At 49.7% G+C, this 119,671-nt stretch overlaps 1 protein-coding gene, 1 long non-coding RNA gene and 1 pseudogene across 3 annotated transcripts; 2 read left to right on the forward strand and 1 right to left on the reverse strand.

Annotated features, from left to right (window-relative positions):
- The first annotated feature begins 53,202 nt into the window (after nt 1-53,202).
- On the forward strand, nt 53,203-53,850 carry LOC115936039 (large ribosomal subunit protein eL19-like; annotated as a pseudogene).
- Nucleotides 53,851-59,080: 5,230 nt separating this feature from the next.
- On the forward strand, nt 59,081-110,328 carry PPP2R2D (protein phosphatase 2 regulatory subunit Bdelta). Of its 2 annotated transcripts, XM_031015053.3 has the most exons (9): nt 59,081-59,263; nt 59,346-59,438; nt 90,030-90,127; nt 95,179-95,344; nt 95,730-95,842; nt 99,124-99,301; nt 100,454-100,618; nt 102,691-102,952; nt 109,462-110,328. In XM_031015053.3, the coding sequence occupies exons 1-9, from the start codon at nt 59,257-59,259 to the stop codon at nt 109,739-109,741; spliced, it is 1,362 nt and encodes a 453-aa protein (XP_030870913.2). In that variant the 5' UTR covers nt 59,081-59,256; the 3' UTR covers nt 109,742-110,328. The 2 variants fall into 2 exon arrangements, with proteins under 2 accessions (XP_030870913.2, XP_055209812.1); XM_055353837.2 differs by lacking the exon at nt 90,030-90,127 and having other exon boundaries at nt 59,176-59,263.
- Nucleotides 75,543-75,827, reverse strand: LOC129525137 (uncharacterized). The gene is made up of 3 exons (XR_008669230.2): nt 75,756-75,827; nt 75,652-75,719; nt 75,543-75,587 (listed from the first exon to the last, which is right to left on the reverse strand). It is a non-coding gene; the product is annotated as an uncharacterized lncRNA (long non-coding RNA).
- Nucleotides 110,329-119,671: the final 9,343 nt, after the last annotated feature.

Consider the following 119,671-nt stretch of genomic DNA (forward strand, 5'->3'; position numbering starts at 1 on the left):
CACCTTTCCACATACACACACCTTTCCACCCGCACACACCTTTCCACCCACACACACCTTTCCACATACACACACCTTTCCACCCGCACACACCTTTCCACCCACACACACCTTTCCACCCACACACACCTTTCCACCCACACACACCTTTCCACCCACACACACCTTTCCACATACACACACCTTTCCACATACACACACCTTTCCACCCACACACACCTTTCCACCCACACACACCTTTCCACATACACACACCTTTCCACATACACACACCTTTCCACCCGCACACACCTTTCCACCCACACACACCTTTCCACCCACACACACCTTTCCACCCACACACACCTTTCCACATACACACACCTTTCCACATACACACACCTTTCCACCCACACACACCTTTCCACCCACACACACCTTTCCACCCACACACACCTTTCCACATACACACACCTTTCCACATACACACACCTTTCCACCCACACACACCTTTCCACATACACACACCTTTCCACCCACACACACCTTTCCACCCACACACACCTTTCCACCCACACACACCTTTCCACCCGCACACACCTTTCCACCCGCACACACCTTTCCACCCACACACACCTTTCCACATACACACACCTTTCCACATACACACACCTTTCCACCCACACACACCTTTCCACATACACACACCTTTCCACCCACACACACCTTTCCACCCGTAAACACCTTTCCACCCGCACACACCTTTCCACCCGTACACACCTTTCCACATACACACACCTTTCCACCCACACACACCTTTCCACATACACACACCTTTCCACATACACACACCTTTCCACCAACACACACCTTTCCACATACACACACCTTTCCACCCACAAACACCTTTCCACCCGCACACACCTTTCCACCCGTACACACCTTTCCACATACACACACCTTTCCACACATACACACACCTTTCCACCCACACACACCTTTCCACATACACACACCTTTCCACATACACACACCTTTCCACCCACACACACCTTTCCACCCACACACACCTTTCCACCCGCACACACCTTTCCACCCACACACACCTTTCCACCCACACACACCTTTCCACATACACACACCTTTCCACCCACACACACCTTTCCACCTACACACACCTTTCCACATACACACACCTTTCCACATACACACACCTTTCCACCCACACACACCTTTCCACCCACACACACCTTTCCACCCCCACACACGTTTCCACCCGCACACACCTTTCCACCCGCACACACCTTTCCACACACACACACCTTTCCACACACACACACCTTTCCACCCACACACACCTTTCCACCCGCACACACCTTTCCACCCGCACACACCTTTCCACACACACACACCTTTCCACATACACACACCTTTCCACCCGCACACACCTTTCCACCCGCACACACCTTTCCACCCGCACACACCTTTCCACACACACACACCTTTCCACCCACACACACCTTTCCACCCGCACACACCTTTCCACCCGCACACACCTTTCCACACACACACACCTTTCCACCCACACACAGCTTTCCACCCACACACACCTTTCCACCCACACACACCTTTCCACCCGCACACACCTTTCCACCCACACACACCTTTCCACCCGCACACACCTTTCCACACACACACACCTTTCCACCCACACACACCTTTCCACCCGCACACACCTTTCCACCCGCACACACCTTTCCACCAACACACACCTTTCCACCCGCACACACCTTTCCACATACACACACCTTTCCACATACACACACGTTTCCACCCGCACACACCTTTCCACCCGCACACACCTTTCCACCCGTACACACCTTTCCACATACACACACCTTTCCACCAACACACACCTTTCCACCCGCACACACCTTTCCACCCGCACACACCTTTCCACCCACACACACCTTTCCACATACACACACCTTTCCACATACACACACCTTTCCACCCACACACACCTTTCCACCCACACACACCTTTCCACATACACACACCTTTCCACATACACACACCTTTCCACATACACACACCTTTCCACCCACACACACCTTTCCACCCGCACACACCTTTCCACCCGCACACACCTTTCCACCAACACACACCTTTCCACCCACACACACCTTTCCACCCACACACACCTTTCCACATACACACACCTTTCCACCCGCACACACCTTTCCACCCACACACACCTTTCCACATACACACACCTTTCCACCCGCACACACCTTTCCACCCACACACACCTTTCCACCCACACACACCTTTCCACCCACACACACCTTTCCACCCACACACACCTTTCCACCCACACACACCTTTCCACACACACACACCTTTCCACCCACACACAGCTTTCCACCCACACACACCTTTCCACCCACACACACCTTTCCACCCGCACACACCTTTCCACCCACACACACCTTTCCACCCGCACACACCTTTCCACACACACACACCTTTCCACCCACACACACCTTTCCACCCGCACACACCTTTCCACCCACACACACCTTTCCACCAACACACACCTTTCCACCCGCACACACCTTTCCACATACACACACCTTTCCACCCGCACACACCTTTCCACCCGCACACACCTTTCCACCCGTACACACCTTTCCACATACACACACCTTTCCACCAACACACACCTTTCCACCCGCACACACCTTTCCACCCGCACACACCTTTCCACCCGCACACACCTTTCCACATACACACACCTTTCCACATACACACACCTTTCCACCCACACACACCTTTCCACCCACACACACCTTTCCACATACACACACCTTTCCACATACACACACCTTTCCACATACACACACCTTTCCACCCACACACACCTTTCCACCCGCACACACCTTTCCACCAACACACACCTTTCCACCCACACACACCTTTCCACCCACACACACCTTTCCACATACACACACCTTTCCACCCGCACACACCTTTCCACCCACACACACCTTTCCACATACACACACCTTTCCACCCGCACACACCTTTCCACCCGCACACACCTTTCCACCCACACACACCTTTCCACCCACACACACCTTTCCACATACACACACCTTTCCACATACACACACCTTTCCACCCACACACACCTTTCCACCCGCACACACCTTTCCACATACACACACCTTTCCACATACACACACCTTTCCACCCGCACACACCTTTCCACCCACACACACCTTTCCACCCACACACACCTTTCCACCCACACACACCTTTCCACATACACACACCTTTCCACATACACACACCTTTCCACCCACACACACCTTTCCACCCACACACACCTTTCCACCCACACACACCTTTCCACATACACACACCTTTCCACATACACACACCTTTCCACCCACACACACCTTTCCACCCACACACACCTTTCCACCCACACACACCTTTCCACCCACACACACCTTTCCACCCGCACACACCTTTCCACCCGCACACACCTTTCCACATACACACACCTTTCCACATACACACACCTTTCCACCCACACACACCTTTCCACATACACACACCTTTCCACCCACACACACCTTTCCACCCGTAAACACCTTTCCACCCGCACAGACCTTTCCACCCGTACACACCTTTCCACATACACACACCTTTCCACCCACACACACCTTTCCACATACACACACCTTTCCACATACACACACCTTTCCACCCACACACACCTTTCCACCTACACACACCTTTCCACATACACACACCTTTCCACATACACACACCTTTCCACCCACACACACCTTTCCACCCACACACACCTTTCCACCCACACACACCTTTCCACCCACACACACCTTTCCACCCGCACACACCTTTCCACACACACACACCTTTCCACCCGCACACACCTTTCCACCCGCACACACCTTTCCACACACACACACCTTTCCACACACACACACCTTTCCACCCGCACACACCTTTCCACCCGCACACACCTTTCCACCCGCACACACCTTTCCACACACACACACCTTTCCACCCACACACACCTTTCCACCCGCACACACCTTTCCACCCGCACACACCTTTCCACACACACACAGCTTTCCACCCACACACACCTTTCCACCCACACACACCTTTCCACCCGCACACACCTTTCCACCCGCACACACCTTTCCACACACACACACCTTTCCACCCACACACACCTTTCCACCCGCACACACCTTTCCACCCACACACACCTTTCCACCCGCACACACCTTTCCACACACACACACCTTTCCACCCACACACACCTTTCCACCCGTAAACACCTTTCCACCCGCACACAGCTTTCCACCCGTACACACCTTTCCACATACACACACCTTTCCACCCACACACACCTTTCCACATACACACACCTTTCCACCCACACACACCTTTCCACCCGCACACACCTTTCCACCAACACACACCTTTCCACCCACACACACCTTTCCACCCACACACACCTTTCCACATACACACACCTTTCCACCCGCACACACCTTTCCACCCACACACACCTTTCCACATACACACACCTTTCCACCCGCACACACCTTTCCACCCGCACACACCTTTCCACCCACACACACCTTTCCACCCACACACACCTTTCCACCCACACACACCTTTCCACCCACACACACCTTTCCACACACACACACCTTTCCACCCACACACAGCTTTCCACCCACACACACCTTTCCACCCACACACACCTTTCCACCCGCACACACCTTTCCACCCACACACACCTTTCCACCCGCACACACCTTTCCACACACACACACCTTTCCACCCACACACACCTTTCCACCCGCACACACCTTTCCACCCACACACACCTTTCCACCCACACACACCTTTCCACCCGCACACACCTTTCCACATACACACACCTTTCCACATACACACACCTTTCCACCCGCACACACCTTTCCACCCGCACACACCTTTCCACCCGTACACACCTTTCCACATACACACACCTTTCCACCAACACACACCTTTCCACCCGCACACACCTTTCCACCCGCACACACCTTTCCACCCACACACACCTTTCCACATACACACACCTTTCCACATACACACACCTTTCCACCCACACACACCTTTCCACCCACACACACCTTTCCACATACACACACCTTTCCACATACACACACCTTTCCACATACACACACCTTTCCACCCACACACACCTTTCCACCCGCACACACCTTTCCACCAACACACACCTTTCCACCCACACACACCTTTCCACCCACACACACCTTTCCACATACACACACCTTTCCACCCGCACACACCTTTCCACCCACACACACCTTTCCACATACACACACCTTTCCACCCGCACACACCTTTCCACCCACACACACCTTTCCACCCACACACACCTTTCCACCCACACACACCTTTCCACCCACACACACCTTTCCACATACACACACCTTTCCACATACACACACCTTTCCACCCACACACACCTTTCCACCCGCACACACCTTTCCACATACACACACCTTTCCACATACACACACCTTTCCACCCGCACACACCTTTCCACCCACACACACCTTTCCACCCACACACACCTTTCCACCCACACACACCTTTCCACATACACACACCTTTCCACATACACACACCTTTCCACCCACACACACCTTTCCACCCACACACACCTTTCCACCCACACACACCTTTCCACATACACACACCTTTCCACATACACACACCTTTCCACCCACACACACCTTTCCACATACACACACCTTTCCACCCACACACACCTTTCCACCCACACACACCTTTCCACCCACACACACCTTTCCACCCACACACACCTTTCCACCCGCACACACCTTTCCACCCACACACACCTTTCCACCCACACACACCTTTCCACATACACACACCTTTCCACATACACACACCTTTCCACCCACACACACCTTTCCACATACACACACCTTTCCACCCACACACACCTTTCCACCCGTAAACACCTTTCCACCCGCACACACCTTTCCACCCGTACACACCTTTCCACATACACACACCTTTCCACCCACACACACCTTTCCACATACACACACCTTTCCACATACACACACCTTTCCACCCACACACACCTTTCCACCTACACACACCTTTCCACATACACACACCTTTCCACATACACACACCTTTCCACCCACACACACCTTTCCACCCACACACACCTTTCCACCCACACACACCTTTCCACCCACACACACCTTTCCACCCGCACACACCTTTCCACACACACACACCTTTCCACCCACACACACCTTTCCACCCGCACACACCTTTCCACCCGCACACACCTTTCCACACACACACACCTTTCCACATACACACACCTTTCCACCCGCACACACCTTTCCACCCACACACACCTTTCCACCCGCACACACCTTTCCACACACACACACCTTTCCACCCACACACACCTTTCCACCCGCACACACCTTTCCACCCGCACACACCTTTCCACACACACACACCTTTCCACCCGCACACAGCTTTCCACCCACACACACCTTTCCACCCACACACACCTTTCCACCCGCACACACCTTTCCACACACACACACCTTTCCACCAACACACACCTTTCCACCCGCACACACCTTTCCACCCACACACACCTTTCCACCCGCACACACCTTTCCACACACACACACCTTTCCACCCACACACACCTTTCCACCCGTAAACACCTTTCCACCCGCACACAGCTTTCCACCCGTACACACCTTTCCACATACACACACCTTTCCACCCACACACACCTTTCCACATACACACACCTTTCCACATACACACACCTTTCCACCCACAAACACCTTTCCACCAACACACACCTTTCCACATACACACACCTTTCCACCCACAAACACCTTTCCACCCGCACACACCTTTCCACCCGTACACACCTTTCCACATACACACACCTTTCCACACATACACACACCTTTCCACCCACACACACCTTTCCACATACACACACCTTTCCACATACACACACCTTTCCACCCACAAACACCTTTCCACCCGCACACACCTTTCCACATACACACACCTTTCCACACATACACACACCTTTCCACCCACACACACCTTTCCACATACACACACCTTTCCACATACACACACCTTTCCACCCACACACACCTTTCCACCCGCACACACCTTTCCACCCACACACACCTTTCCACACACACACACCTTTCCACATACACACACCTTTCCACCCGCACACACCTTTCCACCCACACACACCTTTCCACCCACACACACCTTTCCACCCGCACACACCTTTCCACCAACACACACCTTTCCACCCACACACACCTTTCCACCCACACACACCTTTCCACCCACACACACCTTTCCACCCGCACACACCTTTCCACCCACACACACCTTTCCACATACACACACCTTTCCACCCACACACACCTTTCCACCTACACACACCTTTCCACATACACACACCTTTCCACATACACACACCTTTCCACCCACACACACCTTTCCACCCACACACACCTTTCCACCCACACACACCTTTCCACCCACACACACCTTTCCACCCACACACACCTTTCCACCCGCACACACCTTTCCACCCGCACACACCTTTCCACACACACACACCTTTCCACCCACACACACCTTTCCACCCGCACACACCTTTCCACCCGCACACACCTTTCCACACACACACACCTTTCCACACACACACACCTTTCCACCCGCACACACCTTTCCACCCACACACACCTTTCCACCCGCACACACCTTTCCACACACACACACCTTTCCACCCACACACACCTTTCCACCCGCACACACCTTTCCACACACACACACCTTTCCACACACACACACCTTTCCACCCACACACAGCTTTCCACCCGCACACACCTTTCCACCCGCACACACCTTTCCACCCGCACACACCTTTCCACACACACACACCTTTCCACCCGCACACACCTTTCCACCCGCACACACCTTTCCACCCGCACACACCTTTCCACCCGCACACACCTTTCCACACACACACACCTTTCCACCCACACACACCTTTCCACCCACACACACCTTTCCACCCGCACACACCTTTCCACCCGCACACACCTTTCCACCCGCACACACCTTTCCACACACACTCACCTTTCCACCTGCACACCCCTTTCCACATACACACACCTTTCCACCCACACACACCTTTCCACATACACACACCTTTCCACCCGCACACACCTTTCCACCCACACACACCTTTCCACCCACACACACCTTTCCACATACACACACCTTTCCACCCACACACACCTTTCCACCTACCACAAATCTTTTCACAGGAAGCTACTGGAAAATATGCTCCATCAAAACGAAAAAGTAAAGCCAAAAAAAAAGAAAGAAAGAAAGACATGGGATCCGGGAAATGGGGCCCAACACAGGACATGGGAAAATGCGAGATGGCATGGGAAAATCCCAAGACAATAGCATATCTGTGAGCAAGAGCCAGGTTGGCGCTGTCGGCCAGAGACCTCAGGAAGGGATGCCTCGGTTAAATGAAAACTGAGCAAAGACCCAGATGATGCTGCTGAAAGAACCCGAAGGGTTTCTCTCTGGGAAAAGGGGCCAGGCCTGAGGATGGGAGTGTGGATGCTATTTGTTGCCTTAGAGTACTTTGTAACTTTTCCAACTAAACACTTGCCATGCTTCAGTCAAAACAAAAATTAAGTTTAAAAAGTAGAATGAATGTTCACAAATACGTATGTATAAGAATGGCCACTACAGTGTTGTCCATTGATTTTTTTAAAGCAGCCTAAATGTCCAAGCACAAAAGTAACCCCACTGATTTCATAGCAGCTGGGGACAGGGAGAGGGTCTGCACCGGAATAATCACGATCCTAAATGCACTTGTCATTCATAAGAGGATTCCAGAAACATTCATGTCCAGAGGAGTTTAGGATGCTTCACAACCCATTCAACAAGCCTTCCTTTCTCTATCTCTCCCCATCAGACGCTCGGCCTCCCAAGGGCAGCTCTTTCTCAGGATTGACTGTCTCTACTCAGCACCAGGCATATCGTTGCTTTGTCCCTGTTTAATGTCTGGGGCCATTGATGGTACAGAAGATGAGGAGACCCCATTCCCACCGAGCACCCGCACAGCCTGTGTCTCTCGTGGCCAGCGTCTTTGAAGCCAGCAACAGAGCCCACTGCAGATACATGGTGAGAGACGCATCCAAACCCCAACAAATGTCCTTCAAATGCAGCCCGCTCCGTCCCACACGCCACTCCCAGAAATGTATCCTCGGGAAGTGCTCCGAGAGGTGCACAAACAGGCACTCGAACAACGGCGATGAGCTCACTCTCCACGACGGATCGCCAGGGACGATCTAAATATCCACTCACGGTCCCGCACGCACGAGGTTCCCCAGTGCTCTGGGTCTCAGGCCACCGGAGAGGAGTATTTAATGCGACACCAGCACCGCTCGTGCGTGCTGTGAAGAGCAGCCGTTAAAAGCGGTTATGCAAATCGATGTTTGCTGATTTGTTTAATGTGCACAACATACTGCTACGTGGGCAAAGCCTTATCCAAGAGTATTACCCTGTGATCCTTTGTGTCAGTTTTTCTGAATCTGGAAGGATGTGCGTCACAAGAGCAGGGGTGCTTATCTCCAGGGTGAACTCCTGGGTGAACTTTACTGCCCCCTTGACAGTCTTCTGATTTTTTTTTTTGAGAAGTATAATATATGACTTTTGCACCCAAAAGCTATGTCCAAGACAGTGTTCAATTTACATCTTTCAGACAGTGTCCCACCATGAGGTGCCACCACCCCTTAGGACCCCAACGCCAGGCTGGTAATCACCCCTGTGCCCTCCAGGGAGACCTTGCAGCTGCCCAGCCTGGTCCTCAGGAAAGCAGAGAAAAGTTGCTCTGACACTTCTGCCCCTTCCTGTCACTCACAAGTGCCACCCCAGCCTTCCCAAAGGTGGCCTGCAGCACACCACTCCCAAAGTGCGGGAGGACGCCAGGACCATCACCACCCCCTCCCGAAGACTGTTCTGGAACAGAAGCCCACCCTGCTCTGCCTCTGCCCGGAGAGTCACGGGAGCCTTTCCAGGAGGGCGTCTTAGGACCTGGGGCGCTTCCCGGGGCACCTGGCATTGATCCTGAGCTGAGCAGGTGACAAATTGAAGCCACTGCCAGCCCTGCTGGAACTCCCGACATGGGGGAGGCACGGGGCCTGCCTGCCATCTGCATTGGGACAGTGCCCTCTGTCGCCCATGGAGCGAAAGGCACCTCTGTTTCCACAGCCAGCCAAGGAACCGCCCAGCCTGTGGGCCCAAAGGCCCGGGGAGCCCCCCTCCCTCATCTGCACCTCAGACCCCCAGGGTCCCCCACCCACCCCAGACCCCAAGAGGCTGAGGCAGGTGGAGACCCAGGCGGTGGCTGCAGAGGCCGTGGCCCTGGCTCCCATGGCCTACCCACAGCAGCAGCCCTCCAGTGAGCTCACTCACCACGATCATGTCCTGTCCCTCCCACCCCTGTCCAAGAACAGAAACTGTCAGCAGGATGGGAGGGTCTCCCCAGGTCCCCGGTGACCCCTCTCCCGTGAGCAGGGTGACGGGGTCTCCCCAGGTCCCCGGTGACCCCTCTCCCGTGAGCAGGGTGACAGGGTCTCCCTAGGTCCCCGGTGACCCCTCTCCCTCCATTTCTCCTGAGTCCCTGGTCCCACCTTCCTCCCCAGGGGGCCTGGCACTAAGGTAAATGTGAGTTTTCCATTCAAGCAAGATTTCAGAAACAGGTAACAGGACCCACTGGCCCAGTCCGTGCACTCCTGGGAATGAAAGGTAAAGAGCTGACGCTAAATACCCACAGCACTTTATGCATAAACAGAGTCCCCTACGTGGGTGCGCAATGATCTACGGACAACCGGGGACTCGAGTGCCCGCCCGTCGGTGGTGAGGAGTAAGCTGTTGTTAAAAATGGTGACACGTAAGTATTTTTTAAATACAGGTGTAGCAGGACAAGTCGCAGACAAAACTCCTCAGACACCGGATTAAAGAAGAAAGAGATTTTTATTTGGCTGGTAATGTCGGCAGACTCACGTCTTAAGAGCCGAGCTCCCCGAAAGAGAAATTCCTAGCCCTCTTAAGGGCTTGCAACTCTAAGGGGTCCACGTGAAAAGGTCGTGATAGATCAAGTCAGCGTGAGGAACGTGACTGGGGGCTACATACATCAGCTAACAGAACAAAAAGTTTTACCGTGCTTTCTCATACAATGTCTGGAATTTACAGATAACACCAGTAGTTTTGGTCAGGGGTTAATATTATTATTATTATTATTATTATTATTATTATTATTTTAACCACCACGGCCAGGCGGTGGAGCCAAGGTCGTCTGGCTATTTATCTTACTTCTATTTCTTTTCACCTTTCTGCTTTCTCCTTTTTCTCCTGTCTTGTAAACTAGGGAAAAGGGGAGGTGGGGGAGAAGCTGGGAAGGACAACAGGAGAAGTGGTGGTCTCATTCCACAGGAAGAAGTCGGATACAGAGTTGTATCTATACTTTCATCACAAATCTATTCAAATGGCATATGAAAACCAACTGGTTGTTTTAGGAAGGCGGGAAGGTAGAGTTTTATCTGCTTTCACCCAGTCTCCAAGACACCACAGTAATCTAATCACAGAAACATCGCATTCAAAACTCATGGCCCCCCAAGAAGGCCACAGCTAGGCCCAAGCATTGGGTTATGGAGCAAGGGTTCCAACAGGGCCCCTCCAGGGACTACCTGGGACCCCGAGCACCCGTCCAGGCCTTCAGGTGAGATGCAGCAGAAACCTCTGCGTGAAGCTGGGTCCAGTTTCAGGACACCCTGGAGAGGAGCTGAGGACACTCGTGGCTCCTCATGACAGGCTGAGTGAGACGCCAGCAGAGACCAAGAGGACCTCACGCCACACCAGCGGGAGCCTGCAGCATCTCCCCAACTCCGGAGCCTCTCTCTGTCCACACCACGAGGGTCCTGCACACCCCCAGCCTCTCTCTGTCCACACCACGAGGGTCCGGCACATCTCCCCCACACCCCCACCCTCTCTCTGACATCACTTGCTGGGGGTCCAGCACATCTCCCCCGCACCCCCAGCCTCTCTCTGTCCTTCCCTCCGACACACCTACCAGGTGAGGCTTCCTTCTGGGAAAACAAAGAATGTCCAAGAGGTCATTTGGCTGCTGCCAGGGAGAACAGTGACGAGGGGTTCCAGCCGGCAGGAGGCGACAGTCACACGCCTGGGGGCAGGTGGGGCTGGGAGCTGGAAGCCTCTGAGCTGTGCCCACTCCAGGGAGGTGGCCGAGGGACAGTCTTCAGTGTCCCCAAGGAGCTGAGCTGCCTGTAAGTCACTGTAGGAGGCTACTACCCTGTGTGTGCCCCACACACACAAGACGGCCACCAAAATCCTTCATGTTCTGAGGCTGAAAAGGACAAGCAGGCCATGTGGCAGGCATGTGGACCCCAGCACCCAGGGGTGCATTTGCCATCCACCACTGGGAAACACGCCATCTCCAACTTCAAAGCTAGAATAGTATTTATCCCTTCACTTGTTCTGAGGGTGGGAAGTGTCCAAGCACCCTGCTCCCAGTGCCGAGGGCTGAGGTCAAGGTGTGGGCCGGGCAGAGTTCTCCTGTGCTGGCCTCAGGGTGCTGGCAGAGTCCACTGCCGTGTGGCTGCAAGACTGGGGTCACTGCTTGCTTGCTGGCTGTCAGCCAGGCCCACACCCAGGTCAGCGTGTCTCCTCTATCTTCAGAGTCACCCAGCCCAGCCCCAGAGGAATCCTCCTGGGCCAGATCCCTCCCACTTTGAACCCCAGCTGCCCAGAATTTCAAGGCCCCATTAAGGACTCACCTGACCAGCTCAGGGCCCAGCACATGCCCCCAGTGAAGCTCCACTGAGCAAGGGCCCTCATTACACCTGCAGAATCCCTCCCCAACAGCCTCTGGACTGTGGTGATTGGATGACAGGGGGAAGGTGTGTGCCCTGCAAGGACGGGCACCTGGGGGCCAGTTTAAAAGTCTGCCTTCCCAGGGCCATGGGGAAGATGAGCGGAGGCCCATTCAGGGCTGACACAGCATTTCTGGGACAGGCAGCACCTCCGGATGCCGGCCTTGGCAGAGCCCATGCCCTGGACCAGGCCCATCCACGGCCCACCTGTCCCCAGGGAGTGGCTCCTCCCTCCAGGACCCCGAGGCCTGTCCTGTCAGTGCCCATCCCTGCACAGAGGCCAAAGCACCCTTCATTCTGAAAGCCCGATTCCCACAGCCACACCTCCCGGAAGCACAGAAGCTGCAGCGGCAGAAGCCAGCCATGCCCCTGGTGCTCTGGGGCAGAAGCCAACAGCGAACAGCACAGGTGGGTGGAATCAGTGGTGAGGTAGAGCCCAGGAGGGTGAGGCTGGACCCCCTGGAAATGCAGGTGCGGGCATCTCCACCGGGGAAATCAAGAGCTGTGACCAGCTGTGTCCACCCTGGCAGAGCGTGTGACTGGCAGTGTCTTTGGGCACATCTTTGGGCGTCTGTAACCCCAGAAGGACACTCTGAATGTCACCGACCCCCAACATTCCTGCCCTGGAAAGTCAGGAGCGGGCGAGGTGTCGCCCTCACAGGCTGGAGCAGGAGGGCCCATGGTCACAGCTGTGCCCAGGTCGGGGAGGGGGTGCCTCCTGAGGAGGGAAAGGAGCAAAGGCTTCTCGGGAGTGTGAGGAACAGCCTCCGGAACCCCAGGGACTTTCCAGGCAGGGAGCAGGTGCGAAGGCCCTGGGGCCCCACAACGTGCAGGCTACAGAAGGCTGGGCAGCCAGCCTGGGGGAGGAGGGAGCGGAGAGGGGAGGGAAATCAATCAGAGGAGCGGGGTGGGTGGGGGAGGCTGGGCAGGGCCCTGTGGGCCTTCAAAGCTTTGGCTTTAGGCCGAGTCTGAGACGGGAGCCTCAGGAGGGTGCTGAGCCCCGGAGTGACCTGAACTCTGCCCCGCGGGCAGCTGCGTGGAGATGGCCTGGGTGGGGGCCCATGCTGCGTATTGTTCAGTTAATGACCCTTAAACCATGCTCACAGCCCCAGTACTGGGGAGGTAGGCAGAGCACAGCTATGGTGGCCCCAGAGTAAGCTCCATGGCAGAAGAATCCAGAAGGAAAAGCTCAGATTCCCGGAGGCAAGCAGGCAGAAGACACCCCAGAGACGCCTCAGAACTTAGAGAGGCCAGAGGAGCTTGGCCAGTAGAGGTCTGTGAGCCAGAAGCCCGTCAGGGCCGGCGTGAGCTCAGGTCAATGCCTCGGGCAGCCACAGGGAGGGAGAAGCCAGCAGAACACGTGGAGATGGGCAGCAGGAGTGCAGCAGCCCCAGGTGCGGCCAGGCCCAGCCAGGGAGACAGTGGATCTCACCCGGCCTCGGGCGCCGCGCACAGCCCTGGTGTTTTGTTTGGTGGTGCCGACGCGCGTTTCCTGTGGCACTGGAACTAACCGCCACGTGCTTCGGTGGCTCACAGCAGCACAGGCGTCTTTCTTCACACCCCAGGGGTCCGTACGGAGTGAGACAGGGCTCTGTGGGCTAAAGTCCAGGTGCTGGCAGGGCTGGTTCCTTCTTGAGGTTCCAGGGGAGAATCCCCTCTCTCGCCCCTTCCAGCTTCTAGAAGGAAGCTGCCCCCATCCTCAGAGCCAGCAGCATCCAGCCCAGTCCTCACACTGCCCTCCCTGGCTCTGAGCCCCTCGGCTTCTCCACGCTCCTCCCCGTGGGGTAAGGTCAGCTGATGGGCAAATTGACCCCTCACGGCACCCCCCACGGCTCCCCATAGCCTAGCATATCTATAGGTCCTGGAGTGGGACAGCAGCATCCTTGGGGACATGATTCTGCCAACTCCAGTGGTACTCTCCAGTCTGGTGTGGAGGAAGGGATGGAGGAGAAGCCTGGGTGCACGCCTGGGGCAGGATGTGGACCCAGCATGGCCAGAAGAAGCAAATCAAACTGAGGCCGTGGACCTGCAGGGCACATGAGTCGGGGGTGCTGAGAGGTGACGCCATGGCCTTTTCTGAGAAGTCCGTGCAGATGCATAAACTGGAGACTCATCCGGGGCGGCCCTGGGCACCCCCATCCCGACCAGGTCTCTTAGTATAGTTCATTGTCAGCGTGCAGTGGTTCCTCTGACTGAGGCGGCTGCCCAGGGCCACAGGGCAAGGGGCGGGGGGGCGGGGACAGGACCCTGAGTCCTCACGAGGCCATGCTGAGTTGGTTGGCAGCACCCAGGGGAGTGACTGTGGAGGTCCCATCCCCATCTGGTCCTCAGGCAGGGGCAGCACAGCCTTCAGCCACAGCCCACTCCAAAGCCAGCACCACGATCTCTAAAGCCTGGGACAGGAGGCCAGCCTCAGCCACCACCATGCCACCCGAGAACAGGAGCGAGGACCAACGTTCCCGGCTCTCATTCACACCCAGACAAAGGATGCTGGTGTTGGCGGATGGAGCCACGGAGGGGGAGGAAGCTGTCTCAACAGATTTGGCCCTGCAGCAAACCCATCAGGAGGCTCTAAGCCAGTTTCAGGATGAGACAGTACTGCGCCCCATTTCCTCCCCAAGGGCCTGGAGTGACTTCAGAGAATCAAATGCATGGTGAGTGGGTGGGGTAGGGGAACAGGGACCTTCCTGATAGCTGTTCAAGTCCAAGGAATGCTGAGCAGGAGAGATGTGGGGCAGATTTTTAGAGAGAATGTTTCTGAGGCGTGTGGCCATGATGCCGCAACCCCTGAGTGACGGCGGGAGGCATGATGGGTCTTAGATCCATACAGGTTCGACGGCCCCTCGGCGGTGCGGCCCCTCGGCAGTGGGGCCAAAGCGCCATTGCCAGCAGCCGGTCGGGAGGAGGGTGAAAGAGAAATCCTGGCTGCACACAGAAGGCACCGACTGTTTGCTCATCGCAGAGCAGGGCAGTGGTGCCCAGGAGGGCGGGGCATCGAATACTGAAACACGAGCAGGTTTCCGGCATCGAGACTGGGGCTGGAGACTTCAGGAAACCTCATTTTCTTCCCCAAACATCCACCCTTTTCTTTAAAGTAGGCCAAAGGCCTCCGTTTCACGCTGTGTGAGCCAGGCGTGTCAAGCCACAGCGGTCGAGGCGGGTGTTTCTCAGGGCAGGCTTTAAAGGTGCTCGGGCCCTTCGGCCGGTGCCCTCTGCAGGCAGGGCAAGGGGTGGGGCCATGAGGTCCCTGCAAAGATCAGGCTAAGGCGACTCCACCGCACTGGAAGGGAAACTGAAGCCCTCCCAGGGTCGCCTGCTGGACGGCAGCAGAGAACGTGGGAGACCCACATGGCCAGGAGGAGGGTGGCAACACCAAAAACGTAGTTTTGAGGGAGGACATGAAGCAGCAGTCAGCTGTGCAGAGTTTCTTCCTCGGAGTCTTGGGGATGAATCAGGACCGGCCAGTGGGGACAGCTGAGTATGTCTCAGGTCATCCACACGGATGCTGTCCAGGCTGGTCCAGAATTGGCTCAGCCTCTCATCTCGCTAAAAATCCTCCAGTGGGGAGGGCACCAGGGGCTTGGGATGGAATCTTCCCATCAGAACGGCTTTCAGCCTAGGTGGTTGAAGGAGTCTGGGGAGAGGTATGCAGGTAGCGATGCCCACTCAGCCTCACAAGTCACAGCAACAAGGCACTGCAATGAGTCACTGCAACGAGTCACTGCAAACTCCATCCCTTTTTTAGGACTTCAGCTCCTCATGAAATGGCTCAAGAACCAGAATTTTAGAGACATTTTTTTCCCAGTGTGACTGTCTTGGAAAGCAGTTTCATGAACAAGCCTTTTTCTGGGCCCAGGACCCTCCCAGTGACCTGGTGGACAGAACCAGTTCTCTTTGGCCACCAGGCTGTCTCCTAAAGTAACTAGAGCCTGGGGACCTTGATACAGTCGCCTCGTTCCACAGCAGTCTGATAGCCAGTCACACCTGCATGACTCCCATGGAGCTGACAAATTGCTTTGGTCTGGGGATCCCCAGCCACTGAATACTGGCCATCTTTACCTGCATAGGAACCTGGTCCCTAGACACCCAGTCACCTTTGCTGGGCTTGACTTGCAGCCTCCACACCACAGCTACGTCCTGACTGCTGGGAGCAGGAGCCTGTTTTGTTCTCTTCACCAGCCATTTGTGTCTCCTGTTCCATGGGATGCCTTTCCATATTCTCTGCTTTACTATTGGTGTCTTTTTATCATGGTGTCAGAACGCTTTAATATAAGAGATATTCACTTTTTGTTTAAAATTTTTGTTTAAATGTTGCAAAATGTACCAGAAGCAAATAATCGAAGGGGGAAATTTTGCACCTCATAAGACAAAGTCTGATTTCCTTTATGGCTTTTAGATATCCTGTCTTATGGGAGAAGCTCTCTCCCATCCCAAGGGTATAGAATGCTATCTTTAGGTATCTTTTAATATTTTCACACTTTACATCCAACTCTTCATTCTCAATGGGGTTTATTTTTATGCATGGTGCGATACAGGATTCTGGATCTTTCCTTCATCGCCCATCATGCCAGCACCTTCTGTTATACAAGCCCCCAGTTCCCGCTGAGCTGCCTGAAATTCCCCTGGAACTTGGACCCACTCCAGGCAGCTCTTCTTGCATGTTCCTGGGGCCAAAACCATGCCGTCAGGATTCCATCGGCTCTGTTGGGATCTAAGTATCTGATAAGGTGTGATTCCTGGCTCACTGTTCTTTAGAAAACATTCTCAACTATTTTCAGACACTATTCCTCGATGTGAATTTAAATACTTCTTTTTATTTCAAAAAAGAAAATGGAAAACATCTCTTTAGAAATTCTATTTAGGTGGCATCCCGTTCACACATCCATAGGGGAAGGACTGAGGTTTTCATGACACTACCTCGTTCACCTGTGACCTCCCTGCATTTCTGCAGGTGTTGCTCTGTGTACACGCACCATCTGCATATGCTTCTCCTCCACACAGACAAGCCTCCCGGTCTCATCCTCCTTTCTTGAAGCTGCACCTGCTCAACTTTCCGCTCAGGTCTCACATCAAGGATTTTGCTCTCCTGCACATTCACGGAGCCTTCCTTTGGGGGCGCCATTGCTTACGGCCCCTGGGATGGCTCACTTTATGTGTCAATTTGCCAAGGCCACAGTACCCAGACATTCGGCCAAAAATTGTTCTAGCTGTTTCTGTGAAAGTACTTTCTAGGTGAGATTAACACTTAGATCAGTAGAGTTGGAGTAAAGCAGATTACCGTTTGGGACGTGGTGGATCTCAGCCAATCAGCTGAAGGCCTTCATAGAAAAAAGGCTGAGGTGCCTTGGAGAAGAGGGAGCTCTGCCAGAGGGTGGCCCTCGGCCTCGAGCTGCAACTCCAGCCCCTCACTGGATCTCCAGCCTGCAAATCACCCTGCAGATTTCAGACCAGTAGCCTCCACAATCCTACGGCCAATCCTTAAAATAAGACTAATGATATCCTTAAAATAAATGAAGAAAGAGAAAGGAACAGTGTCAGAGGAGGAGTAAATGAAGGTTAAATAAAAGTATTTGTTTTCATTATTTTTAATTGATCTAAAAGATAGCTGTTCAAGGCCGGGTGCAGTGGCTCATGCCTGTAATCCCAGCACTTTGGGAGGCCGAGGCAGGTGGATCACCTGAGATCAGGAGTTCAAGACCAGCCTGACCAACATGGTGAAACGCTGTCTCTACTAAAAATACAAAACCTAGCCAGGTGTGGTGGCAGCCTCCTGCAATCCCAGCTAATTTGGAGGCTGAGGCAGGAGAATCGCTTTCACCAGGGAGTCAGAGGTTGCAGTGAACCAAGATAGCACCACTGCCCTCCAACCTGGGTAACAGAGCAAGACTCCATCTCAAAAAAAAAAATAATAACTGCATAAAATAATAATAGCAACAATGTATTAAGTGATTATAACACATGGACAAGTAGAAAAAATGAAAGTAAAGTATTGTCACAGAATGAGAGGGAGGAATTGAGAAGACCTTCTGATAAGTTGAAGGCGCCACATGGAAAGGGATAATGGTGTTCTTTAAAGCTGAACTTAGATGAGTTAAAAATGTGTATCCAGCATCCTTGGGGGCTTGGTTCTAGGACCCCCACAGATACCAATATCCAAAGATGCTCAAGTCCCGTATTTAAAATGGTGTAGTATTTGATGTAACTCACACACGTCCTCCCATATTATGATATCTAATACAATGTAAATGCTATGTAAATCACTGTTATAACGTATTATTTAGGGAATGATAACAGGAAAGAGAAGCCTGTACATGGTGCAGGCTTACCATCCTTTTTTCCTTTCTCTGAGTATTTTCAGTTGGTGGTTAGTTGAATCCACATACCCGGGACCCACAGATGTGGAAGGCCTGCTCCATTGTAAACCCTAAAGCAATCACTAAAAAGTGGCTTAAAAAGAAGTATGATTGACATGTGAGCAGAGGAGATAAAACAGAATCATAGAAAATGCTCAATTAAAACCAGAGAAGACAGAAAAAGTTGGAGGGAAAAGGAGCAAAGGATAATCACAATGTAAAAAAGTTGCAAACATGAATTCAACAATATCGATAATCACTTTAGATGCAAATGGTCTCAATACACCAATTATAAGACAGAAATGGTCAGAGTGCATAAAACAAGTGAGACTAGAATATGTTGAAAGTAAAAGGATGGAGAGAGTTATTCCATGGAGCAGTAATTGAAAAATCTCTAGATTCACCATCCAGGAGGCCCCTTATCCTCCGGGGATCTCTAGATTCACCATCCAGGAGCCCCCGTTGTCCTCCGGGGATCTCTAGATTCACCATCCAGGAGCCCCCCTTGTCCTCCGGGGATCTCTAGATTCACCATCCAGGAGCCCCCCTTGTCCTCCGGGAATCTCTAGATTCACCGTCCAGGATCCCCCCTTATCCTCCGGGGATCTCTAGAGTCACCATCCAGGAGCCCCCCTTGTCCTCCAGAGATCTCTAGATTCACCGTCCAGGAGACCCCCTTGTCCTCCGGGAATCTCTGGATTCACCATCCAGGAGCCCCCCTTGTCCTCCGGGGATCTCTAGATTCACCATCCAGGAGCCCCCCTTGTCCTCCGGGGATCTCTAGATTCACCATCCAGGAGCCCCCCTTGTCCTCCGGGAATCTCTAGATTCACCGTCCAGGAGCCCCCCTTGTCCTCCAGGAATCTCTAGAGTCACCATCCAGGAGCCCCCCTTGTCCTCCAGAGATCTCTAGAGTTACCGTCCAGGATCCCCCCTTGTCCTCCAGGAATCTCTAGATTCACCATCCAGGAGCCCCCCTTGTCCTCCAGAGATCTCTAGAGTTACCGTCCAGGAGCCCCCCTTGTCCTCCAGGAATCTCTAGAGTCACCATCCAGGAGCCCCCCTTGTCCTCCAGAGATCTCTAGAGTTACCGTCCAGGATCCCCCCTTGTCCTCCAGGGATCTCTAGAGTTACCGTCCAGGATCCCCCCTTGTCCTCCAGGGATCTCTAGAGTTACCGTCCAGGATCCCCCCTTGTCCTCCGGGGATCTCTAGATTCACCGTCCAGGAGCCCCCCTTGTCCTCCGGGGTTACATTCCAAGGCCCCCAGTGGATGCCTGAAACCGAGGGTAGTGCTGAACCCTGTATATACTGTTTTTTGGGGTTTTTTAGGGGGCGTGGGAGGATCTGGTAACCAAGATGGCTGCTGAGTGACTGACAGGTAGGGTAAATGACATGGGTACAATGGACATAGGGAGACTCACATCCAGGAGGATGGGGAAGGACAGCATGAGATTTTGTCACGCTACCCGGAATGGCATGCAATGTTAAACTTATGAATTGCTTATTTTGGAAATTTCCATTTAATACTTGTATACCATGGTTGATTGTGGGTAACTGAAACCACAGAAAGTGAAATTGCACATAAGGGGTGACTACTGTAATAATTTCAGATTCCTGGACTAGGAACATTATCAGGGATAAACAGGGTCATTCAGGCTGGGCACGGTGGCTCACATGTGTAATCCCAGCACTTTGGGAGGTCAAGGAGGGTAGATCACTTGAGGTTAGGAGTTCGAGACCAGCCTGGCCAACATGGTGAAATCCCATCTCAACTAAAAATACAAAAATTAGCCAGGCATGGTGGCGGGAACCTGTAATCCCAACTACTCGGGAGGCTGAGGCAGGAGAATCACTTCAATCCGAGAGGCAGAGGTTGCAAGGTTGCAGCGAGCCGAGATGGCACCACTGCACTCCAGCCTGAGCGACAGAACGAGACTCTATCTAAAAAAAAAAAAAAAAAAAAAAAAAAAAAGTGGGGCATTCCAGGGAGTCTGTTCCCCAGAAGACACAATAATCCTGACACCCAAGTGTCATCATCCATGAAGCAAACACTGGGAGAGCCGAAGGGAGAAGGAGGCAGCCACCGCTCAGGTGGAGATTTTAGCACCACTCTCTCAGTAACTGACAGATCCAGCAGACTAGAAATCAGCAAAGATCAAGTTGAACTGAACAGCCCCATCCATCAGATGGATCTAATTGATATCTATTGAACACTCGATCCAACAACAGCAGAATACACATTCTTCTCATACAGAAAGAAAAGCAAAAGCTGTTACTTTTCTATATGCCAACAATGAACAACTAGAACTTAACATTTATAAAACAATACCATTTACAATAGCTCTGAAAACAGAAATATTTAAGTATATACTTAAGTAAGAAAATGCTACATCATCTATATGCAGAAAACTAAAAATCACCAGTGAAGGAAGTCAAAGAAGGTCCAAATGAATGCAGAATATTTGTGGTTACAGATTGGATGTCTTAATACTGTTAAGATGTCAGTTCTTCCCAATCTGATCTACAGGTTCAATGCAGTTCCAATCAAAATCACTGCAAGCCATTTTATAGATATTGACAAACTGATTCTAAAGTTTATGTAGAAAAGCAAAAGACCTAGAATAACCCATTCTAAAAAAGGACAAATGTGGAGGACTCACTCTACCCAATTTCATGAGTTAGGATAAAGCTACAGTAATCAAGACAGCTGAATACCGGCAAAATAACAGACACATGGGTCAATGGAACAGAATACAGAGCCCCGTTATAGACTGACATAAATGTAGCCAACTGATATTTAACAAAATTGCAAAGGCAAGTCAAAGGGAAAAGGATAGTCCTTTCAGCAAACGGTGCTGAAACAACCGGGTGCCCATATGCAAAAAGCAGAACCTACACACGGGCCTCACACCTTTCACAAAAAAATAAATAAGTAAAGAGTTCAAAATGAATTACTTTTTTTTTCTTTTTTTTCTTTTTTTTTTTTTTTTTAATGAGACAGAGTCTCACTCTTGTCGCCCGGGCTGGAGTGCAATGGCGCAATCTTGGCTCATTACAGCCTCCACCTTCCAGGTTCAAGCGATTCTCCTGCCCCAGCCTCCCGAGTAGCTGGGACTACAAGCATGCGCCACCACGCCCAGCTGATTTCTGTATTTTTAGCAGAAATGGGGTTTCACCATGTTGGTCAGGCTGGTCTCGAACTCCTGACCTCAGGTGATTCACCCACCTCAGCCTCCCAAATTGTTGGGATTACAGGCATGAGCCACCGTACCCGGCCATGAATTACTTCTAATAGTTCCAGGGTTTCTTTAGGGGGTGATTGAAATGTTTTGAAATTAGTGATGATAGATGCACAAACTTGTGAGTATACTAAAAAAAAAACACTGAATTGTACATTTTAACAAAGTGAGTTTTATATTATATTGCAATGAGTTTTATATTATATGGCAATAAAATAAAATTAATTCAAAATAGTTAATACACATAAATGTAATGTGCACAACTATAAAACTTCTAGAGGAAAACATAAGAGAAAATCTCTATGACCTTGGGTTTACTGATGAGTTTTTAGATACAACACCAAGAGCACAATTCATGAAAGAAAAAAAAATTGATAAGTTGGACTTTATTAAAATTAATTTTTCTGTTCTATGAAAGACGTTAAGAAAATGAAAAAAACAAGTCACTGACTGGAGGGAGATATTTGCAAAACAAATATGTGATAAAGAACTTTGTGATAGTCAATTTTAACGTGTCTACTTGGCTGTGGCATGCGATGCCCACACGAACTATTATTGCTGGGTGTGCAATAATACAGACTGTGTGCAATAATTATTGCAGACTGTGCGGCTCCACAAGGCCAAGGGGGCTGGAGGGGCTGGCGGTGGCCACACCAGGGAGTGATGGGACAGGCAGGTAGCTGAAGCCTGATCACCGGCCCTCAGGCTCAGCATCCTGGGCAGGTCTCTCTGGGCCAGGCTGGCCCATGACACCCACCACAACGGTGTTGGCAAGGACCAAACACAGTGCGTGCAAGAGGGCTTTGCCAATCGCCAAGAACTAAATAAATGCCAGGACTATTATTATTATTATTTCTTAGCAAATTAACTACCCATATTACATAATTGCAAAGTGCTTCTGAGCTAAGCAGATCAGGACAGCAACACTCATTAAAAATTCCAAGCGACTCCACATGATTTGCTGACCTTTGCATTCATTCTTGCCTTTTCTCTCCTCATTAAATCCTATTCCTGGAGCTGTTATTAGCTCCCCAGCCTCTCCCCTGATTAAATAATGACCCAGGATCACTCGCTTAGGTGTTTCCCATTTTCACTGCAGCTCCGGCCCCAGGTGCCCCCACCCTGGATGCAGTTGCACTTGTGGCCGATGCTGGCTGATTAGGCGAACATCACTAAATCACCCAGACTCCTATGCACAGAGTGTGCCTCTCACACCAATTATTAAAAGCTTGCAATTTTCGGGGGGTGCGGGGACTTCACATTTACAAATAATTAGGTTGGGATTCGATCTTCCCTGCAGTGAAAGGATACTAATGACTCCCATTCTGTCCAAATTCTTATCTTGAAGGTTGGGATGGTACGAGTTCTTCCTGCTGACAGTAGAGAGGAAGCCCTTAGCACAATTTCTTCTTTTGAATGGAACCAAGGCCACCTTGTTAGCCGGCACCTGAGCATCAAAACAAGTCTTTAAGATGTCCCAAAGAAACACCGATTCCCTACAGCCCCGGCCCATGTTTTCTCAAACATTTACTGACTTAAATTAGAAATACGGGCTCTGGCCTGGTGTGTGGCTCACACCTGTAATCCCAGCACTTTCGGAGGCTGAGGCGGGAGGATCACAAGGTCAGGAGGTCAAGACCATCCTGGATAACACGGTGAAACCCCGTCTCTACTAAAAATGCAAAAACTTAGCCGGGCATGGTGGCGGGCGCCTATAGTCCCAGCTACTTGGGAGGCTGAGGCAGGAGAATGGCATGAACCTGAGAGGCGGAGCTTGCAGTGAGCCGAGATGGCGCCACTGCACTCCAGCCTGGGCAACAGAGCGAGACTCCACCCCAAAAAAAAAAGAAAGAAAGAAATCCTGGCTCTGATTTCCTGCAGGTGCACATGCTGCAGAGTGAGTTTTACAGTGGGTTTGAAGTTCAAGAAGGATCGATCAAAAAAAATCCAATTCAAATATGGGTGAAAGACTTGAATGGACATTTCATCAAAGAAGACACACAGACGGCCAATAAGCCCATGGAAAGATGCTCAACATCACTAATCATCTGGGAAATGCAAATCAAAACCACGCTGAGATACACCTCACATCTTGATGGCCACTACCAAGAAGACAGAAATTAGCAAATTAACTACCCATATTCCATAATTGCAAAGTGCTTCTGGGCAGAGCAGATCAAGACAGCCACGCTCATTAAAAATTCCAAGCGACTCCACACGATTTGCTGACCCTCGCATTCATTCTTGCCTTTTCTGTCCTCGAGTGTTGGAAGGGATGTAGAGTAATTGGAACCCTGCGCACTGCCGGTGGGGGTGCAAGATGGTGCTGCTGCTGTGGAAAATAGTGTGGCTGTTCCTCACAAAATTAAAAACAGAATTTCCATATGATCCAGCAAATCCACTCCTGGCTTAGCCAGGTGCGGTGGCATGCACCTGTAGTCCCAGCTACTCAGGAGGCTGAGACAGGAGAATCACTTTAACCTGGAAGGCGGAGGTTGCAGTGAGCCAAGATTGTGCCATTGCACTCCAGCCTGGGCAATGAGAGCAAAACTCCGTCTCAAAGAAAAAAAAAATCCACTCCTGGGTATACACCTGAAAGAACTGAAAGCAGAGGGTCTCACACAGATCTTTGCACACCCATGCTTACTGCAGCACCATTCACAACAGCCGGAAGGTGAAAGCCACCGAGTCCATTGATGGATGTGACTGGATGAACCAAATGTGGTCTCTCCAGACAATGGAATATCATTCAGCCTTAAAAAGAAGGAGATCCTGACACATGCTACAACCTGCACGAACCTGAAGACATTGTGGTGCGTGAAATAAGCCAGTCACCAAAGGACAAATACCGCATTATGCTACTCATGGAAGGAAACTGGAGTACTCGAATTCATAGCGAAAGAAAGCAGAGTGGTGGTTTCCAGTGGCTGGGGGTGGGGAGATGGGGAGCTAAGCCCAGGGAGAGCAGAGTGGTTTGTGGTCCTGTTCTAGAAAAGTCTCTATTTGGCCAGGCGCAGTGGCTTACTTCTGTAATCCCAGCACATTGAGAGGCTGAGGCAGGTGGATCACTTGAGGTCAGCAGTTCAAGACCAGCCTGGCCAACATGGCAAAAACCCATCTCTACTAAAAACACAAAAATTAGCTGGGTGTGATGGTAGGCACCTGCAATCCCAGCTGCTCAGGTGGCTGAGGCAGGAGAATCGCCTGATCCTGGGAGGCAGAAGTTGCAGTGAGCCGTGATCATGCCACTGCACTCCAGCCTGGGAGACAGAGCAAGACTCTGTCTCAAAAAAAAAAAAAAAAAAAGAAAAGAAAAAAGAAAACTCTCTATTTGACCATATTAATAGGGTTCTTTACCCATGGGAAACCTATGTGGACTCTTCAACTAAGGACTTTTTTACAAAAAATAGACTGATACAAGCAAAAGGACTTTGGAGCAGCCTTTGAGTCTTAAAACCTGGTAGGTGGGTTTTACTCCCCATGGAGGAGTTGAAAGTCTTGTCCTTGCTGAGGGAGAGTTGCCACTGCTCTGTCCAGGCCTTGGGAAGAGATTGCAGAGGTTTGTTGAAAAGCTGAGGGCAAACGGGGTCATGATTCACCAGTGGTTCATAATAAGAGTCGTCGTAAATTTCATACTAAATCTACTTAAATGGAGATGAGGGGAAACTGATTCACGTGAAGAAGAATCAAAGGCAGGGTTTGAGGAAAGGTGGTCTCGCCAACGCGGAGGTGGTGGTCGTCCCTAGCCACCTGCCTCCCGCTGCCCTTCAAGGCAGCCCAGTGCTCCCAGCATGCACAGGGGTGGCTGGATCTCCCCTCCCCAGATTCCAGGGTTCTCCCAGCATGCACCACGGTGACCTGGACCACTGCTGCAGAGAGAAGGGTAGGCCAGCTGTAGGGAGAGAGAGATGGCTGGGCATGGTGGCTCATGCCTATAATCCCAGCACTCTGAGAGGCCGAGGTGGGAGGATCACTTGAGGCCAGGAATTCAAGACCAGCCTGGCAACATAGAGAGGCCCCATCCCTACAAAGAGAGAGAGAGATGAGCTCTAAGCCATCTGCTAGAGCTGCACTTTCCCAAGCACACAGGCCTATTGCATTTAAATTTCTTTTCTTTGAGACAGAGTTTTCCTCTTGCTGCCCAGGTTGGAGTGCAATGGCACGATCTCGGCTCACTACAACCTCCACTTCCCAGGTTCAAGCAATTCTCCTGCCTTAGCCTCCCAAGTGGCTGAGATTACAGGTGCCCACCACCACATCTGGCTAATTTTTTGTGTTTTTAGTAGAGACAGGGTTTCACCATGTTGGCCAAGCTGGTCTCAAACTCCTGACCTCAGGTAATCCACCTGCCTCAGTCTCCCAAAGTGCTGGAATTACAGGCATGAGTCACTATGCCTGGCCTAAATTCAAATTAACTATAAAGAAATGAAATCTGAAAATCACTTCTTCAGCCACACCAGCCACATTGCCAGTGCTCAGCAGTTCTGTGTGTCTAGTGGCTGCTGCACTGGGCAGTAGAGACCTAGAACACTTCATCTTGGTGGGAAGTTCTAGAAGGTTCTATTCACAGAGCTCTCCTGGGGGTAAAACTCGGATTCTGACCTCAGGGCCACATTCTCCCAGCCTGGGAATGAAGGTCCCAGATCTGGAGGATTGGTTGTTTCAAATCTACTTCAAGGATTGCACAATCCCAGCAGCAAGAGGAGAAACTTGAGAGGACTCCGCCTTCCTGCCCAGATGCGGGGTGTATGCTCCCCAAATACTCCACAGTGTGGAAGTCAAAAATGAAGCCGCAGCGGTGCTGGTTTCCCAGGAAAATGGAGGGCAGCTTCAGCCGGGCTCGGAAGAATGACGTTGTTGGTGAGTAATCTCAGATGACGTAAACCCACATTTACTAATAAAATCTCCAGCATCATCCATATAAGGTAGAGTTGACTTTTCACCTCCTAAAGCCTTCATAATTGCTCTTATTTTTATGCTAGAATGTTATCTCTGTTGAAATGTTGGGTTTTTTGCATCCTATTAAAAGTGTTAATAAGCTGTGTTTAAGACCTTACTTTGCAATTATGTTGAGCCAACTAAATAAATCGATACTGACTTTCAGCCCATTTAAGGAGTAAAATTGAACTCCTGCTAATTTAACAAATATTTTAAAAATCAGAGTTGATGAACACGTTAATGTTGTCCAAAATAAGTGTATTTAATTTGTGGTGATAAACATGAGGCCATCACCCACGAATCCTTCGGCGGGGAGTTGGGGAGGACACAAGAACGGGGGGCAGGCAACAAAGTGCCTTTGGCGGGGCCAGGCTGCGGGGCCTTCCCACACGCCTGTCCATGGTTTCTCACTCATCTGAGAAGCAGCATTTTCAAAGCACTGCCTTCCCCTTGAATAAGCCCATGTCTAGCGGAGGCAAGTGCAGGTGAGCTCTGTGGGGGTCCTTGGGTCCCCAGGACCTGTCTTGCCAAATACTTTCCACAGCTCAACTCACCAACAATATCCCCCTTTCTTCCCCCGACATGGCACATGCTGTCATCTTTAAAGGGTAAAAATGAGCCCAAAGACTAAAACCCAGATCAATTCCCAGGCAAAAGCTTCAAAACCTTCGGATTGTCATGTCTTGAATAAACAACAGAAGTTCATTTAAATCAAAAGGTCTGAATGGCTGAAGCTGAAGCCACCCTCCAGCCCGGGGGCATTGAGGGGCCAGGCAGGGGCAAGCCTGCCCAGGACCAGGTCCCCTCACCCTCGCCTGCTGGGATCACACCAGGGAACACGGCCTGGAAACGGAGGCTCTCCAACCCGAGCAACTCGTCCAGGATCACCCAGGGAGTAACTACGGGGCCCATTGGCCAAGCTGGGCAGGTTGACACCTGCCGGGGCTTTCCCCAGCTTCCGGGCAAGTGAGCTTGCTGCACCGGGGATCTGGAATGTGGCCTGGACCTGCCAGCCACACAAAGAAAACGTCCTACGAAATTTATTAACTCTTTTTTAATGCCAATATTTCACTATGTATAACATACTTATTCATTTTAATATAGAAAACAATGCTTCCGTGAGTTGTCATGGAGTAAGATCGGTGCTCCGGGAAGATGCATGGTTTTTATGCAGATTATACATTGTGTCTACATTGTGTATACATTGTGTGCTTCTGTTATACAGCTGTGAGGGAAGCCATCTGGCCTGGGGCTGGATTACAGACGGGAGCTCCACCCAGCAGACGGAGTTGGCGAAAGACACACATTTTCTTTTCCTGGCATTAACTTCTTATCAGCCTAGACGGCAGGATTAGGGATGAGACAAGGATGCTTCCAACGAGAGAGCACCCTTACTCACACGCCTTCCCATGAAGCACACTGCCCGCAAGTCACAGGGTGCGGCCCAGGGCCCAGAGCATCCGTGCCTCCAACTCGTGGAATCACATGTCCTTCCTGGCAAACTAGTGACAATAAACAACACGTACCATTCTAGACCACCATTCAAGTCCTCAAATATCCTGCAAATGCACCCAAATTACTCTTTTACTGTTATTTATATTATTTATGGAGTCTCGTTTTTCCAAGTAAATTATTCTCTGCTTGACTCTGATATATTAGTTTGAAATGACAAGTATTAAAACAGTGAACACAAAATGAGCTCCCAGATAAAGACAAATGAATCTTCAGGTCTAGTGATAGAAGTTCCTGGAAGCCTATTTGAAATCTGTGTACTTAGAATATCAGGTGACTGAGAGACGCAGTGCAATGTAATGAGTCACACTCCGTGCTCCTTGGAAGCGTCCTTGTGGCAGGAACTGTGAGGTTACACGGCACCAAGGGGTCTCGAGTGTCTACAGCATGGGGCACTCACTATTCTCAGCTGCAGATTTCAGACACCCTCACAGGCTGAGTCCAACCAAGAGGAAATCGGGAGCCTGGGCCCAGGGTCCATGCAGGGCCTGCCCTTGGGTCCTGCAAAGGTTTTCTGACCAGCTGGGTGTACCAAGCTCTGGGGAGAACGCCGGGGCTCCAGGGCTCACAGCCGGGAGCAGGAGTGGGCCATGAGCCAACCCTCAGGGTAGGATGCTGGACACCCAGAGGAGAAACTTGGTGGCACAGAGGGTTCTGGAAAGTCCTCCTGGGGACTGGAGGTCGGAACTGAGTTTGTCAACCTGTAACCAGAAGAATCAGAAATCCCTGCTGTCTCAGACCAGTGGGGTCTCACCATGACAGGGAGCTAGGGGACAAGAGAGAGAGGAGAACGTGGGGTCTTTCCAGCTCTGGAATTAAGAGCAGGGTATTAACCCCTGACTTCAACGCGGGAGCCTTTAGTCGGAGCCGGGGACACAGCACACAGGCCCCATTCCCAGCAGCCAGAGCCCATGGCAAACCCGGAGCAGGCCCAGGGGTCTCTGTGGTCCCTGAAGGCGGAGACAATGGCAATCAGTGGGAGCCCTGGCCAGACCCCAACTCAACTCACCCGAGGCTTACATAGGGGATCCTCTGTGAACGAGCACCCCCAGAGAGGTGGAGGCCCACCCTGGCCCTCCAGGAGAACACAGGGCAGCATGCTGTGTCCTGGGACATAATTCTGGTCCCTTCCCTTTTGTTTCCCAGATAATGTCTCCCCAGGAAGTCCCTCTCGCCACCTCCACCCCACCCTCAAAATGCCAGGAGCCCACGTGGGTTTCTGAATCCACCACTGTCACTCTTGCTGCCACCGGGTGCCACTGCTGTAGACAAGTCCCCTCAAGGACGGGGGTCCCTGCAGGTCCTCAGCGGCGCCCATCCCTGGGCTCTGGGGTTAGTGCTTCCTTCCTTTGTGCTATGGCCACAGCCACCGCCCCAAACACTCCGTGCATCAGGGTGGCCTCACAGGCCCAGGCGTCACCATGCCTGCCGAACCCGCCTCCTACTCAGCCAGACCCCAGGCTCTCCCTTCCCTCAAGCACCCTGTGATGTCCCCGGGTCCTGCCCTGCCTGGGATCTAAGTCAGGGCCCTCCTAATCCAACAGAGGAGCTGCCCGAATGCTGAGCCTCACGAGGAAAAGATCTGTAACTGGATCCCATCCTCCAGAGGTTCCCAGGCTGTCATGCCCTCCCGGGGACCTCAGTGAGGCAGCGCTGGTCCATGATTCCACGAAACCAAAGAGCCTGCTGCTCACTCCCTGGAGCTGCACGTCCACTCTCACTAACCACACGGGGGAGAGGTCCCGGCTCGTCCTCGTGCTGCACTCTGAGCAGGCAGGAGCAGGGCAGCCCAGGCTTGCCAGCTCCCTCACAGAACAACCCCAAGTGGTTGTGGCTAGGGAGCCCAACTCCAGGTTCCACCCCTGCTAGGGAGCTGTTTCCTGAGTCAACAGTGGTACCGAGTGTGACCGGCATGGGGGGAACGCGGGTGACGCAGCAACCCTGGACGCTGGCTTTGCAAGGGGTGGACTCTGCTCCTGGGCGCTGTGGGGACGCCCTCATTCCCGGGTTGTAGCAGCACTGAGCAGAGGCCTGAGGCGCTGGAGCTAGTTCGGGACAGCACCTGGCCACTTTCCCCTGCACAGCCTGGCGTGTCCGCACCTACACCCTGCAACCACTCCCTACAGGAGCCCCTTCAAAGTCAGAGGATGCCTCAGGCTTTGAGTCTCCTCAGTAGGGGACCCCCATAAACAAGGAGGCCTGTTTCTATAATCAGAGCTTCCTGGAGCTCTGGAATTCAGAGCAGACATTAATTCTACTTTTTTTTTTTTTTTTTTTTTTGAGACAGAGTCTTGCTCTGTCACCCAGGCTGAAGTGCAGTGGCGCAATCTCAGCTCACTGCCGTCTCCGCCTCCTGGGTTCAAGCGATTCTCCTGCCTCAGCCTCCCGAGTAGCTGGGACTACAGACACATGCTGCCATGCCCAGCTAATTTTTTGTATTTTAGTAGAGACGGAGTTTCACCGTGTTACCCTAGCTGTTCACGAACTCCTGAGCTCAGGCCATCCACCGGCCTCGGCCTCCCAAAGTGCTGGGATTACAGGCGTGAGCCACCGTGCCCGGCCAACGTTAATTCTTTAATTCAACAAACGTGTATCTGGTCTACCTCAGAGCTTGGGGGGAATTCCTGGGAAGCTGGGAAGGACAGGCTGAGGCCAAGGACATGGTGCTCAGGCTAGGCCCAGTGCCGTGCAGGGAGACCTCAGAGGCTCTGACCAAATCCACCAGGAGAAAGCAGAGTGGCCCAACCACGCCCATCCCAGAAGGAAAATGCCTCAGTGTCTCTTTCTTCTGTGCTAGAAAATGGCTTTGTTTCCCTCAGGGCGCTGGAACCGGACCCCGTGCAACTTCTCCCAGGAAACTGGTCCCCGTGTCCCATCTGGGAGGCCCTCATTCCTGCATCCTGACACCTGCTCTTCCAAGGGGAAGATTCCACAGAAACAAACTCCCACCCCCCCAGCTGAGACCCCTCCACCCTTAGACTCCATTCTGGGGGCTGGAGCTTTGAGAGGCATCTCCACACTCACCCAGCCGATGCTTCCCTGGCTGGGGGTGGGAGGGCCCAGGGTTTGGAGAGCAGCCCCCGAGGAGGTGCACACTCGCCTCCTGGCTCCTTCCTGGGAGGCTCAGCAATGCTACACATGGCCAGCCGTGCTCCAGAAATGCAAAGCTGAGGGACCCATGGAAACGGTGGAGGTGTCCGTGTAACCAACAACACATCTGCAATTGCACCCGTGATTTGGCAAACCTACTTCTTTTCTCTTAATTTTACTGGCCGGATTTGGTGACATCAATAAGCAAAGCTCTAAACCTAACATCACAAAACCTTTTTGAAGACTGAATCGCGACAGAATCTCCCACTTTCTTCTTCACAACTCGAGTGGAAACCAGATTAACATTTAAAATGAAATAGTCACGGAATATTTTAATAGCATTTCTCAGAGACCAGAACTTTGTTCCCTAGTGGCCAACCCAGGAGGAAGATTTTGTGTCCAAACTCAGGAGAAATGAGCATTTTTTTTCCTACCTGTTTCTTATGAGGTGAATGAAACGGGCATTTTCTTTGTTTGATTTTTCTCTTTCTTTCAAAGACTGACAGGAAAATGCCTCAGTTTCCTCCTCTCTAAAACAATGAAAGTTGAAAGGTGATGACGGATGACAAAGGTGGAGGAGAATGAGGAGGAGCTCGAGGAGGAGGGGAGAGTAGTCTTGGGAAACAGAACATGAAAGTTGTGATAAATTTCAACAATGCTGTGTCTCATTTCAGATGTGCTCCTGTGGGTTTTGCAGACAATTTAACCGAAGTCCAACGAAAAGGGAAGTTGCCTGAAAGAGCCGGCTCCCGATCCTTTCGAATGAGGTCCGAGAGCACCACCCCGCGGCAAGTCCCTCTCATTGCTGCTGCTTACGTTTGCTTTCTGAGCCCCTCCTCCGGCCTGGTGCAGCTGCCTCCTGCTGCTGGGACCATCCCAGGAAGGAGCCAGGAGGAGAGTATGCACCTCCCCAGGGGCTGCCGGCCAAGCCCCGAGCCCTGCCTGCCCTCCCCAGCCAGGGAAGCACCAGCTGGGCGAGTGTGAAGGTGCCTCTCAAAGCTCCAGCCCTCCAGAATGGAGTCTAAGGGTGGAGGGCTCTCAGCTGGGGCGGGTGGGAGTGGCGGTTTGTTTCCATGGGAACTTTCCCTTGGAAGAGGCAGGTGTCAGGATCTCCCAGCCAGGGAGGATGTTTGCCTTGGGAATGTGTCCCGAGTCTAAATTATTTAGACCTTGTCTACACAACCTACCAAAGAGCGTTTTGGCCCCGCCTGCCCCTCCCCAGAGGATACGGCAGTGGCGCTGAGGGGCCTGGGTCCTCCTCTCCAACTGGATCTTAAGGAAAACTGAGCCACAGGCCACTGCCCCCCAACACCTTCAGCTGCTTCTGCCTCAAGGGGGATGCTGCCCTCTGTTTCTGCACGGTTTGTGTGTTTGGGGGCAGGCCCCAGCGCGTGACACATGCAGGGCTTTGTCTCCCATTGGGCGGCTGCAGGCGGCCCCATTCCAGGCCATCAGCAGGACCCCTAGAGCCCCAGCCCCAATCCTCCAGGTGTGGGAGGGTGGACATGCCCAGGCATTAGGGCACAGTCCCCAGGAGCCACGCAGGGCCTGAAGGGGCTTCCACCTGGACCCAGGCTTCTCCCTCCCCTCCCTTGCAGGGAGGCTGGCATCCTGGACACAGGCTCAGGGGTCGAGCTCAGGCTCTCCTTCTGGTGGCCGGAGGAGACCCCACAGTCCCTGCTTCCCCTCCACAGGCCCCACTGCCCACTTCTCTCTTCTTAGCTCTTCCTGTCTTTCGAGGCAGACTTCTTGTCTCTTCAGGCCCAGAGAGGGAGGGGACAGATGGCCAATTCCCTGCCAGTGGTCACTGCAGGCCCCGAACCATTCCCCACCCAGCTGGCCCGCCCTCCCTCGCCTGGGGGCCAGAATTGGAGGGGAAGATAGAGAAGCACCTTCTCCTGCTCGGACTCGGGTTTCAGGCTCCAGGCCTGGATTGCCACAAATTAGCCATGTGACTTTGGGAAGTTACTTCCTCCTGCTATGCCTCAGTTTGCTCATCTGTAAGAGGGGATAGATAATAGGAGGCCACGTCCCACCAGGTCGCTGCACCCCCGCCAGGAGTGTCACTGGGACTCTGCCTAGGTTCCACCTTCCTTTGTCTCCTGAGACCCCCCCCAGGTAGGCATGGGACTCCCTGGGAGGGGAGGGGCGGTGACCCTGAATCCTGGCCCAACACACTAGTTGCCCCTTGAAGGTGCTAATAGGGTATTGAACAAAGCCTCATCAGGTATTACGACACCCAGCATATAAAACCTCATTCTTCAAATCTGCTTTAGAAAAACAACTTTTCCTTTAAGAAATGCTGATTAAATCCAAAGGTGTCACTTCAGTGATCTGGCAATTTTCCAGACTGAAGGAAAGGCTGGAGCATGGGAGACTCTGACAGTGAAGAGACCAGCGGGCAAGGGGAGGGCAGAGGCCTAGGTGCTGCAGGAGACGCACAGGAGAGGCCCAAGTGGGTGGGAGCTGGAGGGTCTGCCCGGAGGGAGGAGGGGTCTGTCCTGGAGCAAAGAGGAAAGGGGAATCTACAGGCAGCCATGTGGAGAAAGATGCTCCCTGCCACGTTTCCACTGTTAATTCTGGAAAATAACTTTCTAAATAGGTTTTTTAAGAAGAGAACGTCTTATAGTAACTTAGTAAACTTTCTTTTTTTTTTTTTTTTTTTTTTTTTTGAGACAGAGTCTTGCTCTCTTGCCCAGGCTGGAGTGCAGTGATGGGATCTCAGCTCACTGCAACCTCTGGCTCCCGGGTTCAAGCGATTCTTGTGTCTCAGCCTCCCGAGTAGCTGAGATTACAGGCGCCTGCCACCATACCTGGACAATTTTTGTATTTTTGGTAGAGATGGGGTTTCACCATGTTGGCCAGGCTGGTTTTGAACTCCTGATGTCAGCTGATCTGCCCACCTCCACCTCCCAAAGTGCTGGGATTACAGGTGTGAGCCACCACGCTCGGCTGTAGTAACTTAATAAACTTTTTACATAATGGACCTTCCCCAAGTAGATAAGGGACATCTACAAAGAAGCTACAGTTAACATTAGATGGTGAAAAACTAGATGCTTTTCTTCTAAGATCAGAAAGAAGGCAAGGATGTCCCCTCTGGCCACTCCTATTCAACGTCGTATAGGAAGTCATAGCTAGTGCAGTAAGACAAGAATAGGAAATAACACGTGTATAGATTGGGAAAGAAGAAACAAAACTGTTCACAGATGACATGATTTTCTATGTAGGAAATCTCAAAGAATCATCCCCCAAAAAATCCTGGAATTAATAAGTGATTATAGCAAGGCTCCAGGACACAAGGTTAATGTACAAAAGTCCATTTCTTTCCTCTATAGCATTCATTGGACAATTGGAATTTGAGATTAAAAATGCAACACCATTTATGTAAGCTCCAAGAAAATGAAATACTTAGGTATAAATCCAACAAAATATGTATAAGACCCATATGAAGAAAACAACAAAACTCTAATGAAAAAAATCTAAGAGCTGAATAAATAGAGAGACACTCCGTGTTCATGGATAGGAAGACTCGATATTGTCAAGATGTCAGTTCTCCCCGACTTCCTCTATAGATTCAATGCACTCCCAGTCAAAATCCCAGTGAGTTATTTCATGGATACTGACAAACTGATTTTAAAGTTTATTCAGAAAGGCAAAGACCTAAAATAGCCTACACAATATTAAAGGAGAAAAGAGTCAGAGGACTGACACCACCCAACTCCGAGTCTTATTATAAAGTGACAGTAATCAAGACAGTGTGGTATTGGCTAAAGAACAAGCAAACAAGTCAACATAGTAAAATAGAGAGTGCAGAAATCGACCCACATAAGTATCAACTGACCTTTGACAAAGGCACACCAGCAAATACAATAGCGCAGAGATGATCTTTTCAACAAACGCTGCTGGAATAACTGCATACCCCGTGCAAAAAAAAAAAAAAAAAATCAGTCTAGACACAGATCCTCTACCCTTCACAAAATTTACTCAAAGTGGATTACAGACCAAAATGTAGAATGCAAAATGAACAGTTCCAGAATATGCCATACAGAAAATGTATGTGACCTTGGGTTTGGTTTTCAGATACAACCCCAAATTGAGGTTTGATTTCATTAAAATTTCAAACCTCCGCTCTGTAAAAGATGCTGTCAAGTAAATGAAAAAGCAAGCCACAGACTGGGAGAAAATATTTTCAAAACACACATCTGATAAAGGGCTTGTATCCAAAATACGCAGAGAAGTCCAGCAAAACCAGGTTGGAGGGTGTCTCAGTTTCCCACAGCTGCTGTAACAAGCTACCATCAATTTTACAGCTTAAGACAACAGAACTGTATTCTCTCACAGTTCTAGAGGCCAGAAGTCCAAAACCAGTTTCACAGGGCCAAAATCAAGGTGTCAGCAGGGCTGTGCCCCCTCGGGAGGCTTTCTTTCCTCCTCCCGCTGCAGGGGCTGCCAGCAGTGGTTGGCTTTTGGCCACATCACTCCACTCTCCCCACCGTCTTCACGCTGCCTCCTCCCCTGCGTGTGTTAAGTCTCCCCCTGCCTCTCTCTAATTAGGATGCATGTAGTGACATTTAGGGCCTGCCAGGATGATCCAGGATGATCTCACCATCCCAAGACTCTTAATCACATTACAAAACCCCTTTTCCAAGTAAAGTCACATTCACAGGTTCTGAGAATCACAACGGGGACTGACCTGTGGAAGCCATGATTGACCAAGCACATCAGCATTAGAAAGGGTTCTCTTGGCTGGGCGAGGTGGCTTACACCTGTAACCCCAACACTTTGAGGGGCCGGGGCGGGTGGATCACCTGAGGTCGGGGATTCAAGACCAGCCTGACCCACATGGAGAAACCCCATCTCTACTAAAAATACAGAATTAGCCGGGCGTGGTGGTGCATGCCTGTAATCCCAGCTACTTGAGAGGCTGAGGCAGGAGAATCGCTTGAACCCAGGAGGTGGAGGTTGCAGTGAGCCAAGATGGTGCCATTGCACTCCAACCTGGGCAACAAGAGTAAAACTCCATCTCAAAAAAAAAAAAAAGAAAGAGTTCTCGCCGAAGAGAAGACAGCACATCGAGACCCACAGGGAGAGGCTGGGGACTGCTGGGTTTGGATGAAGTCCGAGAAGAGAGCGCCCTGCTTGGTGGACAGACGTTTTGGGGAGTGGCAGGATCCATTGTTCATGCAGCACCATTCCTCTCAGACACTTCTCGAGAGGCTACAGCAAAGATTTTCCGTGGTTTTTTATTCCTTTTGGGTGTCAGCTCATCTCTCGCTGCATTTCTTCCAAGTGCAAGGTGGAGCTCAGAGAGATGCCTGGAGGATGAGGCGGCACAGGCAAACCTCAGGGCATCGTGGGCTTGGTTCCAGAGGCCACAGCACAGTGGTGATCACAACAAATGCAGCCAAACACACTTTTTGGTTTCCTAGTGCATGTCAAATGTATGTTTACACTACACTGCGGCCTAATAAAGTGTGATAGTGATAGCATTATGTCTAAAAAAGGTACATACCTTCATTTGGAAATATTCATTGCAAAAAAACACTAATGAAGTGAGTACGGGCTCTGGGAACAATGGTGCCTGTGGACTTGTCCTGTGTGGTGATGCCGGAAACAGCCAGCGTGTGAAAAATGCAATACAGTGAAGCGTGAGAAGAGGAGGGGAAGGAGGTGTGCCTGCATGTGGAAAACTTTCATCAGAAAAGTCACAAACAATGAGGTGGATGCAGGTAGCTCTAGCCCGAAGGCTGGTCTGCAGGGAGGGCCGGGGTGTGGGTGGGGCCCAGCCAGGACCCTCGGATAGGTCCACGTGGCCAAAGCCCTGGAGGCAGGCACGGTGGGGCCCAGGGGCTGACCCAGGTGCTGATGGGTGGGGGCTGCCTGGGTCCACTCGAGAGATCCCACACCCCTCCTTCTGGCCTCAGGCATGGGCACGGGGTGAGGGAGTGGCCTGGGCAGTCCCCAGAGCATCCCAGGCTGAGACACAGATGACCAAAGTGTAGTCCTCCCCCACACAGGCAGAGTCCTGGAAGCCAAGGTCTCCACTCCAGGCCCACGAGGTCCTCACTCCAGGCCCGCGAGGTCCTCCCCACCGCTACCACCATCACTGTCCTCTCAGGATCCTGGGGGCTCTGGCACTCTCCGGCCCCACTGGCTGAGCTGATTCCATCCCTGCCTGGGCTCAGGGCATTTCTCACTCTGACCCATCTCTCTGCTTCCCTCTGACCTCCCACCCTCAACGTTGCCTGGAGCCGGGAAACAGCTCCAGGCAACACTGGGCTTTATGTCTCAACAGCCCCATGACCCAAATCCTCCCCTACCAGGTCCCGTCAGAAATCCTGGGAAAAGGTCAGATCAGGCTGGCGTGGGTTCTGCCCAAGAGTGGCCCAGCTAGTTTGCAGGGGGCTTCTATCACTCGGGGGGGTACTAGTAACAGGGAGAGGCTGCGCAGGAGAAGAGAAGGCCATCATCTCCCTCCCCTCTGAGGCAGCAGAGAGTGAGGACCAGGAGGCCTCTGGCCAATCAGCTTTCCCTGGAAGCGCAGCCCTGCCCCATACTCGCTCCCTGAGGCTGCCCACATCCCCTGGGAGGCCACACTGGGTCCAGGCTCCTCTTCTCTCCTTTGAGCCCTGCTCTGGTGGAGCAGAGGCCGGCCCTGCCCTGGGCAACTTTGCAGCCACCTTCTAAAGCACTGGGGAGCTTCCTGGTTACAGGGTGGGGGGAAACATCCTGAGACTGAATGACCAGGGACACTCGCCCATATCAAACATCACCTCCTCCACACCATGCTTTGAGCCCTGGGCTTAGGACTGGAGACCACCATGGTAGGAAGGGGTCTCCACCCTCACACAGCTCCACATCCACCAGAGAACAGAGAAATCAATGTCCCCCCCCCCGACACTGGACATCGTGGTGTTGCAGGACGAGCCGCAGACAAAACCCCTCAGACACCGGGTTAAAGAAGGAAGTGGCTTTATTCGGCCAGGAGCATCGGCAGACTTGCATCTCAAGAACTGAGCTCCCAAAGAAAGAGTTCCTGCCCCTTTTAAGGGCTTATAACTCTAAGGGGTCCACGTGACAGGGTCGTGATAGATTGAGCAAGCATGGTGTACGTGACTAGGTGGGGGTAAGCAAGGCGAGCATTTCTCCATACCATTGTCCGTGATCTATAGATAGCACAAGTGATTTAGGGTGAGGGTTGATCTTTAACCTTCAGGCCCGGCCAGTGGTGCTGATCAGTCTGTTATTTTTCAGTTTTTACTTCCTCCTTTTCTTTGGAGACAGAAGACAGTAAGGGAAATGGCCTCTCTCCTCAATGGGAAGAATCATTGCTGTAAGATACAGCAGACTTCCTCCACACCCAGCCCAGTCCAAGGCTGGCGGGAGAGAGGCCTGTCCCTGTGGAGTGGGCGCAAGGCTACTCCCCAAGGTGGCTGCACACCAAGTACCACGCATGCCAAGTACCAGGCACACCAAGTACCAGGCACACCAGGTACCACGCTTACCAAGTACCATGCTCACCAAGTGCCATGCACACCAAGTACCATACACACCAAGTACTAAGCACACCAAGTACCACATACAGCAAATACCACACTAACCAAATACTATGCATACCAAGTACCATGTTCACCAAGTACCATGTTCACCAAGTACCATGCACACCAAGTACCATACTCACCAAGTACCAGGCACACCAAGTATCACACTCACCAAGTACCATGCACACAAAGTATCACTCTCACCAAATACCGTGCACACCAAGTATCATACTCACCAAGTACTATGCACACCAAGTACCAGGCTCACCAAGTACCACACTCACCAAGTACCATGCATGCCAAGTGCCAGGCTCACCAAGTACCATGCACACCAAGTACCAGGCTCACCAAGTACTATGCACACCAAGTACCATGCTCACCAAATACCACACTCACCAAGCACCATGCACACCAAGTACCACACGGGCTACATCTGTCTGGTCTGACGACAGGAAAAATGAGGGCTCCCTGCAGACCACTTCTTGGAGCATTCCCTGAGGCTGGAGGGCAGTGAGTTGGCCATGCCCGGCATGGTGAGTGGCCCAAAACCTGTAGCCACGCCACATGGACCCTGCTAGAAATGGCCAAGATGGCCTGCGAATTCAGTGGGGGGCTGGAGGGCCCAGCCAGGATCCTGCTCCCCATTCCCCCACCAGCCCCTGGCAGCCCCAAACACTGTGCAGAGTCGCAGGGGTGCCCACCCATATCTCCCTGACTGCCTCCTTCCAGGGCACACTCATCCCAGGGGGCAGGCACCTGTGGGGTTGGCACATTGGCACCAGCCCACGCCTTTGAGTGTTGTGGTGTATGTGAGTGTGTGTGTGCACACGTACAGTGTGTGGTGGGGAGTGTGATGTGTGCTGTGTGTGTGTAGTGTGTGTGTATAGTTTTCAGTATGTGTGGTGTGTGTATGTGGGAGGGCTGTGATGTGTGGGATGTGTATGTGCTATGTGTCATGTGTGGTGTGTATCTGTGTGTGTGGTGCATGTGTAGTGTGTATGGTGGGTTTTGTCTGTGGTTTTATGGTGTGCGTTTGTGTTTTGTTTGTGGTTTTGTGGTGTGTGTGGCTTGTGTAGTGTGTGTGTGTGGCATAGGTAATGTGTGTGTGGTGTGTGTGGAGTGTGGTGCATGTGATGTATGCTTGTGTGGTGTGTGTGTGATGTATGTGGTGGGCATGTGGTATGTGTGTGTTTGTGTTTTGTGTGTGGTTTTGTGTGTGTGTGCAATGTGGTGTGTGTAGTATGTGGTATGTGTGTGGTGTGTGGTGCATGTGGTGTGTGCTTGTGTGGTGTGTGTGTGGTGTATGCGGTGATGTGGTGTGTGTGGTGAGTGTATGTGGTTGTGTTTTTGTGTGTGAGGTTTTGTGGTGTATGTGTGGTTGTGTTTTGCGTGTGGTCTTTGTGGTGTGTGGTGTGTGTGGTTGTGTGGTGTATGTGGCATGTGTGTGTGTGTTTGTGGTGTGTGTTGTTTTGTGGTGTGTGTGGCATGTGTGTGTGTTGTGTGGGGTGTGTGTGTGGTTTTGTGGTGTGTGTGGCATGTGCATGTTGTGTGGGGTGTTTGTGTGGTTTTGTGGTGTGTGTGGCGTGTGTGTGTTGTGTGGAGTGTGTGTGTGGTTTTGTGGTGTGTGTGGCATGTGTGTGTTGTGTGGGGTGTGTGTGTGGTTTTGTGGTGTATGGTGTGTGTGGGTGTTGTGTGTGTGGTTTTGTGGTGTGTGTGGCATGTGTGTGTGTTGTGTGGGGTGTGTGTGGTTTTGTGGTGTGTGTGGCATGTGTGTGTGGTTTTGTGGTGTGTGTGTATTGTGTGGGGTGTGTGTGGTTTTGTGGTGTGTGTGGCATGTGCGTCTGTTGTGGGGGGGTGTGTGGTTTTGTGGTGTGTGTGGTGTGTGTGTGTTGTGTGGGGTGTGTGTGTTGTGTGGGGTGTGTGTGGTTTTGTGGTGTGTGTGGTGTGTGCATGTGTTGTGTGGGGTGTGTGTGTGGTTTTGTGGTGTGTGTGGCGTGTGTATGGTTTTGTGGTGTATGTGGCGTGCGTGTGTGTTGTGTGGGGTGTGTGTGTGGTTTTGTGGTGTGTGTGGCGTGTGTGGAGGGGTGAGTGTGTGGTTTTGTGGTGTGTGTGTGTATTGTGTGGGGTGTGTGTGTGGTTTTGTGGTGTGTGTGGTGTGTGCGTCTGTTGAATGGGGTGTGTGTGGTTTTGTGGTGTGTTTGGTGTGTGTGTCTGTTGTGTGGGGTGTGTGTGTGGTTTTGTGGTGTGTGTGGCATGTGTGTGTTGTGTGGGGGGTGTGTGTGTGTGGTTTTGTGGTGTGTGTGGCGTGTGTGTGTTGTGTGGGGTGTGTGTGTGGTTTTGTGGTGTGTGTGGCGTGTGTGTGTTGTGTGGGGTGTGTGTGTGGTTTTGTGGTGTGTGTGTTGTGTGGGGTGTGTGTGTTGTGTGGGGTGTGTGTGTGGTTTTGTGGTGTGTGTGGCGTGTGTGTGTGTGTTGTGTGGGGTGTCTATGTGGTTTTGTGGTGTGTGTAGTGTGACCATGCTCACCCGGCTGTGATGTACCTGCTGGGTTCCCTGTCCCTTCCCTGGTTCACCCATGTCTCTCCTACTGAACGCCCAGCTTCTTCAGAGCCTTCTCCAACGAGTGAGGAAGTGTGTGGCAAACACTGGGCTCCCGGACCAGGGGCACGCACCCCAGGAGCAGTCACCTCAGAAGCGTTGACCCAAGGAGAACTCATCCCAGGAATGCTCACCCCAGAGGCACCTACCCTAGGAGATCTCACCCCAGAAAAACTCACGCCAGGGCACTCACCTTAGGAAACAGTGGTCCTGGCAGAAAAGAGGTCCGGCAGTGCCACTGGCTTCTTAAGGAGAAGGCCAAAGGGACAGAAGAATTCCTGGTGAGCCCTGCCAGGAGAGGCACTGGCCACTTGCTCTGGGGTCACAGACACCTGCCTTGGGAGGGAGGCACAGACACCTGCTGGGGGGGCACAGACACCTGCTGGGGAGGGACAGACACCTGCTGGGGGGCACAGACACCTGCTGGGGAGGGACAGACACCTGCTGGGGGGCACAGACACCTGCTGGCGAGGGACAGACACCTGCTGGGGGGACACAGACACCTGCTGGGGGGGCACAGACACCTGCTGGGGAGGGACAGACACCTGCTGGGGGGCACAGACACCTGCTGGGGAGGGACAGACACCTGCTGGGGGGCACAGACACCTGCTGGCGAGGGACAGACACCTGCCGGGGAGGGACGGACACCTGCTGGGGGGGACACAGACACCTGCTGCAGCCCACACCAGAGCCAGGGTTTCTGGACTTGGTGTTTCCACCGCAGGCGCCTGCACCACACATCCAGGCAGCCTCCGCGCCCTGCCCCAAGTCCCTGGGTGTCCACAGGGTCAGCACGGGCAGGAGCGCGGACCTCGGCCCGGGTGCGCTTTCCATTCCCGAGGTCGTTTGTAGGAACTGGGGTGATGCCGCCTCCCGCTGGGGCTGAACCTGCCAGACTGGAAGGAAAGTCTGCGCTGAGGGGCTGCTCACACTCGGCCAGCAGGAGGCAGCAGAGAGCAGCCGCGCCCTGGCTGGGAGGCGCCCAGGGCCGGAGGGTTGCGCTCTGCAGGGTGTGTATCTGCAGGCCTGGGCTCAGCTGGCAGGATTGCGGGTCTGCAGTGTTTCTCAGGTTGTTTGTACTTCGACAGTAAGAGCTGGGCCCAGAAAATGATTTCCCAGCTCTGCCAAGATTCACAGTAAGAGCATTTCACAGGTAGGAAGCATGTCACCAGTGTTCAGAGAGCTTTCATTTATTTTCTTTTGGCCTCATAACTCTTTATGGCAGGTAGGTCAGCAGAGCAAGAACTGTGACTTATCAAGGATGAGCAAACAAACCCGGAGAGGCTGGAAATGCACGCGGGGTCCTCGGATTAAAGCTGGGCTGGGAATACCATGACTTAGATTCCCAGTGCCCCAGCCCCAGCCTGGCCAGGAGGGTGGTGGCCCTGCCCCAGCTCCACCCAGCTATCTGTCCACCCTGCTTCTGGTGGGCCGCCTGGGGCCAATGCATCTCCAGTTATACTCCCACCCACCGTGATCCCAAGGAGCCAGGGTCTTGGTCTTACACCCCCAGGCTCATGGACACTCACTGAGGCTTATTTTTAGAGCTCAGAGGACTTGAAGTGCTCCCTGAACCAGCATGCGTGGGTCAAGTTGGAAAGGGCACATTCTAGAATTTCTTGTTTTCAGTTGGTTTTATAACGCCTTTTGTTTGAATGTATTGACAGAAGACTCAGTAACGGGCCCCTGAGAATGAGTCACCCCTCTTAATGGTGTACTGCCCTGACAGTGGCACGTCTCAGGAGGTGACCCACTCGGCAGACAGCAAAGTGCTGAGCGCCATGATGGTTTCCCAGGGAGAAGGCGGATCCGAGCCGGTGGCGGGAGAAGGGAAGAGACAAAGGCCCACGCTGCGTCTTCTGGGAGCGGAGGAGCCTTTCTTTCTGGAGCAAGCAGAAAGTCATCTTATCAACTTGGCACTTCCTCCCACGAGAACGTGAGAAGATTCACATTGTTAAGGGGCCTTTGATGTACAGAGATCCTGTTTCACTGCACAGGATTTTTAAGTTACTCAGATAAATGGGGGAAGACTTGACATTTATTGTGCATAATTTAAATTCAAATAGGCTCCCAGTGAAGGGAAATTACCAGACACTTTGAACAGAGTCTGTGCCTTCCGTTCTGTGCCTTCTGCTGATATTTAGGCTCAGAACTGCCTTAGAGCTGCCTGATTTGTATAATCTAGAGAACAAAACCATGTTTTGGAATATCATGAAGCTGATATTTTTGTTTTTGAAATGAAGTTATCCCCACCTGTGAATTATTTCTAAAACAAAAAAACAAACAAAAAAAAACCTCTTAGGCTGGGCGCCATGGCTCACGCCTGTAATCCCAGTACTTTGGAAGGCCGAGGTGGGCAGATCTCTTGAGGGCAGGAGTTTAAGCCCAGCCTGGGCAACATGGTGAGACCCATCTCTACTAACAAGACAAAAATTAGCCAGGTGTGGTGGCACGCACCTGTAATCCCAGCTATTCGGGAGGCTGAGACACACGAATCGCTTGAGCCCGGGTGGCAGAGGTTGCAGTGAGCCAAGATCGTGCCACTGCTCTCCAGCCTGGGCAACAGGGCCAGACTCTGTCTCAAAAATAAATAAATAAATAAAATGGATCATAGACCTAACTGCTTCTTGGCCTTTCGGCTATAATAAGTGTAAAATAGATCATAGACCTGTACGTGAAATGCAAAACTATAAAACTCCCCCAAGATTACATAGAAGAATATTTTAGTGACTTTTGATTTGGAGACGAGTTTTTAGATACAACACCAAAGGCATAAGCCATAAAAGAAAAATATGATACGTTGGACTTCATTAAAATTAAATATTTCTGCTCCATGAAAGACATTGTTAAGAGAATGAAAAGATAAGCCACATACTGGAAAAGAACTGGCAAAACACATACCTTATAAACGATTGTATCCAAAATATACAAAGAACTCTTAAAATGTAACCTTAAGAACACAAACAACCCAATTTTGAAACAGGCAACAGATCTGAACCTCACAAATGAAGATATACACATGGCAAATAAACATATGAAAAGATACTCAGCATCATACATCATTAAGTAATTGAAAATCAAAACAACAGGCCGGGTGCTGTGGCTCACACCTGTAATCCCAGCACTTTGGGAAGCCAAGGCGGGTGGATCACTTGAGGCCAGGAATTCGAGATCAGCCTGGCCAACACGGTGTAACTCCGTCTCTACTAAAAATACAAAAATTAGCTGTGCGTGGTGGCCTCCCGCCTGTAATCCCAGCTACTTGGGAGGCTGAGGCAGGAGAATCACTTGAACCCCGGAGGTGGAGGTTGCAGTGGGCCAAGATCATGCCACTGCACTCCAACCTGGGAAACAGAGCAATACTCTGTCTCAAAAAAAAAAAAAAATTAAAACAACAATGAGATACCACTGCATACCTATTAGAATGGCTAAACTTTAAATCTGACAATATCAAATGCTAGTAAGGATGAAGAGCAACAGGAACTCTCATTAATTGCTGGTGGGGGTGTAAAATAGTGCAGCCAATTTGAAAGACAGTTTGTCAGTTTCTTACAATGCTAAACACACTCTTTCCATAGGATCCAGCACCCACACCCCTAGGAATTATTCCAAATGAGCTGGAAACCTGTCCATGCAAAAACCTGAAAAGAATGTTTATAGCAACTTCACTTACAATTGCCAAAAGTCGAAATTACAAAGGTGTCCTCCAAAAGGTGAATGGATCAAAAAACCGTGGTGCGTCATACAGTGGGATATTATTCAACAATAAAAACAATGAGCCATCAAGCCGTGAAAACACCTGGAGGAGTCTTAAACGTCTATTACTAATTAAAAGAAGCCAATCTGGAATGGCCACAGGCTATATGAAGCCAACTACATGACATTCCAGGCAAAACTATAAAGACAATACAAAGAGCAATGGTTGCCAGGGGTTGTTGGGGGCAGGGAGGGACGAATGGGTGGAGCACAGGCTATTTTTAGGACAGTAAAATGATTTTTTTTTGAGACAGGGTTTCATTCTGTCATCCAGGCTGGAGCACAGTAATGCAGTCATGGCTCACTGCAGCTTTGACCTCCCAGGCTCAAGCAATCCTCCCACCTCAGCCTCCTGGGTAGCTAAGAGGCTCAAGCAATCCTCCCACCTCAGCCTCCTGGGTAGCTAAGAGGCTCAAGAAATCCTCCCACCTCAGCCTCCTGGGTAGCTAAGACTACAGGTGCATACCACCATGCCTAGCTAAGTTTTCCTTTCTTATGCTGCCCAGGCTGGTCTCAAACTCCTGGGATCAAGCAATCCTCCTGCCTCAGCCTCCCAAAGTGCTGGGATTACAGGTGTGAACCACCATGCTCAGCCATGAAACCGTTTTATATGATACTATAATGGTGAATACATGACATGATGCATTTGTGAAAACTCATGAAACTATACAACACAAAGAGTGGCCGCTTACGTACACTATGAACTTTAGTTAATAACAAGATATCAATAATAGCAGTTCATCAATTGTAGTTAATGTCAATAATTACTAGTTACACTAGTACAAAACAGGACTAATAGCAGAATTTGTATCTGTGTGTGGAGGAAGGGGGTATATGGAAACTCTCTGTACCATCTGCTCAATTTCTGTAAACCTAAAGCTTCTCTAGAAAATAAAGTCCATTAATTTTAAAAAGCAATTAGGAGCCAGACATGGTGGCGTACACCTGTAGTCCGAGCTATTTGGGAGTCTGAGGGAGGATGATAACTTGAGGCCAGGAGTTCAAAGCTGCAGTAAGCTATGATCATCCCACTGCACTTCAGCCAGGGTGACGGAGCAAGACTCCGTCTCTAAAACAAAATAAAAATAATTATTTGAAAAATTAAAAAACAATTAGGGTATCATCTTGGTTTAAAAAATGTCAACAACCTTTACCCTAGATTTACACTAGTATATTCACAATTCTGAGATCCACATGCGGGTTCCCTTGCCTGGAGTAACTAAAATCCCAGACATGCTCTAAGATCCTGTCACTCCCTCTTGGGAAAAGCACCACCTGCTCAGAAGCCATCACTGCCTTCTCCTTTGTTTGAGGCCACACGAGTAAATCTCTGACCGTGGGATGATTGTACCTCAAGGCTCACATACGCATGGAGGTGGGTGAAACGCAGGTCTTTCCCATTCTTTCTGCAGCCGTCCATGGGGTCATTGTGCCCCTGCATCACTCCCGTGCTCACTACCGGGCCCAGGACACTTGGGGAGGCCTCAGGGAGCAGGTGCTGAAGTGGCCTCCCCACTGAACAAAGCAAGTGTGCTGGTGAGACACACACCCAGGGGGTTTGTCTTTCTCAGTCTGCAAACATCAGGCAACAAGCATGGCACCATTCTACAACTGGGTTCAGGGTTCATATTAGGCCTGAGCTCTGTCAAATCTGTGTAAACGCACTGGTTTGGGGTCCCCGTCCCTCTTTCTCTCTGTTGGTCTCTCGCAGGGGAGGGCTCTGGCTCTCCGTTAGCAGGCGTCCACACTGGCGTCTCTCAGACCCACAATCTACCCTCCCAGCCCTCGGCCAACACCTTTCTTCACCCTCAGGTGGGGGCCCCTCATGGTGACCACAAGACCTCTTCAGGGCCTACACACTCACACACATACACAGAGACACACAGAGAGACAGACACACGTAGCGACAGAGACACACAGAGACACACAGACAGAGACACAGAGATACACACACACAGACACAGACACACAGAGACAGATACATACAGAGACAGACACACACAGAGACAGACACAGAGATATACACAGAGACACACACACAGACACAGAGACAGAGACACACACACAGAGACAGACACACACAGACACACACACAGACACAGACACACAGAGACATACACACAGAGACAGACACACACAGAGACAGACACAGAGATATACACAGAGACACACACACAGACACAGAGACAGAGACACACACACAGAGACAGACACACACAGACACACACACAGACACAGACACACAGAGACAGATACACACAGAGACAGACACAGAGATATACACACAGACACACACACAGACAGAGACAGACACAGAGATATACACACAGACACACACACAGACAGAGACAGAGACACACAGAGACACACACAGAGACAGAGACACAGAGACATACACACAGACACACACAGAGACAGACACAGAGACACACACACAGAGACAGAGACGCAGAGACAGACACACAGACACACACACAGACACAGACACACAGAGACAGACACACACAGAGACACACACACAAGGATATACACAGAGATGGACACACAGAGACACACATACAGAGACAGAGACACAGAGACAGACACACAGAGACACACACACAGACACAGACACACAGAGACAGACACACACAGAGATACACACACAGAGATATACACAGAGACACAGACACAGAGACATACACACACACACACACAGAGACACAGAGACATACACACAGACAGACACACACACTGTAGACATACAGAGACACACTCATAGAGATAGACACACACAGAGACAGATACACTCACAGAGACAGGCGCACGCCCCAACAGGGACACATATGGACACAGACACACACAGGCAGGCTGAGTTCAGTCCTCACCCATACAGGGGAGCAGGAGCTCCTCCACGCCCTTCGGGGACACTCTGGGGCAACCTGGTGCCCTGCAGCTGCGTCCCCTTCCTGAGGAGGGCCCGGGGCCTCTGCTGAGGCCACTGCTCCAAGGCTCCTAAAGTGGCTGCTTGGCCCCCAGCCCCCACATTCTCCAACTTCCCTGGGGATGCATATTCATTCTCTGTGGCTGCCTTACCTAGTGACCAAAATTTAGTGGCTTAAAACAGCACAAATGTCCTCGTAAGATTCTGCAGGTCAGAAATCTCAAAGCAGCCTCACAGAGCTGAAATCAGGGCTGGTGCCCTCTGGAGGATCCAGGGGAGCCGCCAGCCCTCGCCTCTCCCACCGTGAGGCCGCCTGCCTCCTCGCGGTGGCCAGCCCGCCAGCCTCTGCTTGAGTCACCTCTCCTCCCTCTCCAGCCCTCCTGCCCACTCTGTGACTCCCCCTGGCCACCGCATCTCCCAGGATCCTCTCCGTCTCAGGATCCTTCACTCAATCACATCGGCACAGTCCCTGTGCTCCAGAGGCTGCTGTCACAGGTCCTAGGGATTGGGACGTGGACGTCCTTGGGGGGCCGTTCTCCAGCCGACCACCGGTGCCAGTGTCCCCAGCCCGGCGGCGGGGGCCGCTTGCGGCAGGCTGGCTCCTCCTCTGAGGCCCCCCCTCTAGCTGTCCTCTCAGACATCTGCTCAGACATCCAACCCAGAGACTCAGGGACAGAGAGCTGGCACACAGGGCAAGGAGCCTTCCACATTTTCCTGTCTTACACCTATACTTCAGCTCATTATCTTAAACTGAACAGTGAAGGCTTTGAGAGTGTGTCCCCTGGTTCCGTGCGGAGGGCCACGCCCAGAAGAAAAGGAGCTGCTCCACCCAATGGGAGGAGTCCAGGGAAAGAAAAGGGGACAGGGTTCGGTTCCCCACAATTCTAATCCCCTCCAGCTATCTGGGAAAGGACCTCAGGAATGCATGCCTCTGCCTCTGCCATTGCAAGGTGAGGTCCAAGGGCCACGCCGCCAGGCACTCTGGGCTTAACCTTCTGCATAGAAGTCAAGAACACCAAACTCCAGGAAGGTGGGATTCCTTCCTGGTGGCTGGGCTTGGAGGGAAGTTGGGAAACAGAGAGAGGGCCTCAGTAGAAACTGCCGGGAGGCTGCTCCAAGGGCAACTGGGAGAAATCCAAGGGGAGAGAGCAGAGCCTACAGCAGCCACACATGTGGAGAAGAAGACAGGAAATCCCTGAAAGAGAGAGCTATTGGGAGGAAGGGCTAAGGAGTTCGCATGACGTGCTCCCCTGGCCAATCTGCAAAGGTCAAGGATGGGGCGTGAAGAGCGGCCCCTCCAGCCACGGCACAGGATCCACTGCGTGTTCCCCACAGCACCGGCGAAGCAATCAGCCACAGCAGCTGCGTGGAAAATCCCACCCCACCACCATCCTCTTGTCCCCACGCACGACGATCCCGGGAGGCAGTGACCAGAGGGTTCAGTTTCCAGGTCACTGCATGAGGGTGTCCTTCTTGCCAGGCAGACACAGTGCTGAGGCTCCCCTGCAGCCTCCCCACGCCATGGACGGTGGAGTCGGAAGCATAAAAGCCCCAGGACTGCGCCGTGTTTAATAACATCCAGACTCGAGGTCACAAGCCCCAGCCTCAAGGTTAGAACTTACCTTAAACTGGGCTTCGATTCTTGGTGATTGTGAAGCCTTAAGCAAATTATTGAATCCCTCTATGCCTCAGTTTCATCATCTGAAAAAGCAGGATGACAATACTCAGCTTGTAGAGCTTTGTAAGCATTGAATGAGGAGCAGGTGAAGTGCTCAGTGCCGTTCTGGACACTTGGGCTGTGTCCAGGGTGCCGCTAAGAGCACAGTCGACCCCTCTTCATACCTGCACCTGCCAGCAGCTCACAAGGTGGCCCCTGCTGAATAAAAGCAGGGGCAATTAGTAGTGGACTGCTCATACACGGCTATGGTGTCAGCATGTCAACGTGAATCAATGACTGAACCAGACACCGAGGCTCAAGGACAGCAGGGGACAGCAAGATGAGTGAGTCTACGAAAGCCCGCGTATTTCTGCATGTACACGTACTTGCTTTCTTTCCCTGCCGTAACACATTACCGCAATCTTAACGGCTTACAACACCTATTTATTCTCTCACAGTTCCTCAGGTCAGAAGGCCGGGCAGTTTTGCCTGACTGGTCTTCTGCTTAGGGTGGTGGAAGCCTGAAATCAAGGTGACAGCAGGCCCACGCCCCTTTCTGGAGGCTCTCGGACTGAATCTCCTCCCAGACTCTTCCAGGCTGTGGTCTGAATGCAGTTCGTTTGGTCAGATTCCCATCTTCATGCCGGCTCTCAGTCAGGGGCTAGTCTTGGCTCCCCAAGGCGGCCCAGGTTCCTGCTCACGCCCTCCACGCACCCCTCCACCACCCGCCGGCCAGGTCCCTCTCGTGCTCTGACGCGCTCTGACTCTCCTTTCTGCTGAATCTCTGACTGCAGCTGGAGAAAGTTCTCTGCTTTGAAATGCTCACACGATTAGTTTGGGCCCGCAAGGATGATCCAGGATAATCTGCCGAGGTCAAATCCTGGAACTTTAAGCCCATCTGCAAAGTCCCTTTAGCCATGCAACGTGACATAGCCACAAGTTGGCTCTGGGGATTGGGGCATGGACATTTGGAGGGTCATTATTCTGCAGACCACACACATGCACACATCTCTCTTGTTCCTGGAACGCCGATGTTCTCTCCACCACATTCAATACAGCGTGTAGAGATTTTTGTTGTTGTTGTTTGAAACAAGGAAGGAGTGCAGAGGAAGAGAGGGGACAGGCAAATGCCCCCAGGCCGGAGAAGAAAGGCCCAGGAGACAGGAGCAGGTGACTGTGGGGTTTTCCTTCTCAATTCACAAAACAGGGCTAGTCACATCCTTCCGTCCATCCCTCTCTTCCTACCTCCCTTTCTCTTTTCTGTTCCTTCATTTCTTCCCATCTTTCTTCCCTTCCTTCAGCATGTGACAAAAATATGAGGATCGGATCCTTTCTGGCAGGAGGAAAGAAGAATGATGGGATGACATCTAACGCCTTGCCGGGCTCCAGCAGTACGAGGCAGCCATGTGTCAAAAGTCAGAGACACAAACCAGCACGTGCCCCTCTAATCACAGAGTCTCAGTGCAGGTCCTCCTGCCATTGCTCTTCCAGCCAGCCTACAAGCCGGGCAGACAGGTTGCCTCCGCCTCCTATTAGCAAGCTTCTAAATGTGGTTTGTTTTCCATGGAAAGATTGCACATCCTACCAATAGGCTACATCTATGATAACACTGAGATTGTTACTAAGTCTGAAATTGAAAATAATCCACATTTGGTATTTTCAAATAATATTTAGTAGTTGAAATCTAAATAAATCAAAATTATTTTAGGCTAGGTGCGGTGGCTCACGCCTGTAATCCCAGCACTTTGGGAGGCCGAGGTAGATGGATCACTTGAGATCAGGACTTTGAGACCAGCCTGGCCAACATGGTAAAACCCTGTCTCTAATGAAAATACAAAAATTACCTGGGTGTGGTGACACACACCTGTAATCCCAGCTGCTAGGGAGGCTGAGGCAGAAGAATCCCTTGAACCTGAGAGGCAGAGGTTGCAGTGAGCCAAGATCGCGCCACTGCACTCCAGCCTGGGCGACAGAGCGAGAATTTGTCTCAAAAAAATAAAAATTAAAGGCCGGGCTGGTGGCTCACGCCTGTAATCCCAGCACTTTGGGAGGCTGAGAAGGGTGGATCACGAGGTCAGGAGATCGAGACCATCCTGGCCAACATGGTGAAATCCTGTCTCTACTAAAAATACAAAAATCAGCTGAGCGTGGTGGTGCACACCTGTAGTTCCCAGCTACTCTGGAGGCTGAGGCAGGAGAATTGCTTAAAGCAGGGAGTCGGAGGTTGCAGTGAGCTGAGATCACGCCATTGCACTCCAGCCTGGCAACAGAGCGAGACTCCGTAAAATAATAATAATAATTTAAAAAAAGAAAATTAAATAAAACATATTTTAAAATAAAGGTATTTGGGGGAAGTGTGATTTGCAGACTCTTAAGATATAAAGTCCTTCATAGACTTGAAGAAAATTTATGGTAAGTTAGACTTTAAAATAATTCATTTGAGCTCTTTCCTTTTGCTGCTGTGGCCGCAGCCATGAGCACGCTCAGGCTTCAGAAGAGGCTCGCCGCTAATGTCCTCCGCTGTGGGAAGAAGGTCTGGTTGGACCCCAAGGAGACCAATGAACTCGCCAATGCCAACTCCCGTCAGCAGATCTGGAAGCTGATCAAAGATGGGCTGATCATCCCCAAGCCAGTGACTGTCCATTCCGGCTCGATGCCGGAAAAGCACCTTGGCCCGCCGGAAGGGCAGGCACATAGGCATAGGTAAGCAAAAGGGTACAGCCAATGCCTGAATGCCAGAGAAGGTCACGTGGATGAGGAGAATGAGGATTCTGCGCTGGCTGCTCAGAAGATACCGGGAATCGAAGAAGACTGATCGCCGTATGTATCACAGCCTGTACCTGAAGGTGAAGGGGAATATGTTCACGAACAAGCGGATTCTCATGGAACACAGCCACAGGCTGAAGGCAGACAAGGCCTGCAAGAAGCTCCTGGCTGACTAGGCTGAGGCTCGCAGGTCTAAGATCAAGGAAGCACGCAAGCGCCGTGAAGAGCGCCTCCAATTCAAGAAGGAGGAGATCTTCAAGACTTTGTCCAAGGAGGAAGACACCAAAAAATAAAAGCTCCCCCTTTGTCTGTACGTACTGGCCTCTGTGATTACATAGATCAGCCATTAAAATAAAACAATCCTTTAAAAAAATCTGTTTTATTGAGGTATCATTCACATACAATAAAATGGGTCCACTTTAAGTGTCTTTTTCAATGAGTCTTGACAACCATTCATGCTGCATTAACAGCTGCGGCCATCAGGATGCAGACCACTTCCATCAACCCAGGGAGTTCTTTCCCGCTCTCTCCAGTCCATCGCCCACCATCTCCAGTCAATCCCCCCACACTCGTGCCCCATGCCATTTTTTTTTTTTTTGAGATGGAGTCTTGCTCTGTCACCAGGCTGGAGTGCAGTGGCACGATCTCGGCTCACTGCAACCTCCACCTCCCGGGTTAAAGCAATTCTCCTGCCTCAGCCTCCTGAGTAGCTGGGATTACAGGCGTGCGCCACCACACCTGGCTAATTTTTGTGTTTTTAATAGAGATGGGGTTTCACCATGTTGGTCAGGCTGGTCTCAAACTCCTGACCTTGTGATCCGCCCACCTCGGCCTCCCAAAGTGCTGGGATTACAGGCGTGAGCCACCACGCCCAGCCCCTGTGCCATTTTTTAAATCACTGTAGAGCAGTCTCACCTGTTCTAGAACTTCAGGATTCTTCAGAGAAACAGTGTATGGAATGAGCTTTATTTTCAGGAACTCACTCACACAATTGTGGAGGCTGACAAGTTCAAAAACAGAGGGTGCACAGGGTGAGCAGGGCAGCCAGCAGGCTAGCTCAGGCAAGGGCTGATACAGCAGCCTGGAGGCAGAATTTGTTCTCCAAGAAACCTCAGTATTTGTTCTGAAGGCCTTTGATTGATTGGATGAGGCTCATTCATATTATCAAGGGTAATCTCCTTTTCTCAAAGTCAACTGCCTGTGGGTGTTAACCACATCCACAAAACACCCTCGTGGCAATACTTGGCTTAGTTCTGATGAAATAACTAGATACTATACCCTCGCTACGTTGATACATGAGACTAAGTATGATAAAATAAAGGGGCGCATGCAGCTTGCACGCCTCCGTGTCTGGCTCCTTTCATTTTCATAATATTTCGGGGACTCATTTGGGACCGCTGTTTGTATCAGTAGTAGCTCATGCCTTTTAGTTACTGAATAGTACTGCCTTCTATGATTACAATAGGCTAGATTCTAATACACACCAGGCATTTTCAATTCAGCTGTGAGATCTGAAAAACAATTTTAAAAAATAAAATTGCTGTCAATACTCAGAAACTTGTAAACACCAATTAGAATCCAAACAGAGAAATTCATTGAGCTATTAGGTTGGCACAAAAGTCATTGCGTTTTAGCCAAATATTTTAAGTTTTTAGCATCATAAGAAGAATAGTTAAAAATCTCTTTTTAAAAAACAGTTAAAAATCTCTTGCTGGTCAGCTGATGCACAGTGGGATGCAGGGAAGGCAGCCCCCCAGTCTCAGGAATATGTTACTTTTGTGGCTATATCTTGTTTTTAGTTTAATTTAATGGGAGCTAATGAACCAGAAAATACATTCTAAACAAAAACTAATTATCTTGTCATCACTTCAAAAGACATATTTAACACACATTAAAGCAATTACATATGAACTAAGAATAAAATCCTACATGCCCCACTGGCTGAACGAACCCCCCTGTGGCCAGGGGGGCCCCAGGAAAACCTCAACACTGAGGCTACAATGGGGGATGGGAGGTCAGACAGGCCTCCTGATACCCCCGCCCTTTTGTGGTTTGGACACAACAGACCAGCGTTAACGTTAAGCTAGAGACCATAAGACTGACAGAACGGACTCTGTGGCAGAAAGATGCCAAATTATAAACAGGGCCTAAGGCCGTGCGGGGGGAGGGTGAAGCCACGCACCGCACACTTACAGAGAAAACGTCGTTCCCACTGCTGTTGGGTTTTCCTTCCCTCCAGCAGCTAAATAAGCACTGGCCTTGAGATGAGCAACATTAAGCAACTGCAGCTCCACCAGCCACTAAGTGACCCCCAGCCCTGCTCTAGCAGCCGTAACTACAGCTTTCACTGGACAGAAGACTGTAACTTTCTCCTGATAAGAAACCACCAACCTTGGACTGGTTCTGGCTGGTTTAGAGAGGTTGCACATCTGCATGTGCTCCTGTCCTGAAAAGACCTCTTGAGGTACAGGGCCTAGTCCTAATTTACTTACTTACTTACTTATTTATTTATTTATTTATTTATTTAGAGACGGAGTCTCGCTCTGTCGCCCAGGCTGGAGTGTAATGGCACGATCTCGGCTCACTGCAACCTCTGCTTCCCAGGTTCGAGGGATTCTCCTGTCTCAGCTTCCCAAGTAGCTAGGACTACAGACATACGGGCGCCACCACGCCCAGCTAATTTTTGTATTTTTAATAGACGGGGGGTTTCGCCATGTTGGCCAGGCTGATCTTGAACTCCTGACCTCAGGTAACCTGCCAGACTTGGCCTCCCAAAGTGCTGGGATTACAGTCGTAATATATTCAAATGTTTAGTCTCCCCGACAGAGTGAGACTGGGTCCTATGTTACATAATACACGTGTCAGGACCCCCTTCCTGCATATTCATAGCTCCTCCCAAAGCCTGTTGTCTATTTTAGCCAACCTGTTCAGCATAGAGCTCCTGCCCCAACCCCTCCTCCCACGAAGAGCCATCTCCCATCTTGGCCTGGGGGATGGCCACCTTGCTGGCTGTAACCATTTATAAGAAATAAAGTTCCTCTTTTTCTAAATTTATAAATTGTCAGGTTTTTAAGTTAACAAATAAAAGAGATCTGGTCATTAACTCAGTTTTTCAAGTGTCTTCCTGGGCAGATAGGCTAAATCTACCTTTTAAAAAGAAGATTACAGCCCCATTTTTCTTCTCTTCTTCTCCTCAACAGAGAAGTAGGTATTCACTGCCTCTAGTTCCTCTCCTGCCACTGTCCCCAGAGCCCTCTGCAAACTTGTGATCTGAGTCCATTCCATAGCCACTGCTCCGTCCAAGTCAGTAATGGCCTCCCAGTCCCTACAACCAAATGGTTACTCCTGTATACTCATCACATAGCATCACAGAGCAGCCACTCCCTCCTGTCTTCAATGGATCCTGGAGGTGGGTTCTCCAGGAGCCCACCTCGCAGGCTGCTCACTCATCCTCCACGTCCTCACCCCTTCAGGGCTCTGTCCTTGGTCCTGTCCCCCATCTGTCTTCCCTCCTGAGGTGACCTCACCCAGTTTCCTGACTTGAAATGACCTCTAAATGCTCTCACCTTGATGCTCTGGCTCTGACTTCCCTGTGTGCTCCCAGCCTGTCTGTGCAACAGCGCTATGTGTTGACAGCGAACCTCTGGTCGGGCTGCACCGCCCCCACCCAGCTGTGCCTTCTGCTGCAGAAACTCCATCCTTCCAGGTGCTCAGACCACCCGAGAGCAGGCATTCCTAAGTCCCTGCTTCCTCTCACACCGCATCTTTTCCATCAGCAAATCCCAGGGGCTCTGCTGTCGAAGCACTTTTCTCTGAAATCTGACTGGTTCTCACCACTCCACCCCATGTTCACCACTCTATCCTCATCCCCATGCCTGGTCAGCCCAGCTGGCCACCCGATTGGTCTCCCTGCTTCCCCTCTTTGGGTCCCCACAAGCTATTCTCAGCAGAGCATCCAAAAGCCCAAGTCCATCACGATCGTCTTCTGTTCATGAGCCCATCTCATTCAGAGTCCAAGTCCCCTAAATGGCCTGCCCACTGTCCATCCTCCTCCACTTACCTCCCTGCCTTGACTCCAACCTCTGGCCTCCCCTCCACTCACTCTGCACCCACGCAGCTTCTGGCTGCCTCCTGCCTATGCCAGGCATGGCCCTCCTTCCTGTCCTGGCACTTGGTGGTCTCCCCTCCTGGCCAAGCTTTCCTGGATGTCTGCATGGTTTGCTCTTTATCCTTGAGTCTTCTCCAGTCATCCCGTGCAAGACTCCAACTCTCCCCATACACATTTCCTTCTTCCCTGATTTTTCTCTCCAGCTCCGACCTATTATGTATTTATTTCCTTATTGTCTGTCTCCCCCACTGAAAGGTAAGCTCCACCAGGGCTGAGATTTCTCTGCTCTGTTAACCTCTCACCCCCAGGGCTGTGGAGTGTGCCGCACGTGGCAGGAGCTGTCAATAAATAATATTAATGGAGTGGACGAATGTTCCTGATTTGCAGCGACTGTCTTTTGGTGGTGCAATACCATCAGTGCCCACCGCAGCTACCCTGAAAGAAGTTCTGATTCCGGACATCAATCCCACAGGGACAGTCTCCCTGATGATAGCTCGACTTCAGATTTTTCAACTTTACGATGGGTAGATTGGGTATTAGATGCATTTTTGACTTAGGAAGGGCTTATTGGCGGTGAGGGTAGCCCCACTGTAAGTCGAGGAGCACCCATGATCGCTCAGTATGCCAGAGAAAACCACCCGCAAATGAAACGATCGGCCCTGTTTCCCTAAGACTGCACTGGGAGCTCCAAGAACCCCTAAGGTAGCCATCTGGTGAGCAACGGTGCCCTCCGAAAGGGAGGTGGACAGGGTTGGGAGACCGAGGCCGGCAGATGGGAGCCCAGGAGTTCGAGACCAGCCTGAGCAACACAGACCCCCGTCTCTACAAAAAATTTAAAAATCAGCGAGCCTGGCGGCGCGTGCCTGTGCTCGCAGCTACTTCCGAGGCTGAAGCAGTAGGATGGATTGAGCCCAGGAGGTCGAGGCTTTTAGGGAGTCGAGATCGCGCCCCCGCACTCCAGCCCGGGGAACAGAGCGAGACTCCGCGTCGGGGGCAGTGGGCGGGAGGCAGCGCTCAGGTACAGCGCGCTCAGGTGAGGCCGGCCCACATGCCCGCCCACCGCCGCCAAGCGCGTCCTCCATTGGCGGTTCCGCGGAGAACCCACGTTTCCATTGGCCGATACGGGATGGGGGCGTGTCCGGCCAAGCGGCGCCCTGAAGGAGTGTCCGGCTGCAGCTTAGGCTCTCCGGGAGTCCCCGGAGAGTAGGGGCTGCCGGCGGCGCTAGTGTTCTGGGGAGCGCCGGGTGCACACAGGCCCACTGCGGGAGGCCTAGGGCCGAGGGCCGAGGAGCTGGCCTGCGCCCGCCGACCCCGGCTTCCCTCCGCAGTCGCCCAGGCGTCCCTTCCCCCCTACAGCCGAGCGGCGCCGGGCCCGGGGCCGGGGTCGACGGGCGCAGGCGCATTGGGCGCCCCCGGCAGCCCCCGCGGCCCGCCCCGTCCGCTGCCCGTCCGAGGAGGCGGAGGGCGATGACGTCATCGAGCGGGGCGACGGGCATTGGGCGCCATTTTGAAAAGGGAAAAAAAATCCCTCCCCGTCGGCGGCGGCGGCGGCGGCGGTAGCGGCAGCCGGGGCTGAGCGCTCGGCTGCAGCGGCGCGGAGGCCGTCTCCCTGGTCTGCCGCGGTCCCCGCCCGTCCCGCCGCCGGCTGCCATGGCAGGTGAGGGTCCTGCGCGGGCCGGCGGGGACCACGGGGGCGGGCGGGGGCCGCGGCCGGCCTGACCGCCCCGTTGTGTTTGCAGGAGCCGGAGGCGGCGGCTGCCCCGCGGGCGGCAACGACTTCCAGTGGTGCTTCTCGCAGGTCAAGGGGGCCATCGACGAGGACGTGGCCGAAGGTGAGGCCCGCGCCGCGCCCCGCCCCGGGACCCTCGCGGACAGCTCCCAGCCCGGCCGCGGCCTCCGGGCCCCAAGCGTCCGTGGAAGGCAGGCAGGAGGATGGGGGCCGGGCGGGGCAGGGGCCAGGGGCCGAGCTGGGGGCCGTGATCGGGGGGCGGCCGTCCGCTGTCCCGGCCCGCGGGGCACGGGCGGAGGCGTCGGGCCCGTGGCGGGGCTTATGTAAGTCACCAAGGTCACGGGCGGCCGGGTCCTCCGAACCCAGCGCCTGGGGCTGCCTCCTGCCCGGGGCGGAACCGAAGCCCGGGGCTGCCTCCTGCCTGGGGCGGAACTGAGGAGACCGCGGCGGAGCCGGGGACGGGAACGGAGTCCATATCCTGCGCTCGGGCAGCGCGGCACAATGGCCCAGAGGCTGAGAACGCGCCTAGGGCTGGGTCGGGGCCTCGGCCCCCACCCGGCTCTGCGTTTCATCGCCGGTGCGCTCCTGAGCGAGCTGGTTGCCTCGGTTTGTCACCCTTAACAAGAGAGCTGGACTCCCTGATTCTTAAGGTCTGCTTTCTGCGGTTCTAAAATCCTTGAATTTTACTGTGAAGTATTGCTACTTTCTCTACTGATATATTTTAAGGTCTCTATTCCAGATTTTAATGTTGAACTTCATGGTATTACTTGAAGTTCACTGGTCTTTTCCTTAAATCATACTCTCAAATTGGCCCAGGCACAAAGTTTTAGGGTGGTGGGAGGGAACTGGGGAGTGCCTCCCGCCCCAGCTTCCCATGAAGCTTACCTGTCACCTTAAAGTTAAAAAGCTATGTAGCTTTCCTTTTTCACCGTTGAATGGAGAACTTGGTCCAGTCTTAGAAGTTTGATTAATATTTCAGATTCAGAGTCATAGTGACTTTTTTGTTGTTGTTCATACATCTTACTGAACATTGTAAACCTTTAATCTTTTCTTAAAAATGATTGGTGTTTGCACCAAATACACCTTCCCTGCCTCAGGTTACTAAAAGCCCCTTGTCAGACGTCCTGTTCACTTCCCTCCATCTCGGCCCCCCCAACCCCGTGAACTTTTACTCCCTCTTCCCTACCCTGTACCTCTCCCTGGCAGTGTCTGGTTTGGCACATGATCCCTGAGGACATCTGGAGATTCTGCGCCCCCTGGGACAAACAGGGCCTAGGTTATTAAGCAGGTGAAACTGGGCTCTAAGAAATGCGTAATATGTATGGTTTGAGATTAAAACTAGGTGCATTTTATGTGATCTAAAAAGTTTATTGATTTTATTTCTTTAAAATGCATTACTCTTTTTGTTTGATTTTGCATATGCTAAGCAAGTGACAGTTCAGCCTTACTCAAGTGTGATTTCTATCGCAAGTAAAGCAAAACTTGTTTGGGAGTAGGAAGGTGAGAGGGCTTAATGCTTGCCTTAATTTCTGTTAACTCTTTATTTTCTTTTTTGGAGACAGGGTCTCACTTTGTAGCCCAGGCTGGATGGAGTGCAGTGGTGCGATCTGGGCTCACTGCAACCTCTGCCTCCTAGGCTCAAGCGATTCGCCCACCTCAGCCTCTGAAGTAGCTAGGACCACAGACACGCGTGCGCCACCACACCAGGCTAATTTTTGTATTGTTGTAGGGGATTTCGCCATGTTGCCCAGGCTGGTCTTGAACTCCTGGGCTCAAGTGGTCTGCCCACGTCAGTCTCCCAGGGTGCTGAGATTATAGGCGTGAGCCACCGCACCTGCCTGGTTTCTTTACTTAAAAAAAAAAATTATTGATAAGCTGAATGAATTAAAATTTAAGTATAACTAAGGTCGTATATTTTAAATGTGACTTTACACATATGAAAATAGCATTCTTTCTTTAAAAAAAATCTTGGGCCGGGTGTTGTGGCTCGTGCCTATAATTCCAGCACTTTGGGAGGCCAAGGTGGACAGATCACTTGAGGTCGGGAGTTTGAGACCAGCCTGGCCAACACAGTGAAACCCCGTCTCTGCTAAAAATACAAAAGTTAGCCGGGCGTGGTGGCACGTGCATGTAATCCCAGCTACCTGGGAGGCTGAGGCAGGAGAATCACTTGAACCCGGGTGGTGGAGGTTGCAGTGAGTGGAGATCGTTCCATTGCCCTCCACCCTGGACAATAGAACAAGGCTCCATCTCAAAAAAAAAAAAAAAAATCTTGACAAATACTTTGTTCTCTGAATTAAACTGATGGGAACTTTTTGCAGTTTTAAATCCCTATTTTAAGTTAAATTTTGAGTAAATCCAAAAGTTTGGTATTTCGAGTTGTCGTGGTTTTTTTTGTAACATTGCTTTGTGGTAATTATCTGCATGTGTTTTGGTTATTGTATGTATTCAGAGCTTTCTATTTTAATCCATATATGCTTTGGCCGTAGTAACCCATCCAGATTAACACATTTATAAGTCACCATCGATTTGTCCCATAGTTGTGATACCGTTGGTTTGTATTAAGACCAGAGAGTCAGTAATGATGAAGGGAAGTGTAGTCGTTAGTCACCAGGGATTGCTGAGCAGCAAGGATCAAGAAGCTGGTCATGCCCAAACGCAACCTTGAGGGAGAGATGTTGGTGAGCGATAAGAGATGGGTGGCTGGGTACGGTGACTCACACCTGTAACCCCAGCACTCTGGGAGGCTGAGGCGGGTGGATCACTTGAGGTCAGGAGTTCGAGACTAGCCTGGCCAATATGACGAAACCCCATCTCTACTAAAAATACAAAAATTAGCCAGGCGTGGCAGGGCCGGCCTGTAATTCCAGCTCCTCAGGAGGCTGAGGCAGGAGGATCGCTTAAACCTGGGAGGTGGAGGTTGCAGTGAGGCGAGATGGTGCCATTGCACTCCAGCCTGGGCGTCAGAGCGAGACTCCATCTCAAAAAAAAAAAAAAGAAAAAAGGAGAGAGATGGCCGGGCGCAGTGGCTCACGCTTGTAATCCCAGCACTTTGGGAGGCCGAGGCAGGCAGATCACAAGGTCAGGAGATCGAGACCATCCTGGCTAACACAGTGAAACCCCGTCTCTACTAAAAATACAAAAATTAGCCGGGTGTGATGGCAGGCGCCTGCAGTCCCAGCTACTTGGGAGGCTGAGGCAGGAGAATGGCATGAACCCGGGAGGCAGAGCTTGCAGTGAGCCGAGATCGTGCCACTGCACTCCAGCCTGGGCGACAGAGCAAGACTCTGTCTCAAAAAAAAAGAGAGTTGGGCAGTTCACAGGGGTTTTTATCGTGCACTGCTGCTCAGGCTGTAGAACTTAAGGTATAGCAGATTTTGTTTGTTTAGATTTGTGGCTTGTGAGGCATTTTGTTCTTGAAGGTTTTGTTCTGGGCCAAGTTCAGCTCTGTAGAGCTTTACTACAGCCCTGCACTCTGGCCGTCTTTCTGCCCTCTCTGCAATGGGTAAGGAGAAGGAGCCTTAGAGATTAAGGCCTAGGTCCTCTCCTGACTTCAGTGGGGTGATGCCCAGTGCACAGGAAGTGGTGCAGGGGTAAGAGTAGGCACTCCTGACTTTGGAGGTCATGAAGTGAGTAACGTAGGAAAGCCTTTGGTTTTTGTTTTGATTTCTGTTTTGTTTTTAAAACTAATAGTTTTGGGCTGGGGATCAGAATCAACCTATGGTGAAAGTGCTGGCCTATGTAAAATTTGATGCGCACCCCCGCCCCCCCCCTTTTTTTTTTTTTTTTAAAGAATTGGGTTTAGCTATGGGTCAGGTCATTTTGCTGAGAGTTGTGATCCCACTGGGTCATCAGACTTCCCATCCCCCTGCAGGTAGGAGTAGAGCTGAGCTCACAAGGAAGTTATTAAGTGTCCTGCTGATGAGCAGGTGTATAAGCAGCAGTCAGTGGTGACTTGCCTCTCCTCCCTTTGCTGGAAGGTGGGACTAGGTGAGTTTATATGCTGAGTTGACCAAGAGTTAAAATAGTAAAACCAGGGGGCTTCCAGCAGGAAGCAAGTAGAAAAGTTGTTGTTAGCTTCTACTTCGATGATGTTTCGGTTCTAAACGGTGGCTCCTTTCTGGAAGTTGTTAACTGTTGTGCAGATTTTTTCTGCATGTTATGGAATCACCTTCATTCAGCCCTTGCTGCCTCTCCTGGAACGTACTTCATTCAGCATGTGATGTGTTTTGCAATGTCACATGGTATTTCATCCTTTGCTTCTCTGTCTGGTAGACTGAGCTCCTCAAGCTTGAAGGCTGGCTGTCCCCCTTCCCACCCCAGCCCTTGTAGAGGACCCAGCACGAAGGTCATGATAGGTAACAGTTGCTGAGTGGTCATTCTGTGCTAGAGATTGCTCGCAGTGCTTTTCCTATGTCAGTTAATCTTCACACAACCCAAGAAGGAAGGAAATACTGTTCTTCCCAGTCTCAGATGCAGAATCCAAGGTGTGGGAGCAATTAACTTGGGTCACAAAGCGAGTATATGGCAGGGCCAGGGTTTGAAGCCATGCCGACTGGCCGCAGAGCCGTGGAGTGCCGTATTGCTTCAGCGACCATTTGCAGCCAGCACAGTACTGATGAAGCCCCACTGTGGCATGTGGCCGTCCAGCCTTGGGATGGAGCTGTTCTTCTAAAGCTCGGTAAAAATCTTAGTACCAAGAGGCTTGTGAAAATGCTTTTGAAGGCAAATGAAAATGGAATGCCTTTAAAGGAAGTGCGTGTCAAAATGATAGAAGATTAGTAACAAGGATTCAAGAATAGCATCACTTTCCAACCAATTCTCAAACTATTTGAAGAGTAGATACCACAGAGACAGTAAGTAAGTGAAACACCTGCACGTCAAGCAAGTGCTGCAGCACCTTTGCCTGTGACATCACTTTCCACATGACTGCAACCTGCTTACCTGCAGGGAAGCTTTGGGTCTTGCCCCTTTATATATTACACTAATTGCTCCTATGGAGAAACCGTGGGGAGGGGTTGGGGGAGGAGGGTCTTATATTGAACCTGGTTTTATATAGCTTTATAGCTTGGTAACAGCTGGTTCCTTTCTTCTCAGAATTTGTAGTTTTAAGTGTATTGGGGTTTTATTTGTTGATTTTGCTTTAATCAGTTTCTTAATCCATGATCTATTGCTTTGAATTAGACATTAACCTGTTTCTAAAGAGATACACTAAACAAAACTAAAGGTTTGTTTGCTTAAGTCAAGCTTGAGTCTGGGGAGTTATGTAAGTAACATGGATATCTGGTTAATTTGGTAGGATAGCCTCTCGAAGGGAGTTTACATTGGTACTTTGAAAGAAACATTTTAAGTCGCAGAAAGGTAACAAAAATTAAGGTAACTGTAGCATCAGTACCAGAAAGTTACTGTTTCATTGAATGTAAGATAATGTCTGGCTCGGTGGCTCACGCCTGTAGTCTCAGCACTTCAGGAGGCCAAGACGGGAGGATCCCTTGAGCCCAGCAATTTGAGACCAGCCTGGGCAACATAGTCAACATAGTGAGATCTTGTCTCTACCAAAAAAAAAAAAAAAAAAAAAAATTTGGGACGTTTGCCAGGTATGGTAGTACACACCTGTAGTCCCAGCTACTCAGGAGGCTGAGGTGGGGGGATCGCTTGAGCCAGGGAGGTTGAGGCTGCAATGAGCTATGATTGCACCACTGCACTCCAGCCTGGGCAATAGAGTGAGACCTTGTCTCAGAAAAAAGAAAAAATAATAATGATTATATATGTATATATATGTAATCTTTGAAATTAGGTGTATCTTTTATATATAATCTCCTATAATGTCTTTTATATGTATATATAAAATCTACATCTAATTTCAGAGATACTAAGATGTGGGGAAATGTACTTAGAATCAATGAAACACGGTGTTGGTGAATGCAGAACTTGTCAGTCATATTTATTGATTTCTGCTGTGTACAGAAAATGGGCATTTGGTATTTATTCATTTATTTATTTTTTGGTCTTAATGGGACATGGTGTCTCCTTATTTGAATTATTTCCAGTCTGATTTCTATATTCCATTGTAGAATTTTCATTTACTTAATATTTATATCTGTGCCATTGAAGAGAACCTTCAGGAAAGCATCCTCTGGGGAAGGCCATCAAACAAGCAAACAGTCTAGTAATATTTTGCAGTTTGACTTATGAGAGTTTCATAGGAAGCCTCTGCCTTTAGGAAGTCAGTTGTATGCATTAAGATTCACAGACTCGCTGGGCGCGGTGGTTCACGCCTGTAATCCCAGCACTTTGGGAGGCCAAGGCAGGCGGATCACGAGGTCAGGAGATCGAGACCATCCTGGCTAACAGGGTGAAACCCCGTCTCTACTAAAAAAAAAATACAAAAAATCAGCTGGGTGTGGTGGCGGGCGCCTGTAGTCCCAGCTACTTGGGAGGCTGAGGCAGGAGAATGGCGTGAACCCGGGAGGCGGAGATTGCAGTGAGCGGAGATCACGCCACTGCACCTCCAGCCTGGGCAGCAGAGCGAGACTCCATATCAAAAAAAAAAAAAGATTCACAGACTCATCATGCTTAGTACAGCCACATCTTAACGCTCAGGAGGCTGGCCTGGTCATCGTTACATCGTGAAGTTAAGTTTACAAGATACGTGGTGGTATTGAATCATACCTGGTGATTTTCCATGTTCTTTGATTTTAAGCAGTCTGCTGTTCTGATGGGAAGTTCCAGGTTGGGTTTGTGTCTGCTGTTTTCAAGTCTGAGGGCCCCTTTCTGAGCTTCAGCTCGCTTATCTAGAAGTTAAATCAGAAGCTTTTTGTTAAGATCAAACAATGTGCAGTGCTGTTGCAACTTGAAAAGTGCTTTTCAAGTGTTAGATACAACTGTTAATTCTCTTGTATTTTAAAGTATTGGGGCTTGGTTTTAGCTATATTTAAACACAAAAATAGCAGTTTCTTGTTTTTCCTCACCTGCTTCATCTCCATCTACCCAGATCCCTTCCACTGGGCCTGGCCTCTTAATGTTCATGTTATTGTTCAGTGATTATTCCCATCCCTTGATCTTTGCTCCTGTTTCTTTCTCCGCCTAGAGTATTTATTTTGCTTCCTGTCCACTTCCTAAGCCCTGCTGATCCTTCTAAATCCACCTCCAATCCCACTTGGCGAGTCCCTGCTCCAGCTCCCCTCAGCGTTCAGTGTCGTCTTAGACTCCAGATTTCCCTTTCACACTGTGTTCCATGTTGTTTAGCAATTGGCTGTGTCCTGCTTGTGGTTCCCTTATTTTATCACGTGTATTATTAGGCTCGTCTCTCCCACTGGATGTCAGTCAGCATATGGAATGTCATGATATTACCAGGTGATGGAGAGGCAGTGTGCACGTGGAATTTGGTACACATCCCTTTTTCCCCCTCTTGAGGCTTTGTGTTAACTTGGCAAGTTATTTACTCTTTTCTCATCTGTTACACGGGTACTATTACTTGTGACCGTTACAGGGTTGCTGTGAAGATTCCAGAAAATGTATGGAAAGCTCTGACAAACAAACACGTTAGCTGGTGACTGTTCCGAGGCTGTTGTCTTAAGACACCCTCTTGCATAGGAAAATAGCTGACTCTGTCACTTCAGGAGCCAGTTTAAGAAAAATGAAGGGTAATGCAGGGGCCAGCTTTCAGCTTGGCACATCTGAAAAGTTCACAACAGCATACCAAAGGGCTGCTAGTGCTGGCTGTTGGAAATAGAAATGCAGTTCTTGCCTTCAGGAAACGCTGTTCGGACACAGACAAGCAGGTGGGTCCTTGCACCATGGCTGGACCAGAGCACACTGAGGCAATGTGAAGAAGTACCCAGTACACAGACTTGGGTAGGGAGTGGAGGGGAGGACATCAGGGTATAAGAAGAGGGAGGAAGGGAAGGGGAGAAGAATGTTCCAGGTGGAGAGGGCTTGGTGTGGAGGTTGGACAGAGCACGGTATGTTCTGAGAGGTCAGTGCTTGGCATGGTCCTCTGGCAGAAAAGGGAGTGGCTGTGATGAGCAGGAGGCTGGCTGGGGCCACAGGATGATGAATAAAGGACTTGAATCGTGTGCTCAGGACTCTTGAGTGATTGTGAGCTTTTCAGATCCTAAGCAGAGGAGCGACATCAGCTTTGTTTTTAACAAGGTCACTCTGCCCTTTGGAGAATGGATGGTGGTGGGTAAGAATGGAGATAGGAAGTTACTGCAGTAATAAAGATTGGGAAAATGGGCTTACTCTAGTTTCGGGGTGGCCAAGCTTTTTTGTAAAGGGCCAAATGGTAAGTATCTTAGACTTTCAGGCCATCCTGTCCCTGTTGCAACGACTGAATTCAACTCTGCCTTTGGCAGGAAGACAGCCATAGACCCTGCAGAGATGGATGGGCGTGGCTCTGTGCCCTGCTTCCACAGGAGCATGCCTACAGAAAACAGGCAGCTGGCCAGATGTCGCCCAGGTTGTGGTTTGCTAAACCCTGACCTAGAGTTGGTTCGCAAAGTCTTTTGGTGCTGGAATAATTTTATACTCTCAATAGTTACATTGAGGATCCAGAGAGCCTTTGTTTGTGCTGGTTATCGCTGTTGATGTTTTCTATATTTGAAATTAAAACAGAACAACTTAAAATATTTATTTTACTTTAAAAGAATCTACTACATGTTAACATAACATTTTTAATGAGAAACAACTTTTCAAAAACAAAAAGATTAAGCAAGAAGAACAGTGCTGTTTTACACTTTTGCACATCCTTTTAAAATATGTGGCTTAAGAGGTGACGGCTGGATTCTCAGACCTGCTTCTGCATTCAGTGTGTTCCAGTTGCTTTATTGAAATGTGTAAGGAAAATGTGGCGTCACACTTCCACGTGGGCAGAGGAGGGGTCATCCCGGAGGCTCTTAGCGATGCACCGTAACTGGCCAGGCGGCAGCGTGTTTGAGTGTGCCGGCCCTTCGGAGTCAGTGGCGTTTCTGTGCTCTCTTCCGTCAGAACCCTGAGGTCTGTCTTGTGCTCAGAGTGGGTCTTTTGCTCGTGGACATGATCTGGTAACATCACACGGGGGTTGTTTGCAAATAGTGTTACATGGAGTTGTTTTTTTCTAAATGTTAACACATTCCATTATGGAAACTTGAAGAAAATCATATTTTTTAATGTCACCACTGATCTCATCAGAAGAAGAAGTGAGAAACTGTCAGATTAGCCGTAGTAGAGAAAAGTTTTCCAAAATTCTAATTTTCTCTTGAAAGCTTGGATGTTATCATTGGTAACAAATACTGTCAGTTACTTTCTGTGAAGTGAGGGGCTCAGTGTGTTCATTTTCAAGTAAATTTCTGCCAGATACCAAATTCTTAATAACCAAAGTTGGTCAGTTGTTCTTTCAAATAAAAATGGCATTCCATGAAAAAAAGGGCTAGTTCAGCTTGTGTGATACTGTGGAATATGTATTTGGTCTTCCCTAGTACACAACTCCTAAAATCCTCGGGCTCGTCAGTGATGTCTTCGTAATGCGTTGGCTAAGGGCCGGCAACCCCTGGGTAGCTTCAGAACAGGGGCTGGTCACCAGAAAGACCTAGGCAGGATTAGAAGGTTGGGACTTTCAGCCCAGATCCCCAACCTCGGGGAGTGGTGAGGGGCGGGGGAGCTGAAGGTTAAGCTGATCACCAGTGGCCAGTGATTTAAACAGTCTTGCCTATGTATGGACTGGGTTTGAAGATAGCTTCCAGATGTTTCTGGAGGGGGGCCCACCCAGAGAGGACACGGGAGCTCTGTGTCTCAGCCCCCATCCCTCGCCCTATGCATCACCTCTGTGTCCTTTGTAGTCTCCTTTATAATAAACCGCTAAACTAAAGTGTTTCCCTGAGATCTGCGTGCTCAGTGAGAGTTGTGGACACTGATTGATAGCCAGTCAGTCAGAAGCACAAGTAACACAACCTGAGGCTTGCCGTTGGCTCTCGAAGTGGGGGGCAGTCTTGTGGGACAGAGCACTCAACCTTTGGGATTTGATGCTTTCTCCCAGCATCAAGATTTAATGGAATCAGGACCCCAGCCAGTGTCCAGCTGCAGAACTGACTGCTTCCTTGCTGATGGGGAGAGGTCCCCACACCTCTGGTGTCCTAAGTGTGCTGTGAGGATGTGATGGGAGAAACTGAATTTTGTTTTTTGTTTTTCAACACAAACAACTGTACCATGTGCTTTTTCTTGAGACAGTTGTACTTGGGGATGCAGCAAAAGTTCTTTTGTGGCACATTTTATCACAGGGTTGGAATTGAATAAAGTGGTGAATTATTTTAACTGTTCATTAGGGAATAAGCTAAGCAAAACTGGCCTTTTTCCTTTTTCTTTCCCTTTTTCCCTGCCTGTGCAGGGCGTGGAGAGGAGAGCTCAGGGCTGCTGCCACAGATCGTGCTGAGCCGCCAGCAGCTCCACCTGTCCTTGGCTTTGCTCATCCGTGGAAATGACAACAGCGTGAAAACGGCAGATGATGTACAAGGATTATGATGAAAATAGTCTTGACCTCATGGACCCTCTGAGAGGTTCTTGAGGACCGTTGCACCCTCAAGGGCCCACAGACCACACTTTGAGAACTGCTGCTTGAATGCAAGCTATTAGCAGTAGGAGTGTCAAGGACAGGGCAGACTTCAGGATTAACTGTTCCTTCTCATCTTTACCAGATTGTACTGGTTTTGTCTCAAAATACAAAAATAGAGTGTTTATTATGTAAAGAAAATCAAATGATAGAACAGCTGAGAACAGCTGGATCAAGAGCACAGAGCGGAAGTTCCTCTTCATCCCACTGCTGTCCTGGAGTCTTCCTCAGAACCCGCTGCTCTTAACTGTATCTTTGTAGATCATTTTCTATGTGTTTATTTATTTATATTTTAAAACCTAGTTTGTGTATAAGCAATCTTTTTTAATCCACAAGTGTGGAATCTTATTCTAGACTTTGAATAAGATTTTCTGTATTAGTCAATATTGTTTTTTGCTACTTCTTTTCCTTTCCTTTCCTTTTTTGGAAATAGGGTCTTACTCCTCTGTCACCCAGGCTGGAGTGCAGTGGTGCGATCAGAGCTCACTGCAGCCTGATCAGGCTGAAGCAATCCTCTCCCTGCTCAGCCTCCCGAGTAGCTGGAACTATAGGCTTGCACTGCCATGCCCAGCTTTTTTCTGTTTTTTTGTAGAGACAGGGTTTTGCTGTGTTGCCCAGGATGGTCTTGAACTCCTGGACTCAAGTGATCCTCCCACCTCGGCCTCCCATAATGCTGGGAATCCAAGCATGAGCCATGGCATGCGGCCGCCACTTGCCTTTTTTCATTAAGAGTCTGTAATTGGAGATCTTACAGGGAACTGGGCTTTCTGCTCAGCCACACTCGAGCTCATTTGACCCCCGGCCACAGCCCCTTGAGATGTAAGTACTACTGTGTTGCCTTCATCATACACATGAGACGATTAAGTATCAGGAAGATGAAGTTACTTGGTGAAGGTCTCAGAGCTAATAGATGCTATACCCATTATTTGCATGCAGACATTCTGAGTCCAGAGCCCATACTTAAATTTTTAACCAGGCTGCCTTTTTATGTGGCTCATTTTATCCTTTTTGATGGCTGCATAGTATTCCCTTAGTTATTTAGTCCAGTGCTTCTAATGACAGTGCAGGAGAGTCTCGTCCATCCTTCTGCCCTTCCTGGGTGGCAGACATCCAGGAGTGGGTACACGGTGTCAGAGGCTGTGCACATTTCTTGTTTCTATTCTGTGAATTGCTTTGGTTACATCTTTTGTCCATTTTTCTGCTGAACTTAAAAAAGTCAGTCTGTAAAAGTGGTTTTTTTTTGTTTGTGTGTTTGTTTTTTTGAGATGAAATCTCGCTCTGTCACCCAGGCTGGAGTGCAGTGGCGCTATCTCGGCTCACTGCAACCTCCGCTTCCCAGGTTCAAACAGTTCTCCTGCCTCAGCCTCCCGAGGTGTGATTACAGGCATGCCACCATGCCCGGCTAATTTTTTTTTTTTTTTTTTTTTTGTATTTTTAGTAGAGTTGGGGTTTCACCATGTTGGCCAGGCCGGTCTCGAACTCCTGAGCTCAAGTGATCCGCCCACCTCGGCCTCCCAAAGTGCTGGGATTACAGTTGTGAGCCACCGCACCCCGCTTGTAAAAGTTCTTTATACATTATGAATATTAGTCTCCTGAGTTTTTAAAAATTGTTGACCTTGAGTTTTAATTCCTCTGCCCCCATTCCACACTCTCCTCTCCGAGTACAGTTGAATTTATTATACATGTGTCTTTGACTAGATTTTTTTTATTGCTGTTGCTACTCTGGAAATGAAGAAAAAGGGCTGAGATCCATGTTTGGGTCAGTAATGGGGTGGAAGAGGAATAATGTGTGGGACAAAAGGCGATTGGTGAATTGAACTGAAATATCATGTGAGGCTTAATGATGGGGGTGGATATTTTCTGAGCAATGTGTCGTTAGGCGATTTTGGCATGCGAGCATCTGAGAGTACACTTACCAAGCCCGGGTGGTAGGGCTCACTCCGTTACAGGCCTCCATTATTGTCTCATGGGAGCGCCATGGCAGGTGTGGACTGTCAGGAGTTTAGAGCTCAGAGGCAGGGGCAACCATGAGAACAGGCAATCCTGGAGTAGTCACGGAAGTCTTGCTAATGATGTTAGATATCTCAGAGCATGAAACAGACTGGAGCTTATTTTATCTGGATCTCCAGAGATGATAAAACCACAACTAAAATAGGAATGCAGCCGTGTGAAGACACAGGCTGTGCTGATCTTTTTCTGTATCGTGCGCAACACCTACCACTGCACTGGCACACAGGAAGGGCTTTTATGAATTCTTGGGTGAGTCACCATACCTGCCTGAAAGGGGCAGCAGGTTTGCTGATAATTAGCAACATTTGAGTGAAAGAAACGCAGACAATAGGTCTGCATGTTTAACCGCATCTAATGGCTGATTTGTTTAAGTGAGTGGTGAGTAAAAGAGTTAACATTAATCATCATAGAAATGGTATTAATGAGCAAAGATATGACCGGCCTCACACCTGTAATCCCAGCACTTTGGGAGGCCAAGGCAGGAGGATCCCTTGAGCCCAGGAGGTCAAGGCTGCTGTGAGCTGTGATCACACCACTGCATTCCAGCCTGGGAACAGAGTGGACCCTGTCTCAAATAAGCAAAGACATTCTAATTAAAGCAATAATAATGTTCCATTTTTCCTAGTCATTTCTGGAAGGAGTGTCTGTACACTCATTTTTTGGAGGGTAGTTTGACATTTCTCTCTCAAACTTAACACAAGGGTTGGGACCCCAAGGTTCCACTTGTAGGAATCCTACAGGAAATAGGCCAGCGTTTCAGAAAGATGTGCACTGCAGTGATACAACGTTGAAAACACTAAATGCCTAAAAGTAGTGAGGTGGTTACATGTGTTAGAACACACACTTTGTGGAGTAAGAGTGTTCTGGGCCCCTCGGAGAGCAGTCTCTGTGACACACTGGGTGAAAAACAGCAGCTTTTGCAGAAGAACGGTGACCCCAGGCGAAGCTGAGTGTGGTTGTAAATGCTGCTCTGGAAAACAGATATCCAGGGGCGACATCAGGGGTGCCTGTGGGGAAAGGGTGGTCACGCCTCACTGAACAGAGACTTTGGCTTTTATTCTGCACATTTCTGTATTATTTTATGTTCCACACCAAGAATGCATTGTTTTGTAGGTATAAGGAGAAAAGTGCCCTTAAGAAAAGGTGAAGAGGGAGTTCTAGCAACTCGAAGGAGGAACGTTTTTCTCTCTGTGCACCCCTAATAGTGACTCAGCACTGCTTAGCACCCCACCTTCTGTTGTGCTCCGGTTTTCTGGAACTTTAACGGTTTTAGGCTGCCATTTTGTCATGTTTGAAAATGCCTTAAACTTTTTTTTTTTTCATTTCAATAGTTCTGTTCCAGAATCTAGAATGGCAAAGTAGTATCCTAAAAGAGTATTCATTACAAAAGCTCTAGTACGTAACTAGATTTAAAAGAAAGCAAAACAAAAACTCAGCTAATAATAATGATTGAAAAGGGGAGATTCGTGCCTTACGTGTACCAGTGCGTTTGTAAACGTTCCTGGCTTTCGTAGGCATTGAAGGCTGCGGCTCAGCTTTGCTCCTGTCCCTTGCAGTAACCTGTGTACGGGAGTCTCCGTTGTTTGCCACCTCACATTTGGATAGGTTGCTTTTAGAATAAATAATTATGTATTATTAGCATAAAATAAATAAACACCCACATACTCCACACGTAACAACGGTCCATCTTGTTTTGGGTTTTTGAAGAGATGAAGGCTACGGTCACGTTGAGGCTCTCCATCTCCGTTTTAACTCCCCAGCTCCGTTGCCCGCACTCCTTCCTCACTGGAGGCACTGTCTGTGAAATTGGTTCATAGCCTGTCCCTGCTCTTGAGTGTTTATCCAAATAGATCCATGGGTTGCCTTTTATCAGACAGAGGCCGATGGGGAATTGCAGCTCTGCCGCGGCCCCGCTTCTCCAGCTCCCTGCAATTTTGTCAGACCCTAGAGATCTGTTCAGTGTCACAGGTCACATTTCTTAGATTTTGACTTCGTTTATGGTAACAGATAGATGTTGTTAAAGGCATCTGAAATATTAGATAATCCTTGAAGTAGTGTTAACCAAAATTATTAATCTCCTCTGCCATAGAGCCCCGGTTAAGTTCAGGTGTGTAATAGTGATCTTAAAATGGAGAGAATGAGAAAGTTTTTACTTCAACCATTCTCAATTTGCTTACTGTTCAGTAAAGAATTCAGTAGTAAAAGGCGTAATCTATTTGGATTATGAAGGTATCAGCATAGGGCTTTGTGTGTACGCCCTAAAGTACTGATCACAGTCAAATATATCGTAGGTAAAATAGTAACCGTAGAAATCCATTAAATGTCTGCTGCTGGGTTATTTAAAAAGTAGATGGAACCTTTCTCTGGCCATGCGCCCTGATAACCTCCGTGTTCCCCGCAGGACAGGCTGTGGTGGAGGCACACACACAGCACCCAGAGGCGGGCTCTATGGAGTTCGCATCTGTATGTCAGCAACTTAGGGTGGTTTAGGCCGTGTTTCACTTGACCTACAGAGAGAAATGTGACACCCAGGTTGGCATACATGGGGATTTTTTTTTTTTTTGAGGTCTAGGAATATTTTTTTAATTGCGGTAAAATATACATGGCATAATATTTATCATCTTAGCCGTTCGTAAGTGTACAGTTCCGTGGTGGTAAATGCACTTACAGTGTTGTGTAGCTATCACCACTACCTGTTCCCAAAACAACTTCATCATTACCAACACAACTTTGTCCTATTAAACAATAACTCCCCTTCTCCCCTTCCCCAGCCCCTGGCGACCACCATTCTACTTTCTGTCTCTGAATTTGCCCAATCTAGGGACCTCAGGCGGGTGGAATGACACAGCGTTTGTAGGGACCTCAGGCGGATGGAATGACACAGTGTTTGTAGGGACCTCAGGCAGGTGGAATGACACAGTGTAGGGACCTCAGGCGGGTGGAATGACAGTGTTTGTAGGGACCTCAGGCGGGTGGAATGACACAGTATAGGGACCTCAGGCGGGTGGAATGACACAGTGTTTGTAGGGACCTCAGGCGGGTGGAATGACACAGTGTTTGTAGGGACCTCAGTCGGGTGGAATGACAGTGTTTGTAGGGACCTCAGTCGGGTGGAATGACAGTGTTTGTAGGGACCTCACACGGGTGGAATGACACAGTGTTTGTAGGGACCTCAGGCAGGTGGAATGACACAGTGTAGGGACCTCAGGCGGGTGGAATGACACAGTGTTTGTAGGGACCTCAGTCGGGTGGAATGACAGTGTTTGTAGGGACCTCAGTCGGGTGGAATGACAGTGTTTGTAGGGACCTCACGTGGGTGGAATGACACAGTGTTTGTAGGGACCTCAGGCGGGTGGAATGACACAGTGTTTGTAGGGACCTCAGGTGGGTGGAATGACACAGTGTTTGTAGGGACCTCACGCGGGTGGAATGACACAGTGTTTGTAGGGACCTCAGTCGGGTGGAATGACAGTGTTTGTAGGGACCTCAGTCGGGTGGAATGACACTGTTTGTAGGGACCTCAGTCGGGTGGAATGACAGTGTTTGTAGGGACCTCACGCGGGTGGAATGACACAGTGTTTGTAGGGACCTCATGCGGGTGGAATGACACAGTGTAGGGACCTCACGTGGGTGGAATGACACAGTGTTTGTAGGGACCTCACGCGGGTGGAATGACACAGTGTAGGGACCTCAGTCAGGTGGGATGACACAGTGTAGGGACCTCAGGCGGGTGGAATGACACAGTGTTTGTAGGGACCTCAGTCGGGTGGGATGACACAGTGTAGGGACCTCAGGCGGGTGGAATGACACAGTGTTTGTAGGGACCTCACGCGGGTGGAATGACACAGTGTAGGGACCTCAGTCAGGTGGGATGACACAGTGTAGGGACCTCAGGCGGGTGGAATGACACAGTGTTTGTAGGGACCTCAGTCGGGTGGGATGACACAGTGTAGGGACCTCACGCGGGTGGAATGACACAGTGTAGGGACCTCAGCCAGGTGGGATGACGCAGTGTAGGGACCTCAGGCGGGTGGAATGACACAGTGTTTGTAGGGACCTCACACGGGTGGAATGACACAGTGTTTGTAGGGACCTCACACGGGTGGAAGGACATAATGACATAGTGTTTGTCCATTTGTGTCTGGCTTACTTCACTACACATGATGTTTCAAAGGCTCAGCCATATTGTAGCATATGTCAGAATTTCATTCCTTTTTATGGCAGAATTAGATATGGATTTTTGAAGTAGGAGGTACGTCTCTAACCTACTTTTGTTTATTTAAAAAATTATTGCTGGGCACAGTATCTCACGCCTGTAATCCCAGCACTTTGGGAGGCTGAGGTGAGTGGATCACCTGAGGTCAGGAGTTGGAGATCAGCCTAGCCAACATGGTGAAACCCCGTTGCTACTAAAAATACAAAAATTTGCTGGGCACGGTGGTGCATACCTGTAATCTCAGCTACTCAGGAGGCTGAGGCAGGAGAATCACTTGAACCCGGGAGGCGGAGGAGGTTGCAGTGAGCCAAGATTGCGCCACTGTGCTCCAGCCTGGGCAACATAGCGAGACCCTGTCTTTACAAAAAATAAAACAGGAATCTCAGGGTTGTGTGTGTTTCTAATAAATGTTAATAGAAGATGAATTTCAGGAACAAGTTATTGGGAGAGAAACATTAGCAGCTTTGTTTTGCTAATATGATGGGCTAGGTTCAAGGATCATTTCCTAAAGTTTGAGATGTGCCTTTCCCCTTTTGATACCAGCTCTCAGAGTGATGATCTTTTCTGTATAGGCAAGGGAAATACTTGTCACTGCCTTCTTGCTAGTTTGACTGACTCTGAAATACTTAAAGATAGTTGTATTTGTTGTTGCATGTCTAGATCTGCCACAGGGGAGAGGCCAGAGAGGCTTTGCTGATGTGCAGGGAGTGACGGGGGGGATGTCGCAGCCTCACTTTGCAGGTGCAGTTGAGAAGGCACCATGAGTAAAGACACTGCCCCACGCACCCAGGGTCCTAAGGCTTCGGCAGTTAAGAGTTCATCCGTTGCCATTTGATGAGAGCTCTGGGAGTCAAAAGGCTTCCCTGAACAAGGAACCCTTGAGCTCAGATGCAAATGAGGGATGGGCCTGGACCGGGATGGGGGATGGGAGGAGCCTGCAAAGGGGAGAGAGGGTGGGAGGACTTGACATGGGAGAAGAACAGGCTGGGGCAATGGGGTGTGAAAGCAAAGGGAGTAAGATGAGCATTTTGGTCTTTACTAAGGGCAGTGAGGATTCAAAACAGCATGGTTGGATTTGAGTTTAAAAAATAGAACTCACTGGCTGCAGTGTGCAGAGGTGGGCTGGAATCCATTTTTGCTCAGTTGGGGAGAGTGTATTTTTAATTTTCCAAAGTGACTATGTTGGTGATTGTGTCAGAGCCCCTGGCCTGTCGTTGGTGGTTATAAAGCGCTTTTGATTTGCCTGTAAATCAGAGTCTACCATGGCTCACACAGTTATTTGCAAAAAGAACTTCTAAGCATGAAATTGAGCATAAAATTGCCTAGGAGTAATTCAAGTTGCCTAATATGTTTGAGAGAAAGGTTAATATATTCAGTCAGACAGCCTTTTGGATAAAGACGTTCTCATTTTTCAGCATGGCATGGGGGAAATAGCCTGGAATATTCTTAGTAAATCAGATTTTCCTTGAAAAGAGTGGTCCTACCTCTCATAGACTTCAACGGCAGTGGTTTAATATGGTTCCCAAATTCTGAAGTCTTCTGAAATTTGTTAGACAAAGCAAGACTTACGATCACAGCATGACGCAAATACTAATTTTCGAGTAAAACACAATAGAAGATTTGACCGTTTCTCTCTCATGTCATTTACTTCTGTCTATGACTGTGAGAACTAGAGTAGCTGTATTTACAGTAAGGTAACTATTGTTAATGCTGATGTATTCTTGAGAAATAAAAAGAGTGGATGTTAAGTATTCCTCATCACAAAAAGGAGTTATGTGGGGTAATACATTTGTTAATTAGCTAAATTTAATTGTTCCACAATGTATGTATACTTTAGACATCATGTTGTACATGGTACATACTTATCTGTCAATTTTTTTTTTTTTTTTTTTTTTTGAGACAGAATCTCACACTGTCACCCGGGCTGGAGTGCAGTGGCTTGATCTCAGCTCACTGCAGCCTCCGCCTCCCAGGTGCACACGATTCTTCTGCCTCAGCCCCCCGAATAGCTGGGATTACAGGTGCACACCACCACACTTGGATAATTTTTTGTATTTTTAGTAGAGTTTCACTATGTTGGCCAGGCTGGTCTTGAACTCCTGACCTCGTGATCCACCCGCCTCGGCCTCTCAAAGTGCTGGGATTACAGGCATGAGCTACTGCGCCCGGCCATTATCTGTCAATTTTTTTCTTTAAAAAAGTTGGAAAGTAGCCAAAAAGAAAACAAAGTCCCTTTAGGTTTAAATAGGAAAATGAATTTAGTAATTTGTGGAAAACAAATTTATATCAGATTTTTGTTTGTTGGTTATGTTTAAAACTTGGAATAATTTAGTCTACTTTTAGAGTGTATTTGAGAATGGTTACAAGTTGTGAGGCCCTTTTAGTGACTTGATCCATTTGTTTTTATGGGGTAGTTTTACTTACAACGGCTTTTGAGCTGTAATTCATTGAGCACAGAGCTCATCCTTTGTGAAGTGTGCGGGTGAATATTCAGTTTTGTGGCCATCTGAATTGGATAATTCTGGAACCTTTCCATCACCCCTAAAAGAAACCCACTAGCAGTCCCTCCCATTCCCTCCACCCTCTGCCCTCTGGTAACCACTGATTACTTTGTTTCTGTGGATTTGCCTGTTCTCCACGTGTCATGTAAATGGAGTCATGGCCCACGTGTCCCTCTGCTCCCCGGCTGCTTCTCCCCAGCGTGATGCCGTCAAGGCGTATCCTGCAGCATGCGTCAGTCCTCCCTCCTTTCCTGGTCAAACAGTTTTCCATTTTTGTTTATCCGTTAGTTGATGGGTTGTTCCTAGTTTTTGGCTCTTTCAAATGCACCTGTGGACATTCTTGTACATGTTTTTGTGTAGACGTGTTTTCTGTGCTCTTGGGTATATTCCTGGGAATGGAGCTTGGTCATATGGCAACTGTGTTTAATGTTTTTGTGGAACTGCCAAACAGTTTCCCCAGGTGGCTGCAACATTTTATAATCCCGCCGTCAATGTATGAACAGTTTTTCTTCACCTACACTTGTTATTGTCTGTCTGATTTTAGCCATCCTAATAGTTGTGAACTGGTATCTGGTGGTTTTGATTTGTATTTCCCTAGTGATTAATGGTGTTGAGCATTTCCTGTGCTTATTTGGACATTTATATATATATATTTTTGGAAAATTACATTTTCAGTTGGCTTGTCTTTTTATTTTATTTATTTTAGAGACAGGGTCTTGCTCTGTCACCCAGGCTAGAGTGCAGTGGTGCTGTCATAGCTCACTGTTAACTCCTGGGCTCAAGCGATTCTCCTGCCTCAGCCTCCCAAGTAGCTGGGACTGCAGATACACACCACCACAGCCGGCTAACTCTTAAAAAAATTTTTGATAGAGATTGGGTCTTGCTGTGTTGCCCAGGCTGGTCTTGAATTCCTAGGGTTACAGTGTTAGCCACCGTGCCCGGGCCTGTCTTTTTATTCTTGTAAGAGTTCTTCAGGTATTCTGGATACAAGTCCCTTATCAGATACATAATTTGCAAACAATTCCTCCCATTCCATGAGTTGTGTTTTCAGTCTCTTGATGGTGTCCTTAGATGCACAAGAATTTTTAATTTTGATGGTGTCCACCTTATTTTTTTCTTTCAGAAGTTTGTGCTTTTGGTATTATATGTAAGAGACCACTGTCTAATCCAAGATTGTGAAGATTTATTCATTTAGCTCTTACATTTAGGTCTCTGATCCATGTTTATATATAATTATATATAGAATTTATGTGCAGTTAATTACATTTATATATAATTTTTATGTGTGGTGTAAGGGTTCAGCTTTTTTCTTTTGCATGTGGATATTTAGATGTCCTGGCATCATTGTTGAAATAGTATTCTTTTACCATTAATTGTCCTGGTACACTTGTTGAAAATCAGTTGACCGTAAGTGTCCTTCTAGACTCTGACCTCTGATCCATTGGTCTATATGTCTGTCCTCATGCCAATACCATACTGTCTTGGTTACTATAGCTTTATGGTAAGGTTTGAAATCAGGAAGTGTCAGTCTTCCTCCTCTGCTCTTTTTAAAGATCATTTTGGCTATTCTGAGTCCCTTGCACTTCCATATGATTCTAGAGTTAGTTTGGCAATTTTTGCAAAAAAGGCAGCTGGGATTTTCATAGGGTTAATACCTTGACTATTGTAGTACAGTTTGGAGATACTTTCTTAAGTTTTCCAATCGTGACACAGGATAACTTTCTGTATATTCAGGTCTTTAATTTTTTTTTACAATATTTTGCAGTTTTCAATGTACAAATCTTGTCATTCTTTGATTAAATTTATTCCTAAGTATTTATTCTTTTTGATGATATTGTAAACAGAGTTGTTTTCTTGCTTTTATTTCTGAATTTTTCATTGCTAGGTGTAGAAATGCAGTTGACTTTATTGGCCTTGCATCCTGTGTCCTTGCTGAACCTGTTTATTAGCTCTGATAGGTTTTGTGTTTGTGGATTCCTTAGGATTTCCTATATACAATATAATGCCATCTGTGAATAGAGATATGTTATTCCTTTTTAATCTGGATGCCTTTTATTTATTTTCTTTGCTTAACTGCCCCAGCTAGAATTTCCAGTAGAATGTTTACTAGAAGTTAGCAAATCAAACATCCTTGTCTTGTTCCTGCTTTTAGGGGAAAAGCCTTCAGACTCATCATGAAGTGTGATGTTAGCTGTGGTTTTTTAGGTGCTCTTTGTCAAGTTGAGGAAGTTGCATTTTATTCTTAGTTGGTTGAGTGTTTTTATCGTGAAAAGGTGTTGGATTTGTTAAATGCTTTATCTGCATTTATTGAGATGACCATGTGGTCTTTGTCCTTTAATGTTATTAGTATGGTGTATTACATTGATCTGTTTTTGTATGTTAAACCAACCTTGCATTCCTAGGATATGGTATACTTCTCATATTTCAAAAATATTGTTTGTTCCTGTAGCAGAGAAATTTTTAGTTCTTTCTGACTTCTGTATTTTAGAATAATTTGCCACAAACTTCTTTTTAGTGCTTAAGTGACTAGAAAGTAGTATGCAGAATTTTCTATTTTGTCACATTTTATCCAGTCTAGTCATAATGATGCAAGATTTTTTTTGCTCCTTAGTTCAGCTAAATTCAGGTTCTTGTCTTGCAACCAGGAAAAATTAGGCATGCGGATACATTGAAGGGTGAGGAGGCAGAATTTATTAAGCAAAAGGAAAGCTCTCAGCAAAGAGAGGGATTCTCCAAGCAGGTTCCCCCCTCACAAATTGAATATGAGGCCACCACGCAGAGGTTGAAGAAGCCAGGCCCCTCCCCAGCATAAGGTGCACATTCCTAGGGGCTCCGCCCTGTTCTTCAGCACACGCACAGGCCCTTAGTCTGAGCCACTCCACGTTGATTTATTTCCCTTGCTGGGCATGTGTTAAGGGACGGGATTTTTCAATGTGGGCATGTTTAGGTGACTTCCCCCACCCCATGCACAATGACCTGGGCGGGGCAGAGATTCCCTTGGGACCTTTCCCTGTTTGCCTGTGTATTGCATTTGGCTGTCTCCTGCCTCTATCAGTAATTCAGATAAACTCAATTTTGGATGCTTTTAGATTATAGTGTCTCTAGAGTCTTACTGGGTCTCGGACATAAATAGTTTTCTATTTTTTTAATATATGGTAGAGGCTTAACAATTCACTTCTATTAGTTTATGTCTGGTTTTTGAACAGAATGGACTTTTTGCCTTTGGGTGAGCTTTGAAAAGACACAGAAATGTGTGTGCATGTGCATCTGTGTCTGCTTGTAGAAAATTTCTTACTTCCAGCTGAGCGCAGTGGCTCACGCCTGTAATTCAGTACTCTGGGAGGCTGAGGCAGGAGGATCGCTTGAGCCCAGGAGTTCGTGACCAGCCTGGACAACATAGTGAGACCGTGGCTCCACAAAACATTAAAAAAGGTAGACAGTTTCCCACTTTTCTTGTCTGTCAGTTTGTCGTATCCAGAGTGCCCTGTTGCTGAGCTCACTGCCTGGCAGCCTCGGTAAACTCTGCATCCTTGGAGAGCAGCTCTACTCCTCTTTCTGCATATGTACTAAATTCTTCTCAGAGAAGTTTTATGTGAAGGAGTTGTGATTTCCGAAAACTCTCTGGCTGGATGTGTTTTTTGACTGTTGTGTGTCATCGTTTGAGTCCCTGCAGTATGCGCACAGCTCTGCCAGGTGCCGCAGAGCAGGAAACAAATGGCCTTGCCCGGCACCTTGCCTCTGCCCAGCGTGTGGAGGAGAGAAGTGATTGGGTGGGTAATGGTAGGAAACGAACTCGTTGCCAGAGTAGGGGTGCGTTGAAATGGGTGAACTTGCCGAGTCAGGGTAGCAGAGCGCTGGCTACAGCGAGTTCATGAAGGACTGGGAGGAGAGGGTGTGGTGACCACGAGTCCAAAGAACTGCCTAGCTTGTGTCATCCCGCTCCAGGTGGTCTCTGCTGGAAGCAGTGGCTTCTTCCACTGCAGGGGGTGTCTTTGACGGGGAGATTATGGCTGTTCTCTTTTGGGTTCTTCTGTTTTTCATGAAATAAGCAGATTCATTAAGGGGAAGTGGGGCGAGTGGCTGGGGTGCTGGAAGTTTGAGGGGAGAGGAGAGGTGTGAGACAGTCATTTTGAGGAGGGAGGAGCCGTGGTCTGGGAGCATCAAATGAAGGAAGGAGAAACTCTCCCCCCGGGGAGAGGGGTGTGAGAGAACAGAGGGCCCCCATGGAGAGGGCCTGGGAGAAGCTGCTGTCAGGGATTGCAAGTTTCAGACTAAGAGGATGAACGGAGCCTTCAGAGAGGGCGGGTGCGCGGGTTGGACGGGTGCGCGGGTTGGAGTACGGGAGGCCCAGAGCTCGGCGGCGGTGAGAGTCCGAGTGAAGACGGATAGCTGCTTGGGCCTGAAGTCAGCGGGATGTTGTTTGCTGCAGAATGGAATACCTGCAGAGGGCACAGGTCCCAGGTATGCAGTACTGACTGTCGCCCAGCAAAGATCCCCAGTAAATACCCAGCCGCACCAGGAGCACGTTGCCAGGACGCCAGGCCCTCCCTCCCTCCGGGGCAGCTCCTACCCCAGCTGGCGTCGCACATCGGACACCCCGTTCTTGAATGTGGTATAAGTGGAATTGCACCCTAAGTCCTCTGCAGTGTTTGGCTTTCTGTAACTAACCTTGGATGTTACGCGATGGTCATTTGTTTTCATTGCTGTGTGATGTTCTGTTGTATGAATATGCCACAGTTTATGCATCTTTTCTACTCTTGACGGACATTTGAGTTGATTCTTTTGTGAACGTGCTGTGAACATTCTCGTAAGTGGTTCAGTGATGCACATATGTAGTTCTGGGGGCTGTGTGTCTGGAGTGGAGTTTCTGGGTCACGGGATATGCATGTTTCGCCTTAGTGGATATTGTCCAATGGTTTTCAGAGTTGCTGTACCCATGTTTGCTCCAGGAGCTGTCTACGAGAGCTGCCGTGGATATATGGAAAGGTCAGTCTCATTTCAACTGGTGTGTGAGTGTGACATTGCAGGGTGGCTTGTACTGACCCTTCCCTGACAGCTAGGGAGGGTGGACACCAGTTCATCTGCCTACTAGCCTAGGGTCCGATTTGCTAGTGCCTCCGGTAGGGCGCTGGTTTTCCTTATAACCAGCTCTTGGGCTGCTAGGCCACCTCGGTTCCTGGTGGCCAGGTGGAGACCGTCGGGAAGGGGCAGTGGTCTCGCGAGCAGCACCTGGTCTGTGGTGATGTGCCAGGAAGTGTGTTTAAATGATCCACTCCAGAACTAGCTGAAGAGGACCTGCGGGAAACTTTCACATCGTGTCTGTCAGGGATCCCTTTTGTTTTGACAATGACTCAGTAATTTTAGGTGATGCGTTTTAAGTACTGTATCTTTTTTGGTAATAGACTGATTGTGGTACTTGGGTATTGACAGGGTTTTTTCAGGGTGGTAATGTTATCTTTATGCTTTTCAAGAGCTTCCTCCCGCTGCTTTCTGGACATTGGGCTCTGAGGCTTAGGAGAGGAAATGGGGGAACCCCTTGAAGGCTGCAGCAACCCTCCAGCAGAGGTGGTGGGTGCCGTGGGCGGAGGCTGGCGGCAGTGAAGATCCAGAGAAGTAGAGAAGTGAAATAGTCACATTTTTATTTTGTTTTGAAAAACCTAGTGGGTTTTCAAAAACTATTAAGTTAGGAAAAGTCTCAGGATATGAGCCATGCAGCCAGCAGGCCTCCAAATGGCCGTCCAGGCAGGGGAGACGGGTCAGACGGGTCAGGAGACATTGTCTCTTGGGACAAGAAGAGCTGAGAGCTGATCTGATGCATTCATATTTGACAGACCAGTTAAAGGAAGTAGTTAGAAATGATGTACGTATAAAAGAAAAGTAGAATAATAATACGACAGGCGCCTCTGTCCTCAACCCCAGAACTCACGCCTGGAGTTGTTTGTCTGCCTTCATTGTGTTTCTCTCCAGATGCAGTTTCTGGATCTCCTGAAGGCTGATGACCCCAGACGGCCTTGTCATTACCCCCTGCACTACCTCGGAAATCTTGGTTTCAGGCACCCCCTTGGATTTCTGTCTCCTGTGCTTCCCGCAGAGTGGCCCTGCTCAGGCGCCCCCTCCTGATCCTCTGAGCCTCTGCCTCCTCCCAGCCACTGGGCAGGCTGGAAATGCCATCATGGGAATGGGCAGGCTGGAAATGCCATCGTGGGAACTGTGCTGGGTGGTCTGGTGTTGCCCTTAGTGTTTCGTTCACTAAAGCGTAAGCCGTGTGAAGACGGGCTTTGTGTTGTCTTGAGGCCACCCATGCAGTGCTTGGTTTAGAGCCACTCAGATGTAGAAACAGCTTGAAAAGATAAGCTGCTGGCCTCAGGCGTGAAGTGGGCGTGGATACTGGGAGGCAGGCCTGCATTTCTCAAGACTCGTCACTCTTCTCTCTTCTGAGGGGACTTCCGCCATAGGCTCTCCACATTGCCCGTGTCCTCTCTTTCACTCCTAGCAGGTGACCCTCCCTCGTGCCTCATGGAAACAGTGCAACCTGAGGGGCTGTGCTCTGCCCGCCACACCTGCCCTCTCCATTCTCACAGCAGCTCCCGGCTGTGCTCCGTGCCTCCCTCCCCGCCACCACCGGCAGCTGACTCTCCCTGGGGCACATGGTCCTGACTTCTAGGGCATGTTTTACAGATCCCACTGACTCCCTTTCCCCTTCCCCATCCACAGCTCATTAGTCTGCTTCCTCATAGCACCCGAATGTCCTTTAAACCTGGGACCTGATTCCTCGTCACCTGCCCCTCCTCTCTTGCCACCTGAGGCTGCCCCGGTTGTAACTCCTGTGCTGGGACTGCTCACTTTTCATTGCGTGGTTTCGAACCGTCAGTGCCAACCTCCTGTACGGCAACCGATGATTCCGCCTTTTACTGATACTACCTTCAGCCCACGTGTATCCCCACTCCCCGCAAAAAAAGAGGTTGAAAGAGATGTATTGCAAGTTTTTGTTACATAGTATTCCGTTAACAGGTAAATATTGTGTGTTACTGAACTGTGCCTTTTCTTTTTCACACAAGTTTTCACTTTCCTAGGCCTAATGATTGCCTGATTTTCTCATATGCTTAGTTATCTGTGTCTTTAGTGCATTTTTTTTTTAGCAAACACTTCAACAGGTCTATCAAATACCAACACATCAGATCAGCTCTCAGCTCTTCTTGTCCCCAGACCAGTCTCCCTGGCCTGAACGGCCACTCTGAGGCCTGCTGGCCGCCTGGCTCATGTCCTGAGATTCTCCTCACCATTTTTTGGAAGTCAGATCCCTCATCTTCCTTCTCTTGGCTTTTTCTCTCATTTTGCCAAATTGCCTCTCGCAGCAGTTTCCTGAGAAAGCGTTTTGTTTGTTTTGGCTCTTTGCATATTCGAAAACATTTTTACTGCTCCCTCAGATTCGATTGAAAACTTGACTAGGTCTAGCATTTCAGGTTGAAAATTGTTTTCTCCCAGAATTTTGAGGGTGGTTTGAGGTTTCGTCCACCATGTTTCCTGCAACCTGTGTGATGCCATCTGACTCCCTTCCTCTCCGCATGTAACCTGTTCATTTGCTCTGGAAATTTTTAGAATCTCCTTTTTATCCCTGGTGTTGAGATGTGCGCGGCCTGGGTCTGCCATCAGCCATGCGGGGCCTCTGAGCCTGGGAACGGGGCCTTGGATGCTTCTCCCTTGCTTTCTCTGTTGTGTTTCTAGAACTCGTCAGCTGGGAGGTGGGCCACCGAAACTGATCCTCTGATTGTCTTATCCTTCCTGTCATCCATGTCTTTCTTTCCACTCTGCCCTTTGGGGGAGATCTGAAGGTTTTGATGATTACTGTTGCCCTTTGGATTTCACATGGCACTTTCTCCTCCTCTTTCCTTCTTTAGCATATTCTTCCTCTCCTGGGGGCCCCACTGGGTGTCCTGGCTGAGACCAGCCCAGGTGTCCTGCCCCACTCACCCGCAGGGGCTTGCCACCTTGAGCACGCAGGGTCCCACGTCCAGCATCCCTCTCCTCTCCCCTCCATCAGGCAGGGATGATGATCGCCCTGCTTCCTGGGGCTCTTAGAGGCCTGGCTACGTTAGTACAGGGCTTGTGCGTGGTTAGAATAGCACCTGGCTCCTAGTAAGCGCTCAACCAAACCCTGGTACTGTAACGTCTGGTAGTAGTTAGCAGATCTCCAGAACATGAATTGGGCTTTCCCGTCTCTCTTTGTTCAGATTCCATCCTTGTTTTTGTTTTTTTGTTATTTTTTACTGAGATGGAATCTTGCTTTGTTGCCCAGGCTGGAGTGCAGTGGCGTGATCTCAGCTCCCTGCAATCCCCACCTCCCTGGTTCAAGCGATTCTCCTGCCTCAGCCTCCCGATTCTCCTGCCTCAGGTGTGATTATAGATACACACCACCATGCGTGGCTGATTTTTGTATTTTTAGTAGAGATGGGGCTTTGCCATGTTGGCCAGGCTGGTCTCGAACTCCTGACCTCAGGTGATCCACCCGCCTCGGCCTCCCAAAGTGCTGGGATTACAGGCATGAGCCACTGCGCCTGGCCCCACCCATCTTTGTTTTGGTGACTTCTTGAGGCTCTGCAGGTCGTGGCTGTTGGTTTCTATTTCTGAGTGTAGCGAGGCTGCTGTTTCTGTGGGCGTGAGCTTTTCAGCTGGCAGCTTCACTGTGGTTGGCCATGTCCTTGTAAAACCCAAATGTTTGAATATTGAGGCCCTTTCCCTAGGGCTGGAGTATTTCGGAGGGCACCCCTGGGGATGGCGGCCGGTAGCCAGTGTCTGAGGAACAAGAAACTGGAGTAGCTGTGTGCTCCCACCTGGCAGGGTGAATGGGGGGCGACCTGGGGACCAAGCAGCTCTGTGAAGACTTTCTGCATCTCTGTGCCAGCCCCTTGCTGCCCCCACGTTTGTTAAAGCTGCTCACATAGATGCTTTTTCTGCTTTCTTCTGACACCTGGGCGGGTTTGGGAGGGTAAAGGAGATGAACACACACGCATGGCCCACTGTGTTCGGCGGGAGGTCTGAGAGGACTCGGGGTGGCTGCGGACACTTTGCGGATTTGATGGGACCCGGATGTTGAATGAGGATTGCATAGCCAGACAGCCAGCTGGCAGCAGTGCCACGGCAGGTGGAGTGTGACATGGCAGTGGGGCCTGTCTGGCTGAGAAGAGACCCAATGTCTCCATGGGATGGCCAGGAGGTGCCAGGCTGTACCGTGGGCAGAAGCGCTCGCCTACCCCAGCAGGGAAATGGAGGCAGAACGCAGCCATGGTGAAGTTTATGGTAGTTTAAAATACCTAACTCACTTTGGGAAGCTGAGGCAAGTTGAGCACTTGAGACTGAGGCGGGCTGATGACGTGAGGCCAGGAATTTGAGACAATTCTGGTCAACATGGCAAAACCCTGTCTCTACTAAAAATACAAAAATTAGCTGGGTGTGGTGAAGCACGCCTGTAATCCCGGCGACTCAGGAGGCTGAGACATGAGAATCACTGGCACCCTGGAGATGGAGGTTGCGGTGAGCCAAGATCGCGCCACTATACTCCAGCCTGTCTCAAAAAAAAAAAAAAAACCTAACTTGGTGCCTTTAGTACCATATATATGCCTTCAGCATCAGTCTGGTTTTTAAAAACTGTCTCCATCAGATTAATTTGATGTTGATAATTTAAACGTTGTTGGTTTTGTAATTTTGTGTATTTAGTTTGGGTTTAGAGATTGAGCGCTGCAGTGTTTGTAATGTTAGGCTCACGCGTGTTTGTGTAGCTTAATGAAACTTCCCAGCACTGACAGTTACAGGAGTTTCTCTTTTAAAAGACTCAGTCCATTATAATTAAGTTTGAAAATCACTGACAGAGCTAGAATACCATTAATTATGTAATTTTATACACCCTCTGGGTATAAATGACATAGATTTAGACCTTTTTAATCCAATACATAATATTTTAGTTTCATTTAAGCAAGTTAGGTTATTTTCAGTAATTTAATAGTGACACTTCTAAGAAACAACCTAATCCTTCTTCCAAAGTCTGAAGATTTTGAAAAGAAAGAACTCCCAGGCCAGGGATTCCCGTGTGAGGCCAGCGAACAGTGCCAGCCGCGGGAGCTTGCTGTGTAGATGTTGGTGGAAATCCTTCACTAACACGATTAAAACGCCTTTGCAGACCTGTCAGAATTGCATTCTAGCCACTTTTGGAGGGAGCTGTTTGAGTCACTTCAGCTTTAGGGCCCGTTTCTTCTTAGTAAGTAGGTTGTTTACAATAGCCATTTAGTTGTTTTTTTTACTTCCCACTATAAACATACTGTGGGCCCTGGGTGTGCCCAGGTCACTGCGAGCCCTTGAGTTGGTGCCCAGCAGGGAGGCGAGCTTGTAGTGTTCTAGCTGTTCCTGAGACTCCCCCACACTGCAGGGTAAGGCAGGGAGTCCCACCGTGGCAATAGGACAAGCTCCGACAGCCCCTCAGGAGGCCACGCCAGGCCTTATCCTCGTCAGTCCGCACGCGACACAGCAGCACTGCGGAGAAGCCAGCCTCCTCCAGAGTCTGTCATGGAACTGCCCCCTGAAAACAGAAAATCTTTGTCCAAGTCACAGACCTGGGATTTTTTTTTTTTTTTTTTTTTTTTGAATTTAATAGTTGGTCATAAATCCAGACACTCCCTTCCCAACCCGAAGGGTTAGCCTCAGGACACCTGAGGACTTTCTCACTGCTTAGTGGTGGTGTTCCTTCTGCCCCAGGGTCTTGGCCTCTATTGAGCTGGTGTCTGGGGTCTTTGTTATGGTGTCAGAGATCTCAAGGCCTCCCTGACAGTTGTCTCACTTGGTAATGATGTCATCATTATCAGTGGTGGTAACTGTATCCAGACAATGACATGGAACTTCTACTGTCTAGAATATTACATTGTACAGAAGCCAACAAAAGTTATTGAATAGAATATTGCAACATTTTTATTACTATTGTATAAGAATCAGATTTGTTTTAAAAGTTAACATTAGGTATGCATTATAAAATTAGGCAACATTCTTCAGGACCCATTTTTTTCCTCTATTTTTTTCTTTTACAAATGAATTTTCTAAATTTCTACCCTTTATCCTTTTATCAAGACAACCCAGTCTAGATAAATCCTGGTGCTCCAGGGGCCCAGGCATGGAGGTGGAGTAAAACTTGCCCATTCACCTGCGCCAGCAGGTTCTCTGCCCCAGAACCAATAAGTGGCCACTTGGTAATTACAAGTTTGCCAAGACAGTTTTGCTTTATTCTCGGAGAAAGTTGTATATGTTTATCATCCTTTTGCTCCTTTTTATTAATTTTTTGGTATTGTGACTCCTCCCCAAAACCGCATCCGGTAAATCGCTTCTGTATTTTGTTGACAGCGGACATCATTTCCACCGTTGAGTTTAATTACTCTGGAGATCTTCTTGCAACAGGAGACAAGGGCGGCAGAGTTGTTATTTTTCAGCGTGAACAAGAGGTCAGTAATTTTTAGTCCACAAATCAAATGCAATTATTCAACCTTTCGCATATAACTTAGAAGGGAGGAAGCAAAATTATTTTCTCATTGTCTCATTTCATTAAGATTCAGTTCCATCACATTAGCCATACAGAATCTCCTTTCAGAAATTACCTAAGTTCTGGCCTCAGCTGCTGAGCCCCGGTGAAGTCTCCAAGGCCTTTGTCTTCAGAGTAGGGAGGAGATTCCGCTGGGGACCCCATGAAGGATGCAGGGTGGTGGTGAGGTGCATTTATGTGCTTTCATTCCATAAGAACTCACGTGGCTCTCTCTGAAAATCCCTTTATACGCCTATGCAGGTACTGGCCCAGCCCCGCCGTCCTGCCCTGCCATGAGGTGTGAGCAGCTTTCTCAGCACTTCCTGCAGAGAAGTCTGGCAGGGGTGTGAATTCTCTCTTCCCTTCAGGGAGAGGTGAGCAGCACTCACTCCTCCATGCCCCCTTGAAGGCTTCACCTGTCCGGAGGGAAGGGAACCTTCAGAGTGTGGGCCTTGGAGGAGCCCACAGCTCATAAGCAAGCACTGGCTTCCCAGTCACGGCACTTCCTTTTCACTGATGCCTTGCCAGCCCCCTCCCTCTTCTTTCTGTTGAGCCTCCTCAGAGGTCCTAATGAGCAGTGGATAAAGGAAGCGAGATCATGGTTTGGTAGTCAAGGATTCCTGGCAAGAACCCTGGCTCGGTGCAGTTAAGCCTGGGGTCTGAAATATTTGTCCTGCCTTTTCCTTACCAGAGTGTAAATACAGTCCCTTGCCCTTCCTGTCTCTGAGTTTCCTAACAGATGAAAGGGACAGTTTATCATCTCCAAAGTCTGGTCTCTAAATTTGTGTGACGAACTTTGGTTTAGAGGTTGGTGGGCCCTGGTTCCCCTCTCTGCAGATCTGTACACAGGAAGTGCTGGCCCTGCCCCCCAGGAAGGGGAGCCTGGAGGAGGACTGTTCCTGGGCCACATGAGGAAAATTGACAGGTGCTAACCAATTTCATTATCAAAACATACCTGTTGCAGCTTTATTTTGATTATGTCCAGGTAGTTAAAGATTTTTTTAAATCCTGTTTTCTCTGATTTGGGATGGTAAGAAATCCTTTTGTGAATAATAAGTATATTGTTAATATTTCTTCACCATTTGATACATTTATAATTTTGCATTTTTATCTCAGAAGTAGAATATCACACAATGCTACTTAAGAACCATATACCTTGGCCAGGCACAGTGGCTCACGCCTGTAATCTCAGCACTTTGGGAGGCCGAGGTGGGCTGATCACCTGAGGTCGGAAGTTCAAGACTAGCCTGACCAACATGGAGAAACCCTGTCTCTACGAAAAATACAAAATTAGCCGGGTGTGGTGGCACATGCCTGTAATCCCAGCTACTTGGGAGGCTGAGGCAGGAGAATTGCTTGAACCCAGGAGGCAGAGGTTGTGGTGAGCCAAGATCGTGCCATTGCACTCCAGCCTGGGCAACAAGAGTGAGACTTCATCTCAAAAAAAAAAAGAACCATACACCTTACCTTTCTCAACAGAAGTAAAAGTGGGTTGTGGTGTTTAAATGTTACTTTTAAAGCAGGAGGAATTTTTGTTTTTTTGAGATGGAGTCTTGCTCTGTCACCCGGGCTGGAGTGCAATGGCGTGATCTTGGCTCACTGCAACCTCTGTCTCCCGGGTTTAAGTGGTTCTCCCTGCCTCAGCCTCCCAAGTCGCTGGGATTACAGGCATGCACCACCACGCCCAGCTAATTTTTGTATTTTAGTAGCGATGGGGTTTCACCGTTGGCCAGGTTGGTCTTGAACTCCTGACCTCAGGTGATCCGCCCACCTCGGCCTCCCAAAGTGTTGGGATTACAGGCATGGGCCACCACGCCTGGCCAGCAGGAGGATTTTTTAACAAATTGTTGAGTCATGGCTATCTTAATTCAAGACTTCACTTTTAGCTTATTTAAAAAGTCTGTCATTGTAGCGATAGCCTTAGGGAAGATGCCTCATCCCTGCCTAACAGATTTTAGGTTAGAAAATGGAATTTCTCTTGTTTTTGTGAATCGTTGCTTAACCTAAATAATAATAGTCTCAAATATAAAACAGACCATGATAAAAGTCAAGCATCTCGTTCTAAAATATATTGGGTATTATAGAGTGTTAAGTGCTTTTTTAAGATGTATGAAGTTGTTATGTGAGTGACAAATTTACACAGGAGCAAGTCCCTACTAAAGTTGTTCAGCCAACTGCAACTTGATAAACCCCAGGCAGTTTTTTTTCTTTTTCTTCATATTTTGGTTAACATCTGAAAGGCTTTCATGGTCCATCCATTTTTAGAGCATTTGGCTGGTTGCCCCATGTGCCCTTCCCTGTGGACTTGAGTGTGTCTGTGTGGGTAAGGGCGGCAGTGCACGTGTTCATCCATGGCCAGAGGCCGCGGATGGTGTTGCAGCCGCCAAGAGGGTGAAGCTGCTGGCCGTCAAGCGACCCCAGCTCCCAGTAAGAAGCTGCAGCAGGGTTCACGGGCGTCCTCATGAGCGTCTTAGAATCGAAGGAGCATGGAGGATTCGGAAGGCTAGTGAGTGAGCACCAGATTGTGGAAGGTGCAGGGCCTGAGATTCAGGAGTCAGGTCCATAGAGGCCCGTTGGGAAGCTCTGGCTGTGCAGAAGACGAGGTAGGAAGCAGATTCTTACAGGAAAGCCCAGCCAATAAAACTAAGGCCCACAGAACGTATGGGTGTGGCTGTGCGGCCCACTGCCCTCCAGGCTCAGCTCTAGCCGCCAGGAATCGGGTGAAATCAGAAATCAGCACGTCCAAAAAGAGAAGGTGCTCACTTCCTCCTCCTCTTCCTGTGTGTTACTCCCCTGCTCTCCTGCCTCTGTCCCCGTGAGGCTTCCTATAGAATTCTCTCCTAGCAGAGCGGCACTCCGTGAGATCTCGGAGTGTTGGAGAAGGCTGAGGGGTTGCTTGGGTTTGGGGTGACTGGGATGGGAGTTGGAACCCGTTCATGGCAGAGAGACAAGCCTGCAGCCTAGGGACCATTCTTGTTCTGGCTCTTAGGAGAAAGGCCAGGGCAGTGCAGGCAGCACTTTGACTTGGACATTTTATTTTTTTGCTTCTATTCCGCTGTTTTTTCTTGGTAGATGAATGTCTTGGGCATAGGACTAATTTAGTTATACAGATTTTTCTTTTTAAATAATTTGGTTCCACTTTTCTGCCTTGAAATAGAACTGTCTGTTGAGGGGCTGTGCTTTTTTGTAGAGTGGTAGGAGAGGGTCAAAGGAGAACAGTTTCAACATCTGCCCCGTGCAGCACACGCGGGGCAGTCAGCGGCGAGGCGCTCAGCTCCTGCCCGTGGAGGCTTCGGTGGAAGGAATGCAGGAATGCCCTGCCCGTCAGACTCAGTGCGGCGGACAGGGGCAGGCGAGGCGCTCAGCTCCTGCCTGTGGAGGCTTCAGTGGAAGGAATGCCCTGCACGTCAGACTCAGTGCAGCGACGCGGGGCAGGCGAGGCGCTCAGCTTCTGCCCGTGGAGGCTTCGGTGGAAGGAATGCCCTGCACATCGGACTCTGCAGCAGTGCGGGTGTGGGTAGCTTCTTGGGATGTCTTCTCCTGATACTTGATCAGATTGGAAATATCAAGGAACATCTGTTTAGACTTGAAAGTTGGTTTAGTTCCATTCCTTTAGCATATGTACCAAAGTGTTAAACACCTAAGATATTAGATATTGGTTGTAGAGCAAGAATGAAAGTACTGGCGTCCTTGATTTTGGATTATGAAATATTTAATACTTAATAGAAAATTTCACTTAGGGCATACAGAAGATTCAGAGGTTAATATAGATGTACCTGCAAACCCACCACCCAGAGGTTATCCCTTCATCAAAGGAAGGAGAATGCTCGGGATACAGATGAAGCTCCTGTTGTCCCCTCCCCATTTCAGCCTGCTACTTTCCTCTCGGTCTTTTTCACTCTCCCTCTAGCTTCCCAGAGTTGCTCATGATTTTGAAGATGGCATATGTCTTCCCAAGCATGTTTCTCCACTTCTGTAACAGACTTGTTCTGTACGTACGTAAGCAGCACCTCACTCTGGGCACCTGTGCAGCCTGCTTCACTTGCGCAGCACTGTGCGGTTGTCTGTGCTGGCTCATTTATCTCAGCGGCTTCGTGGTGGTCCCTGCATGGCCCTGTGGCTTACTGTTGCCCTTCGCCTCTGGTTGGCATATGTGTGGCGTCTGGTTCACTACCACTGTGTTGGAGCTGCCACATCGCTGTGTCACACTCCTCAGGCCCGTGCTGGCTCTCCTCTAGAGCAGACTCAGCAGACACTTTCTCTCCAGGGCCAGATTGCAAACATTTTTGCCTCTGTAGCTCATGCGGCCTTTTCACAACCACTCACCTCTACCCAGATGGTGTAGAAGCAGCCAGAGACAGTATGTGCACACATGGGCCTGACTGTGTTCCACTAACACTTGCCTTAAATACGGCAGGCTGCATTCAGCAGACCTGCTCCAGAAAATACGGCAGGCTGCATTCGGCAGACCTGTTCCAGAAAACACGGCAGGCTACATTCGACAGGCTGAATTTGGCAGACCTGCTCCAGAAAATACGGCAGGCTGCATTCGGCAGACCTGCTCCAGAAAATATGGCAGGCTACATTCGACAGGCTGAATTCGACAGACCTGCTCCAGAAAATATGGCAGGCTGCATTCGGCAGACCTGCTCCAGAAAATACGGCAGGCTGCATTTGGAAGACCTGCTCCAGAAAATACGGCAGGCTGCATTTGGAAGACCTGCTCCAGAAAATACGGCAGGCTACATTCGACAGACCTGCTCCAGATGCATACCTAGAAGTGGAGTCGAAGAGTCGGAAATCAAGTTCGTTCTTTTTTGTTTTTTTTCCCTGAGTTTCATCTGAGATTTTTTTGAAACAGGATTTTTTAGCTTTAAAAAATATGTATGGTCATTTGATATTCAAATTTATAGTACTGAAATTTTCTCTGCACTGTGCTTTGTTCATTAAAACAGCTCTCATGTTTCCTTGCAGAATAAAAGCCGCCCTCATTCTAGGGGAGAATATAATGTTTACAGCACCTTTCAAAGTCATGAACCGGAGTTTGACTATTTGAAAAGTCTAGAAATTGAGGAAAAAATTAATAAAATTAGGTGGTTACCACAACAGAATGCTGCTCATTTTCTACTGTCTACAAATGGTAAGAATTGTGTTCTAAGTGGCTGTTTGATTTAGTTTTTTATTTTTAATTTTCTGTGTGTGTGTAGATTCCTTTTTATTTTAGAAGTTATTCCTGCTTTAAATTTTGGGGGGAGGGTAAGTTATCTAGGGTAGCAAGTGATAGGTTGAAAATTCAAAGTATGCAACAAAAACCACACGTGCACTTTATTATGATGTTACTCTGCACGTCTCCGCATCTTTATTTATTGTACAAAACACCTCCAATTGGAAATATTCATGTTCAGAGACCCCATAGCTTATAAACCAATGTAGGACCACACCGCTTTCTAATACCAGTACTCAAACAATAGTGATGCATGTTATAGTTTTTCTTTTCATATGGAGAATGAGGTTTTTATTTTCAGATAAAACTATAAAATTATGGAAAATAAGTGAACGGGATAAAAGAGCAGAAGGTTATAACCTGAAAGACGAAGATGGAAGACTTCGAGACCCATTTAGGATCACAGCGCTACGGGTACACGTTGCCTTTGCTTTATCCAATGCTGTTCAGAAATTAAGAATAAACGTTTAAGTCTGCTGTTTGGAGAGTACTGCGCAGTGGAATACTGTGAGGTCTGCCTCGTGATTCATGAAAGTCGTTTGCACTCGTATGTGTGTTTAAAAGCAAGGTTTTCTCCTATTTTCACAAAGGCAGAAAGTCACATGTGGTCCTTAGGAAATACAGCAATACTAAGGGGAAAACTCATATTTAATTCTACAGCAGAAATCTTTGTGGACATACCAACCACCCTTCTCTCAGAAGGTTCAGAACAGCACCTGGGAGGTTGGAGTTCAGATGAAATTCAGAACACTTCACAGGTGAAATAGCACAGGTTGCAGATGGAAAGATGAGCTGTGGGCCACAAGGTACATTCAGGATGCTTCTTGTGGAATTTCTTTGGGGTTGGTTTAGGCAGATGCTGATGGTTCAGAACTCTTCACCTGTCCATCCATGAGCATCATTACTTTTTTAATTGTTAAATTATTTGCTCCATTGTTGGTACCCCCTTACCCTCTCATCATGCAGTATGAAATGATCATATTTCATCAATTCTGATGCCTAAATTTTTTCATATTTTAACATTTATGAAACCGGCTAAAACTCAAAACCTCAATGACTTATCATTGGCCTGGTGCTACGCACCACGGATGTTGTCTTAAATTAGATGGAACATGGTGAAGGGTGTCCGGCGAACTGGGCTGGAGCCCAGGTGTGTCTTGGTGAGAAACCAGCACCTGTGCAGAGGCGTGTCCCCTGGAAGGAAACTCTGCCTGGTCCCAAGGGGGTGCCGTTACTAGATTTGAAAACCGTTGGGTGGTTGGGTGGTTGGGTGGTTTGGTTGCGGGGGGTGGGTGGTTGAGTTGGGTGGTTTGGTTGGTTTTTAATGAGATTTCAGCCCCTTTTACACTATTGTTTATCAAGTGAAGACTGAGTGAGTGAGCCCATTCCACGTTAGTCTTGGAGAGTGCTACAGAGGACGCTGTACGGCAGAAGCCTTTCCCTAACACATGTGCCTGTGGGAGTGATGTTGAGTCTGTTCTGATGCCATTTCTCCAGCTTTGCTGTGTGGGGTGGCTACACCCGGGGTCGTGCATTCCTCAGGAGGAGTGTCCTCAGACTTCTCACATCGATGTTATCACCGTATTTCCTAAGAGTTCATCAAAGCGAGAACGGCTGTGGCATTTGCTGAAAATCTAGTTTATAGGGTTCTAATTTGAACCAAGATGTTTTGATCCAAAACGTTGGTGATGTCTGATACACAGTGCTGCCGCCTTTGCACCCCTGAATTAGTGTAAATCACTTTTAGTGACAGTAACACGAGTTGTGCAGTTCCATCATCATGAAACTGCTGATCCTAAAGTAGAAGTGTGATGGGACCCCCGAGGGTGGGCACTTGACCCCTCCAGCCTCGTCCATCTCTTCTGCAGCCAACGCCACCTCCCACCCAGTGACCTGTGCACACCCCACCCTCAGAAACCCCTGTTCCTCCTGATCAGACCCTGCCACAACCCATCAGCTCACGTGCTCATTTTGGGAGAACAGTAGGCCTTTACTAGGCCCAGTCTTGGTTTTATTCAAGGCTGCTTTTGTAGGTTTAGCCTAAATAAAACGGGTATAATTGGTGGCCCTACTGAAGGTGTGTGAGAAGTCTAGTTATTTCATTAGTTGGTGCATGGGGAAGAGACCACAGACAGGTAATTCTGTACATTGACTTAGGTCGGTATTTGAGATCTTACCTCTCTAACAGTTCAGAGTGGGCTATTTATGTATCTGAGCCTAACTGGGTAAGAGTCAGAAATGTTGCTATTTTTAAATTTTTGCTCTTAAATTATTTTAGTGCCAGAAAAGGGATATAATTAAAAGAAGAAATCTTGGCCAGGTATGGTGGCTCATACCTGTAATCCCAGCACTTTGGGAGACTGAGATGGGAGGATCACTTGAGCCCAGGAGTTCAAGACCAGCCTGGGCAACATAGCCAGACCCCATCTCTAAAAATGAAAGCAAATTTTTTTATATGCAAATTAAAATTTTTTCAATAAAAGAAGGAATCTTTGTAAGTATTGCAGCTATCATATGTTTTGATTAATGGGAAATCTGTTAGAGGATCGGGGTGGGTGTGTGTTTTTAAGCCTGAACTTGGTAGAACTGACTCTTCTTGCTCTAGAGAATCCAAGGGTGTGGTCAGCACTAACTGGGTTAAAATGAGGGAAGCCTCACTACACACACTTTTCCAAGTTGATTTTTTACAGAATTCAGCCAGACAAGACTCAGTTGAGAGATTTTTTTTTCCCCTAAGCTTTCAAAGCTCTCCCTTTTGGTTTCTAATTACAAGAATAACAAAAAATACTATCATTAATTTTTTGTTTTGATTTTAAAGCGTATGTTTTTCTTCCAGCTGGATGTTAGTGAGACACAGGCCTTTTTCCTTTTTTCATGTGTGATGCTATTCCTCACGCCTGAGCTCTCACCTCTGACCATAGGTGGCCTGCAGCCAGCACCCACTCCTCCCTGTCCTTTCTATTTCTGTGCAAATTGGGCTTCCCTAGGAAGCCTCCCTGACCACAGCACTCCACACAGAGATAGGGGTGGGAGGTACCTTCTACTTTTTGTTTTAACCTCAAGTGAAGTGTAATATATAATACATACCTCCAGATAAGACATCTGCCCTATAAGTGACCAGCTGCATGAATGTTTGTGGGGTGCACATGCCCATGTAGCCAGCCCCAGACCAAGAAATGGAATATCCTCAGCTCCCCAGCACCCTGCTGTGCACCCTGCCAGTACCTGGAGCCAGTGGAGGTTTGTGGGGTTTGCACCGAGAAGCATAGTCCTAGTGCAGTGAGAAGAGGTGTGTGCATCTAGCTGCAAGGAGAGGACAAAGGGAGGGGCGCAGCTGAGCCACCCAGGAGGACTTTGCTGTGCAGCGCCTCAGTGTGGCCACTGGAGGACACACAGGAGAGGGAGCCGCAGGCCTCGGTGCCTGGGCAGTTTGTTACCCTGCCAGCTGATCTTCTCTTCAGCAGGAACATGTCGACCTCGGTAATGGAAGCAAGGGGAAGACTTGGAATAGACAGTATTCCATTTTGTAGCATATTTTCATAACTCTGCTAATTGGTTATTTGGGGGTATTGCCTGTACAGAATTATTACTTAGCCGTGAATATAAACTTGTCCTCTTTCGTTATCTACTATAAGTGTTCTAATTATGTGCTGCTGTGATCTTTGTTTTGAATTCCTATTTCCTTCCATTTTTAGGTCCCAATATTGAAGCCCATGGATCTTATGGTAGAAGCGAGTCCACGGCGAATTTTTGCAAATGCTCACACATATCATATAAATTCCATTTCAGTAAATAGTGATCATGAAACATATCTTTCTGCAGATGACCTGAGAATTAATTTATGGCACTTAGAAATCACAGATAGAAGCTTTAGTATCCTTCCTCAGAGGGACACTGGCGTCTTCCCGAGGGTGCTCTTTAGATAGTAATTTCTCTCATCCCTTTATATACCTGTATCTCAGAGTCTAGTCTTGTAAATACCATCGCTGCACAGCAGCCTGTGATATAAGTTCTCTGTGATTTGAAATGTTTGTCCCTAAAAATACAAATTTCTTTCTACCTTTGGGAAAAAGTTATCTGTATGATGGGAATTACCTGAAGTCCACTGCCTGCCTGGTTTAATCAGAGGCAGTTTTAAATAGGCTGCATTTGAAAAACCAACGTTATGTGTTCTTTTTTTTTTCTAAATTTGCTAATGAATAATAGAAAATACTGGCTTAGGTTAGAACAGTGTTTAATCACCCATCTGAGCAGCAGCTTCCAGTTAGAACCTGTGTTCTTCTGTGGCTGTGCACAGTCTGGGTGGCCCCAGCCCTCCTCACATGGGCCCCTTTCCAGCCAGCAGCCGGGAGCATGGGGCTTGCTTCGTCTGCAGCCTCTCCAGGGTCCCTGCCGTCCTCCCTCTGCTGTCCGGCGGCTTGAGCTGGGGTTCCATGTCGTATGTTGGTTTTCTTAGTTGTTTCAGCTTGAAGGGTGAAACTGGGCCTGCTAGTCTGAATTGGCCCACAGCTGAATTCTGCCCTTTCTTATTTTTTTCAGTTGAAGGATTTCTGTATAGGGCAGCCTGCTATGTTGGATCTGTTCTAACTAGACAGAATAAGCTATTCATGTCAGGAAGAGCAGCATCTTTTGGAATTTGGTGGCATTCTTGTGTTGTAGTTTTGTATGGGAGTGTGGGATTTTGCACAGATGGTGCTAGCTTGGTTTTCCTATTTATATGATTAAGTATGTACTGTCTTGCTATTAAGGGCTTTCTGTATAACATTAATAATAGCAGCAAGATGAAAGCGGTGTTCGCTTGTCTGTGTCTCCTCCTGGGCCGGGGCGTTGCTGTAGTCTGTGTGCTCATCCCAATCCCCTTACCAGGCGCTCCTTTGGAATTCGGGATGTGTAACCGGCCTTCTTAATAGCTAATCCCTTAAACCTCACTGCGTGGATTATTTGGCATCCTATTTCACGTGACTGAATGTAGACTAATTAAAAACCAGCTGAGCTGAGCACTGTGCCTTAACCATGCACTCCCAGACATCGTGGACATCAAGCCTGCGAACATGGAGGAGCTGACCGAAGTCATCACCGCAGCCGAGTTCCACCCGCACCAGTGCAACGTGTTCGTCTACAGCAGTAGCAAAGGGACCATCCGCCTGTGTGACATGCGCTCCTCGGCCCTGTGCGACAGACACTCCAAGTGTAAGTGCCCGCGTCTGTTGTTGAGACGGAGTCTGGCTCTGTCACCCAGGCTGCGGTGCAGTGACACAGTCTCGGCTCACGGCAAGCTCCGCCTCCCGGGTTCCAGCAAGTCTTCTGCCTCGGCCTCCCGAGTATCTGGGACCACAGGCAGGTGCCACCATGCCCAGCTAGTTTTTGTATTTTTAGTACAGCAGGGTTTCACCATGTCGACCAGACTGGTCTGACCTCAGGTGATCCCCCTACCTCGGCCTCCCAAAGTGCTGGGATTACAGGTGTGAGTCACCGCACCCGGTCATGCCTGGCGTCTTTTAAAGCATCTCATTTAGAGCCACTTGTTCTTCAGACACTCCAAAGACTTAGAGGGTTCTTCCTGTTCCCCAAGTGCCTTTGCACAACTGGGGAGCCCTCCTTTGCTGGGGCCGTCCGAGCGTGGCTGTGTCAGAGGCTGCTGCTAATAAGTGGAACTCGAGATCATGCTTCCCACAGGCTTATGGCTGTAGGGTGAGTGTGCTTTTGGCACCACCAAGAAGCGGGGTCACTTCTGCCCAGAGCCTGGGTGTCTCCTCAGAGGCTGCCAGCACTGAGTCCCGCCAAGAGCCACCCGTTGCCTCTGCCTCTGTGCGTGAGACCTGGGCTGAGGCCGCCAGCACACAGGAGGCCATTCCCAGCTGTTGGAATGAGCTCCTGTTCATGTTGAGCTTGGCTGGATTGGAAGCCACTTCCCTTAGCTGAAAGTCTAGCATTTTAATCCAGTGAGCTCAAGCTCCTTTTAGGTGAGGGAGGTTCTGGTTTTGTTTTTATTTTTAGCCATAAAGAATGGGCTCGACTTTATAGAGCACTGTAGTCAGCGTGTCCCAGTGTCCTGAAACATTGCTGACCCTTCCTCCAGTGCCAGCAGGTAGACACATGTCCAGTGACTTCCTCTGATGGGGAAGCCGCCAGTCAATCCCACCAGACTGAGCCACTGCTCATGTGCAGCAGCATCCCCAGTGCCTCGGTGGAATGTGCCCACGGACCGTGTGCAGCAGCCTTTTTGCCTGTTCTCTTTCCTGAGGTTGAGTGTGTTTTTAAGAATTCCGTATTTCTACTAGAATTCCTGCGATGAGGATAAGTGTTTCATAGCATTTGGCCTGTATCTTAAGCATAAAATTCTTGAGTAAATAATTTCAGATTCCAGTTCTATTTGTCATCAGAGTGATTTATTTGAGTAAATGCTTGGTGTCGGCACAGCTGGCTTCAAGTTAATTTCAGATGCTAAGCCGACAAACACAGGCTCCTACATCAAGAAAAAAGAGAAAAAACCTCAAGCAGCTTCAGGTCAAGGAAGCACAAGCCAGGTGCAGTGGTGCTCACCTGTGGTCCCAGCTACCCTGGAGGTTGAGGTGGGAGGATCTTTCTGAAAATAGGAATCCAGTTTTGTCACAGTAGAGCTTGAGTATATTCAGTATTGGAGACAAACCTTTGCTGGCTGGCTTTGACCGGCGGGACCGTCTTGGTGGTTAAAATCAGGACCACAGCGTTGCCAGTCAAGGTGGTCACTCCTGCAGACCCACAAACTGTCGACCCTCCGAAAAGCAGGCAGTTTCTTAGAGGCACAGACCGCTGTGTCTGCATGACCATATAATGCTGTTTGTGTCTTCCTGTGATGTGTATGCGATAGAATTTCACGTGCTCGGGCCTGGTGCCATGAGGACGCGGAGACACTCCTACAGGAATGCGGTGGTGCTGAACCTAGGCACACATCAGGATGTCCCGAGGAGTTCCCACAGATGGCAGTGCCCAGGACCTTGCCTAGAGATTCTCATTCAGGGTCCGGGTGAGACTTGGGTGTCTCCGCTTCTCATGCCCGTCCCTTGTCCATAGCTGGTGCTAGAATGTCTTATCCGAAGCTCTTGCCCACGGAAGTCACAGAAGATCAGAAAACCTAGAGAATCAGCAAGATCAGAAGACCTAGTGTTGAGGCCAAGCCCTTCCAGAGTCTCTCTGAAGGGGCCACGTCCTACTTGAACTTGAAAATGATTTGTTCTCTGATTTTTAAACAGAAGCTGAAAACATTTTATTTTGTTTTTCAGTTTTTGAAGAGCCTGAAGATCCCAGCAGTAGGTCCTTCTTCTCAGAAATAATTTCATCCATATCCGATGTAAAATTCAGTCATAGTGGGCGGTACATGATGACCAGAGACTACCTGTCGGTGAAGGTGTGGGACCTCAACATGGAGAGCAGGCCGGTGGAGACCCACCAGGTCCACGAGTACCTGCGCAGCAAGCTCTGCTCTCTCTATGAGAACGACTGCATCTTTGACAAGTTTGAGTGTTGCTGGAACGGTTCGGATAGGTAAGGCCTGCGTGGAGATGAGCTGTCGCCCCAAGCTTGCTGGTTTCCGAGAGTGCAAGGTCAGTGAGGGAGGCGAGCTGTCCTCCAGGTCAGAGGAGGACGCTCATAGGGTGTTGTTTTCCAGACCTTTTGATTGATGGATGATAGTATCAAGGTAGAGAAAACAGGATCTCTGAGCAAGTTTCTCGCCTAGCTTGTCATTCCATTTATGTTTAGACAAGAAGTATAGCACTAGGTACAGGCCGGCTATGTGTTAAATGCTTAGTGAATGATAGTGTATTACTTTTTATTATGCTGATAATGAGTGAAAAGGAGGAAGTGGGGAAGTGATTCACCTCACTGGAATGACCGCGTTGCAGTCTGCCTTTCCTTCTGGAGAGAAGTAGATGAAAACACCCCAGAGCCACTGCCTGTCATGCCCAGACACAGCGTGGTCATGGCTGGTCTGAAACACCGATGTAATTTATAATGTGATGGTTCTAGTACCTTGATAATTTATTTTGTATACATTCTTTAAAGATACTATGATTGGTGTGGTTGAGAGTTATGTTTTTTTATTATGCAAAAAGTTACGTTTCAGATGACGGAAGATTGTCTTGCACCATTTTTATATAGAATTTTTGTTCAGAATTCAAGAGAACAGAGGAGTCTATTGGCAATAAGTGATTGACTGGATATCCTGCAAAACCCTCTGGCATAAACACCTAGAAATGCTGGATATGATACAGCAGGTGTCTCTTCAGGTGCATAGTTGAGCTCCCAGATAAGCAAGGGAAATCTCACAACGGCCAGAAACTAAGAGGGAGCTGAAACCAGAATGGCAGCCTCTGAAGGCGTCTATTCCGAGAGCAGCCTCGCAGCCCCGGCTGGCCTCAGGAGCATCAGCCCATAGCAGGAACCACTGCCCCTGTGAACAGCAGGTTGTGGTGCAAAGCTGAAGCCTTGTCCCACACGAGGTGACCTGCTCATGGTGGCTTTTCCTATATGTGCTTGGTAATCTTCAAGAGCTGAAGCCTTGGCCCACACGAGGTGTAGAGTTGGAACAGGGACCCCTGAAGATGCTGTCTCCCTCCACTGGCAGATAGGGTCCAAAGGGCAGTTTGTCTGTCTGAGGCCTTGCATGGGGGTGGCCAGCACTGCCCTGAGAAGTGGAAGCAAAACCTCCCCTCACAAGGGTTTGCAGTTTGGGTTTGTGCCAGCTACATTATGATCTGTAAAATCTCACACTGTGGAGCTCCTGCCTCCACGAGGGCTGTGTGCGGGCATCGGGAGGGACCGGCGTGTTTCCAGCTCTGGCTTCTACTCTGTTTGCAGACTGACCTGCCAGCCTGTAGCATCTCACGGATGTTGACTGAAGACATGAGGTTCCCGGGTTCTCGTGGCACGGCTGGCAGCATGAGCCTCTCGTTGGCCTGGGTTCCCCACGGGTGGACACTTGAGGCCGTGGCTGATGCACACTGAGCTTGGAGAACCCTACTGCTTTCACAGCGGGCAGTAAACACACCTGCACTTTGACTAGAAGAGACATGACCTCATTCCTCAAGGCCGCTTGCTGGAAGCACAGCCCTGAGAAGTGGCCCAGGTGGAGAGAATGGCATTGGCAAACTCCGTGAGAACACCCGTGCTGGGTGGCTGCTGCCAACACACCCAGGTCTCTCTGGATTTCCTCACATTAAAGTCATCTAAACATGAGCTCACAGGTGAAAATTACCAAGCACATACAGGAAAAGCCACCGTGAGCAAGTCAGCAGAACCAACCACAGCAGAACTGAACCTCCAAGAAGGCAGCTGTTGAGATCCTAAGTTAAAGAAGATAAACTAAGAATGCTTGAGATATTCACAGACTAGAGGAAGGAAACAGCCTGAACCGGGAGCCACATGACCGCCAAACATGACCTGGAGACTGGAAAGCAATCAGAGAACATCTAGAAATGACAAGTATGATACATGACCGCCAAACATGACCTGGAGACTGGAAAGCAATCAGAGAACATCTAGAAATGACAAGTATGATACATGACCGCCAAACATGACCTGGAGACTGGAAAGCAATCAGAGAACATCTAGAAATGACAAGTATGATACATGACCGCCAAACATGACCTGGAGACTGGAAAGCAATCAGAGAACATCTAGAAATGACAAGTATGATACATGACCGCCAAACATGACCTGGAGACTGGAAAGCAATCAGAGAACATCTAGAAATGACAAGTATGATACATGACCGCCAAACATGACCTGGAGACTGGAAAGCAATCAGAGAACATCTAGAAATGACAAGTATGATACATGACCGCCAAACATGACCTGGAGACTGGAAAGGAATCAGAGGGAACATCTAGAAATGACAAGTATGATACATGACCGCCAAACATGACCTGGAGACTGGAAAGGAATCAGAGGGAACATCTAGAAATGACAAGTATGATACATGACCGCTAAACATGACCTGGAGACTGGAAAGGAATCAGAGGGAACATCTAGAAATGACAAGTATGATACATGACCGCCAAACATGACCTGGAGACTGGAAAGGAATCAGAGGGAACATCTAGAAATGACAAGTATGATACATGACCGCCAAACATGACCTGGAGACTGGAAAGGAATCAGAGAACATCTAGAAATGACAAGTATGATAGATGAAACTGTGTGGGTTTGGCAGCAGGTCCATTTTGGCTAAACAGATCTTGTATTAGTGGATGGAAAGGAAAACCAGAAGAAATGCGGGCTAAAGAGCCAAACAGAAAACAAGAGACACTAGGAACCGTGGAGGCCAGGGTGAGGCACAGCACACGTTTAAACAAAGTGTGGGGGTGTGAGGCTTACAGTGACAGTGGCCAGCAATTTTCTCTAAACTATGAAAGCCTGAATACACAGGATCGGGAGCACAGCATCCATCCATCTCATAATGAAATTGCAGGACACCAAACGCAAAGAGAGTATCTTAAATGCACCCAAGGAAAAAACACAAATTACCTCTGAGAGCGGACACCGAGACTGAGACTCGGCTTTGCCACGGCCACAGTGGGAGCCAGAAGCCGTGTGACAGATCCAGCAAGTGTGACTCCTTACTCTCCACCGCCAGCTTAGAATCAAGCCTTGAAGTAGATGCTCGTTCAAGAATCTGCTTGTGATAAAGGCATTTTCAAATGGGAAACAATGTATCACAACAGGAAACTCAGTAGAGCGAGCTGTAAAGGGAGCCTGGCCCTGCAGAAAGGGACTGAGACAGATAGGCAGGGGAACGCAGCCTGCAGGGAAGAGCAGTGCAAACTCTGAAGCTCTGCCACCTGGGCGGCCTTAGTTATCTGTGTTCAGGGGAGAAAAATTAGAGCCCTCACCAGCCCCGCACAATAAATAAATAAGCTCTGAGTGTTTCTAAGCCTAAGACATCTTTGTGAGCTCTGGAGACAAGGGCTTCTTTAAGAAGGCCCCAAAAGCCCAAGGAAAACATTAAGAAATTCAACTACATTAAATTATAAACTTCTTTATATTGAAATTAAAAGTGAAAACAAAATCCACAAAAGGATAACGAACAGAGATTAAGTATCCAGAATAGGTGCAGAATTAGTTGTCAACAAGAAGGTGGCAAACAACTCAGAAAAGAGCAAAATCCATGAATGGGGTTTCGCAGAAATGGAAAAATAAATAGAAATGCTCATCCTTCTTAGTGATCAGCAAGTAAAGCCAGAGGGACGTCCTTTCATGCCCATCAGAATGATGATGGTTTGGGGGAGAGGGTGGAGACCAGTGGTCTCACCCAGTACCCTTCTTGTGACCTCCTTGGTGACATTCAGTCCGGTTGGGAGCTTCTTGCATGTTCAGACAAGAAAACGTGCTCAGATACCTGAAATAGCAAACAACTGGAGACAGCCCACAGGTGCATCATTAGAGGAATGGACAGGTAAGTTGTTCTCTATCATAACATATACTGAAAAGCAGTGAGAATCAATTATTAGAACTACATGGATCACCTAGGTGGATCTCACAAAGATAATCCACAAAGAAAATTCAGGAGGAATGCGTATGGTGCAATGACATACAACATGTTTAAGACATACAAGACGGTTTTGTTTTAAGAATCTGTAACTATTGGCCAGGCACAGTGGCTCACACCTGTAATCCCAGCACTTTGGGAGGCTGAGGAGGGCGGATCATGAGGTCAGGAGTTTGAGACCAGCCTGACCAACATAGTGAAACCCCATCTCTACTAGAAATACAAAAATTAGCCGGACATAGTGGTGCATGCCTTTAATCCCACCACTGAGGAGGCTGAGGCAGGAGAATCGCTTGAACCTTGGAGGTGGAGGTTGCAGTAAGCTGAGATTGTGCCACTGCACTCCAGCCTGGGCGACAGAGTGAGACTCTGTCTCAAAAAAAAAAACAAAAACAAAAACAAATCTGTAACTGTGCAAAATATAAATGTGTGTGGGGATGACCCATATGTACTCTAGCAAGTGAGGACCCCAACTGGGGATGGGATGGGAGACCATCTTTCTTTCCAGAGTGGAAACACAGTGCAGGGGGGTCCCTGTCTTAGCAGTGACTTGCGGGTATGCGAGGGGGGTCCCTGTCTTAGCAGTGACTTGCTGGTGTGCGGAGGGGTCACTCTCTTAGCAGTGACTTGCAGGTACATGCATAGTCACTGTATTTTTTATTCCTCTTGATATATTTCAAATATTGCAAAATACCCTTAGATTACATATCCCCAAGAACATCTAAAAGCGTTCCCAGTAACATTTGCTTAGTCCATTCACTCTCACGAACACGCCCGTCTTCCTACCTGGAAACTTCTGTTGAGGGATGCAGTGAAGGGGAGTGAGGCGTTTCAGTGCTGCCTCAGCCCAATCCTGATTCTCCGTGTGGCAGCGCCTTCTTGTGTTCTAGGTCGCCCCACAGAACCAGTTATGCGCTTACGCCTGTGTCTGTGTCTGTGCTGTTCCCTTCCTGGGCCAGCACCGGGCTGCTGGGCAGCGCCCTTGTTTGCAGTGTGGAAACACCCACTCTGGGGCTGGCACTGTCTGTCGAGAATTTAAAAGTGATCATAAATCTGTATGAAAGCTGATGTGCTTTTCGTTATTACCATGCACCAGCAATTCCAGTCAATGTCGGCCATACATCTTCTGTCGTCTGTGTTCTGAATAATGGTTGCTGTTGAGTTTTAATAACATAAATGTAAGCTTCAGATTCACACATTCTTATTACTTACCCTTTCGTAAACATTGTGTTCTATGTGGAAACTAATTTGGGGAACTCCCAGTCAATGGCCCTCACGTGCCAACTTGGCTGCATACCCCTGTTCCAAGACCACGTGCACAGCTTGGCATTGCTGGAGGCTGCTGGGCACACCTTGTGTCTCCCGCCTCTGTGGCACTGTGGGCTCCTGGATGGAAGCAGGAGATGGGAAATAAACATGGATCGCTGAATGCAGTTTCTCTTCTCTGAGTTCGTCTTTTTTTTTTTTCCCCCTGCTTTGAAGTTTTAGACAAGGTCAGTCAGACACTAGATATTTGCCAGCAGCCAGGGTCAGTGCTGGGCCATGGAAGGGAAGCGGCCCGCTTCTTTCTCATGGCACCTTGAAGACGCGCCAGCGTGAAAGGCCTGTCACCGTGCGTGACCATGGGGGCAGGACGCGAGGGTACGAGTCAGTGTCAAAATAGGAAGAGGAGGCGAGCTTCCCGGACGGCTGGGGAGCCACAAGGGCATTGCTTGAACACATCTTTCATCAGAAACTGGACTCGTGAAGCCATGGGTCAAATCATGGCAGCGTTTGCATCATTCAGCTATTTTTCTGTCATTTTTGTAGAAAAAGTAAGATTGCAGAGGTTTTTACCAATATTATGAAGTTAACATCATGAGGATGTGTGCGGTAGTAGAATTTTTCGACAGCAGAGACATTTGAAAGCCATTACAGTTGATCTTGAAGAAACAAAAGCATGAACGGTATTGTATTGTCTGGAATGTGTGTGAAATGCAGTTGTTCTAAAATTCTGCCACACTTTGCCCAGTGGATTTTTACTATTTCTATCCGTTGCCTCATTTGAAAGAAACTTTTTGAAATTAATAGAAAAGCAGTTTAACTCCGAAGAAACATTGACAGATATGACTAGTAACTGTTGAACGTGATAAGGATTATGTTCAGGTCATTATGGATCATTGACAAATTGCAGAACATAAGGCTTAAGAATAAACTGTACTGTTATTCATGAGTGAGATAAATAGGTGGGGTTGTTTCAAAAAATACACTAAATGTTAAAAGTGTGACTCCATTATTTTGTTTCTCCTGTGACATGGATTCTTACTGACATGATTATAGATAAAGCTCGGTACGCATTTTCACTGCATTTCTCTTCTGCCCATTGTGATTGTTCCTTCCTGATTTCTGAAAGTAACTGGGTTGTGCGGGAGGGTGGCGTGCGCTGTGCACCCCAGGGGTGGGGTCTGAGTCCTTGCTGCCGCTTGCCCCACTGAGGAGTGCTGCTGTCTGCTCTTGTTTTGAACAGCGCCATCATGACCGGGTCCTACAACAACTTCTTCAGGATGTTTGATAGAGACACGCGGAGGGATGTGACCCTGGAGGCCTCCAGAGAGAGCAGCAAACCGCGCGCCAGCCTCAAACCCCGGAAGGTGTGTACGGGGGGTAAGCGGAGGAAAGACGAGATCAGTGTGGACAGTCTGGACTTCAACAAGAAGATCCTGCACACGGCCTGGCACCCCGTGGACAATGTCATTGCCGTGGCTGCCACCAATAACTTGTACATATTCCAGGACAAAATCAACTAGAGACGCGAACGTGAGGACCAAGTCTTGTCTTGCATAGTTAAGCCGGACATTTTTCTGTCAGAGAAAAGGCATCATTGTCCGCTCCATTAAGAACAGTGACGCACCTGCTACTTCCCTTCACAGACACAGGAGAAAGCCGCCTCCGCTGGAGGCCCGGTGTGGTTCCACCTCGGCGAGGCGCGAGACAGGCGCTGCTGCTCACGTGGAGACGCTCTCGAAGCAGAGTTGACGGACACTGCTCCCAAAAGGTCATTACTCAGAATAAATGTATTTATTTCAGTCCGAGCCTTCCTTTCCAATTTATAGACCAAAAAATTAACATCCAAGAGAAAAGTTATTGTCAGATATCGCTCTTTCTCCAACTTTCCCTCTTTCTCTGCCATCACACTTGGGCCTTCACTGCAGCGTGGTGTGGCCACCGTCCGTGTCCTCTCGGCCTTCCTCTGAGTCCAGGTGGACTCCGTGGATGTGTGGATGTGGCCCGAGCAGGCTCAGGCGGCCCCACTCACCCACAGCATCCGCCGCCACCCCTTCGGGTGTGAGCGCTCAATAAAAACAACACACTATAAAGTGTTTTTAAATCCAAACAGAAGTATTGTCTTTTTATTTAATTTTATTGCATAGAATGAAGTTATGCAGGGTTCTTCTTTGGAACTAACTGTTTGAGAAATGTGTGTCCTTCTTTGGCAGCGTGGGGGTATGTGTGCAGCATTTCTGTCCCCAAGCTGCTGCCCGCTGTGTTTCTGTAGAAGTAGCTCATCGGATACACCAGGTAAGGTCTGGGAAAAGCCAGAACCGAGGCCACCTCTGAGAAAGAAAATTGCGAGGAAGAACCAAAATTGCTGCCATCCAGTAAGCCTGGTTTAAAGTAGCCTCAAATTCACTACAGTTGAAGAAATATGTGCTTTCTTTCTAAGGCTTTTGAAAAAGCACTTTGGGGGAGTATACTTTTTAAATATTGCTAAAATTACATGCATGCTAAATTTCATCCTGCATTTCAAGCCAGCAAAATTAAGCAATTTTAATTACACGATGCCACCAGTACCTTGGTTTATTTTCAAAGTAGGATCTTTGATACCAGAAATCAAGATTTTCCAAGACAGATAATACAGAGCTGTACCAATGCTGAGTGACCAGAGCTTGCTTCCGTGGGATTTAACACACGCCCACTGCGTGTCCCCGAGGGGAGTGGGGAGTCGGGCTCCCGTGCCCCTGTGGAGATGGAGGTGTGTGCTGATCCCCCGTCCGCCTGTGGAGATGAAGGTGTGTGTTGATTCCTCCTGTTGCTGTGGAGATGGAGGTGTGTGCTGATCCCCCGTCACCCTGTCTAGATGAAGGTATGTGCTGATTGCCTGTGCCCCTGTGGAGAAGGAGGTGTGTGCTGATCCCCTGTGCCTTGTGGAAATGGAGGTGTGTGCTGCTCCCTTGTGCCCCTGTGGAGATGGAGGTGTGTGCTGATCCCCCATCCCATCCCCCTGTCTAGATGAAGGTGTGTGCTGATTCCTCATGCCCCTGTCTAGATGAAGGTGTGTGCTGATCCCCCGTCCCCCTGTGGAGATGAAGGTGTGTGCTGATCCCCCGTGCCCCTGTGGAGATGAAGGTGCGTGCTGATCCCCCATCTCCCTGTGGAGATGAAGGTGTGTGCTGATCCCCCGTCTTCCTGTGGAGATGAAGGGATATGCTGATCCCCTGTCCCACTGTGGAGATGAAGGGGTGTGCTGATCCCCCGTCCCCCTGTGGAGATGAAGGTGTGTGCTGATCCCCCATCTCCCTGTGGAGATGAAGGTGTGTGCTGATCCCCCGCGCCCCTGTGGAGATGGAGGCGTGTGCTGATCCCCTGTCCCCCTGTGGAGATGAAGGTGTGTGCTGATCCCCCATCCCCCTGTGGAGATGAAGGGGTGTGTTGATCCCCCGTCCCCCTGTGGAGATGAAGGTGTGTGCTGATATCCGTCCCCCTGTGGAGATGAAGGTGTGTGCTGATCCCCCGTGCCCTGTGGAGATGAAGGTGTATGCTGATCCCTCGTGCCCCTGTGGAGATGGAGGTGTGTACTGATCCCCTGTTCCCCTATCTAGATGAAGGTGTGTGCTGCTGATCCCCCGTGCCCCTGTGGAGATGAAGGTGTGTGCTGATCCCCCATCCCCCTGTGGAGATGAAGGTGTGTGCTGATCCCCCGTCTTCCTGTGGAGATGAAGGTGTGTGCTGATTCCTCGTGCCCCTGTGGAGATGGAGGTGTGTGCTGATCCCCCATCCCCCCGTGGAGATGGAGGTGTGTGCTGATCCCCCATCCCCCTGTGGGGATGAAGGTGTGTGCTGATCCCCTGTGCCTCTGTGGAGATGAAGGTGTGTGCTGATCCCCCATCCCGCTGTGGGGATGAAGGTGTGTGCTGATCTCCCGTCCCCCTGTGGAGATGAAGGTGTGTGCTGGTCCCCCGTCCCCCTGTGGAGATGAAGGTGTGTGCTGATCCCCCGTCCTCCTGTGGAGACGAAGGTGTGTGCTGCTTCCTCATGCTCCTGTGGAAATGGAGGTGTGTGCTGGTCCCCCGTCCCCCTGTGGAGATGAAGGTGTGTGCTGATCCCCCATCCCCCTGTGGAGATGAAGGTGTGTGCTGGTCCCCCGTCCCCCTGTGGAGATGAAGGTGTGTGCTGATCCCCCATCCCCCTGTGGAGATGAAGGTGTGTGCTGATCCCCCATCTGGCTGTGGGGATGAAGGTGTGTGCTGATCCCCCGTCCTCCTGTGGAGATGAAGGTGTGTGCTGATTCCTCGTGCCCCTGTGGAAATGGAGGTGTGTGCTGGTCCCCCGTCCCCCTGTGGAGATGAAGGTGTGTGCTGCTTCCTCATGCCCCTGTGGAAATGGAGGTGTGTGCTGGTCCCCCGTCCCCCTGTGGAGATGGAGGTGTGTGCTGATCCCCCATCCCCCTGTGGAGATGAAGGCGTGTGCTGATCCCCCATCCCCCTGTGGAGATGAAGGTGTGTGCTGATCCCCCATCCCCCTGTGGAGATGAAGGTGTGTGCTGATCCCCCATCCCACTGTGGAGATGAAGGTGTGTGCTGATCCCCCGTCCCACTGTGGAGATGAAGGTGTGTGCTGATTACTAATCCACATGGGCAAGAACAGGATGTCCGTCATTACCCTGAATCAGTGCTAACACAGTGCCACTTGAGTTCACATTAAGTTAGAAATTGAGAATCTAAAAGTACCTTTATTTTAACTAAAAAATAATTTATATACTGTATATTGATTGTGACACAATTTACAAAGTCTGAGGTGTGGAACAGAGTTATTTAAGCATTAGTCAACCCTGGTCCTTAAGACAGTTCTAGTAAAATGGGATTGTATATATTTGTTCAACTATTTTGACCAAAAAGTTCAATAAATTTTAGATGTTTAACTGGATTTTCACTGCGTGTTTGGACACCCTTTTCCATCTTTCCTCTAGAATGTATTTCCCACTAAATAGCCCACCTCCTCCACCTCCAGGGCAGAGCAGAAGGTGCAGCCCAGGCGGGTCCCGTGTGTAGAGGCTCCACGTGGCACTGCTGCTCCCGTGGGACTGCCACTGCCTTGAGGTCTGCAGCGCATGTTCCCTGGAGGTGTCCTCACCTAGCTCTGGGGCGCCTGCGGGGGAAGCCACCTGGCCAGCAGTCCTGTCCGTTTCCGTGGGTTCTCCCCAGTGCAGTCTTGATGTTCTGAGAGGCGCTGGCGATTGCACGCACCTATGTCTGCAAAAAGCAGGATCCATTCACTTCAGAGAAAGAAGTGCCCTCAACAGGCGCGGAGAAAACTTCTTTCCTGCTTAAAGTAGAACAGTGTCATCAGCTTCTGAAGGTTAATGCTGAGCACAGTTTTCATTGATGAGGATTCTGGGCCCGTGGTTCAGGTGGAGGTTTGCTGCTCTCTGGGCTGATGACCTGGATTCCATGAACACACTTTCTTCGTAAGTGGATTTAACATGCCTTTTTTGAAAGAAAAATGGAGCTCCTATGAACCAGTTTATGATGCCCTCGTGGACAGACTCAGTCTGATTTTGGAGGCCACACAACTGGCAGGTGTGGCTGGAGACTGCAGCATGTGCGTGTCTGTCCTGTGTGGAGCCAAATCATCACCATCAGTGCCAGAAGCCTCCCAAAGCCCAGTGCCATGGGATTGGTGTGTGTCATGCTCCCGGCTGGAAGAAGCTGGCCCTGGATCCGCCTGGCCCGGCTGCTCTGCATCACCCCTTTGCTTGCTTGGGAGGAAAAGTGGGTCTGGGGCTGCGGAAGCTCTCCGGGTGGCCTTAAGCTTGCTTTCTCCTAAACCTGTGCTGTGCGTCCTTGGCCAGCGGCTTTGGCATCAGCCAGGGAGTGGGGGAATGAGGTCAGAGCCAGCAGGAGTCCGGGCTCTGCGGGGCAGCAGAGGTCGCATCTTCCCAGAGCTGCAGGCAAAGGGACAGGATGGGCTTGCTGTATGAGGGCATGGCTCTGCTCGCCCTGGGCTGGGCCAGGGGTGCTGAGTGGGGCTGGAGCCGCATCTTCTGTGGCGAGCTGTCCTGTCGTTGCTGTGCTGGGATCGCCAAGGGAGAGGGACGGAAGCTGTCTGTGAGCTGGTGAGACAGCAAAGCCAGGAATCCAGCCACAGGTGGGAAGACAATGCAGCTCAAACTGGTGGAGCTGCAAGGGCCCACAGACCACCTTCAGACGCTGCCCGCGGCCGACGCTTCCCCAGCCCCTGGGAGAGGCCTGGGCCTGGGGGCCTGGCGGGCCCTGCGCTCTTCCCTTGGGTCCCGTCCTCGGCAGAAGGACTCGCTCCTGCCCTCCGAGGGGGCTGCCTGCCAAAGCCAAGTTCAGCAGTCCCCGACAGTGGGCTTCTCTGCACAGGTGGTGTGCAGGGGTGGGTGGAGTGTAGACCAGATGTGAGTAAGGGCAGCACCCCCAGCCCCACAGGGCTGTCACAGCTCAGGCCCTGCAGAGCTGTGGGGTTTGGCTGGTGTGGGTGGCAACCCCTCCTGAGTGCCTGCTGCAGGCGGGCGCTGGGCCAGGGCTTTCCCTACAGCCACCCTGGCCATGGGTCACAGACGCACACACCACAGCACCCGGCTGGGCACTGGGGTGATACTGGCTTGGCTTTGAGCTCCGTGCCTCTGTGCCCCATACGCCCCTCAGATCTCTGGTGACAGTGCGGGGCTGCCTACAGGACATCCAGGGCTCCTTGATGTTTTAGGAACTGCGGCACCCCCGAAGCTGTGAGAGGTGCAGAGGCGCTGCCGTCCTGGGCCGGGCCTCACCTTCCGCCTTGTGTGCTCCGGCGCCAGCACCCAGTCCCAAGAGCACGGCGGCTGCGACTTGCCTCTGGCCAGGGCAGGTGGTGGTGTCATACCCAGGACGGGAACCCACACTTGATGTCCTCCAGGGTTTTTTTTTTTTACATTATTTTAAGGACTGACAGACTCCCACCCCATCTGCTCCCATCTGTCCCTAATTTCATGCGCCTCCGCCTGAGTTCCTGCACGCATTTCCTGAATAAACACACCCCTGTGCCAGTCAGAACCCGCGGGGGTTTTGGAAGTGAGAGCCCAGCAAGGCAGCTGGCCAGGGGGCGGCACTGCCCTCCGGGGAGCACCGGTGCCCAGGACTCTGCTTCTGAGGCTGGCCTGTACGATGATTTTGTATAAATATCTCCAATCAGAACATTTTTAGTGTATTTCTTAATATAACAGAAACTGGTGTCTTAAAATACAAGACTAGCTGCCCGGTGATGACACCAAATCGAGCAGCGGGGCTCGCAGTGGCCAGGATCCCCGACAGTGGAATGCTGAGGTTAGAACTGAAACCGCGTTTCGTGAAGTCATCATCACGCACGGGAAACAGGTTTGGGGTGAGGGGCGGTCCCGTCTTAAGAAAGCTCTCCAGCTCCATGCGGTCACCTTCACTCACTCACCAGATGCAGATTGCAAAGAGGCGAAACCTGTGATTTCTTTAATAATCACAGTCTCCATCTGGTGAGTGGTTAAAGTCACGTTCCGTTTTCATTTTCCTTTTGGTGGCTGGGAAATGCTTCTGATAGTAATAGTTTTCGATTCTGCAACTCCCATTGTCTTAGGCTCTGTAGCTCTCCATTTTCTTCTTATCCTTGGGACGTGTCGTGGACATTTCTAACAGGCTGTGTTCCTGGACCTGAAACTCAGCTGGAGACTGGGTCCCTTGCAGATTTGCAGGGACCGTCCATCGCTGGTGTGTAGATGCAAAAACAAAACACTGGCACCACCCAGTCAGAACTGGCAGGGGCTGCCTGCACTGGGCACCAACCCCGCAGATGGCCACGCCCAGACCACGTGACTGCCTGCTGGGCTCCACCCCCAACCGCAGCCCAGCCAAGGCAGAGAGGTGGCTGCACTTCCGCCGATCAGAGGTCCAGATAGAGCTTGCCTTGGGAGTTGTTAGAAAATTATCTTTGGGGCTAGGCATGGTGGCTCACGCCTGTAATCCCAGCACTTTGGGAAGCTGAGGTGGGCGGATCACGAGGTCAGGAGTTCAAGACCAGCCTGGCCATCATAGTGAACCCCCATCTCTACTAAAAATACAAAAAATTTAGCCAGACGTGGTGGCGGACGCTTGTAATCCCGGCTACTTGGGAGGCTGAGGCAGGACAACCACTTGAACCCAGGAGGCGGAGGTTGCAGTGAGCCGAGATTGTGTCGCTGTACTCCAGCCTAGGCGACAGAGTGAGACTCCATCTCAAAAAAGGTTGGGATGTCTTTTTAAGTGTGTCTGTTCCAGGAGGATGGGAAACGCTAATTTATGATTCCAAGAACTTTCAGGGGAAATTTGTTATCCAAACCTAAATATCTGAACACAGTGTAACCCTGGTTCTTACTAGAAGTGTTTTTTCTTAAAGAAGCTGTGAACTGGTCACAGTACAGCGTTCACAAGTCCCCAGAGGAGGGTGACAAAGTCTTGCCCTTGCCTCTGGCCCCCTGGATCATTTTGGATACTTGTTTCTTGGGGGGGTACTTCCAGTTTTTATACAAACACAAATAAGATTCACTCCTGTTTCCCGTTTCTACACATTGGGTAGCATCCTGTGCATGCCGCGGGGCGCCTGGCTGTCCTCACTGCGCGCGTCTGGGCGGGCTGTCCACACCGTCCGTGGAGCCTCACTGGCTGCTGCACGGTGGCATTGCCACACGTCGGACGCGGCTTCTGACACCACAGGGCTGTGCGCTGAGGCTCTGCCTTTCTAACAAGCCCCCAGGCAGCGCGCCGACACCCCTAGTCCAGGGACCACACTTTTTTTTTTCTTTTTTAGTAAAAAGGTATCTTCTATTTATTTTCCTTCTTAGCGTTGTACTTTGAATAATTTTGAACAGGTTTTGGAAATCCTGCAGCCTTCACCCAGCCCCCTAACAATGGTGTGTCCTGCAGCCTCATGGGGACTCACACCGTGCAGGGCTAGTGGCCTCACTTGCACCTGCCTTGGCACCTGCCTGGCTGTCTCACGAGTGTCGGTTTTTCCTGTCCAGGGCCCTCCCAAAGGGCCCACGTTGTATTTCGTTGTCTCCCTGCCTTCCAGTCTCTGCTGCAGTCTTTCAGGACCCGAGCACTTGGGAAGTGTGGGCAGGCATTTTGTAGACTCCCCCTCAATTTTGCTTTGCCTGATATTTTCTCGTGATTAAACTGCAATTATGCATTCTGGCAAGAACACGGAAGAGATCTGGCCTCCTCTGCATCAAATCAGGATGTAGGTGGTGTCTACCAGGTCTCTTCACTGTAGAGTTACTGTTTTCCTTGGTGTAATGAGTATCTTGCGGGGACACAATGAGAATATCCTCTCAAGAACCCACTAACTTTAGTTTCCGTCGACGAATCAGCAGTTATTGGTATTTGCCTAATGGTGACTTTGTGGGGTTTTTTTTTTTTTTTTTTTTGAGACAAATAACCGTCACCACCACCGGGACCCAGGGCTGGCCGTGCACACGGCTGTTGGAGGATCATTGCTTCCAGGCCCTTTTGTTGAGTGGCACTTGGAAAGACACACTCCCCCATGCACAGCTCTGGCTCAAACCGCGACTCACTGCTAACCCAAACCCAGCAAGCCCACGGCTTCGTGCTAGCCTTCCTTGTGACTGTCCAGCAGTGGGAAATCAGGCTGTCATTATGTGTAACATCACGCAGTGTTAATATGCCTGTGGTTTCAGGATTGCCAACCCATGGAAAGCAAATTCACTAGCAAGAGTATACTAGGTTCTTTTTTTTTTTTTTTTTTTGGTCACTTTAACCTTGCAGTATCCACCCCGAATGGTGTTCTCTGGTCCTTTCGCTCACCAGCCCACCCCTTCAGTGTGGCTTTATTATTTATAGCAGTGAGGTTCCCTTACTGTAGGTATTCCATTTGGGATTCCCCCCAAAACAGTTATTCATTGAATTTGGCAGCATCTGAAGCATTAGTGTGGTTCTAAGTCTGTTACACAAAAAGCTGCACTCCTTCCACCCTCTTCCGTTTTCCATCTCCACCTCTTTCCACCCCGGGGTAACCAATCTCATTTAATTCTGCCTTATTCACCCTAATTTTTTTGCACAAATGAGCAGTTATGTGTTTTTCTTAGCTTTTTTCACGTAAAGTATACTATATATATATTTAAATAATGCTGTATTTTGTCCTCCCATTTGCAGTTTGGACGGGGCTCAGCAGGTTCAGTTCATCTGTGCTCCAGACTGTCAGCGAGGGCATCTCTCCTGGCACTGAAGGATCCACAGAGGGGGCCACATGGCTGGCAGGGGTGCTCGCTGCTGGATCCTATCTGACCAGGCCTCTCTACTGAGCAATGTGGCTTCTTCCCAGCACGGAGGCTGGGCGCCAAGAGCATGCACCCACAGAGACAGGAAGTGGCGGCTGCCAGTTTCTTAAGGCTGGGTGGGCCCAGAAAGTGGTGCTGCACCACTGGCATCACTCCCTCCTTATCCTGTTGGCCAGTCCAGAGCTGAAGGAGCACAGACCCCCATCACTCATTAAGGGCTGTCAAAAAAACTAGGGGGCTTTTTTTTTTTTTGAGACAGAGTCTCGCTCTGTCGCCCAGGCTGGAGTGCAGTGGCACGATTTTGGCTCACTGCAACCTCCACCTCCCGGGTTCAAGCAGTTCTGCCTCAGCCTCCCAAGTAGCTGGGACTACAGGTATGCCACCACACCCGGCTAATTTTCTTGTATTTTAGTAGAGACGGGGTTTCACCGTGTTGGCCAGGCTGGTCGCGAACTCCTGAGCCCAGGCAATCCACCCGCCCCAGCCTCCCAAAGTGCTGGGATTACAGACGTGAGCCACAGCGCCTGGCCGGGGGCTGTCTTCAGACTGCTACAGGTTTCCTGTTTCAAGGAGCTGCTTCCAAATGTTCTTTCCTTTCTGCTACGAAGACATCTATTTTTGCACTGTGTTTTACTTCACATACCCTGGAAACCCTTCTCATCGCGAGCTCTTCCCCTTGGTGCATGAGTGGCAAAGCGCCGGCCCTGCAGGGCAGCACTGTCGTTCTCTCGAGTCATTCTATGCATGGGCACCTCGGTTGCTTCATATATTTTAATACAATCATGTTATCATAAATACTGCGTATTTAGTTATATCCTTGTGCATGTGCATGTAGAAGTTTCTACGTAGAAGTTTCTAGGTCTGTCTCCAGAGTGAATTCCTAGAAGTGGTTTGTGCGTCCAAAGCATAGATGCATGGCTGGAGTTTTTTGAGGTGTTGCCGACTCCTCTCTCTTGCAGCCACGTGCATTCCTTCTAAGCAACGTGTCGGCGTCACGTTCCACACCCTAAGCAGATGTGTATGGGCAAATGTCCGCATCAGAGTAAATATTAGGTAAATAGTGGCCAAGTGTTCAATGTTTTTATATCAAAATCACTTAATGTTAATTTTATAAACTTAATGATTAAAATGAGTGTTATGGGCAGTTATTTGTATT

This window comes from Gorilla gorilla, chromosome 8, assembly GCF_029281585.2.
Source record: "Gorilla gorilla gorilla isolate KB3781 chromosome 8, NHGRI_mGorGor1-v2.1_pri, whole genome shotgun sequence".
Classification (NCBI taxonomy): domain Eukaryota; kingdom Metazoa; phylum Chordata; class Mammalia; order Primates; family Hominidae; genus Gorilla; species Gorilla gorilla.

Excerpts from the sequence above, each read along its gene's own strand:
- PPP2R2D (XM_031015053.3), top strand. Across the intron at positions 95,843-99,123 it reads TTAGGATCACAGCGCTACGG|GTCCCAATATTGAAGCCCAT; the intron begins GTACACGTTGCC and ends TTCCATTTTTAG. Across the intron at positions 102,953-109,461 it reads TGCTGGAACGGTTCGGATAG|CGCCATCATGACCGGGTCCT; the intron begins GTAAGGCCTGCG and ends TGTTTTGAACAG.